The sequence below is a fragment of the Stigmatopora argus genome, chromosome 14 (genome assembly GCF_051989625.1).
Source record: "Stigmatopora argus isolate UIUO_Sarg chromosome 14, RoL_Sarg_1.0, whole genome shotgun sequence".
NCBI lineage: Eukaryota > Metazoa > Chordata > Actinopteri > Syngnathiformes > Syngnathidae > Stigmatopora > Stigmatopora argus.
Genome location: NC_135400.1, coordinates 6,718,584 through 6,845,892, shown reverse-complemented (window position 1 = coordinate 6,845,892; position 127,309 = coordinate 6,718,584). Strand labels below are relative to the sequence as shown.

The following is a 127,309-nucleotide window of genomic DNA, read 5'->3' as shown; positions in this document are numbered from 1 at the left end:
TACATACATACATACATACATACATACATACATACATACATACATACATACATACATACATACATACATACATACATACATACATACATACATACATACATACATACATACATACATACATACATACATACATACATACATACATACATACATACATACATACATACATACATACATACATACATACATACATACATACATACATACATACATACATACATACATACATACATACATACATACATACATACATACATACATACATACATACATACATACATACATACATACATACATACATACATACATACATACATACATACATACATACATACATACATACATACATACATACATACATACATACATACATACATACATACATACATACATACATACATACATACATACATACATACATACATACATACATACATACATACATACATACATACATACATACATACATACATACATACATACATACATACATACATACATACATACATACATACATACATACATACATACATACATACATACATACATACATACATACATACATACATACATACATACATACATACATACATACATACATACATACATACATACATACATACATACATACATACATACATACATACATACATACATACATACATACATACATACATACATACATACATACATACATACATACATACATACATACATACATACATACATACATACATACATACATACATACATACATACATACATACATACATACATACATACATACATACATACATACATACATACATACATACATACATACATACATACATACATACATACATACATACATACATACATACATACATACATACATACATACATACATACATACATACATACATACATACATACATACATACATACATACATACATACATACATACATACATACATACATACATACATACATACATACATACATACATACATACATACATACATACATACATACATACATACATACATACATACATACATACATACATACATACATACATACATACATACATACATACATACATACATACATACATACATACATACATACATACATACATACATACATACATACATACATACATACATACATACATACATACATACATACATACATACATACATACATACATACATACATACATACATACATACATACATACATACATACATACATACATACATACATACATACATACATACATACATACATACATACATACATACATACATACATACATACATACATACATACATACATACATACATACATACATACATACATACATACATACATACATACATACATACATACATACATACATACATACATACATACATACATACATACATACATACATACATACATACATACATACATACATACATACATACATACATACATACATACATACATACATACATACATACATACATACATACATACATACATACATACATACATACATACATACATACATACATACATACATACATACATACATACATACATACATACATACATACATACATACATACATACATACATACATACATACATACATACATACATACATACATACATACATACATACATACATACATACATACATACATACATACATACATACATACATACATACATACATACATACATACATACATACATACATACATACATACATACATACATACATACATACATACATACATACATACATACATACATACATACATACATACATACATACATACATACATACATACATACATACATACATACATACATACATACATACATACATACATACATACATACATACATACATACATACATACATACATACATACATACATACATACATACATACATACATACATACATACATACATACATACATACATACATACATACATACATACATACATACATACATACATACATACATACATACATACATACATACATACATACATACATACATACATACATACATACATACATACATACATACATACATACATACATACATACATACATACATACATACATACATACATACATACATACATACATACATACATACATACATACATACATACATACATACATACATACATACATACATACATACATACATACATACATACATACATACATACATACATACATACATACATACATACATACATACATACATACATACATACATACATACATACATACATACATACATACATACATACATACATACATACATACATACATACATACATACATACATACATACATACATACATACATACATACATACATACATACATACATACATACATACATACATACATACATACATACATACATACATACATACATACATACATACATACATACATACATACATACATACATACATACATACATACATACATACATACATACATACATACATACATACATACATACATACATACATACATACATACATACATACATACATACATACATACATACATACATACATACATACATACATACATACATACATACATACATACATACATACATACATACATACATACATACATACATACATACATACATACATACATACATACATACATACATACATACATACATACATACATACATACATACATACATACATACATACATACATACATACATACATACATACATACATACATACATACATACATACATACATACATACATACATACATACATACATACATACATACATACATACATACATACATACATACATACATACATACATACATACATACATACATACATACATACATACATACATACATACATACATACATACATACATACATACATACATACATACATACATACATACATACATACATACATACATACATACATACATACATACATACATACATACATACATACATACATACATACATACATACATACATACATACATACATACATACATACATACATACATACATACATACATACATACATACATACATACATACATACATACATACATACATACATACATACATACATACATACATACATACATACATACATACATACATACATACATACATACATACATACATACATACATACATACATACATACATACATACATACATACATACATACATACATACATACATACATACATACATACATACATACATACATACATACATACATACATACATACATACATACATACATACATACATACATACATACATACATACATACATACATACATACATACATACATACATACATACATACATACATACATACATACATACATACATACATACATACATACATACATACATACATACATACATACATACATACATACATACATACATACATACATACATACATACATACATACATACATACATACATACATACATACATACATACATACATACATACATACATACATACATACATACATACATACATACATACATACATATATATACATATATATATATATATATATATATATATATATATATATATATATATATATATACATATATATATATATATATATATATATATATATATATATATATATATATATATATATATATATATATATATATATATATATATATATATATATATATGTCAGTGGTGTGCCGTCAGGGCCTTCTAGGCCGGCCTAAGAAATATCTGGATCTGAGGCGTAGGGATACGTCATTGCCTTCTCGCAGGCGTATATATTTGTAGTCAAGACTCTCCAATAATGACAAAGTTAAGTACGTCTACTTCATGGTGTAGAGCAGGGGTGGCCAACTCCAGTCCTCGAGAGCCACAATCCAGTCTGTTTTCCATATCTCCCTCCACCAACACACCTGAATCAAATAATCAACTCATCAGCAAGCTTCTGGACAGCTTGCTGATGAGTTGATTATTTGATTCAGGTGTGTTGGTGGAGGGAGATATGGAAAACAGACTGGATTGTGGCTCTCGAGGACCGGACTTGGCCACCCCTGGTGTAGAGGTTCGCTCACCTGCCTGCCATGTGGGCAGACAGGGTTCAAATCCCAGTTGGTAATCATTTTTCCCTTAAACAAAAACAACCGTGTGTAGTCAAGACTTTCCAATAATGACAATGTAGAGTGTTGCCACTTCATGTCGTAGAGGTTTGTTCACCTGACTGCCAAGTGGGCAGCTGGGGTTTGAATCCCGGTCGGGAAACATTTTCCCTTAGTTGTTTCTATATATTTGTAGTCAAGACCTTCCAATAATGACAAAGTAAAGTGTGGCCAATTTGTGGCGTAGAGGTTCGTTCGTCTGACTGCCATGTGGGCAGCTGGGGTTCGAATCCCGGCTAGGAAACATTTTCCCTTAATTATTTCTATATATGTGTACTCAAGACTTTCCAATAATGACAAAGTAAAGTGTGGCCAATTCGTGGTGTAGTGGTTCACTCACCTGACTGCTATGTGGGCAGGTGGGGTTCGAATCCTGGTTGGAAAACATTTTCCCTTAGTTGTTTATATATATTTGTAGTCAAGACCTTCCAATAATGACAATGTAAAGTGTGGCCAATTTGTGGCGTAGAGGTTTGTTCACCTGACTGCCATGTGGGCAGCCAGGGTTCGAATCCCGCGGTCGTTTGACTGATCACTACACTATGTAGTTCAGTAAATGGATGATCCTTTTTTCGTTAAAATAAAGACTTAGTCATTTTTTTCAGCAAAACAATTTATTTCAGACAGTTGGGGGGTGGGGGTTCCTGGTGGTGTTCGCCAGTCAGCCTTCGGCTGACTGTCGACACCATACAGTTGTTGACTGGCGACACCGGGATGTGAACCCTCACCTCCCACATGGCAGGCAAGTGACTGACCCACTACACCATGAGGCGGCCCGCCTATATATGGTCATTTGGTGCTTTTATTTAAGGAAAGACTGAATGACTTAGTCTTTTTTAATGGGAAAACGGTTCATCGTCCACCGAGATTCGAACCCTGCCTTCCCACACGGCAGTCAGGTGAACAAACCTCTACACCATGAAGTGGCTACACCTTACCTTGTCGTTTTTGGAAACCCTGGATTACACACGGTCGCTTCGGTTTAAGGGAAAATGACATGAAAAGAAGGATGGATTTTGGTGAGTAAAATATGCCTATATTCCTAAATAATATTTCACTTGTATGAGGTTGGTATTGATGATTTTTTTATGTGTCGCAGCTGTAGCTGTAGTAGAGATTTTATAGCCATAAAATATTTTTTGAGGGTTGGATTGAGTCCCACAGCTGAAGGCGTTGCTAGGAAATTCACGGACCGCCTCTGAGATATATATATATATATATATATATATATATATATATATATATATATACACACATATACACACATATACACACACACATATATACACATATACACATATACACACATACACACACACACACATATACACACACACATACACACACACATACACACACATACACACACATATACACACATATACACACACATATACACACACATACACACACATATACACACATATACACACACACATATACACACACACATATACACACACACATACACACACACATATACACACACACATATATACACACACATATACACACACATATATACACACACATATACACATATATACACACATATATACACACACATATACACATACATTTATACACATACATATATACACATACATATATACACATACATATATACCAGGGGTGTCAAACTCATTTGGCATCGTGGGCCACATACGGCCTAGGGAGATGTCAAGTGGGCCGGACCATTAAAATTATACCATGCTCTGCTATAAATAACCCAAATATCATGTCTTTCCTTTGTTTTGGTGTAAAGAAGCACAAGAACATTAGGAAAAGATTGACATTTTATGAACTATCCTTTTTCAAAACATTTCATGAAACACCTCATATTTCCTTTGACAAATGTGCAATTGACTTTTATCATTCACAAATATGCATTGCAACTGATCCCACTGATTGTACAAAGGCACAAAACTTTAATTGGTACTGAAAAATATAGTCATGCACTTTAAGATTAAATGAGACTTTTAAAGAAAGGAATTTTTAAACCACTTACACATACGCATATAAAATCTAAATGTAATCCCTGCGTGCACCTTACAAACTAAGGAGAGTGATTTGAAATGTGTAATGAAGAAAGTGTTCGCCTGTCCTGTAAATCTGTAAACTTCATACATGAAACATACATACACATACAATACATACTGAAAATTTATGGAGTTGCTGCTGTTTTCAATCTGTCTCAGTGATGCGTCTTGTTTTCTACTCTGATGGAAAGAGTGCGCCCCTTAGCGGATAATCCATGAATTGCAGCGAATTAAAAATATTAATTCCATGTCTTTTATGCATTTTTTCCACTTTCAAATTATCCTGCGGGCCTGATCGAACCTCCTTGGGGGCCGGTTCCGGCCCGCGGGTCGTATGTTTGACACCCCTGCTTTAGCCAAATGAATCCCAATTGAAAAAGCATATCCAAGTATGTAACCTTAGAAGTCAAAAACAAACACTGAAGTGCATGTCACCGCAATGTTCATAATGTGCAATATTGTATCTTAAAGTATTAAAGCCCAACCAAAAAGTATTTACAGTACGTTATTATGAAAACAATGTATTTGTTTTGAAGTATTAATGCCCAACCTAAAAGTATTTGCAGCCCCAGCCCCCTGACTAATGCACTCTATGATGAAAACGATCTCTTTTTTTGTGTCTATGTGTAATAGGCGTGGCCGAGGCGTGGCTGACGTCAGAGTTCAAAAGACCCGCCGCCACGCCGCCATTTTTCAAAATGGCGGATGATCCGGAGGCTGGGCGCGTTGGACTGCTGAGCTGCTCAGAATTGACGATTTCCCGAAGAAAGACCCGACAAACTTCTTCCAGGACAATGCAACGCGTTCGGTACTTTGTCTTTTGGGGATTTCTTAGCCCCTGTTCTCATTTTAAGAGTGCTTTTTGACGGGAACGTGCTTCATTGGCGTGATGTAGCCCCGACGTGGATGCAAACACAAATGTTTGCTAGCAAGTTGGCTACATTGCGTCACCTATTGCTCTTAATGTTTAAAAAGAAACCCTTCCATTGTGTGTTTCAGTCCCTCAACGAGGGCAGACTGCTGGGAAACATCAAGAATGTGGCCATAACGGCCAAAAAGGAGCAGTTTGTCGGCAAAGTGAGTCTTTTTTTAAAAGCTTCTATTTCCTCTACCCGTGTAATTGGATTGGATAACTTTGTTGTCACAGTAATGTTTAGATATCAGCGACCAGTGTTCACGGCTTTCCTAAATTAGCTTGTTTAGCATCATGATACACTCCAATTTTGAATGAAGACACTTTAACTGGGTTGGCGTTGATTTTTTAATAGCAAGATCCTGTGTGGGTAACTCACACTCACACTAGTGCCATCAAGTGGAGGTGTAAGGAATAAACTGTACACCTCTAGAATACGTATATATACCTTTGCCCTTCCCTTTCCTAAAGGAAGACTTCAGGGCTTGGACCTTTTGATTTTTAATTGTGGTTTTGACAAAACCTAAGCGAGACATTCATTCAACCGTAGCGCAGGGGTCATTTTTGACTCGTTTAAACAACCATTTTTCCTCCGTCTAAGAGCATTGTGAGACGTATTTTATTTTTTTGATTGAATGGGAGTCATTTGTGCATCAAAATGGTTCAATAAGCAATGACATAATCATGCTGTGGTGTTTTGCAGAGGTTTAAAGCCACGAAGACGGTGGAAGCTGTCCAAATCTACAAGACCAAAGAAGTCGTGTATGACGTAGGACCTGTGTTTCAGGTTATTATTTTAAGACGATGTTTTCTAGCCAGCCAACAATTGAAATGTTTCAATATATAGTACCTTGACATAATCATGCTGTGGTGTTTTCCAGAGGGTTAAAGCCATGAAGACGGTGGAAGCTGTCCAAATCTACAAGACCAAAGAAGTCGTGTATGACGTAAGACCTGTTTTTCAGGTTATTTGATTTATTATTTTCATGTCATGTGTACTAAAAATACTCTATTTTGCTTCTCTTCAAGGTCCACCCAATCAACGCTAAAGAAAGGTGACTTTGGAACGCGGCACAGCCTTTGACACCAACATCTTGAGGGCCCCTATCCAGTATGTTTTCCATATCTCCCACCACATCTGAAGTTGGTAAAACATAACTTAGCGTTATTGTTTTTTGACCTAACTGGCCCCCCAGTCTATTTTTTTTTAATGTTGGACTTAGTCTATTGTGCTTTGACACTCTTTTTTTTCCTCCCCAGAATTCCATCAATGAAAACACCACCTCATCTTTAAATGCTGGAAGACCTATGTGAACTTCTCAATTACCCCCATTTTGTGGGAAAATAAAACCTTTGATATATACTCATGTATTGTTCTTCATACAACTAGCAAAGGAATGCAAGCAACATGACATTTTATAATTTTTATTCAAAGAAATACATTTGCACACTTAGGATCACATTGATTGGTGTTCTCCACCTGTAGATAAAAGCAACACCAAAAAAAAAAAAGACCATTGAGGGTCTTGGGTCTTTTTTCTCCAAGTGTTTTAACAAAGACAAATGACACTCAAATCTCTTTTATTGAAATTTCTGATTGAAAAAAAAAATTGAAATCCTCCTCACCTTAGGGATCGGGACATCACCTATAAAATAAGATGGGGGGGTTAGTAAATTGCAACTTTAGTCAATAAAATAATGTGAGATTGGAATGTTTTGACTTGGATACATTACAATATAACCCGGAAATAAGCTGCTTCCGGTAGCCAGCGCTATCACATTTCAATCTTAATATATATGCGTCTGACGAAATAGTGAGTGCTTTGTGTGTCTAAAATACAGAAATAGCACTCGTTACTGACACTGCGGCGTAAGAAACGATGCGCCAAAAAGGCGTGAAAATACGGTACTAACCTCAGAGCAGAGTTCAGAGACGATGCATCATCTTCAAGTGGGCAACCTGGGAAGATCACCTGGTCCTCCAGGGTCTGGACATCACCATGGACCTGGTGCGTGCAAAAACAAAGAGCAAAAGTTATCATATACAGTGGTACCTCGAGATACGAGCTTTATCCGTTCCGGAAATGAGCTCGTATGACGAGATTCTCGTAACTCGAGCGGACGTTTTCCATTGAAATGAATGGAAAACAAATTAATTTGTTCCAGCCCTCTGAAAAAACACCAAAAACAGGATATTGGATTGGAAAACATGTTTTATTTCTTCTAATTTGCCATCTATTAACAAAGTAACACATAACTAGTGGTTTAATAGTAATAAAATGTTGGCGGTTTGCCACGCATCCACCCTCACGTTCACTATCGATGGACTGTTTGCTGTTGTATTATTGCCTTCAAAATATTCCCAAAATGATGCACACAAATGTCCTCCTCACAATAGGATAACGCACGACCACTTGCCGACGAGAAATAGTCTTTAAGGAACGATGGCGGGACCTTTCCTAAGAAAGAATAACAGGAAATGACATAGCTGAGCTTCCCACGTAGTGATTGTGGGTAATGAAGTTTTATTCTGAGAAAGGTTGCCATTGCCTACGGGTGTTGTGTGCAGGAGTATACTTCATTACCCAGAAAGCCCTCTTTTTGCATGCGCGTTGTGCGTTGTACGTTTCCTGGTCCTAGGAGGAACTCGTCTAAATTATTCGTTCGGTGCTCGTAAATATTGTTATACACGAAAGATATGCAAAAAAGACCTGGCTTGGTCGCATCACGAAATTTTGACCGCATAACGGGCGAATTATTCGATCGAAATTTCCCCCATAAGACGAGCATTTTGTATGACGAGAGGTCGTATGACAAGGTCCCACTGTACAGAGACTGGAGATTCAACAGATGTGTTTAGGTGGGTTTTTTTGGTCATTAGTATTACCTTGATACCTTGGCCCAGTCTCCTCTCCCCTCAAGGGTGTGCATGGTTCTGGACACACGGGAATAGCTGCATCTTGATTGAACCAAGCTATTTGGGAAGTGCAAACAATTATTACAGGAAAGAGAAATCTTCAACTAATTTCCCCTTTCCAGACAAAGCGATTCAATATACAGACTGATGTTATAAGCTAGGAGAAAGTCGGCTTGACAATTTTTGTATAAATGATTTTTGTTTTAAAACAGAATTACAAATTGGAAAAGGGCGTTTAGCAATCGCAGTGAAAACTATCATTACATTCAACACACCTTCACCTGGCAAACTGACCGTTGATATCTCGGCTTTGTTTGATCAAATGAAGTCTTCCCCCACGACTCAATAATGGAGAGAATACGGACAAAATACTTTTGAAGTCAAATGTCGTGAGGCTAATGCTAAGCTAGCGACAGACATGCCAAGGAGCCCATACTTCAAATGTCGACGGTGTTCGACCTGGCAATAAACTAATAGATTTGTTGGCGTTTTGGCTCAATTGATTCCTAAAAAAATCTCCCGGTAGGGTGTTAAAAATGCACATAGGCCAGTAAATTGCTCTAGTCTAGGGCTTACCTCGTTTGGGTGCTAGTCGTTCGACCGACGGCATGGAAATGACTGCGCCAAAGGGCGCGATGCTGCGCAGGTGCATAATTTAAGCACCTGCGTCACCAATGGGCGTAACCACGCCCATAGGAGGTGATTTGTCCTCCCGACTCAATGACCATGTTTGGAAGATGACGTACTATAGTCGCCATTTTTGTAGTCTTGATGCTGTAAAAGAGTGTGTTCGTTTTTTTTTTTAAATATAAAAAGCCTTACTTTGCATGATCATTTAAAAAAAATAAAAAGCCTTACTATGCATGATCATTTTTTTAAAGAAAAAAGCCTTACTATACATGGTCATTTTTTACAAATTAAAAAGCCTTACTATATACTATGTCGTATTTTAAGAAAAAAAGCCTTACTATGCTATGTCGTTTTTTTTTTAAAGAAAAAAAGCCTTACTATATACACTATGTCGTTTTTTAGGAAAAAAACCTTACTATACTACGTATGTTTGACACCCCTGATATATACACATACATATATACACATACATATATATATATACACATACATATATACACACATATATATATACACATATATACACATACATATATACATATACACACATACATATATATATATATATATATATATATATATATACATACATATATATATATATATATATATATATATATATATATGGACAAACAGCGGCAAAAATGTTCATAAATTTGATCTAACTACCATATTCAGTTCATGAGAAAAACGAAACCATACAAAGCATATATACTATATGCGTTTAATTTTAACAATACGTTGTTTGTTCTATGGAAAAGGCAAAATACATCCTTCCGTTTCACACAGCTGTCTCCTGTCTCACATTCCTCCCCTGGTCTTGACTTTGGAAATAGTCTTTGGTGAGGACGACGTCCCTTTCCAAAGGCAAGAGAGGCTCCTCCGTCAGAACGCTGCCTTCCACTTGCCTGTGTCGTGCCAACTTCATGGCACGCAGAAGCGGAGGATAAATGACGTACCGAACGGGGGGCTCAGGAAGGGGCACAAAGTCTTTGAATTGTTGCTCCAAGTGTTTCGGAACAATTCGCCAGTCGTGATACATCACCTTGTCTACTTCCTTGACCTCTTCCTCCCGTTTTCCTGCCCGATACACAGTGAATTGAGATTCATCATGATCAGTTTTTTGAGTCAGAAGCTTGCAATAAATGAAATTCATTTTCTGAACCGCTTTATCCTCACTAAGGTCGCAGGGGGTTCCGGAGCCTATCCCAGCTGACTTCGGGCACGAGGCGAGGGACACCCTAAATTGGTGGCCAGCCAATCGCAGGGCACGCGGACACAAACAACCATTCACGCTCACACTCATACCTAGGGACAATTAGAGTGTCCAACCGGTTTACCGTGCATGTCTTTGGAATGTGGGAGGAAACCGGAGTACCCGGAGAAAACCCACGCAGGGCCAGGGAGAACATGTAAACTCCACACAGGTGGACACACTTGGATTTGAACCCAGGACCCCAGAACTGTGAGGCCAACGTGTTAACCACTCAGCGGCTGGGCCGCCTATTGTGCCCGACACATGACCAAACTAAAACAGTTATAAATTCATTAATTAATTTTTCTTCTAAACTGCTTATCCCTCATAAGGATCATGGGTGTGCTGGAACTTATTGCAATTAGCTACGGGCAGGAGGCGGGGCAGTTTAAATGAAATTAGACATTATATACAGTGGTATTCTCGTGATACAACATGCTCGTGGTACGACGAAAATTTCGCTCGCGATACGATTAATATTTCAAGATGCGACGAAGCCAGGTGGCCATGACATGAGAGGCTGTTTATCATTGTAGCGCACTGTCTTTTTTGCCGCATCTCTTTCGTGTATAACTACTATATCTACGAGGACTGAACAATTTATTCAGAAGAGTTTCGACCAGGAAACGCACAACGTGCATGCGCGGGCAAAAAGAGGGCTTTCTGGGTAATGAAGTATACTCGTGCACACAACACCGATAGCCAATGGCACCCATTCTCAGAATAAAACTTTATTACCCACAATCAATACGTGGGTAAGCTCAGCTATTGCATTTCATGTTATTCTTTCCTTAGCCTTAACTCCCGCGATCGCTCATTCAATACTACTTCTCGTTGGCAAGTGCTCGTGCGTTATCCTATTGTGAGGACACAATAGGATAACGCACGTTGTGTGCATCATTTTCGGAATATTTTGAAGGAAATACAACAGCAAACAGCCCATCGATAGCGAACGTGAGGGTGGAAGCGTGGCAAACCGCTAGCCCGGAAAACGAAGGTAACAAAAGATTAAGACAAAACTAGAATTCAGTTTTGTGTAAAGTTACATTAAATGTATGTTTGTGTGTGTCTGTATATATTTATCCAAGTTAATCTAAATTTGTTTGTTCATTTACGAGTGCCGTGGATAAAGTCCACCCGAACAGCCCCCACCTCCGCCTCCGTGTGTGTCGTTGTCTCTCCCCTCCGCGAAATGCGTCTAATTTTACATCTATTAAACACATTTTATTACTATTAAACCACTACTTATGTGTTACTTTGTTAATATATGGCGAATTAGAAGAAATAAAACATTTTTTCCAATCCAATATCCTGTTTTTGGTGTTTTTTCAGAGGGTTGGAACAAATTAATTTGTTTGTAGTTCATTTCAATGGGAAACGTTAGCTCGAGTTACGAAAAGCTCGACATATGATCTCAGTCTCGGAACGGATTATGATCGTCTGTCAAGGTACCACTGTACATTTATTTACATTTGTTTCAATTATGTTCCTGTGGACATATTAATTTTAATAGACAATGTTTCATATTTTAATTATTCCTTTTTTCCCAAAAAATGGTTCGAGCTAATAGAAGAAACATAAAAAATACGCGAATTTTGAAGCCCAGATGTTCTTCAGTTCTTAATGCACAGGCTGCCATTGACAGTGCTAGACGTCCAAATAGTTTTGACTAGGAGGGTGGAATAAATTTCAGTCAAAACGAATGGGACGTTTAATGCCTTCAATGAGCAATCACACTGTGTCCTTTCAGTTTAAATGACTTAGATGCTAATCTTTATCAATATTAATAAGTTAAACGATCCATAAATTTTGACTGCATCATGGCCATGAACTTACCTTTATAGGTCAGAATACCCCATGCTTGTCCATGATCCATGTTCTACAAAACAAAATGATGAATCATGCATTTGGCATTTTATTTTAATGTGACAAGACTCTCGCAAAACCGGACGAGACTGCTTTTACCTCTGCGGTGTAGTCCACCTTGACTTTGGTGATCTCCCAATAACTTGGCTCAGTGTGGTCCTCCAACCACGACTTACGGGTGAAGACGCGACCAATCCCGAACAGCCGCATACCAGCCAGCAGAGAGAAAAGGCGACTCTCGCGGCGAACGTCTTGCCACGCTAGCACGGGCAGCATCTTCCCCGTGAGAGGTCGCTTCATTGTGTCGTAGTCGAGGGCGTACTTCTGCGATTGCCGCGGTCGGCTTTTTAGCTCTCGATAGGCGCGAATCTTCCGAGCCATCTCGGCGATGAGACGAAGCGGCTTTTTCTTCACCATGGCTTTGTGAGAACCTGAAAGCAGTAGAAATTAGGGAGGTTCCTGACTTGGAAATCGGGCCCAACCACATCATTATTCAGAATTAATTTATTCGCCCCCTCCTAATAAAAAAATGCAATGGATGCTTAGCTACATGAATGGTACTTTTTAATTAGCATTCACCCAATAGTTTAAAACAATTGGTGGTTTATTATTGTCAAAAACAGGCAGTGAAATAAAAACACTCATTTGTTTACATGAATACTGCAATATTATACTAGAGGGATTTATTTAGGCAGTGGCTCCTTAGCCGGTAACCGGTCAAATTCTCCCAAGGGCTATTTAGCCGTTAACCTATTATCTAACATTGAGTGAATAGGGGATTTTCTAAACCATTCAACCAATCTTATTGAAATTTGATGTGTTATTGCCAATTGATAGATTTTAACATTAGGTGAATAGGGATTTAATGACTATTATTTAGGCAGTGGCTCCGTAGCCGTAGTTTCTTATTATTTACCCCACACAGAATTCTTACCGGCTAAATAGCCATATGGGGCCATATAGGCTATTTGACCGGTTATCGGCTAAATAGCCCCTGGGACTATTTGACCGGTTACCACAGGGATCGGGAACCTTTTTGACAGAGAGAGCCATAAACAATTAATATTTTCTAATGTTATTTCTTGAGAGCCATTCTTGGAATTGAAAAGTAAAAATGACGCTCTTGTTAGTGCGTTCAGGACTCAGCTCTCTCACCAATGATTTCCATATTTAACTCACAGGTTAGTGGAGAGCCATATGTACCCATGGAAAGAGCCACATATGGCTCCCGAGCCATAGGTTCCCTACCCCTGGGTTACCGGCTAAGGAGCCATTTATTTAAAAAGGCAGTGAAATAAAAACACTCATTTGTTTACGTGAATATGGCAATAACATGATATTTTACCATTTTTGATTGTTTTTATTAGTCACGACAGTGCAAAAATTACCCATACATATATTATTTTTGTTTCTCTAAAAAAAGTTGTAGGCTAGAATAATACATAAGATTGTTTTTATTGACCCATGTATCCGTAACTTTTGTATTATAAATTGTATCAGGAGGTAACCCCAGGTTCCCACGTCTGCGTGTTTTTATATCCTTAACAAACTGATAAGGTCCTCAAAATCAAGTGACTGGAAATCGGATGCAAAACGTGATCGAGACAACTCTAGCAGAAATATTAGTATTTATAAACGTATGCAGGTAGTGAAAGATTTTTTTAAATCTGATGCTATTCATAAGCAATGGAGCTGCGATATGGTTGTAACAAATAAAGAAACCGTTGAAGTAGTCTACCTTAATGTTGGTTAAGAATTCAACTGACCTCCACAATGCGGGTCCGACAGTAAAATTGTTCCGTGTGAATATAATCGAAAGAAAAGTTCCTACATTTCCTCTTGACTTTCCGGGCTGATTTTGGTCACGTTTGTGCGTTGCTGCCACCTGCTGGTTGAAACGGATTTGTATGTTAATGCTTTTGCGTCTTAATTTCGTGGTTACAGAAAATCCCACAAAAAATAATATTAATGCTACCACATATGCTCTGCTTCCAGAATGTCTGAATTAAATGAAGAACTCATTTTTTTCCAGAAGTTTTCGAGTTGTGATCGTTATTGTTGTTCACATAAGAAAACATGTTTGTGCACATTGAGTATTCACTTTATTCTCATCTGAAAATCATGCTGCTGAAAGGAAAATAAGCAAGTGGAAGAGGTTCAAACAATATAAACATAATAAGTGAAGTGATAAGGACTTTTATTTTCAGTTAAAAATACTATTCAATATTTGGTCTGATGAAGATTTTGAATAATTGTCGGGAGCAAATGTCTAAATCAGGGCTGTCCACTTTTTTTCTGAGAGCTGCTTTTGAAAAAAATCAAAGGATGCAATTTACCCATTTAATTGTTAAATAGACAATCATAATCAGGTAAGAAAAGACTATGCTTTTAAGTATTTACTCAATGGCTGCCATTGACCGCAACAGACGTCCAGTTCATTTTGACTGGGATCAAATTGGATTGATGTCTTTTGCCTTCAATGGCAGGTAGACATGACTCCATTTTTTAAATGTTTATAACTGTCAATGGAAGGGAACGAGTTAAGACGTACAGGCAACAAAATAATCCAAAAACATAAAGATAATCCAAAAATATATACTTATATTTACACTACTGAAAAAAAAAATACAATGCATTTATGTAAAACAACTAACATTGTACAGTTTTCTACAGTTTTTTTTCAACATATTTTGACCCATAAGGTAATCAAGTTGCTGTTAAGGTGATTAGCACCAACAAGTGTTAAAACAAAGAAGTGCAATGCAAGCTGAATTTAAGATTCTTGTGCGGGCCATATTCAATGATATTTTCATCATTTGCTCCGGGCCAATAAAAACTGGGGAGCCGCCCATAGTTTGGATAGCCCTGGTTTAATTAATTAACTTTAAATAAAATAATAGCTTAAAGATTTTTTTACATAAATGTTAAGGTGACAAAAGTTTTAAGCAAAGTAAAAAAAAACAAGTTCTCAATGCGATGAAGCGGTAAGTAATGGTAGTAGAATGAAACATCTTTGAATGGTGTAAAATTTGGAAATTTTCATGAAGTGCACTCAAAAGTACTCAATTTCTTTCCCCACAAATAATCCAACTAAATTGCTTAAGGCAAGATAGGTGATTATTTTTATCAAGTGATCACATTTTATATCATTATATACACTATTTGCATATCGGACAAGTAAGAGCAGACCTACATGGCTCATTCCGAGAGCCATTTTTTCAGTAGGAAAAAAAATCCATCAGTGTTAACAGTCTAAAATATGTACGTCCTCATTTCTGACTGGCAAGAGGCATCTAAAAATGGATGTCTTTTTGCTTCATTAGTCTTGGTTTGGAAACCGTACCCAGTGATGGGAACAAACACGTTTCCGTGACATGAGAAGATTGTTTCCTTCCGCTTACTTTCTTCCGTACTTTTGACACTCTTGGAGTAAAGTTTTGGGTTTGGAACTTTTGTAACAGTGACATCTGTCCTATTTAAGCGTAGAGTATTAAATCCAACGGCACCTCTTCCTTTGGCAGGTCTCGGGGTCAGATGTACAACCCTCTGAGTCGCTTTCAGAGGACGACGGCCCGACCAGGGAAGGCACGGCCGAGGGCGGGAAGTGATTGGGGGAGTCTGCGCTTTCCTCCACGGGGCCGCCGTGGAGATTGAGCACCCAACCCAATTTGTTGTGTAACAGGTGGCGAAGCCCTGGCGGCAGCGGAAGGACGTCAAGGTTGTCTATACAGTCTGGCAATAGTTGTCGGAGGCGAGCGCAGCACAGATACAAAAGGGAGGTGGGTGCGGAGCAGGATTTGATCACCTTCATGCTGCTTTTGGCTGCTGTGGAGCATGCCATCGGGTAAAACTTTTTATTCTGGAGATCTGTAACTGCAAAACCTAGATCGACAATGAAGACATTCATGTGTAACTTCACCTACCCAGCACCTGAATAATAATATGGAGGCCAAAACAAAAATTGCAATCTAGTACTATACAGTATTTCAAATTAGCGTATTTTCTCACCTATTTACAATTTCTCGCATATTAGCCGCCCCCTTGATTCACAATTTTCACCTCCATATTCGTGGTTTTAATATGGAGTACAAATGTGTTACGTTGAAGGGAATAACTTTTAAAAAAATCATCGCAAGTGTTATTTCTGCGATACTGTATGAATCAAAAGCAGATTATTAGGGTCAATATCATAAGAGTTAGTAATTCATCCAGTAATGGTTGTTTTCTTACTACAAAACAGAAAATAACCGACAAATAGTAAATGTTAATTTGCCGACACCTACTGTTAGCAAAAAGAGTATAGCAACGCTGTAAGACTTGTGCGCATATAAACTGCACCCCTGATTCAGTCATCATATTTTTTACCTACAAATACGGCTTATATGCGAGAAAATACGGCACTTTTGAGGAATAGACGCTAGTGAGGTGGCATATGATGCGTACAACGTTAAACTATATAAAACAGACACTTTCCACTTCTATTGTCATTATCACCGTAAGCAGTGGACACTTTGGACAGTAGAAGACGTGCAATTTGCGCTGACACGCAACATTTTGGGAATTTCATATGCATATTCTAATTAGCCTCAAGATGTCCCTATCGTCCCTCAATAGTAAGCAAATGCCCATTGCACGGGAGTAATGCATGCAAGGTAATTGAAAATAGCAACACGTATAATTAATTCAAACAAAACAAGGATGACCCAATGCATTCAAAAATCAATTCAACCATATTTTCCAGACTATAAATTGATGTTATTTTTTTTGTTTACAGGATTAATACTTAAGAACGTACCTATGGACTTGCGGTTCTTAAAGAACGTAAGCCTGCCATGCCACGTGTCTAGATGAAGTCCTATAATGGAACCCTGGCCAAACCGGGAGGAAAAAATCATCTTGTCCCCTTTATGATGCAACAAACCTGTCCAAAAAACATAACATTAGACAATGGTGCTTGTATTAACTCTTTCAATCCCATTAGGGATAAAAGATGTCCAAGCGTGTGTCTGTTTCCATCCTTCTGCTATGAATTGAAATGAGTATATCACTAGTCAATGACCGATCCATTTGAACTGGGAGGGTTGCAGCAAATGAGTTCTTTCATTCATATCCCAGATGGTTGTATACAGATGAAAGGCTCTTACCAGTATAAGAAAGACCCCAGCTGTCCACATCTTCCCCCAAAAGGCTGCAAAATGAATGCCTGTACTTGTCAAGGTTGACATCAGAGGTACCAATTCCAACCATCTGGAAAAATGACAATTAAGACAACAATTCAGTGTAAGCTGCATCACAATCTGAACGATTTCTATTATTCTGGCCAGCGCAAATACCATGTCTGTTCCATAGACGGGGGACGTCATCTTGATTTCCCAGAAATGTTGCCCTTCTGCCAGCTCCTTGGACCCACGGATTGCAGCTGTGCCGTTGCTTGACACGGAATGGAAGCTGACTTCCCGATTATCGCTGCTCAGTAATGTTGCTGTTGATCGGCTACCGGAATCCCAAACCCAGTCAAATTCTAAAAGGGTCACATCCACAAAAAAATGAAAATCAGGCCATTTTCTTCTACTGCTTCGAGGAGCCTATAACAGTAGACATCGGACAACCAGAGAAACACCTCAAACTAGTGCTGTATGATATGACGATATATATCGTCAACGTGATATAAAAATTTCTACGGACATCTTACAAGTCGGACAACATTATCGCCATGAACAGACCTATTCTTCTGTTTTTCCAATGCACATTTTGGCCAGCCGAAATTGCCCAAATAACGCTGACGTGACTGGAATACCAAATAGAGCCAACCAGAGAAGAAAGGTATCAAAATTTAAACAAAATTAGAATTAAGTTTAGTGTAAAGTTAGATTAAACTTATTTTTGAGTGTCTGCAATGTTATCCAAGTTCATTTAAATTGGTTTATATTATGTTACGAGCGCGTTGCCGTGCAAAAAGTCCCCCCCTCATCTCCCCCCTCTCTCTGTCCGTCTACCTCCCCGCGAAATCTGTATAATTTTAGTAGTATTAAACACACTTTAGTAATGTTAAACCACTAGTTATTTGTTAATAGATGCCGAATTAGAATAAATTAAAATGTTTTTTCAATCCAATATCCTGTTTTTGGTGTTTTTTCAGAGGGTTGGAACGAATTAATTTGTTTTTAGTTCATTTCTATGGGAAACGTTCGTTTGAGTTACGAGAAAATTGACATACGAGCTCAGTCCCGGAACGCATTAAGCTTGTATCTCGAGGTACCACTGTACAAGCAATCAGTCCTAAAATTTCCATCTCCAAACACGAGTAATGCATGCAATGCAATTGAAAATAGCAACACAGATATTGCACACAGAACACAAACAACATAACTCTTACCAATAAATATAGCAATTACTTTTTTTAATGATGCTGCCGCCCTGAATCTAAATGCACAAAGTATAAATAGATAATTAGATTTTTACATTTGAGCAAAATGAAGCTTGCTACTGTATTGCTTCTGTATACACTGGATAGTTTTAGATTGCTGCACTAAATGACACACTTGACATTTGGGCAGATCAGTTATCAGTTTACTAGTGTCATGTCAAAAAGGTCTCATAGTAGTAGTATAATTTTTCACAAAATATCAACCCTTTTTGTGGCATAAAAATATTGTGATATAAAATTACCGACATCCTGATACGATTTTATTTCATATTTCAACCTCAGATTAGTTGCTCATCAATAACCATGATCGATGTAAAATGATGACGAATGACACATTTTTAAAAAAGGCAATGTTGGCATTTTGTAGCTGAAACAATTCCGATTTTAGAATGAAAGCCTTCTTTTATAAAATGGCATATCTAAAAGATGGAAAATATTAAATGAAATATGCAACTGTTTCCCTAATTTGATTTTGAAGGTCTAAAATCCATGTAGTGGCTGAATCTAAACGCAAACATACCTTTCATTTCCTTTTTACCTTTATCATTCTCCCCACAGTGACAGTCTTTGACTTGGTAAAAATCTCTCCGATGGTGGATCGTCTCAGCTTGGGAGTCGCAGGCGCAGTAAGACTCTCCGGTAACCGGCACGGCGCTGGGCCCCGGAGGGACCATCACTGCCGAATAGTCAGCCTCCGAATCAGAATCGCTGTACTAGAGAGCAGATTGGAATTTCATGAATGACACTGATTTTTTTTCCCGGTTTTCAAATCCACATGCAAAATACACCAATTAACGGCTAACCTCCAGGCGTTCGTAGCCCCATCTGTCACTTTCGGAGGCCAAGACGAGCGCTCTTGCATCCGCATCCCGCCGTATTTCCCCCCAAACATATCGCCATGTGGGGCTGTTCCTGCCTCTCCTGGACATGTCAGCAATGTGGATTTTCACTCTCACTTGTCAGTGACGTTTAAAGGAGATCCCAAGCTCCTAAGCAGCATCTGTCCAGCTGCAGTAAGACCACAAACGCTACTGAATGATGAACCCAGTGACTGTCAATTAGGGGTGGAACCCTATGAGTACCTTCCGGAAAAAAAATTGCGATATTACAAAAGCGACCAATACATGGATACGGAAATCAAGCTACGATACAACTATTAAAGAAAAAAAACGATCTATTTCTTAAATGACAAAGTAACGTTTTCGTCTTTGCACTGTTACAGACATTCTTTTGCCTTCCTCACAGACTATGATATTTCAGTTCAACCTTCCTGTACATAAAGCAACAATATTACAACATTAGAAACAAATGAGTATCTGAACTAATTGCATGCCAGTGACAATGATAAGACGTCTAGTTTTATTTAAGCTGAGAGGACTGGCTTTGAATAGTTATATTTGGGTGTCATTGACGATGCTAAACGTCCAATTCATTTTGACTGGGGGGGTTGGGGACAGTCAAAATGAATTGGAAGTGAAGCGCAGTCAATGGTAGCAAATAATTTAACTTGATTAACCAGTTAAAAGATAATTATTTAAATCTTTCTAAAACCATATGACAATTTGTTGACGGCAGTATATCGAGAAACTCACTATCTCACGTTCATCTTGACCTATTAGGGTACAAAGTAGCGCATTATTTTCCTATACGTATTGATATATTGTCACACCCCTCCTGTCTATCAGAATTCAGTGTTAAAATCAAATTGAGTTTTAGAGTAATCAGTGTTAAACTATGAGATTTAGAAGAAAGTTTATCTCACACTCAAAGCTTTGTTGGGGTCATGTTCTTTATGATTGCAACATTGTGACTTGACATGCGATGCTTAAAAAACACCAAACCGAATGACCAACTATCACTTGCTAGCAAATTCATCATTTAAACATTCTTCAAGGTTAAATTAACACCATTCTGCAACAGTTTCTTCAGCTGCACATGTTTAACGTAGACCTACGTAGTGATCAAGGATTGTTAATTTCCCTAAAACGGCAAAATGAATTACAAATTGTGTTCTAATAGAGAACTAGCATTAGCTAGTTAGCTTTCCGAGGCTTCTGCATTGTAGCATCAACGTTACTTGCCTCTCTGGATGGGAACGGAGAATCGTTCATCAAAAGTACGTATCCGGAAACAAAGATTGAAAGTGCGTAGATAATTTGTATTAGTGTGTGACCAATTTCTGTATAGAATGGTCGTAAACAATAACATGCGGGCTGATGTGAAGCTCAGTCAACACTGAGCGTGTTTCCTTTCCGGAAGTTTTCAATTGACCACTTGCACATATCCCATAATGCCCCGCGCCTAGGGGGGCACCAGGAGGAATATAACTTCGACATTGTTATTGTTGTTGTTAGAAAACGGGCAATTGGGAAAAGTAATTTTAAAGTTAAGTTAAAAGAAGCTATTTTTTACAGTTTGTGCCTATTTGGTCAATTTCCAAACCCCCATTTTTAAGTAAAAAAGAAAATAAAGAATTATTTGACTTATTGGATAAAGCATTTTATTTTTCAAGTTTCACCAGAACCGAGCTTATATTACACCACGTTGTCCAAGGAAATAATATTACTCTTAAAGCTAGACCAAATTGGCGAAGGTAATGCCAAATTTACCAATATTTATACACTATACTTTGCTATTTTTCGTAATTCAAGTTGCTTTTGTTTGTTGGGAAAACAGGTGTTAAATTACCAAGTGTTCAATAATATATCTTTAGCAAATTGCTCAATTGTTGTCCTCAACTACATTGCCTATTAGGTTCTCCAACAAGACTAACTTAAATATTTTTACCCAAAATGCAAAAAAAAAAATCTATAAAGGATTCAATATCCTTCCTAAAAATCCCTTTAAATCTAGCCCGTTTTGATTTTCGATAACATATAAAGAAAGAGCTTGGCCATAATGTTCTGGAGGTGGATGAGTTTTATTTGGAAATTTGACTATCACAGATGAACAATGAGCTTAAAACAAAAAAAATCAAGACAGCATTACTACAGGTTAACAATATGAGTGTTTGAGGATACCATAGTAAACATAAATTCACCCACACACAATTCACTCATATCACACACCCATTCAATTTCATACCAACATGTGGACATCCTCCATTGATAAATCACACTACATCCAGAGGAATTTCAAGCACTTAGAACAATTACCAACGGCGCAATTACTCTAACTATACACATAATTTATATATTTTAATGTATAATAGGTATTCAATAAACAGTACTCCAGTTAGACAGTTTCATTACGTCTTCATAGCGTTCCATAAATAGCAAACCAAAAAAAAGTTGACAGCTCTTCACTGCTGTGATTCAAAACTGGTCCCCAAAAATAATATTAAAACAAAAACAAATACTGATGTGCACAATTCCGCTGTAGTGTCGGATAAGAGTGACAAAAGCAGAAATTGAAGTAGGGCAAGGAGGTGAACGTTGATACTCAGCACAGCACAGACTGATTACTACATTTACTAGGGGGTGACCACTGTACAGGATAAGATCAGACAACACATCAGGCAGACTGTCCACACATCATCCAACAACAACCAAATACATCTTCATGCCTGCTCTGTACACTGCGCCTGACACAACCGGATGGCTTGGGGAAAACACAATTTGGACAGATGGTAATTAGCGATGACAAAACTGCCAGGTCCAACGGCACCACGCCTCAGCTTGCCATCCCATCCTGTCAGGCCTTCTTGGTGTCAATGGAAGTTGGTGAAAATCTTTTTGTTCTCGCTGCTTGGATGTGGAATGGATGAAATGGGAGCTGATGACGACGCTTATTTTGTAGACAGGATGAGAGCCACGATGAGGCCGTAAAGCCCCAGCACCTCGGCGAAGATCAGGATCAAGATCATGCCCACGAAGAGGCGGGGCTGCTGGGCCGTGCCTCTCACGCCGGCGTCCCCTACGATGCCGATGGCGAAGCCGGCCGCCAGACCGCTCAGGCCCACGCTCAGACCGGCGCCTAGATGAAGGAAGCTCCTGTCGAAGTAAAGGGAAATCTCAAGTCAGGGTCGGCGCTCCACAACACAAACGGCATCCTTTGCTGTCAGGGTGCCCGCCTACAGCACACCAGGCAAAACGGTTGAATACGATCTGATTGTCTCGCAGCGTTAAGCGACTAGCATATTTTCTACGCCGTATTCGTCGCTAAAAAATGACTGAATCAAAGGTACGACTTATATGTATGTGCACAAGTTAGACTTGACATGCACAAAACGCCATAACGCAAGACAATGTGGCCGATACGGTCATTTATTTCAGAATACAGAAAAGATAAACAGATAAAACACTAAACAAAATTTATTTTGACGTCTATAAATGAAATTAAAGAAAGAAAAAAACGTATTTTGCATAAAAACGTGAAAAAACTCACTTGTGCCTGCCATTGCTCACTCAGGGCGCCACCATCTTATCTAGGCATGACAAACTAGACCGCTACGGACACACTTCCTGGTTGTACTGCTCACATGACTTCCTTTTTGAATTTGTCTACGTGCAGGCAACACCTTTTTGAATATGCAATCCAACAGACGATCCCTTCGATTCATACAGAATCTCAAAAATAACATGCAATGATTTTTCTGTGTTACTTTCACAGTAACATTTGTAATCCCCATTAAAACCAGAGGTGAAAATTGTGAATCTTATACGAGGGAAATTGTAAAATTAAACTATTTAAAGGCAATTTTAAAATAGGGTTATAGATAAAGTGAACATTTGGAACAGCAGACTATCAGCAATGCAGGAGAGAAAAGGCTGTGTTGAGTGGAACAAGCTAGCAAGCCAAGTGTACCGCCACGCCATTAGGTGCGTCTGGAAAATTGGATGAAATCCAAAACAATAGCTGCCAGATTTCAGCCAATATTTAAAAACTAATCCAGATAAAAAGAAGAAAGAAAAGCAAGAGATCCTCTGTGACTATCTCTTCAGCTTTTCTGGCGTAAATTAGCGAATGTATCCTCATGATATTAGCAGCAAAGACTCCGAACTGCATTAAGCCATTGCAGTTGGGGGGCCAAGTATTTAAAAGACTCACCATGTCACAGAAAGACATTTTTCCCTCCCTATCTTTCTCAATTGTCACTATCAGATAAACACAGACAAACCCAAAAGATATTAAATTCATTCATGAGTTTTTTTTTTACATTTTAGGTTTCAAGATTATTTTGGGCACTTGTCTTATAATTTGTTCAACTTAAGTGCACAGGTAGAAATATGCCCCCCCCCGCCATGTAAAAATATGAGTTTATGACGAATCTTACTTGTAGAGCGTGACCCTTTCATTGATGTTGTTTGCTATCAGCACTGCCACCACCAGCCCGTAGATGGCGATGATACCCGCCATGACCACTGGAATGATGGACTTCATGATGAGCTCTGGCCTCATCACGGACATTGCAGCAATGCCCGTCCCGCTCTTTGCTGTCCCATACGCTGCGCCTAGAGCTTAAGAACAAACATTTTGGTACATGTTAATACAGTCTTCTTTGTAATTTCATGGTTAAAGCATTTTTAACATGGAGGCCCAATTCCAAAGGCACTATATCGGGGGTCGGCAACTACAGTAATCCCTCCAATATCGCGGTTAATGTAGACCAGATATGGTCGCGATAAATGAAAAAAAAAACCAAAGTAGGACCCCTATTATAATTACCGTATTTATTCTAGCTAAATTTTGAATGAAAAAAACTGAAGCAAAGTTCGGGTGCGCGTTATACACGGTCTTCGCCTCTATGACCAAATCCCGGTGAAAAACTGCTCTTCGCAACTGTTATAATGGGGGCAGTAAAACCTGTTTTTGTCCACCAGATGGGGCACGAGAGCCCATTCTTCCAGGACCCCTTGACAGATGGAGAAGGGGCATGTTATGCACATTCCATTTTGTTGTTTTGTCGAATCCTCAAAATAAAAATGACGTCAAATTGGATTTTTTTGTTTCATTTCTTTAAGTTCATCAATAAATGAAAGATAATTAATGAATATTGTAATGAAGTTAAACTTGAGGCAGCATCGTACAACAGAGCAGTCAGTGCATTGTTCTCTACAAAATGCACTGCAGAGAAAATAAACATTTAATCATGATTGCTCATGTTGTATTTGTAGCCAATTTTGATAGTAGGCCAATATATACAGCATGTGTTGCCTTCATTATAAGGATTTTGTTTTAAATGTATATTTATTTTAAAATTCAACTCCAGACATTTTGGGTTGCCGACTCCTGCACTTGATAAACACAAAAGAATATCATGCAATCATTTTCACAATGCAACACATTATAATACCATTCTCTGGTTTAACTGTGAAATGTGCAGTCATTATCAAGTGCATAAAAACCAACATCTCACTTGCTTTTAATATGCACGATGTCGCCTCATTTTTAACACTGTATAGGTGTTGTGTTTTTCAGTTGGGGAGGGCGGGAAAAATGTAATGATGCTTTTTCTTAGGATTGTAGACTGGTAACTTGACTGTAAAATCTAATGTTTTTGGGCAGGCTGGGATGGAGGAGGACATAAACGTTATGCTGAAGTGGCACTCAGACGATCATTTAATGCATAACATTTTTTTCCTGAATTAAAGTGTTCAGAATTTGGTGTACATCTATCAACCTTGAAGTCACACATTTTTTAGTGATCAAACAATAATCGGCCAGGCCTATGATCGGGGCCGACATTTGACGTATACCGGTATCTGCCTTTTCCCCCCCTTATCAAAATGGCCAATATGAAGAAATCAATTTAAAACTTAAACATTTGAGAGGTTTTTGGCAAGAACAATTAATTACTTAAGCAATATTTACTGTTAGCACACGTGATAAGACATCAACTCAATTTGAACTGGGATCGTGGCATCGAGTATCCATGATCATAATCCAACGATTGCTGCGAGCCCTCCTAGTCCGAATGGATTGGATCGATCAATACATAAAGCGACAATAATGGAGTAAATAATTTTGCTGGATTTATTTCATCTCGTTAACCAGACCTGTGATAGGAAAGAAGACATGATGGTGCGTGCATCAAGGTGGAATCATGGATGGTTTCAGTCATGACATCCATCGGAGTTAAACCATACCTGCAACGCGGCCCGTGACAAATACTGACTTTTACAGTCCAAATGTAATGTCCTGCTCCTTTTCCGTCAGTTTGATCTATGTATTAGGCGCACTTGACGTCCCTCGCCCAATGCGTGTCAGGAAAGATAGGCCCTTGCGAATGAATGAGTGGATAAACGCTTTTCTCCTTCACTGTCATGCACCGATACCAGGCCTCAAAATGTGTCAACCCAAAAGGTGCAATTTCCTTCATAACTGCCAGCATCAATTCAAACTTTCCTTTAAATAAAATGCCACATTTTCCAAAACTATATGTTCAATATTAGAGATTGATTCCGCATCAGTTTGTGCGCGCTGGCTTAATCGACGAAGGCCGGCTGGTAGCAATCCGTCCCCGCCTAATGACACGCATGCCCGACTAGTGTAGAAACCGTGACTGGTTTTGACTGTTTTTTTGGCACTGTCGAATTTTTGTTGCGATTCGTGCTGCTTAAATGGCACACACGAAGTGCGAACATCAAATGTCAAATGAAGAAGAAGCAGCTGTAGTTACCGCTGAAGACCATGGCCGCGGAGGCTCCCATCACAGCGAAGAACGACGAGTACTCGGGGCTCTCTTCGGATGACATTTTCCTCGTATTCACTGGCCCAAAAAGCGACGGGAGAAGGTTATCGTATAGTTTACCTCGACGCCACCGTCAGCCTGGGACAGGTTTGATAACGGAGTGTTGCTACAGGCTACCGCGGGCTAGAGGACCGGTGTAGAAGGGGAAAATGGCGAAGTGGAAAATGTCACGTGACTGAGTGACTCGGAAGAAACCATTGCAATAGAGTCAAGGGGGTGCTCAACGGCGCGATAATACATATAATAATGAAAAGTAAGTGTTTTAATGGAAAATTTTGAGGAACTGTATTTAGTTGTAGATGATAATTTGATTTTGAGGTAATTTGATTTAAAAACGTTGAAAACAACGGTTTTATAAAGGGTATTAAATGTTGTGAGTACATTGTATCGTTTTCACATAGTGGTATATTCTGCTGCAAGTGCATTACCTGCAGTCCTGACACCAGTGTATACTTTGAATTGGAATAACCTACTACTTTTTAGCAAAAAAGATTTGCCGAACCTTCATATTTTAGAAATGTGTATTTAAATATTTTTTTTCTAATATCCTTCACGTGGGCACACTATATGAGATCAGAAATGCAGTACTGAGAATTTCCTGTATTCAAATATACTCATATTTCATAATGCTTAAAAGCAAAGAAAAGCTGCAACACACATTACAGAAGCACTGTATTTTAATGAAAGATCAGAATAAAATAAAACTTTAATGAACAGAAGCAAACAATAAAAAAAATGAAATCACCATAAATATGCTACATGATTCCAATCGGACATTGTTCAAACTTGATTGGGTAAATTGAGCTATTAAAAAAAATGGGCCTCTCATCATTGTTACACTACACAAACATATATAGAGCTCTTTAATGGAAAGTAATGGATGTCCTAATTATGCAGGTAAAACTCCAGGCATACCCTGCAATCACAAACTGGAAATTTAGTTCCTTGGAGGACAGCTTTACTTTTAAAATCTAACAATCGAATTCTGACAACTACCAGAGAGCCAGTTCTATTATTGTCTCGCCCAAACTTAACTAAATGAGCTCTTTGGCCTCCCAGGTTCCCCACGGAGAAGTACACACGCAATCTTCACCCACCCTCACATACTTCCAAGCAGTAGTTCAGCTTTAAAATCACCTGCAGGAAATGTACGGGCATGATTATCCTTACTAATTCCCCAACCCTTCTACATATCAGGCTAAGAAGTTACTAAACTTTCTATAAAAACATAAAATTTAAAAATTTTAAAAAAAATCTCCACTGATATTTCAGTTCACTTGCACAATCTGCATCTTAGCCAGATATATTTAAATTGTCACTGTAAACTTTTTTGTGTGAATACACTGGGAGGATGGCAACATTCGCAGTGCAAGGTCAATATTGTGTGACTTACACTGATCTTGCCCCGACCTACCCAGTCTTACTCATTGATCACTGATAATAGGTTTATCACACCAACATGTCTAAAAATCCCATCTCCACATACGTGCCTATGAGTTATTTCACACACGCATACACACCCTACAGGCATTCATACCTGGCCCGAGCACAGCTAGCATTTGGGATTGCATTATCGGAAAGCTTGCTGTGACTGCTGGAAAACAGGAAGGAGGAAGATAAGGCATCACATGCTATTCATGGCAAAGCCGTAGAGTGAAAGTGTGGCACAGCGATGGCTTAAACGCGGGATGAGGGAGCTACACTGGAACCCCGCTAAGACGAGGGGATGCAACTTGGAAAAAGTCATGGAGCGCAATGAAGATTTCCCGTTCAGTCCCAGCCGTTGTCTTTGATCATGTGGGACAGCTCAATGATGAACTTCCCTTCCTTGTACTTTTGACTCAGTTCAAAGGCTTGTTCCTGTAAAAACATAATCATTGATGTCAAGAGCAAAACAATTCCAATTCATCTAGCTACCTCCACATTTTTTATTTTATCTTTACCATTAATAAAAATCATGAACATTTGGAAATAAAGGCCAAACTGTTTAAAAAGAATGTATGTCTTTAGAAAGTAAAACTATATAAATTCGCTCCCCCCAGTCAAAATGAATTGCCATCAGTGGCACTATTGGAAAATGTTTGTTGCTTTGTTAACTTTAAAGTTGAGTCTGGTATTTGTTTTATTCTTTTTGTTTTACATCTAAATACCACATAAACTGTTTAACATGCTCTTGCTTGGTATGTTTTTTTCTAGCACAACCTCTCCTATATGAATATGTAGTTTGACCATAATAAGTCCAAAAATAGACAAGAATAAGCAAATTTGAATTGAAAAAAGCATTACAATTAAAACCATAAACATGCTCAACAACAGTGTGTCCAAATGTGAAATTAGATAATAATATATCCAAACATTTACAATTTTTTTAAAAATTATAATTTTAGAATTTTAAAAACTTCCATAGCAACTTATTAAAAAAAAAAGAAAATTGTTGCTTTGCATTCTCAGATAGAGCAAATGCAACATTAAATGTTAAATGTAAAATAACTACACAACTTTACAAAAATATTTCAAACTGTGTACAATGGGCCATAGTTTTTCTTTTCTGGGCTGATTCTCGTGCATATGGTTGTGTTCATACAAAATGGCTTTATAATATTGAGACAAAAATAACAAAACAAGAACTGTAATTATTCATATGTGTTTTGATTTACTTCTCATCTATGACATCTTCAACGGGCTAAAATAATGGCTGTTTTTTTATTTTATTTTATTTTTTTATATTATAGTTTGCGTTTCAAAGACGCCGGTGTGTCCATCAGCCTTTAAGGGTTAAATGGTAACATCTTTTCAAAACGAAAAATCGATTCTTGGCATGAGTATATCTATAACTTATTGTCATAAGTATTGTGAAATAACCCCATTTTAATATATACACTAGGCTCCTGCACCCCGCAATGTTAAGTGTTGTGGAAAGGACTGATATATTATCAGACACATAATGGAAACTCACATATTTCCAGCCCAGAGTGGTGTGACAGTTTTCACAATAGATGTCAGCCACCGCATGAAGTCCTGTGAGCAGCAGCCTTTCCTCTGCAGGACCACAGCCAATGTTTACCCTGAAAGTCATCAAGTAGTAGATGTCCACATTTGCTGAATAAAATGTAATTCCTGTAAGACTTGTAAATTTAAAGCTATCACATGATTCAGGGTTAAATATATTAAGACTCTTATTTTATTTCCAGCCATTACATCTCATCATCAGGTTAGAGCCAATGTATCACTGACCTACTAACCCAATGGCAGATTAGCTAACACCCAACTTCAAAGTCCACTCGCGAATAAATCAAATTATCTATGCACTATTAGGTTTCTGTCAACATGTCTAAAAATAGGAAACTATCTAAACTATAAGTGGACTCATTAAAAAATAATTGGATCATAATGATACAATAATAAAATAATAATAATAATTTTAAATTTAAATAATTTAAAATAATAATAATTTTAAATTTAAATTAAATTTAAATAATTTAAAATAATAATAATAAAGTAAAATAAAATACAAATAATTGAAATAATTTAACATTTAAATAAAATTAAAAAAAAATTAAAATAATAATAATAAAATTTAAAAAATGATAAAATAACTGAATTTCTATTTGTATCAGTGATCAATTTAAGTAAGTTTAACAATGTCATTACTAAGTGAAATTGTAATCAAAATACTCACACAGAGTTGAAAAGGTAAGCTCTGCCTTGACTACCTTGGAAAGACTAGGAAACAAAAACAAAAAAATGTGTTCATTGCTGCACAGTAAGAGTCAACTGTTTATTTTTACATGATCTTGTTAATGTGGCAGTGTTCCACATTGTTTCTCAATTTAATCCACTGCTTATAGATCAACCTAGTTTTCCCACATGTTGTTTACATACACGGGTTTTAGTGGAAATTTTTCAAATGATAGGGCGACACTTGCGCGTGAGAACACATCAGCCACGTGAAGTGATAAATACAACAAAAGGGTGGCATCTGACCTTGGAGATTAGATCATCATGGTTGGCCAGATGGGCGCGGCAGTGCACACAGCTGTAACGGCGGTGGCAGGAGTCCAGGTAAGCCTGGAATGTCTTGGCTTTTGTCAGCTTCACCATGTCTAAAAAAGGAAAAGAGTTGCTGTATTCCCGTTCACAGGAAAATATCTTATCGTCTTAACCAGTGATTTTGAGCCCCCGGGGTTTGGCACACTTTTGCTTTGAGTCATCAAGTAACCTTTGGAAATGGTTTGTTAATTACAAATACATTATTTTTCATCTATCGTGACAGAGCGAAGAGTTGAATTTCTGTAAGTAAATTAAGGCATGTTACCATTATTTAAGTATTCAATACTTTTTGTTATGTTACTGTATGGTGCTTTGATTTTTTTTTTAATTCACATTGGTGACATGGCCTAGTTGGCTCAAAAAAGGTCAGGAAACACAGCATTAGTGTTCATGTGTTGTGGAAAATGACCCAAATTTAACTTCAATGCCCTGAAAATTGACTGGAAATAATGTTTTTGCCTGAAAGCCTAACTGACTAAATCATTTTTAACTTGCTGTCAAACTATCAAAGACCAAATGCCAACTTTTTTAATAACAATCATGACTCTTTTGTTCATTCTGATTCAGGCCATGGCCTCGCATGTGTTGCATTTTCCAAATACCTTGAAAATGTAAGCAATGATAATTTGTGCACCAATAATGCGAGTGTCATACAGTGAAATGCATAATAAATGCCTTAAAAGTTTGTTTAATGATGTGCAATCAGATTTTTCTAAATAAAATTGTGTATTGCTGCAATTTACATTGAGAAACACTAATATGAATCCCAGTTACAAACTTTTTGTTGTTGTAGAAGTGCAGTACTAGTAAACACAATTCTAGCTTAACTCTGCAAGATTGTGAGGTTATCCTTTGCAAAGCATAAATCAAAGATTACGATCTACTGCAAACGGATGGTATTACGTACAGACAATTATCGTGATTGAATAAAAAATAAGACTGCTTTTGTCACATTGTCTAGTTCATCCCGAACACGCTTGAAGTCACTCAAGGAAGAATTATGTCCGGACATGTCATGACATCTTTCTTCAAAAGAGAACAAAGCTTGCAAAACATATCACCGACTTTTCAATTTAATATTAAACTAAAAAACACATATAGAATGTTAGGCGCAACCCTGGCTCTGAGATACAAACACGGATTAGATAGATCAACAAAACCATCTCGGACCTAGCCTGGTGGGCTAGCATGCTGGCTAGCTACGCACCGTCACAACATTGCAGCAATCAAATACGCACTGCAGATTCTTCCCGCCTTTAGACACTTACCTCCTGGTGTCAGGACTATTTTCAACCTCCACAATGTGATTTAATGCGACTGACAGCTGAAAAAAAGGGAGAAACTAAAACGACCAGAAGCGCCGAGGCTCACAGTATTCAGCAGTCGATCACGCGTTGACGTATTTGACCAAAAATACAATAAAAACAGCTTCTGCTATTGACACGCGTGGTCCCGTTTCTTTCGAAGATATTTCCCCCAAATATTTTCCGTCGAAAAGGGAGCGAAATTGAACAAAGCTGGCAGTTTGTCAGGTTCGTGACTAATTGCTGCGCGGACGGATGAAATATGTGGTTTGTTTATGAAAACACACTTAGGCGGGGAAGTCTGAAGCACATGGGAGGGCAAAACAAAAGGTATGGACCAATAGGAGCTTTGGAATCCGTTTTAGAATGTGGGTCAACCAATCAGATTTGACTTCACGTGAGCCCGTTCGTACTGTTCCCAAGCAATGGTTTATCATTTCCTGCTTCTGGATGGGAATTCAGGTCTCAGAACAATACTTTACTGTATTATTTTTCCAAAAGAAAACACTCCCCTCATGATCCACACATTAACGGAATGGCTATTTTAGTCTTCCATCTGTTTTTTTTAAAGGACTTCTGTTCATTGGAGATGTTAATCTTTGACTGCCACTGACGGCAAATGACGTCGATGATAGCAAAAGTATAAATAGCCATTGAAGTATTGATTGATATTTTACGTTCAACTTAACACATTTTGAATAATACACATGCGAAATATTAAAATTTAACTTTAAGACCGGAGAGAAAATCATATAGTAATAATAACCGATTAAATTTTTTAAAAATAACTAATGTTACAGTCATACCATTTTTTTGGCTACCAATACCGATTCCAACAAATAGCTGTGTGGTATCAGCTGATGCCGAAAGTATCCCTTTACCCCTTAAAAAAATCTGGCTGACCACCGATTCAGAACCGCTTATCCTCACAAGGCCCGCGGGGGGTGCTGGAGCCCATCCCAGATGACTATGGGCAGCAGGCGGGGGTACACCGTGAATCGGTGGACATGGAGACGGACAACCACGTATGCTCATACTCATTGCTAGGGGCAATTTAGGGCCAATGCATGTTTTGGTGATTTGGGGATTTGGGGAGTACCTGGAGAAAACCCATGCAAGCCTGGGGAGGAAATGCAAGGTTCACCAATCAAACCCTTGACCCCAGAACTGTGAGGCCGACACGTTAACCACTCATCAGCGGGTCGCCCTTGTTGATCGTTTATTTCTTATTACTCATTAATATGTACCAGAACATCTGAAAAAGGTTATTTTTCAAGAATACATTAGTTTTGAACACTGCTTATATTTGTCGGGGTCACAGTCTGAACTGACACCCCAAACCGGTCACCAGTCACTCATAGAAAAAGACAAACATTTACACTCTTAATCACACCGCCACCTGAGTGGAAATCAATCCCACCCTTCCTGCAACAAAGTCAGGGGAAAAAACCAATGAACAATCGGGTGGCCTTTCTAAGAATTTTGAAGCCATATTGTCCGCCAATTTGCTCAAACAATTGAGGAAAATAAGCGCTCAAATTTGTTCCTCAATGTAATTTGGGAAGCGTCAAGTTTTGCCCACATGCTAGCACAATTTCCACGTTTCCCTTCTAAATGCCGCTCCGCAATTATCCATTCATATTCCATTAACCCACTTCTCCCATTGTAAGGCAGAGCTAATAGGGTTAGAAAAAAAATGCAGCCTTTGTTTTCTCTCGAGGGACTGTTTGCTTAGTACCATTCCAATGTAATCAGACTTTGACCATGACCTGGGTAAAAAAAAAGAGTACACATTGTTTTATTTTCCTTTCTATATTTGCTTTTATTGCTAAATCATTGGCTGCCATTGACAGCGATTGACATCCAATCCATTTAAACTTGGCGGGGCTGCCAATCAAATCTGATTGGACATCTATCGTTGTCGATGGCAGCAAAACATTATAACTAAAGGCTAGCCATCTCTGTTGAAATGATGTTTACCACTGTCAATGGCTTTGAATGAGTTAACCTTAAATGATGTTATCACATTCACACATAAAATGAATTATCATGTGTTGTGTCCAGAAGACAGCTCATTTAAATGATGAACTAGCCATCACAGTCACCTAATTAGGAATGATCAGTTAGGTAATCTAAGATTACACAGTGGAGATAATTCAGTCATGCTATAAATGAGTAATATAACTGATAGCTTGCCACTTTCAGTCAGTTCCAATCTTCGAGCACAAGAAAGGTGCCATTTACGAGTTATTGCATTTGGACGTGGAGAGGTCACAACTAAGTGTTTCTTAGGAGATAGCTTGATAGAAGCGAGGGATAGTCGGTCATGATCCCCGTGGCCCCCATTTGGAAAGCCGCTCGTATATCCTCATCTGTGTTGCATACAAACAAATGGACCTGCAAAGTTACAAAGTTAAGCGTCACGTGCTCGCAAGTTGTGAAATAGTTTCTCCTAATGATAGATGGATGTTCTCTTGTTAGCTTTCCTGAAGCAAGCTCATTCCTATGTGCAGTTGTAATAAAATGATGGCATTCAGTCTTCAATTGTTTTCACACAAGGCCATTAGGGGCCCACTAATGGCCCAACTACGTGGTGAGCTCATGCTTTCACAAATGACATAGGGGCAAAGCGAAAACACCTACTGAGCTCGCGAGTGATTTATAAAGCGCTGAATGAACTGATTTATTAATGGTTTTTCAGTTGGGGACTTAGAAACCGGAGCACCAGATTTAGGTAGTATTTGAAAAGAACATGGATTAGACCTTAAAATACAGCAGACAAAAAAGCATCATACCTGAATTCCACGGGCTGCAAGATGTTTGAAGAGACTCTTCCTCATTGTTACTCTACAATGATGAAATTAAGACCATGCTAATCATTTTGGCAGATTGTGATAATACAATCACTAGGTAATATATTCAGAAAAAAACGCTAATACGAGAGGAGTATATACTACATCTCGTTGGAAGGTGGTTGTGCGTTACCCTATTGTGAGGACATTTGTGTGCATCATTTTGGGAATATTTTGAAGGGAAGACAAAAGCAAACAACCCTCGATAGGTTGCATCTGAAAGTCAGGGTAATTTTCGTACTATTAAACACATTCTAGTACTATTAAATCACTAGTTATTTGTTACTTTGTTAATAGATGGCGAATTAGAACAAATAAAAATGTTTTTCCAATCCAATATCCCTTTTTAGTGTTTTTTTCAGATGGTTGGAACAAATTAATTTGTTTTTAGTTCATTCCTATGGGAAACGTTCATTTGAGTTACGAGTAAATCGACATACGAGCTCAGTCCCGGAATGAATTAAGCTTGTATCTCGAGGTACCACTGTACAGATTGAAACCTTAATCTGATTCAAAATTGACATTGTTTCAAATACAAAACTATTTTAGTCCTAAACCACTTAATATCTTCAATAAGCATGCATACATATTTATGACAGGTGTCAAGTTATGTTGATGACAACATTCAAGTAAAGTGTTATTTTAATTATGAGTATTTTTCAAAAATTATGAAGTATTTTACTCTGTCCTGTGCAGAGGTGCATTGAAATATGAGCTATAAGACTTATGTTTCTTTTTAGAATATGACCAGCTTTGTTTTTGCTTTATCTTGGCAAGTGAAAATATGAAGTATGAGCTTGTTGTTTTTAGAGAATGGCAGACATGGATTATGTCATTTACATTTATTTTAACTTATTTACTGCATTTGACAGTGAATGACTTCAAAACTATTTCAACTGGGGTGGCTGGCATTGAGTGATCATGTTTCATTGCCATAGACAGCGATATACGTTTATTGTTTATTTGCCCCTCCAAGTCAAAATGGATTGGGCGTCTGTCGCTGTCAATGGCAGCCAATGAGTCAATGGAAAAAGATGTTTTCAGCACGACTCCAGAAAGAAAATTTGTATCTCATGTCACCAATGTATATAATTATGAACTCTTTTCACCAATTGAATAAGATTAATTCTCACAAAGGTCTGTTTGTATTTCCAAAAAAATGAAAAATGGTAAAGAAAGTCAGTGTCTTACTTGTCTATCAGAGTAACAATCACTCTGTTCCTCAAAAGATTATTCTCAGGAATAAATGTTCTGCACACAAAGAGAGACAATTAGCACCATTATTTTCCCCACCTAAAAATCATTGAAATTATACATTATGAAATATCTACAATAAGAGCTATAAGGCAATACCTGTTGAATATGCGTGGCAGGTAAAACTGTAGTAAACTCTCCCCAAGTGGCACAAAGGGCAGCAAACCACTGTAGTAGAGGAGAAGAAGAAGCACACCTCGATACATGGAAAAACTGTACGGCATGTCTCCATTCTAAATGGATGAAAAAATGAATATTTCAGTTATGTACTATAGCAAAAATTTAAAAGTAAAAAACTGAGTGTAAGGTACGGTCATTTACTCACCATTTTATGGCACTTGCTCATGATATTTGAATTCAGAGATGCCCAGACAGTGATCTTCTCCCTTTGGTAGAATTTGACCAACTCAGACACCTACACAGACAGAATTATATTTCAACAGAAGCTACAGCGTTTAATTTTATTAAGCAAACTTTACCGCTTTAATCAAAGACAGCGGGACATCTTCCTCATAAAAAGTACAAATATTCAACTTTAAGAATACAAACATAGCAATAGCTGTTCACCCATGCAATCAGCAATGCAGTTACTGATACATTTTGACCCTTTTGTTTGTATTACAACCTGAACACACAACTCCCTGCATTTAAAATCCCTTAAAAATATTTTGTTTTTAAAATAATACAGTTAAAATATCAATTTCTGCTTACAAATGGTTCCCTTTTTCAGCTAGCTCAGCAAAGTATTTAATCAATACCGACTTAAATCTTTGGCAGTACAATATTTTAGTGCTTACAGTAATCCCTCGATTATCGCGGTTAATGTAGACCAAACATGGCCGCGATAAACGAAAAACCACGGAGTAGGGTCCCCCTATTTAAAAATAAATATATTTAAAATATATATATATATATATATATAACTTCAGTGCTGAGTTCTATTAGCAAGTGGAGGATAGGGGAGTGGCTTCCGCTTGCGAATTTCAACATGGATTTTCACATTTATATGAACTTAAAAAAATATTTTTATTTTATTTTTTACTTCAGTGCTAAGTCCTAGTAGCAAGCGGAGAACAGGGGAGTGGCTTCCACTTGCAACTTTCAGTGTGGATTTTCATTTTTAAGAACTTCCCCCCCAAAAATGTAATTAAAAAAAATATATCCCCCAGAAAATTAAATTACTTATGTTTTTATTGAAACACACACTTTGTGGAAGAGCACCACTAATTTCGTTATACGCAGCTGTTGTATAATGACAATAAAGGTTTTTGATTTGATTTGTGAAAAAAATCTGCTATGTAGTGAAGCCGCGAAAGTTGAACCCGCAATATTCGAGGGATTACTGTATAATTTGTTGTTTGTATTACAATACACTTCAAATACCCATTTCAATATTTTAGTGCTATGACATCTTAAGGTTATTGTTGTGGCAGGCATGCCGTGTGTGTGTGTGTGTGTGTGTGTGTGTGTGTGTGTGTATTGCCTTTTCTATCAACTGGTTGTTGTTTTCTTTAATCTCAATGCTGATTGGGACCTTTGGGAACTTTCGGAACACATCCTCCAGTAAAGCAAACTTCCTGTCGGAACCTCTACTATAGTGACCTGCAGGACAGAAGGCATGAAAAAGATGAAAAACACGTGCTTTTCTGTTAACTGTTTTGTTTGGATGATTTTGTAACCCTTTGTGAATGATCTACTCTGTGGGAGTGACTCACCTGGATGAAAAGTCACTTCAAGCCTTTGTTTGTACAAAGGTAAATCCTGAAAAAGTCCCACGAAGAATATTCAATGTGATTGAAAACACTCGCAGAGATATTAATCTTCAAATGTGATTGTAAGAGATATTACTATTTTCATTGGATTAGTTCACTCAATATTCAGCATATATGATGACTCCAAGCAGGTTTATTGTATATTCAGTCAATATTGGCTGCTGGATATAGAATACTGTGCTATTAAAAAGTATCTTAACTTTCATTTTTTGTCATTCATCATTTTCCAAACCACTTGTCATCACAAGGGTCGCGGGTGGTGCTGGAGCCTATCCTAGCACCCTGAATTTGTGCCCAATCACAGGGCTGCAGGATAAAGGGTCTCAGTGGGTTAACATAGATACTGTGCAGGTACGTGTAGTATACATATGGAGTAAGATAACAAATTGTCAGTGACAGTCCATTCCTTTTTCCCACCTGCAGGCGGAGTGAAGAGATGCTGATATCATGGCCTGTCTGCCTTAATAAATTTTCATCATGTGACACCACCACATAACCATCAAATGTCAAGTGACAGTCCAGTTCAAACATCTGTGTTCCCAGCTCCACTGCGCTGTAATAGCAGTCGCATACACACATTGTTAGACAGTAAAGTTCAAAAGCACTTTGTTGCTTTTGTCTCCAGACACCACTGATATGGATACAGGTAAGTTTAAAAAGATTGCATTTTATGGTATGATAACAAAAATAATGTACCGTATTTACTGGCATATACGCCACCCCCGCGTATAGGCCGCACCCTTAAAATTGTTGAATTTTACAATCTCTCGCGTATAAGATGTCCCCTAATTCACAATTTTCACCTCCATATTATACTTTGAAGGGAAAATCTTAAGAAAAATCATCACATGGTATTTCTGAGATACTGTGTGAATCAAAAGCACATTTTTAGGGTCAATATCATTTATCCAGTAATGGTTGTTTTCTTACTGCAAAACAGAAAATAACCAACAAATTGTAAATGTTACTTTGCCTACATCTACTGGTGAAAAAGAGTATAGTAATTCTTGTGCACATAAGCCATACCCTTGTTTCAGTCATATTTTTTTTGTGTTACAAATACGGCTTATATGCGAGAAAATATAGTACATTGTACTCACTGACTAAATGCATCCATGGTGCTTTCTATCCGCTCTCCACATCCTGGTAAGACAGTAAAACAGTTATCAGAAATAGTGTTTTTTAACTATAAACCCTAAATTGGTGACCAGCGAATCACAGAGCACAAGGTGACAGACAACTATTTACACTCACACTCATACCTAAGGGCAATTTAGTGTGTTCAACCAGCCTACCAAGCATGTTTTTAGAATGTGCGAGGAACCTGAAGTACCCGGAGAAAACCCACGCAAGCACAGGAAGAAAGGGCAAACTCTACACATGTCCAAACCTAGGATTGAACCCTCAATCTCAGAACTGTGAGGCCAACGTCCTTGCACCTTATGTGTGAAAATAACATCACTCATTTATGGTGTGCCTTATAATCCAGTGTCTTATACTCCATATAATACATTACCTATTGAATATTATTGTTTTACATCAACTTTATACCTTCCAAAGATTGATTATTGATCTTAGAAACTATTTTTGATGATTCAAAGGTCTACTCCCTCCCCCCAGAAATCTTTGACTCTCTTACCTCCTCTGTGGGAAATGTGCACACAATAGAATCCCATGCATTTCCTCTTATGGAGAATGTGGGGGTTCTTGAGCAGGTATAACGAGGCAAGCATGTACCCTCCCAACGCTGGGAGCATGACGCACCAAAAAGCGCACATCTCTTTTGGGGGGGAAAAACTGCAAGAACTCTCCTCAGGGTTTTTTTTGGCTGAAAAATTAAGGGTTTTAATGAATGTCAGCTGAAACAAAAATCTCAGTACAAACTACTTGCTGCTCTTGCTCTTAATCTACCTGTGAAAATCTGGGCGAACAGGTATTGCTGTCGAAGGTCCCGAGGAAGTCAGCACACAATCTTTCTCCCTTTTTTTCACGTCTCCGCTTGGCTTCTTGCAAAGGCACTCAGAAGAGCTGGCACTGTAAAAATGAGTTAATGAAGCACCTGCTCTGACCCAAAGCTCACCTTTACCTACCTAGCCTCTCCTTATCATGTGTCAACATTTTTTCTCCTTTATAAGACAACTTGAAGTTCGTCACTCTGAAAAAAACAGGATGTAAAACAGGATACTTAATCAGGCACCACCAAATGTTGATTTAAATTTTTCAATCGACTGCATGCATAATTTAAGATCATTATTAAAGTAGCAGGTTAAACAATGAGTGAATTATTTTCTGTTTGATAGAGTATGACATGCATCATTCTTCATATATAATGGAAAACTGGAATGTTACCAACCGTAGTGCGAAAGGTGGAACTCATTAGGCCAAAAAAGGTTGTTTTCCCCCTAAAATAAGGTCTGTAAAATCTGCTTGTGTCAAGAATTTTGGCTCCAACTTTTCTTAAGACAGCAATGGACTATGTATTGACATGATTGTGTGAACATACATTTCTTCCTAAGTCATAATCAGCTAAAATTCTGGATAAATTCTGTATTTCCCTACTAGGTGATGAATTTCTTAGAAGGGCGTGTTGCAGAGGAGGGAATGAAAGCTGTGCAACTTGAAAAGCAAGTTGGAACTAGAAGATGCATTCTCATTTGACATCTAGCACTGTCATTGGCACTGAACATTTATTCCCACTTCTCCAAGTTTAAATGAATTGGAGGACTATTGTTGTAAATCAGAGCCAGTGAACTAATTTTGTGTCACTTCCTTGCTAATTTTTGGGTACTTTCTAAGAATTTTGGGTCATTTGCTGCAACATTTTTATTACATTCTGTACATTTTAGATTATTCTTGTGGTTTTAAGGCTTAATATAGATTTTAACAAGTTACTTTCTTTTGGAAATAATGTTTTTGTGACATTTTGGAAAGATTTTCTGCAACAACTACATACAATATTGCACACCTTGATTTAAATGATGTAAAATGAATTAATTATATATATATATATATATATATATATATATATATATATATATATATATATATATATATATATATATATATATATATATATATATATATATATATATATATATTATATATATATATATATATATATATATACACATACACACACATTTTGATATTTGAGAATTTCAATGTTTTTGCCAGTGGAAATGAACAGGGTGTTTTTTATGAAAATATCCACGTTTTGCTCCTCCTATTCCAAATCGAAGTCCACCACTGCCAATGGCAGTCAATGAAATAAACAGAAAAATACCCACTTTTTTTCCAACCCTATTCATTGATCAACACATAAAATCATGAAAGGATCTCATGTCCAAATGACAAGAGTAGAATAAAAAATAAACAGAAATAAAGAACACAATAACTGCAACAGTATGAGGAAATTTTTATTCAATTATATGTAATATAACTTTGTTGCTTTGTTAATCATTTAATTAATATCCATACAATATACAGACTACAACCCTTAACTCATATCTCTTTGACGATCGACAAATAACGCTTTTGAAAATAATTCCGTATAAAGAACTTGGAGGGAAAATCCAAGAAAAAAAAACTGTGAAAGACTGAAGACTGTCAATAATCACGCCCAGAAGAGAAATTAGAAAGAAAGAAAAAACACAAATAAAATATTTTAATCATTAAAAAAAAGTGATACAACTTTGACTCCCTTTTAAGTAAAATAAAAAAAAATACAACTCACTTGTATAACAACAACAGTAATAAGAACAACCATTTAAAAACAACGATATCTGGAACCAGGCCGCATGACAGATGGGCCACTTAAATCATCAATACTGTGTGAATGTGTATGGCATGTTCAAGCGCAACATTTCACAGACGCACAAATACACTCGATCAAAGTGTACGTGTGCATGTGTGTGCTATTGCCACAACAGTCCTCTTAGTCGGTAACCATGGCATCCTAGTATGACGTCACCTCAGAGGAAAAAAAAAGCAAGCGGGCTTGGTGGACTGATGATGAATATTCAAAATAATAAGAAAAAGACCCGCTTTGCACTGGATGGGTGGAGCTAAAGCGCAAAAGTTGTGAAAGCAAAAATCCAGAAGGTAACCGACGATACAGTTGACAGAAATCAGACACACACACACAGTGTGACGTTTAAAGCTGAGCTAGCAGGATCGGACAAACGATGGGAAAGACTCATCCTGGCAAATAAGCCTGACTTTGGCCATTTACGAGATACAAGTCTGAGTATTTTGAGCTTTAAATTGCGTCAAATATCGACCGACAAATCAATGCACACAACGTCGGACTTTGGGATGGATCATAAAGGTGGCGAGGGCAAATCAAAGGGCAAAAAAAAAAGACAGATTTTGCATGCCCGAGTCCGTAAATCTTTCGAATGGACATTTATAGTTTGTTCAATTTTCCAAATCAAGTACAGTGCTGTGGTTTCCCACAAAAGTGGCAGTTATCATGACGACATGCCGTGATTGTTTGAGAACTACAAATTGACTGCAATCATAAGTGAGTCGCTTTCCGTTTATGTCACATCTGTGATTGGTTGTTACGAATTCAGTCTGTCCTTGATAGGCCAACTCACTTCTAACATTGATTTTGAAATCGAGGCCAAACCACAGAATACCCAAATGTCTTGCTATGCACTTTATCTTGTACAGGTGTTACACCGATAATACTTTTTGCATTGTTTTTTGGGGAAAAGAAAATATAGATATTTGTCTCTTATTCCTAAAATTCTGCAGTTGAGGGTCTACTACTTATAAATGCATTTAATATTCACCGCAAGAGTGATTCAATTCCACAGGATTGGACGCCTATCATCCTCTTAGAAAGGACAATGAGCGGTCATATTTTTGGGCGGCATGCATTGATGGCGGCCATCTTAAGTAGGGCAACCACCGGCGAGAAATTAGATCTCATAGTGTACATATTGTGACGCATTGACATGTTATTTTAGTATTCCTCGATACCAATGACATAGTTTTTGTGCCATACTTTTGCAATACTATTACTTTTGTAAACGGCATAAGTCAGGCTGGCTTGCCAAGCTGAAAAAGACAAAAAGTGACAACGTGCTGTACAGGACATGCGAAAAGGTGATGAAAATGTCTAATAGGTAAACCTGACACGAAAATGTCTAATAGGTAAACCTGACACGATTGGTCGAAAAAGTGGCAGCGAGTGGAAAAAATGAAAAGAATTGCAGCACACAAGGAGGGAGGGACGAGGCAGCCCTTTGAGTAAAGCGTGGCAAGTGTCGGGAAGGCGTATAAAGCGACGGATATCATGACGTGAGCGCGAAAAAAAAACCTCACGCTCATTGTGGGGACAGTCGTAGTAGTGCGGCTATGGCTTTGAGAGAACAGCGATGCTTTGGATGAATATTTTTACGACGGGATGTGGAAATCAGCAGGACCTGGCGATGGGTCGGACCAATTTCTTTACATTAATGCCAGTCCAGTTGCTGCATTGGACCCAAAGGTGGCGCTTCATTAAGTTGCAGTTAGGTAGTGACAGACCACAAAAGAGTACGCACAAAAATGACACACGGTCACCATCCACAGGAACAATGCTTGTGGTTACTATGGCAACGGATTAAACACAAACATTAACGCATTGGCTGTCCTTGACGGCGATAGACGTCCAAACTTGTGGCTCTTTCCTTCTTTTTACTGTGAATTTAGTTGTTTGATCTATTTGAACTTGCAGTTTGGCAGTGAAAGAATGTTCATTGGCTGCCAACCTTTCCACTTGAAATGAACTGGACGTCTATCGCCGTCGATGGCAGTCATTGAGTAAAAAAGTTTGGTTAGGTAATTTGGAAATGGGAGGTGAAAGTCACATGCAGTGTCCTCAGTAGACACAAGGGGGAGCTGCTCTTTGGAAGAGCATCTCAACTACAGCTACTTTACACACACACACATTCACACACATTTACTGAGGCAAAAAGATTTCGAACCTGAAAATTCCTCCTGACTTCTACTCAATCCTAAGAGCCCATTAGTAGATATTGTTTCTATTTGGCCCTCTCAGAATGTTCAGTGTAAACGTCAAAACAGCGCAGTAGGAAGGGAGTATCCCACCATGCTCCGGAATTGATGTACTACTACTCACAAAAAGTTAGGGATACACAGGCTTTGCATTTTGAGAAACTTTCAGAATGACCTTGAGAAGCACCATGACCTTTATAGGTAAATAAATGTCTTAAATTGAATTTTCCAAGGGTGTCAACTTTTCCTTTCTGAAGCTCTTCCGATCACTAGCAACATTTTGACATCACCCTTGTCTCATAATGTCAAAATGTTAACGAGGAATATTTTAAGATAAGAAAATCTAATTGATGCCAAAATCGTAATATAGTGTTAAATTTGCAAATAAACATTTGGGTAATTTAGCATTCAACTTTTCAATGCTAAAAACACAGAAACATGAAATAGCCGGACATGTGCATTCAAGCCTTGATAAGGCAAATAAGAGCTACCTGTAAAGGTTATAATGCATAGTCATCTCAGGTGAAAGTTTGACCCAAAAACTTGATATTCCTAACTTTTAGTGGCGCATGCTCCCTTAAAATGCAGGTGAGAAATGATAAAGACAAGCAAGCCAAGTGATATAACGGGATGCCAAAGTGGCTCCCGATGCTTGTATTGAGAAGATGAAGGAAACGAGCGCTTAGGAAAAGCAGTGTGTGCATCTTTCCGGTGTCTCACGTCTGTGAATTTGTGCTTTTTCTGGTCATAATCAAATCGAATGCAGAATATGAACCAGGTAGCGAGCGGCACATTATCCGCAGAATGCGTCCAAAGGTATTTTGGAGCTTTCTGTGACTTGGCAATATGACTGACTCCAATTACCACACAATCGCGTGATTAATCTAATGGAAAAAGAGGGAAAGTTCAATCCGTCTGACCTTTGTCCGAGTGGTAGCTCAAGAAATATTTAAATGGTTCAAAAAAACACAACACATGGTTGTTTCCCACTCCACATAGTTCCTTGCATCTCATCCACTTTGGTTATTTTTTAGGAATGCATGCATTCATATGAACATCATTTGGAACTGAAAAAAACTGTAAACCTGCAAACATGCCAATAAAAACATTTGCCTGAAAGTCAAAAAGACTCACGCAGATAAATCACATAACATAAATACAACTAAGCTGATTTAAAGCAATGAATGAAAGCTGTGATGACTCCACTTTAAAAGAAAAAAAAAAGTTTGTTGTATATATATTTTGTATTAATGTACATTAACCTACACAATAAGCACCCCCATTCTTTTAGCCCTCAATTGCAAGTTCTAATGCACATATATGTATGTATGTATGCATGTATGTATGTAGCAAGACCGCGTAACCGTGCTTGTTGGTTAATAAGGAGTAGTAGTTTATATGAGAAGACAGGCAAGAAAGCTGAAAAAAACAAAGATTGATTGGTGATCATGATAGAGGAAAGCTGGACGAGCCAGGACACTGAACAAAAAAAAATGGAAGAATGTTTTTAAAGGAGTGGGGGGGAGACAACAGCCCCACTTAAACAACAAACAAACACTTAGCTTTCTTGCAGTGAGAATGTAAAGAAAAGCAGCCGATGTTCATAGTTTTTATCTCTTCCTTGGATTCTTGAGGATGCATTTTCTTGTGATTAAGCATGTCATCTTGGGGTCTTCAAGGCGGCGTTTGAGCTCGTAGACTAAAAGGAAAGAAATTCAAGCAATTTAAGAACACTGCAGTCAGGCAATCTCAACTGCCCCCTAAATTATGTTAGCTTGATGGTGGTGGACATTTGCCGTATATAATCACAGTGTCCGCCATCTCACAGGTACATGATTCAGTAGTGAAGTAATATTTGAAATGTATATATACAGCATTTCAAAATGTTCTATGTTACGCTGGGCTAAATTCAACTTCATAAATAATAATATGAAAAGACTATCAAATATTAGTGTTAATGTTTATTCTGCAATTTTCCAACGCTTGAACCTCCATTGAAGAAATATATATATATTTTTTTTAAAGCTAATCATAAAGGACCATTACCTGATGAAGACAGAATGGACAGTCGTCTAGAGAACATGAAAAATGTTCCAAATGATTATGAAAATAGAATACACACAATGTAAATGACATGTATAAATAAGTAAACCACTAATATAATATACAGCGTCCCGGCGGCTTAGTGGTTAGTGCCTCGGCCTCACAGTTCTGGGTTCGATGCCAGATCGGTCCTGCTATGTGGAGTTTCCATGTTCTCCCCGGGCTTACGTGGGTTTTCTCTGGGTAATCCGGTTTACTCCCACATCCCAAAAAACATGCTTGGTAGGCTGGTTGAACACTCTAAATTGCCCCTAGGTAGGAGTGTGACCGTGAGCGTGAATTTATCTGTCTCCTTGTGCCCTGCGATTGCTTGGCCACCAATTCAGGGTGTGCCCCGCCTCAAGTCAGCTGGGATAGCCTTTCGCAACCCAAACCACCGTTGAGAGGGTTTCAGAAAACGAATAAATGAATATTATAATATATACTTATACTTCACTAATTTATAGTCCACTAATTACACACACAACTCTAGTTGGCATTGCTGTGTGCAATATGCCAAAATGGAAGATGGTATGTATGAAAATGAAGGTAGTTTTTAAAGGGATGCCCCCACAATTTGTGCAAAACTTTGGTCACGTCCAAAAAGACAGTAATGACTGATTCTGTAGAAATACTCAAAGGGATTATTACATGTATTTATTAATTAACTTATTTATTACCTATCTATTTATGTCTAAAATGTATTTTCCTGTATCTGCATTCTCACCCTCTTGCTACTGTGACAATGAAATTTCCCGATTACGGGATGAATAAAGTTATCCAATTCAATCAAGTAATGAGCATACATTTAACACAATGTCTTACAGTCACTCAACTACAGCACATTTATTAGTAACACGTGTCGCTAAAATATTCCCATTCTGAATGTGCTGCTGCGCAAGTATGCAGGAGACTGATTTTTTTTAAACTCACCCGTGTAACTCAAGAGCCTTGGTAGGTCTCCTGGAAGCGAGCCGTCTCTTCAAATATGAGTTCCTTCAGCTTCTCCTTGGGAAGGTCATCCAACTCCATGGTAAAAGTGAAGGGCTCTTCTGCCACTGGCTATAAACATAAACACACACTCACTTAAACGTGGATCCCATCAAAGAAAAGACTCAAAAAGTGCTAATATAAGAAGTTTGTTCGGGTTTTCTAAGGTTTGCCTGAAAGCACAGTATGACAATGAGGTCTTTCATTTTTGATAGGCTTACAATTTGTAAGTGGTGTGGTGGAGTACGGACATTAATATTGTTTTATGTAACCGACTGAGAGGTGATTAGTGATACTTTAATCGCACTTAGATTACTGTGGAGCAAAACCTCATGCCAAGTGCAAAACCAACCAAAAACTTGGGGATACAAAGTACCTCAGCAAAACAGTCGAGAGGAGGACTGTAAAAACTCTGCATGAACACCCACCTTTACCCGTTGGCTGCCAATCAGAGGAATGGACATCCAATCAATTTGAAGTGGGAGGACTAGCAGCGAATGAACGAATATTCATTTGTTGCAACACACTCATATTTTCTCAATAGTAGCAAAGGAGACCAAATTTCTTGCCATTGAATTTTGCTAATATTTTATTTGCAGCTACATTTAATTGGGCTGGATTTCGAAGGTAAAAAAAATGCTGAAAAAAGTAAAAATTAAGTTTTAGAAATTCAAATTCCGGTGCCATAGATGTACTTCCATAGAAGAATTGTTAATTTATCGCATACTGAAGTGGCCGAGTCCAGTAGAGGGAACTATCGTTTCGACTAGTTTGACTGAATTGGGTTTTCAATAAATAAATAAATAAAATAAAAACATGACAGCTGGAGGAGCATGTACAGCCATGCATTACACTGGAATCTCTAATATTTGACTCTTGTAAGACATTATGATAAATTAGCACAGTCCTTAGAATGGGTACATAAACGCAGTTACAAACTATACAATGCATATTGCTAAATGAATACATTTCTGCAAATTAATACTGAGTACAGTATGATTGTTAAAGCTCTTGCATTGCAATTATACATTTCCTTGTGCGAATGTGGCTACAGATTAGAAGCTAGCCTAAAGATTCAGCAACACTGGACCTTGTTTAATTCACAGCAAAATGTAGTAATTTGGAATGCAGTCATCATTGGAAGACGAAAGAATGTGAGCATACCTCATCTGTGGGGTCGTAGTACTGCTCTAGATAAGGATGAGCCAACGCCTCCTCAACACTGATACGCTTGTTGGGGTTAAAGGTCAACATGCGGCCAAGCAGGTCCAGAGCTGTGGTATATACAGTAGTTAAATTCTTGCATCAGTAATAACATGCAATTAAAAAACAGGACATTCTTTGAGACAGAATGGCCTGAGGATAAAGTTTGAAGTGGAGAGTTATTTAAGGATTGTGTTTCCATTTTTAAATGTATTAATCCAGTCCTGCATGATTTTGTTGGCCAAGTTGTACTCATTTTATTCTACCTTTAGAGTCGCCTCTGCAGAAGAGCTTCTCCCAGGGAATCCTGGGCTTCTCCGGCAGAGATTGCAGGTAATTTCGGGCTTTCATGTTGATGATACAGTTCAGATCTTCTTGGGATGGAGAACCGAGGACACCTGCATAACGGATTACCGAGAACAAAATTGTAAAATTGTTATTTTTTTGGTGTTGGTGTCCACACATATACTACTTGATGACCACTCACCCAAAATATGGTTGAGCTGATCCAGATAATGTTTCCCAGGAAAGATGGGCTTGTTTGATAACATCTCGGCCAAGATACAGCCCACTGACCAGATGTCAATGGACTTAGAGTAGCCCTGAGGCACAAAACATCCGCAAGTTGACAATCGACTCAGTCAGAGACAGACACAAGCGTAAACATGAGCTGACCTTTGAGTTGAGCATGATTTCTGGAGCCCTGTACCAACGGGTGGCCACGTACTCGGTCAGGAATCCTGTGTGGTCGTGCTCGGGGTCAGCAATCCGTGCCAGGCCAAAGTCACAAATCTTCGGACAAAATGAGTTATTATCAATTTACTGATCGAAACAATATCGTAGTTTTCTGCTCAAACAACCTGCAAAAGCACGGCGGCAGAATACCCAACCAGAAGCCTACCATGTTTTTGGATGTAATAAAATTAAAATGTTAAGTTGACAGTCATTTTAAAATGATGACTATTATGTGACATTATCTCACCTCCTTTTCTGAACCGCTTTATCCTCATTAGGGTCGCGGGGGTGCTGGAGCCTATCCCAGCTGTCTCCGGGCTAGAGGCGGGGGACTCCCTGAATTGGTGGCCAGCCAACCGCAGGGCACAAGGAGAGAAACAACCATTCACGCTCACACTCATACCTAGGGGCAATTTAGAGTGTCCAATTAGCCTACCATGCATGTCTTTGGAATGTGGGAGGAAACCGGAGTATCCGGAGAAAACCCACGCAGGCCCAGGGAGAACATGCAAATTCCACATAGGTGGACCGACCTGGATTTGAACCCAGGTCCCCCACTGTGAGGCCGACACGCTAAAGACTCATCGACCTGGCCGTCCTATGTGACATTCTATGTCATTTAATTACAATACTTAAACATTGTCTTACAAAAATGGCAGAAACCAGAATATATGTCTATCAGCATTTTTTTCTCCAACCCAGAAATGTTAAAATGACTGAACTAACAAAATGAAGCTTGGTTCAGCAACATGTTACTATGGTAATATCAAGCAAAAATACCATAATTAGTTGATTTTTTAAAATGACAACTATTTACTCTTACTGCACTGCAAGATTTACTGATAATTATTTCTAGAACAGAAAGAAATTTGCAGCAGAAGGATAAAAGAAGCCACATCGCCAAAGGCAGTGAGAGTTCAATCCTTCACGGAAATTCAAATAATGCACGTGAAATTATTGAATAAGATTAGTGCATCTGAAAAGAACTGCAACAGGTGCTGCTTTTGTTCTCCCATTCTCACATGATCGGCTAATCCGAGGCTTCGGGTTTGCCTAATGAGTCCTCTCAAGTTTGCAGAGAAGCAGTGCAAAAGACTGAGGGGAACCCAGCAATATTACAAAGAGCTAGCAAGTACTTACGGTACATACATTTGAATATTTAACGTAATTGTGCATTATGCAGAACAAGTAGTGCTGTGTGAGATGGAAAAAAATAATCACGACATGGCCTATTCTTCATCATCATATCCATACCCCACGATAAAACACATTTTCAATTATTTGGTGAAAAATTAAACAATTCATAATCAGTTAAAATAATATTTGAACAGCGTTTTAATGTAAATTATATCTGCAATCTAATTGTAAGTTTTCACTAATTCAATAGCATTAACCACATTACTTCTTTAATAATGTACTCAGGCCAACTTTTATAAAGCATGGAAAGACGGAAAAAAACTGCACTTAGTGAATAGAATGTAACAATCACAAAAAACATTTTTAACGACATGTTGTAGCCTGCATTGTGCTATATAATGACGACAAACAGTGCCATTGTTTTCATTCTAGGTTTCAACAACCAACAACTGCTTCAATTGGTTGACATGTAGAAATAAACTCTGTATGCCATTTACAAAAAAAAACCTCCCATACCTCTTTCCACATTCTATATTACTTAATTAAAAAAAAAAAACCTGTATTTTCCGGATTATAAATTGCATTTTTTCATAGTTTGGCTGGGCCTGCGACAAATACTCAAGTGCGACTTAGGTATGCTTTTTATCTCTCTCTGACCACGATGGCCGGTTATGTTGTTTATTTTCAAGTGTTATCTGAAAAACTGTTAACTTAGCATATGCCTATTTAGCCTGCTGTTCTCCATTTTAGTGTTGTTACTTTACTGTAAGTTTGTTCTTGGTTTCTGATAAAATAAAAAAAAATCCTCAAAAAAGTGCCTCTTTTATCCCCTTTCATTGTGCTTTATTTGGGTGGTGCGACTTATAGTCCAAAAAATATGTTAGATACATGATGTGGGTGCGTATTAGGCAGGGTTAACAAAGGCTAACCTTGAGGTCACAAGTGGTGTTGATGAGCAGGTTGGAGGGCTTGAGGTCACGGTGCAACACGTTGGCAGAGTGAATGTACTTGAGTCCTCGCAGGATCTGGTAGAGGAAATAGCAAACATGGTCGTTGCTGAGCTTCTGGCTCTTGAGTAGCTTGTACAGGTCTGTCTCCATCAGCGTTTGCACGATGTAACTGGAGGTAGACCCAAGTCAAGGAGGATAGCGGTAGCGCTAAATATTAGTCTATGCTGTGTGCAATTTAACAAAACAAACGAAATAAGTCAACAACAACATTTCTGAAACAGAGTGAAGTGCAAGGAGAACCATAAAAACGAATGTTTTCTCTAAAAGTATGAACGAATGTTTAGATATATTCTTTTCGCTGTGTTAATAATTGTTCTAATCACTTTGAGAAATTCATAAAACACTTAACTTTCACTTTGAGGGCTGTAAATGTGCTAAATAGTGTATATTCAAATGAATTAGGAGCAAATTAAGTTTACTCGTGATATGGCTTTTCTCTTTTGCGAGATATCTGGGATCACGTGAGCAGGATTCTGCCTCACAAATGAGCTATTTGGTCAGTTATCTCTAATTGCATTAAAACCACAAGAGCTGGTTGAGCTGATTTGGGAAATTGTTTAAAAACAGTTTTGGGAAATAATTTCAAGACGTGTGCGAGACTATAAAAAAAACTGACTAAAAGTGCATAAACAGGAAGCACAAGATAAGTTGAAAGCAAAGGATACACATCTCTCATATTGTCAATGTGGCGAGCCCTTAGAATGTCGTTGATGCCGATGATATTCTCATGGTTAAAACGCAGCAGGATCTTAATCTCCCTCAGCGTACGTTGGCAATACGTCTGATGCTCAAAGGGGCTGATTTTCTTGATGGCTACGCGCTCGTTAGTCACGTGGTCCAGGGCAGAGCTGGATGTGGAGAAGAGAGACACAAATCAGGGCTCATGTTACACACTGCGGGATTCATACACGATATTAGGAGAGTGCCGAACTTAAGGGCGTCAGCGAAGTCCTATCTACAGAAATGAGCATGTGACACATCACTTTGCTGTGAACAACTGGGGGTGTACGCTACACCCACACCATTAAAGTAGGTGGACAAGTGAAGACGTGATCTGGTGGTGCTCATAATAGAGCTGGATTGAGCATTTGAGGGACACCTGAAATCACTTTTGTTCAGGAGGTATATTTGACTATTTTCACTTTTTGCAAATACCACCTTAAATCTGGCCTGAGGAAGAATTTTTCTCTAGGCAGCTGATATTGAAAAATTCTTGGCATTTTTTCCATTGCGCACTGACATACAAATGCAAGATGTCCGCAACAGACTTGGGTGCCAGTATGTACATGAGAATTCTGAGAAAACGGAGTGCAAATTCTCACACGTCCTCTTGACTCGGGTTATGCCTCAGACGAAGACATGAATGGAGCAGAAGATGATTATTTGCTCTGGAAAAATACCACTTGACCTAATGGTGCATCGCTATTAGTGCATGACAAATACAGTAATCCCTCAAATATCACGGTTAATGTAGACCTGACATGACCGCGATCATCAAAAATTGCTAAGTAGGCTCACCCCTATTATAATTGTTTTCTTCAGTGCTGAGTCCTAGTAGCAAAAGTGGCTTCCGCTTAGGAGTTTGTGTGGATTTTCACATTTGTATGAACTTTAAAAAAAAATAATAGCGTGAAAAAAAATCCTGAAGTTGTGAATTTGCGATAAGTGAAGACGCAATAATCGAGGGATTACTGTACTAAGCGTTATGTGTTCATAAGAGCCATCCATTTTCTATGCTATGTTTCCTCATTTAAGAAACAGGGCTAGCCTACCCTATCTTACTTAGCGAGAGGTGGAGTACTGAACTGATGACCAATGTATCGTATGCTCTTCTTGGCCCAACCGACACATAGGGGAATGTTCAGGTAGTACTTGTAAAAAAAAATATTTAATTTTTTTTTTTTTTTTAATGCAACAAGTATATTGTACTCCCTTTAGCACTTTCACTAGCAGTAGTTTACTTAAGTAAAATTTGAGTACAGCGAGTTGAACAACAGTCAAATATACTTATATTCACATAATCAAACATGACGGTGATTTAAAATGCTTTAAACAGCCAATTTGTAATTTAATAATAAGCAGTAGTGAAAAGTTAGGTAATAATACGCAAGTAAATTCGCCAGGCATCAATTTTTTCCCCTACAAACCTTACACATGCTACATTTGAAAAAAAAAATCCTTTACATCTCCTTACTTTCCTAAAACTGGATGGACAGCGTGATAAAAGAAAAATTGACTACAGGAAGTTAAGTCAACAAGAGTTGAGATTTTGACAAAGATCTCAAGACACAAAACAGCGAGAGCAGCAAAATGTTAGAGCATCAACATTAATGACAACACAAACACAAACTCCAAGTCTCTTCATATTGTTGCACAGGACTCTTCATGGCCAAACCCCAAATTAAAGACGTTTTATAAACATTATTAGTGCTACTGATGATGATGGACATCCATTTTATGTGGATCTTAAAAAAAATAAAATAAAACCCCTTAAATATGTCCTTAGTAGACCTCCAATCCATTTAAACTGGGATGGTGGCAGCTAAAGAACAATCACTGCCACAAGTCCTCCCATTTTAAAAGGATTGGGCGTGTAGCACAATGACAGTTAACGACTTGACAATGCAACCGCCATCACTACATATATGCAAAATTAAATTTACTCCATTACAACTCATTTTTGATTACCTGTTTTTGTGCTAAAAGAATAACTCACTATCGATATTTTTCAGATCAAATATTTTATCCTGATTCATGTCAGTATCATTACTCACAACTCTAAGACACAAATATAATCAAACGCACTAAAGATTGGTAGTAATCTGGTCATACAAAATGTCCAATTAGATTTGAACTCAAATCTACACAATGTCATGCAAGCAGTCGTGTAGCTGTTTAACTAAAACTCTGAAGGATCTGATCACCCTACCACACCAAATGGATTGGACTTTTATCGACGTTATTGAATTGCATTGAATGCTTTTATTGTCATTATACAAGTATAATGACATCCAATTAGTTAAAAGGGAAAATTGCTAAAATATGACTATCAAGAGTAGTGCAAACATCACATTTAAATCTCTGGTGATCGTGCAAAATCAAATAAATGAGGATGGATATTTTACGGGCGGCTGAGTGTTTAGCACATCGCCCTCACAATGTGGGATATGGGTTCAAATCCAAGTCGGTTTGCATGTTGTGCCTGCGTGGGTTTTCTCCAGGTACTCCGGTTTCCTCCCACATTCCAAAGACATTGATTGGATACTCTAAATTGCCCTGAGGTACGAGTGTGAGCGTGAATGGTTGTTTGTCTCCTTGTGCCCTGCGATTGGCTGGCCACCAATTCAGAGTGTCCCCCACCTCTGGCCTGAAGTCAGTTGGGATGGGCTCCAGCACCCCCCACAACCCTAGTGAGGATAAAGCGGTTCAGAAAACGATATGAGATGGGGATACTTTTGCAATCATGGATCATATTTCAGTACCGATACTTCTGACAAGCCCAACAGAGTGAATACTTTTGCCATCCAATTGTTGAGGGCTTCCAGTTTGCCTAACATATCCCAAAACAGCAGATTTGAGGGGCACAGAAACATCTCTTAATGTCGTTGTCGTCACAGACCAGCTCGGAGATGATTGTTACCTGGCGTGGAACCAAATGCCCCCCACGTATCGTGTGGCTATGTTCGCAGTACAGCAATGACTTACTGCTGCTATCACAGCAACAGTGATTTGGCAGTGATACCATTTTGTGCGCAACAGGTTTGCTCAACGTGCCCACACAAGGCTGTAGATGAACAAAAACGATAACAGTACAGAGGAGGCCTCGGGTGAGAGACAAAAATCAACATCAACACCTCAACATATCCGATTAATCGCAGTTATCGTTCTTCGTGCTGTGGCCAAATGTATTGCGGTTGCATAATTCGGCCAGCAATTGACTAACTGATTTCGATTGGAGAATTTTTTTTAAAAAAAACTATGCTCGTACTGAGGACTGCTTCCTGCAGCAAGCTTCTCTAAAGCGTTTCCTGTAAATCTCTTAGCCACGCCTGTAGCTAGTTTTGCTAACCTGCTAACCACAAAAAGGGCTGATTTCTATCAAACGTGCGAAGGGTGCGCGATTAAACGACTGTAGTTCGATGAGCTGAAACATGGCAACAATGAAAAGTCCTTTTCTGGGGGAAAAAACAACTGACAGTTATTAAAAATAAAAACGCTAGTAAAGTACTGTACTCACCACACCATTCCATAAGCCCCCTCCCCGATGTAAGACAGGTTAGTGTAGCGGGGCCCCACGTCAAATATTTGGCCCTTGACAGACTCGGACGCGGGTTTTTGCCCCGCAGCCTGCGGCGAGACATCATGCGCAACAGTGCCCGCCGCCCCGGCTGCAGTTGCGCTGTTGGAGGCTGACGCTGCGGCCCCGACCGCTGCGGTGCTGCCCGAATCCGCCATTCTTCCTCTCCAAAAGCCGCGCCTGCCTGTGCGTGCTCTATCAGGGAGTCTTCACCGAGGGACAAGTGTCGCTCTCGACAAGCTTTGAGGTCTTAAGTTGAGGCTTTGACCGACTACGACGTCCGATATTCGGAGTGAGACAAGCGGGCCTTCTCTCGACACTACGCGGGGTGTAAACGGATTGCGTGCCGGAGCTCGGATTTGGTCCGAGCGAGGAGCGTAAATGCGCCTGCTGAGCTATGTGTTAGATTTCACAACCAGGTCTTCGTAGCCGAGCGGAGCCAAGTCCAAATGTGCTGTTCTTTAATAGGGCACCGCCCGGCCAGCTTTTCGTAGTTCATAAAGTGAGGTGCAAAAAACAGCGTATAATAGCGCAACATTAGGTGGGCGTGACGAGTTTTTGTTTGCGTGTTGTTGCACGGAAATAGATGTATTGTGTCAAAATTGACAGATTAGTTCGGATTTATTGGTTTTACCAACTATTTTAAGTCATCACACGTGCCTATGGACAGTCTCAATATTCTTTTTTAAGTCTCCATGTGTCTGTTTGTTGAGAAATGTAGTAAAAAAAATAAAAATAAAACAATAATAGTAATTGTGGAGGTTGCTTTGCAAAAAATATTGGTATTTTTATCCTCCCATTTCGGCTCTAATTCACGTTGTTTCCAAAAACATGTATTTTAATGGAAAAATAAGAAACATTCGTTTCCATTAGCAAAAAGATCAAACATTTGAAAATGTATCACATCCTATTGTTTTTATCCAATTACCCTAATTCATACAAACGATTCAGGAACTCAACGCGCACTAAATTTGCATACAGTTTTTGCCCTACCCCAAAAAAACCGTTCTATTCCATCAAAGTTTGACAAAAGACATTCTACATAATTCATTTCCAATGACTGAACATCAACCAAAAGTGACCTTAAAAGACAAACAAACAAAAAAACATCCAATATCTACAAAAGGTGATACAGAAATCCCTTAAAACTAACAGAAAACCACCCAACATGTTCAAAAGTGAGGTCATGCACCACAAGCCTGAAGGTTTGGTCTTTACACTGACTTGTGTGATTATGTAAACTGTTTATAATATAATTCCCTCCCCCTGACCAAGGCCAAAGTCCCATCTGAAGAAAAACTATGCTTAATCAAGATTGTGCTGTGGGATGTGACTTATTTATTTGTCTGTTTGTTTGATGTTGTCTTTGTGTACTTTGTGGTGAAGCTTTAAATCTAATTATACTTGTATATAATGACAATAAAAAGCATTCATTTTCATTCAATTCAATTCAATTCAACAAGCACGTCCGAAAAAGCACACCAGAACAGTGGGACTTTGTTTAATATTAATCAGTGTCATATTTAATGATATTTATTTTGTGCTGGAGAAGTGAACTCAACACTTACTGATTTCATCACTTACATGCCCAATTATGGGTGTGTGAAATCATCCAGAAAAGTTTATGTGCAATACTTTAACTAATTCCTTGCCAGCCATGCCCACAAAGTGTTCTAGTATTTAATAAAAAGAGGAAATCGACATCGAAAACACGTATTGATGGTAATTGAGTTCCCATTCATTTTAACTATTGAAATGGATTGGACGTCTACTGTCGTCAATGGCAGCCAACGTTAATCATGGCATCATTTCATAACGCTTTATCAACCAAATTGAACAACATGATATAATACGTAATTTCAATTACAAATCCACCGCTCGTAACTAAAAAAAAAAGGAAAAGGGGAGAACAAGAAGAAACGCTTGCAACTGTGACTCCACCTTCTAATTACGTCACCGCACAAAGTGTACTATTTACTTCCTGGTTATGTCGTCCTTGTGACATGTCTCTGGAATAATAATCTAGTATTTATCTATAATTGGCTCTAGGAATGATCATTTTTGCATTGCGACAAAAAATCGTCCAGATTTCTTTAGCGATCAATCTGTTTGGCTTTCAGCATAAAGTCTACACTTACAGACCCAGGTATGTATTCTCGTTATTTACTAAAAACCTCTATTCGTGCAATCAAGTGGCTTTTAATAGCAAAATTTTCCATTAGCATTGGTCAATTTATGCTTTGTTTTTGAAGGATTTCTATTTTACTGAGTATGACTTTTTTTGTTGCATCAAACCTGTCATCGCTTCAATTGACCATCATTTCAGAGTCACTCAAGACATTGCTTCCATCAGTACACGTTACATCAGTTCAAGTCTTTCTTACGGCTTTAAACGTATCTTCACAATGAGATCTGGAGCACAAATAAAGTGCAGGTGCCCCGAGTACCCATCTTCCAAAATCAAGCGCTTCCCAGTAAGTGATTCCCAGTTGGACTGGAGTCAGAGCTTCCAAGGATACGATCCGATCAACTACACTCATCCTTCAGTGGCAAAAAAGCCAATATGGGCAGATCCTGAAATTGGGTAAGAAACATATGCATGATTTATCCACCTCAATATCACAACTATCACTCTATTGCAGAGCTACAAGTGCCATAAAAATACAATATAAGAGCACGTAACCTTTCCAACTCAGCTGGAACAATATGTATTTTTAATAATAGTACCTTCATTATGCATTCATTCATTTTCTACACAGCTTATCCTCACAAGGATCGCAGGGGGTGCTGGAGCCTATCCCAGCTGACTGTGGGCACAAGGCAGGTGACCTGAATTGGTAGCCAGCCGATCGCAGGACCCCACAACTGTGAGGCCGATGCACTAACCACTTAGCCATTGGGCCGCCTTACGTGGCTCTTTTAATTCTGCTGTGAATTTAAAGTTGTTCATAACCAGTAGACATTTAATCCATTTGAAGTTGGAGGATGGGAGCGTACAACCATTTTAGATGACCTATGTAGCGAAATCAAGGGCAAAAGTATTCAATGTGACAATGTTTTTTTATTTATTTTTTTAAACATAAAAACATCATCTGCACACAAAATCATGTTCAGATCTTATACTTTCAGTTACAAAATGCTCTTTTACATATTCAATTTTTTTCTGCTTTCAAACCTTTTGGTCCCAGGGTGTTGACCTTTATCTAAAGGAAGAATGTGTCCGAAAACTGTTCAACAACGTGAACGCAATGCAGTTTTGGGTATTTGAATCCTCACAAAGACCTCCTCATCTTATGAGCAACCTTACCTTTGCAGGCAAACATCTAAGAAATGCTCTCTGATGAGGATGAGGACAAAGATTTCAAACAGTCAAAACTGCAATTTGGCAGATTTTCCTATTATTATTCATCCAAACTGAATAAAAAATGTTTAAAGTGACTTACAAAAGTGGTAGTAGTAAATAAAGTGGAGACACTGGAGTCGCAATCATTTAAAGCATCCACATTTGCTTATATTCCAGAACATTCACTCCACAGTTCAATACTTTGGATGGTGATGTGGACAGAAGAAGCTTTGAGGGCTGCTACAAAGTGGAAGATGGAAAACCACTGTAAGTTAAAAAAGTAACAAGAGACCTATACACAAATATACTGGGAATCCTGAACGTTAGAACATATGGGACACTGTGAAACATTCTGATCTAGATCAAGTAGAAGCGTGAGCCCTGAATGACAGACTCATCAAATTAGTACAAGTCTTTAGCAAGATACATCAAGTCGTCTAGAACCATGAACAGCTCGTGGTGATTCATAACTGTTAATGTCCTGAAACAATGGAACTTGAATACTTGTGAATTTGGCAAAGGGGGGGGGCACCTTCTACCAGACATTGACCAGATTCTGGCACAAGTCTACTGCAAATTTTCTGGGGGTAGACCATAAGTTCAGATTTCCGATACCGGGAGTTGAAACCGGGCCACCTGGGTGAAAACCAGGAATCCTGACCGCTAGACCACATGGGACACTTACTAACCCACTGATCCAGATCAAGTAGAAGCGTGAGACCTGCATGACAGACTCATCAAATTAGTGCAAGTCTTTAGCAAGATACATCAAATCAACTAGAACCATGAACAGCTCGTGGTGAATCATAGCACAAGTCTACTGCAAACTTTCTGGGAGTGGACTATAATTCCAGGTTTCCCATACCGGGAGTTGAACCCGGGCCACCTGGGTGAGAACCAGGAATCCTGACCGCTAGACCATATGGGACACTTGCTAAAACTATTGATCCAGATCAAGTGGAAGCGTGAGACCTGCATGACAGACTCATCAAATTAGTACAAATCTTCAGCAAAATACATCGAATCGATTAGAACCATGAACAGCTCGTGGTGAATCATTACTGTTAATGTCCTGAAACAATGGAACTTGAATACTTGTGAATTTGGCAAAGGGGGGGCACCTTCTACCAGACATTGACCAGATTCTGGGGATAGACCATAAGTTCAGGTTTCCCATACCAGGAGTTGAACCCGGGCAACCTGGGTGAAAACCAGGAATCCTGACCGCTAGACCATATGGGACACTTACCAACCCAGTGATCCAGATCAAGTAGAAGCGTGAGACCGGCATGACAGACTCATCAAATTAGTACAAGTCTTTAGCAAGATACATCAAATCAACTAGAACCATGAACAGCTCGTGGTGAATCATAGCACAAGTCTACTGCAAACTTTCTGGGAGTGGACTATAATTCCAGGTTTCCCATACCGGGAGTTGAACCCGGGCCACCTGGGTGAGAACCAGGAATCCTGACCGCTAGACCATATGGGACACTTGCTAAAACTATTGATCCAGATCAAGTGGAAGCGTGAGACCTGCATGACAGACTCATCAAATTAGTACAAATCTTCAGCAAAATACATCGAATCGATTAGAAACATGAACAGCTCGTGGTGAATCATAACTGTTAATGTCCTGAAACAATGGAACTTGAATACTTGTGAATTTGGCAAAGGGGGGCCACCTTCTATAAGACATTGACCAGAGTCTGGCTCAAGTCTACTGCAAATTTTCTGGGGGTAGACCATAAGTTCAGATTTCCCATACCGGGAGTTGAACCCGGGCCACTGGGTGAAAACCAGGAATCCTGACCGCTAGACCATATGGGAAACTTACTAACCCACCGATCCAGATCAAGTAGAAGTGTGAGACCTCCATGACAGACTCATCAAATTAGTACAAATCTTCAGCAAAATACATCGAATCGATTAGAACCATGAACAGCTCGTGGTGAATCATAACTGTTAATGTCCTGAAACAATGTAACTTGAATACTTGTGAATTTGGCAAAGGGGGGGAACCTTCTACCAGACATTGACCAGATTCTGGGGATAGACCATAAGTTCAGGTTTCCCATACCGGGGGGTTGAACCCGGGCCACCTGGGTGAAAACCAGGAATCCTGACCGCTAGACCATATGGGACACTTACCAACCCAGTGATCCAGATCAAGTAGAAGCGTGAGACCTGCATGACAGACTCATCAAATTAGTACAAGTCTTTAGCAAGATACATCAAATCAACTAGAACCATGAACAGCTCGTGGTGAATCATAGCACAAGTCTACTGCAAACTTTCTGGGAGTGGACTATAATTCCAGGTTTCCCATACCAGGAGTTGAACCCGGGCCACCTGGGTGAGAACCCCGAATCCTGACCGCCAGACCATATGGGACACTTGCTAAAACTATTGATCCAGATCAAGTGGAAGCGTGAGACCTGCATGACAGACTCATCAAATTAGTACAAATCTTCAGCAAAATACATCGAATCGATTAGAACCATGAACAGCTCGTGGTGAATCATAACTGTTAATGTCCTGAAACAATGGAACTTGAATACTTGTGAATTTGGCAAAGGGGGGGCACCTTCTACCAGACATTGACCAGATTCTGGGGATAGACCATAAGTTCAGATTTCCCATACCGGGAGTTGAACCCAGGCCACCTGGGTGAACACCAGGAATCCTGACCGCTAGACCATATGGGACACTTACTAACCCACCGATCCAGATCAAGTAGAAGTGTGAGACCTCCATGATATATTCATCAAATTAGCAAAAGTCTATAGCAAGATACATAAAATCGACTAGAACCATGAACAGCTCGAGGTGAATCATAGCACAAGTCTACTGCAAACTTTCTGGGAGTGGACTATAATTCCAGGTTTCCCATACCGGGAGTTGAACCCGGGCCACCTGGGTGAGAACCAGGAATCCTGACCGCTAGACCATATGGGACACTTGCTAAAACTATTGATCCAGATCAAGTGGAAGCGTGAGACCTGCATGACAGACTCATCAAATTAGTACAAATCTTCAGCAAAATACATCGAATCGATTAGAACCATGAACAGCTCGTGGTGAATCATAACTGTTAATGTCCTGAAACAATGGAACTTGAATACTTGTGAATTTGGCAAAGGGGGGCCACCTTCTATAAGACATTGACCAGAGTCTGGCTCAAGTCTACTGCAAATTTTCTGGGGGTAGACCATAAGTTCAGATTTCCCATACCGGGAGTTGAACCCGGGCCACCTGGGTGAAAACCAGGAATCCTGACCGCTAGACCATATGGGACACTTACTAACCCACTGATCCAGATCAAGTAGAAGTGTGAGACCTGCATGACAGACTCATCAAATTAGCAAAAGTCTTTAGCAAGATACATCAAATCGACTAGAACCATGAACAACTCGAGGTGAATAATAGCACAAGTCTACTGCAAACTTTCTGGGAGTGGACTATAATTCCAGGTTTCCCATACCGGGAGTTGAACCCGGGCCACCTGGGTGAGAACCAGGAATCCTGACCGCTAGACCATATGGGACACTTGCTAAAAGTATTGATCCAGATGAAATGGAAGCGTGAGACCTGCATGACAGACTCATCAAATTAGTACAAATCTTCAGCAAAATACATCGAATCGATTAGAACCATGAACAGCTCGTGATGAATCATAACTGTTAATGTCCTGAAACAATGGAACTTGAATACTTGTGAATTTGGCAAAGGGGGGCCACCTTCTATAAGACATTGACCAGAGTCTGGCTCAAGTCTACTGCAAATTTTCTGGGGGTAGACCATAAGTTCAGATTTCCCATACCGGGAGTTGAACCCGGGCCACCTGGGTGAAAACCAGGAATCCTGACCGCTAGACCATATGGGACACTTACTGACCCTCCGATCCAGATCAAGTAGAAGTGTGAGACCTCCATGATATACTCATCAAATTAGCAAAAGTCTTTAGCAAGATACATCAAATCGACTAGAACCATGAACAGCTCGAGGTGAATCATAGCACAAGTCTACTGCAAACTTTCTGGGAGTGGACTATAATTCCAGGTTTCCCATACCGGGAGTTGAACCCGGGCCACCTGAGTGAGAACCAGGAATCCGGACCGCTAGACCATATGGGACACTTGCTAAAACTATTGATCCAGATCAAATGGAAGCGTGAGACCTGCATGACAGACTCATCAAATTAGTACAAATCTTCAGCTAAATTCATCGAATCGATTAGAACCATGAACAGCTCGTGGTGAATCATAACTGTTAATGTCCTGAAACAATGGAACTTGAATACTTGTGAATTTGGCAAAGGGGGGGAACCTTCTACCAGACATTGACCAGATTCTGGGGATAGACCATAAGTTCAGGTTTCCCATACCGGGAGTTGAACCCGGGCCACCTGGGTGAAAACCAGGAATCCTGACCGCTAGACCATATGGGACACTTACTAACCCACCGATCCAGATCAAGTAGAAGCGTGAGACCTGCATGACAGACTCATCAAATTAGTGCAAGTCTTTAGCAAGATACATCAAATCAACTAGAACCATGAACAGCTTGTGGTGAATCATAGCACAAGTCTACTGCAAACTTTCTGGGAGTGGACTATAATTCCAGGTTTCCCATACCGGGAGTTGAACCCGGGCCACCTGGGTGAGAACCAGGAATCCTGACCGCTAGACCATATGGGACACTTGCTAAAACTATTGATCCAGATCAAGTGGAAGCGTGAGACCTGCATGACAGACTCATCAAATTAGTACAAATCTTCAGCAAAATACATCGAATCGATTAGAACCATGAACAGCTCGTGATGAATCATAACTGTTAATGTCCTGAAACAATGGAACTTGAATACTTGTGAATTTGGCAAAGGGGGGCCACCTTCTATAAGACATTGACCAGAGTCTGGCTCAAGTCTACTGCAAATTTTCTGGGGGTAGACCATAAGTTCAGATTTCCCATACCGGGAGTTGAACCCGGGCCACCTGGGTGAAAACCCAGGAATCCTGACCGCTAGACCATATGGGACACTTACTAACCCACCGATCCAGATCAAGTAGAAGTGTGAGACCTCCATGACCCACTCATCAAATTAGCAAAAGTCTTTAGCAAGATACATCAAATCGACTAGAACCATGAACAGCTCGAGGTGAATCATAGCACAAGTCTACTGCAAACTTTCTGGGAGTGGACTATAATTCCAAGTTTCCCATACCGGGAGTTGAACCCGGGCCACCTGGGTGAGAACCAGGAATCCTGACCGCTAGACCATATGGGACACTCGCTTAAACTATTGATCCAGATCAAGTGGAAGTGTGAGACCTGCATGACAGACTCATCAAATTAGTACAAATCTTCAGCAAAATACATCAAATCGATTAGAACCATGAACAGCTCGTGGTGAATCATAACTGTTAATGTCCTGAAACAATGGAACTTGAATACTTGTGAATTTGGCAAAGGGGGGCCACCTTCTATAAGACATTGACCAGAGTCTGGCTCAAGTCTACTGCAAATTTTCTGGGGGTAGACCATAAGTTCAGATTTCCCATACCGGGGAGTTGAACCCGGGCCACCTGGGTGAAAACCAGGAATCCTGACCGCTAGACCATATGGGACACTTACTAACCCACTGATCCAGATCAAGTAGAAGTGTGAGACCTGCATGACAGACTCATCAAATTAGCAAAAGTCTTTAGCAAGATACATCAAATCGACTAGAACCATGAACAGCTCGAGGTGAATCATAGCACAAGTCTACTGCAAACTTTCTGGGAGTGGACTATAATTCCAGGTTTCCCATAACGGGAGTTGAACCCGGGCCACCTGGGTGAGAACCAGGAATCCTGACCGCTAGACCATATGGGAAACTTGCTAAAACTATTGATCCAGATCAAGTGGAAGCGTGAGACCTGCATGACAGACTCATCAAATTAGTACAAATCTTCAGCAAAATACATCGAATCGATTAGAACCATGAACAGCTCGTGATGAATCATAACTGTTAATGTCCTGAAACAATGGAACTTGAATACTTGTGAATTTGGCAAAGGGGGGCCACCTTCTACCAGACATTGACCAGATTCTGGGGATAGACCATAAGTTCAGGCTTCCCATACCGGGAGTTGAACCCGGGCCACCTGGGTGAAAACCAGGAATCCTGACCGCTAGACCATATGGGACACTTACCAACCCAGTGATCCAGATCAAGTGGAAGCGTGAGACCGGCATGACAGACTCATCAAATTAGTACAAATCTTCAGCAAAATACATCGAATCGATTAGAACCATGAACAGCTCGTGATGAATCATAACTGTTAATGTCCTGAAACAATGGAACTTGAATACTTGTGAATTTGGCAAAGGGGGGCCACCTTCTATAAGACATTGACCAGAGTCTGGCTCAAGTCTACTGCAAATTTTCTGGGGGTAGACCATAAGTTCAGATTTCCCATACCGGGAGTTGAACCCGGGCCACCTGGGTGAAAACCAGGAATCCTGACCGCTAGACCATATGGGACACTTACTAACCCACTGATCCAGATCAAGTAGAAGTGTGAGACCTCCATGACCCACTCATCAAATTAGCAAAAGTCTTTAGCAAGATACATCAAATCGACTAGAACCATGAACAGCTCGAGGTGAATAATAGCACAAGTCTACTGCAAACTTTCTGGGAGTGGACTATAATTCCAGGTTTCCCATAACGGGAGTTGAACCCGGGCCACCTGGGTGAGAACCAGGAATCCTGACCGCTGGACCATAGGGGACACTTGCTAAAACTATTGATCCAGATCAAGTGGAAGCGTGAGACCTGCATGACAGACTCATCAAATTAGTACAAATCTTCAGCAAAATACATCGAATCGATTAGAACCATGAACAGCTCGTGATGAATCATAACTGTTAATGTCCTGAAACAATGGAACTTGAATACTTGTGAATTTGGCAAAGGGGGGCCACCTTCTATAAGACATTGACCAGAGTCTGGCTCAAGTCTACTGCAAATTTTCTGGGGGTAGACCATAAGTTCAGATTTCCCATACCGGGAGTTGAACCCGGGCCACCTGGGTGAAAACCAGGAATCCTGACCGCTAGACCATATGGGACACATACTAACCCACCGATCCAGATCAAGTAGAAGTGTGAGACCTCCATGACCCACTCATCAAATTAGCAAAAGTCTTTAGCAAGATACATCAAATCGACTAGAACCATGAACAGCTCGAGGTGAATCATAGCACAAGTCTACTGCAAACTTTCTGGGAGTGGACTATAATTCCAAGTTTCCCATACCGGGAGTTGAACCCGGGCAACCTGGGTGAGAACCAGGAATCCTGACCGCTAGACCATATGGGACACTCGCTTAAACTATTGATCCAGATCAAGTGGAAGCGTGAGACCTGCATGACAGACTCATCAAATTAGTACAAATCTTCAGCAAAATACATCAAATCGATTAGAACCATGAACAGCTCGTGGTGAATCATAACTGTTAATGTCCTGAAACAATGGAACTTGAATACTTGTGAATTTGGCAAAGGGGGGCACCTTATACCAGACATTGACCAGATTCTGGGGATAGACCATAAGTTCAGGTTTCCCATACCGGGAGTTGAACCCGGGCCACCTGGGTGAAAACCAGGAATCCTGACCGCTAGACCATATGGGACACTTACCAACCCAGTGATCCAGATCAAGTAGAAGCGTGAGACCTGCATGACAGACTCATCAAATTAGTACAAATCTTCAGCAAAATACATCGAATCGATTAGAACCATGAACAGCTCGTGGTGAATCATAACTGTTAATGTCCTGAAACAATGGAACTTGAATACTTGTGAATTTGGCAAAGGGGGGCCACCTTCTATAAGACATTGACCAGAGTCTGGCTCAAGTCTACTGCAAATTTTCTGGGGGTAGACCATAAGTTCAGACTTCCCATACCGGGAGTTGAACCCGGGCCACCTGGGTGAAAACCAGGAATCCTGACCGCTAGACCATATGGGACACTTACCAACCCAGTGATCCAGATCAAGTAGAAGCGTGAGACCTGCATGACAGACTCATCAAATTAGTACAAATCTTCAGCAAAATACATCGAATCGATAAGAACCATGAACAGCTCGTGGTGAATCATAACTGTTAATGTCCTGAAACAATGGAACTTGAATACTTGTGAATTTGGCAAAGGGGGGGCACCTTCTACCAGACATTGACCAGATTCTGGGGATAGACCATAAGTTCAGGTTTCCCATACCGGGAGTTGAACCCGGGCCACCTGGGTGAAAACCAGGAATCCTGACCGCTAGACCATATGGGACACATACTAACCCACCGATCCAGATCAAGTAGAAGTGTGAGACCTCCATGACCCACTCATCAAATTAGCAAAAGTCTTTAGCAAGATACATCAAATCGACTAGAACCATGAACAGCTCGAGGTGAATCATAGCACAAGTCTACTGCAAACTTTCTGGGAGTGGACTATAATTCCAAGTTTCCCATACCGGGAGTTGAACCCGGGCCACCTGGGTGAGAACCAGGAATCCTGACCGCTAGACCATATGGGACACTCGCTTAAACTATTGATCCAGATCAAGTGGAAGCGTGAGACCTGCATGACAGACTCATCAAATTAGTACAAATCTTCAGCAAAATACATCGAATCGATTAGAACCATGAACAGCTCGTGGTGAATCATAACTGTTAATGTCCTGAAACAATGGAACTTGAATACTTGTGAATTTGGCAAAGGGGGGGAACCTTCTACCAGACATTGACCAGATTCTGGGGATAGACCATAAGTTCAGGTTTCCCATACCGGGAGTTGAACCCGGGCCACCTGGGTGAAAACCAGGAATCCTGACCGCTAGACCATATGGGACACTTACTAACCCACCGATCCAGATCAAGTAGAAGCGTGAGACCTGCATGACAGACTCATCAAATTAGTGCAAGTCTTTAGCAAGATACATCAAATCAACTAGAACCATGAACAGCTTGTGGTGAATCATAGCACAAGTCTACTGCAAACTTTCTGGGAGTGGACTATAATTCCAGGTTTCCCATACCGGGAGTTGAACCCGGGCCACCTGGGTGAGAACCAGGAATCCTGACCGCTAGACCATATGGGACACTTGCTAAAACTATTGATCCAGATCAAGTGGAAGCGTGAGACCTGCATGACAGACTCATCAAATTAGTACAAATCTTCAGCAAAATACATCGAATCGATTAGAACCATGAACAGCTCGTGATGAATCATAACTGTTAATGTCCTGAAACAATGGAACTTGAATACTTGTGAATTTGGCAAAGGGGGGCCACCTTCTATAAGACATTGACCAGAGTCTGGCTCAAGTCTACTGCAAATTTTCTGGGGGTAGACCATAAGTTCAGATTTCCCATACCGGGAGTTGAACCCGGGCCACCTGGGTGAAAACCAGGAATCCTGACCGCTAGACCATATGGGACACTTACTAACCCACCGATCCAGATCAAGTAGAAGTGTGAGACCTCCATGACCCACTCATCAAATTAGCAAAAGTCTTTAGCAAGATACATCAAATCGACTAGAACCATGAACAGCTCGAGGTGAATCATAGCACAAGTCTACTGCAAACTTTCTGGGAGTGGACTATAATTCCAAGTTTCCCATACCGGGAGTTGAACCCGGGCCACCTGGGTGAGAACCAGGAATCCTGACCGCTAGACCATATGGGACACTCGCTTAAACTATTGATCCAGATCAAGTGGAAGCGTGAGACCTGCATGACAGACTCATCAAATTAGTACAAATCTTCAGCAAAATACATCAAATCGATTAGAACCATGAACAGCTCGTGGTGAATCATAACTGTTAATGTCCTGAAACAATGGAACTTGAATACTTGTGAATTTGGCAAAGGGGGGCCACCTTCTATAAGACATTGACCAGAGTCTGGCTCAAGTCTACTGCAAATTTTCTGGGGGTAGACCATAAGTTCAGATTTCCCATACCGGGGAGTTGAACCCGGGCCACCTGGGTGAAAACCAGGAATCCTGACCGCTAGACCATATGGGACACTTACTAACCCACTGATCCAGATCAAGTAGAAGTGTGAGACCTGCATGACAGACTCATCAAATTAGCAAAAGTCTTTAGCAAGATACATCAAATCGACTAGAACCATGAACAGCTCGAGGTGAATCATAGCACAAGTCTACTGCAAACTTTCTGGGAGTGGACTATAATTCCAGGTTTCCCATAACGGGAGTTGAACCCGGGCCACCTGGGTGAGAACCAGGAATCCTGACCGCTAGACCATATGGGAAACTTGCTAAAACTATTGATCCAGATCAAGTGGAAGCGTGAGACCTGCATGACAGACTCATCAAATTAGTACAAATCTTCAGCAAAATACATCGAATCGATTAGAACCATGAACAGCTCGTGATGAATCATAACTGTTAATGTCCTGAAACAATGGAACTTGAATACTTGTGAATTTGGCAAAGGGGGGCCACCTTCTACCAGACATTGACCAGATTCTGGGGATAGACCATAAGTTCAGGCTTCCCATACCGGGAGTTGAACCCGGGCCACCTGGGTGAAAACCAGGAATCCTGACCGCTAGACCATATGGGACACTTACCAACCCAGTGATCCAGATCAAGTGGAAGCGTGAGACCGGCATGACAGACTCATCAAATTAGTACAAATCTTCAGCAAAATACATCGAATCGATTAGAACCATGAACAGCTCGTGATGAATCATAACTGTTAATGTCCTGAAACAATGGAACTTGAATACTTGTGAATTTGGCAAAGGGGGGCCACCTTCTATAAGACATTGACCAGAGTCTGGCTCAAGTCTACTGCAAATTTTCTGGGGGTAGACCATAAGTTCAGATTTCCCATACCGGGAGTTGAACCCGGGCCACCTGGGTGAAAACCAGGAATCCTGACCGCTAGACCATATGGGACACTTACTAACCCACCGATCCAGATCAAGTAGAAGTGTGAGACCTCCATGACCCACTCATCAAATTAGCAAAAGTCTTTAGCAAGATACATCAAATCGACTAGAACCATGAACAGCTCGAGGTGAATAATAGCACAAGTCTACTGCAAACTTTCTGGGAGTGGACTATAATTCCAGGTTTCCCATAACGGGAGTTGAACCCGGGCCACCTGGGTGAGAACCAGGAATCCTGACCGCTGGACCATAGGGGACACTTGCTAAAACTATTGATCCAGATCAAGTGGAAGCGTGAGACCTGCATGACAGACTCATCAAATTAGTACAAATCTTCAGCAAAATACATCGAATCGATTAGAACCATGAACAGCTCGTGATGAATCATAACTGTTAATGTCCTGAAACAATGGAACTTGAATACTTGTGAATTTGGCAAAGGGGGGCCACCTTCTATAAGACATTGACCAGAGTCTGGCTCAAGTCTACTGCAAATTTTCTGGGGGTAGACCATAAGTTCAGATTTCCCATACCGGGAGTTGAACCCGGGCCACCTGGGTGAAAACCAGGAATCCTGACCGCTAGACCATATGGGACACATACTAACCCACCGATCCAGATCAAGTAGAAGTGTGAGACCTCCATGACCCACTCATCAAATTAGCAAAAGTCTTTAGCAAGATACATCAAATCGACTAGAACCATGAACAGCTCGAGGTGAATCATAGCACAAGTCTACTGCAAACTTTCTGGGAGTGGACTATAATTCCAAGTTTCCCATACCGGGAGTTGAACCCGGGCCACCTGGGTGAGAACCAGGAATCCTGACCGCTAGACCATATGGGACACTCGCTTAAACTATTGATCCAGATCAAGTGGAAGCGTGAGACCTGCATGACAGACTCATCAAATTAGTACAAATCTTCAGCAAAATACATCAAATCGATTAGAACCATGAACAGCTCGTGGTGAATCATAACTGTTAATGTCCTGAAACAATGGAACTTGAATACTTGTGAATTTGGCAAAGGGGGGCACCTTATACCAGACATTGACCAGATTCTGGGGATAGACCATAAGTTCAGGTTTCCCATACCGGGAGTTGAACCCGGGCCACCTGGGTGAAAACCAGGAATCCTGACCGCTAGACCATATGGGACACTTACCAACCCAGTGATCCAGATCAAGTAGAAGCGTGAGACCTGCATGACAGACTCATCAAATTAGTACAAATCTTCAGCAAAATACATCGAATCGATTAGAACCATGAACAGCTCGTGGTGAATCATAACTGTTAATGTCCTGAAACAATGGAACTTGAATACTTGTGAATTTGGCAAAGGGGGGCCACCTTCTATAAGACATTGACCAGAGTCTGGCTCAAGTCTACTGCAAATTTTCTGGGGGTAGACCATAAGTTCAGATTTCCCATACCGGGAGTTGAACCCGGGCCACCTGGGTGAAAACCAGGAATCCTGACCGCTAGACCATATGGGACACTTACCAACCCAGTGATCCAGATCAAGTAGAAGCGTGAGACCTGCATGACAGACTCATCAAATTAGTACAAATCTTCAGCAAAATACATCGAATCGATTAGAACCATGAACAGCTCGTGGTGAATCATAACTGTTAATGTCCTGAAACAATGGAACTTGAATACTTGTGAATTTGGCAAAGGGGGGGCACCTTCTACCAGACATTGACCAGATTCTGGGGATAGACCATAAGTTCAGGTTTCCCATACCGGGAGTTGAACCCGGGCCACCTGGGTGAAAACCAGGAATCCTGACCGCTAGACCATATGGGACACATACTAACCCACCGATCCAGATCAAGTAGAAGTGTGAGACCTCCATGACCCACTCATCAAATTAGCAAAAGTCTTTAGCAAGATACATCAAATCGACTAGAACCATGAACAGCTCGAGGTGAATCATAGCACAAGTCTACTGCAAACTTTCTGGGAGTGGACTATAATTCCAAGTTTCCCATACCGGGAGTTGAACCCGGGCCACCTGGGTGAGAACCAGGAATCCTGACCGCTAGACCATATGGGACACTCGCTTAAACTATTGATCCAGATCAAGTGGAAGCGTGAGACCTGCATGACAGACTCATCAAATTAGTACAAATCTTCAGCAAAATACATTGAATCGATTAGAACCATGAACAGCTCGTGGTGAATCATAACTGTTAATGTCCTGAAACAATGGAACTTGAATACTTGTGAATTTGGCAAAGGGGGGCCACCTTCTATAAGACATTGACCAGAGTCTGGCTCAAGTCTACTGCAAATTTTCTGGGGGTAGACCATAAGTTCAGATTTCCCATACCGGGGAGTTGAACCCGGGCCACCTGGGTGAAAACCAGGAATCCTGACCGCTAGACCATATGGGACACTTACTAACCCACTGATCCAGATCAAGTAGAAGTGTGAGACCTGCATGACAGACTCATCAAATTAGCAAAAGTCTTTAGCAAGATACATCAAATCGACTAGAACCATGAACAGCTCGAGGTGAATCATAGCACAAGTCTACTGCAAACTTTCTGGGAGTGGACTATAATTCCAGGTTTCCCATAACGGGAGTTGAACCCGGGCCACCTGGGTGAGAACCAGGAATCCTGACCGCTAGACCATATGGGACACTTACCAACCCAGTGATCCAGATCAAGTAGAAGTGTGAGACCTCCATGACATACCCATCAAATTAGCAAAAGTCTTTAGCAAGATACATCAAATCGACTAGAACCATGAACAGCTCGAGGTGAATCATAGCACAAGTCTACTGCAAACTTTCTGGGAGTGGACTATAATTCCAGGTTTCCCATAACGGGAGTTGAACCCGGGCCACCTGGGTGAAAACCAGGAATCCTGACTGCTGGACCATATGGGACACTTACCAACCCAGTGATCCAGATCAAGTAGAAGTGTGAGACCTGCATGACAGACTCATCAAATTAGTACAAGTCTTTAGCAAGATACATCAAATCAACTAGAACCATGAACAGCTTGTGGTGAATCATAGCACAAGTCTACTGCAAACTTTCTGGGAGTGGACTATAATTCCAGGTTTCCCATACCGGGAGTTGAACCCGGGCCACCTGGGTGAGAACCAGGAATCCTGACCGCTAGACCATATGGGACACTTGCTAAAACTATTGATCCAGATCAAATGGAAGCGTGAGACCTGCATGACAGACTCATCAAATTAGTACAAATCTTCAGCAAAATACATCGAATCGATTAGAACCATGAACAGCTCGTGGTGAATCATAACTGTTAATGTCCTGAAACAATGGAACTTGAATACTTGTGAATTTGGCAAAGGGGGGCACCTTATACCAGACATTGACCAGATTCTGGGGATAGACCATAAGTTCAGGTTTCCCATACCGGGAGTTGAACCCGGGCCACCTGGGTGAAAACCAGGAATCCTGACCGCTAGACCATATGGGACACTTACTAACCCACTGATCCAGATCAAGTAGAAGTGTGAGACCTGCATGACAGACTCATCAAATTAGCAAAAGTCTTTAGCAAGATACATCAAATCGACTAGAACCATGAACAGCTCGAGGTGAATCATAGCACAAGTCTACTGCAAACTTTCTGGGAGTGGACTATAATTCCAGGTTTCCCATAACGGGAGTTGAACCCGGGCCACCTGGGTGAGAACCAGGAATCCTGACCGCTAGACCATATGGGACACTTACCAACCCAGTGATCCAGATCAAGTAGAAGTGTGAGACCTCCATGACATACCCATCAAATTAGCAAAAGTCTTTAGCAAGATACATCAAATCGACTAGAACCATGAACAGCTCGAGGTGAATCATAGCACAAGTCTACTGCAAACTTTCTGGGAGTGGACTATAATTCCAGGTTTCCCATAACGGGAGTTGAACCCGGGCCACCTGGGTGAAAACCAGGAATCCTGACTGCTGGACCATATGGGACACTTACCAACCCAGTGATCCAGATCAAGTAGAAGTGTGAGACCTGCATGACAGACTCATCAAATTAGTACAAGTCTTTAGCAAGATACATCAAATCAACTAGAACCATGAACAGCTTGTGGTGAATCATAGCACAAGTCTACTGCAAACTTTCTGGGAGTGGACTATAATTCCAGGTTTCCCATACCGGGAGTTGAACCCGGGCCACCTGGGTGAGAACCAGGAATCCTGACCGCTAGACCATATGGGACACTTGCTAAAACTATTGATCCAGATCAAATGGAAGCGTGAGACCTGCATGACAGACTCATCAAATTAGTACAAATCTTCAGCAAAATACATCGAATCGATTAGAACCATGAACAGCTCGTGGTGAATCATAACTGTTAATGTCCTGAAACAATGGAACTTGAATACTTGTGAATTTGGCAAAGGGGGGCACCTTATACCAGACATTGACCAGATTCTGGGGATAGACCATAAGTTCAGGTTTCCCATACCGGGAGTTGAACCCGGGCCACCTGGGTGAAAACCAGGAATCCTGACCGCTAGACCATATGGGACACTTACCAACCCAGTGATCCAGATCAAGTAGAAGCGTGAGACCTGCATGACAGACTCATCAAATTAGTACAAATCTTCAGCAAAATACATCGAATCGATTAGAACCATGAACAGCTCGTGGTGAATCATAACTGTTAATGTCCTGAAACAATGGAACTTGAATACTTGTGAATTTGGCAAAGGGGGGCCACCTTCTATAAGACATTGACCAGAGTCTGGCTCAAGTCTACTGCAAATTTTCTGGGGGTAGACCATAAGTTCAGATTTCCCATACCGGGAGTTGAACCCGGGCCACCTGGGTGAAAACCAGGAATCCTGACCGCTAGACCATATGGGACACTTACCAACCCAGTGATCCAGATCAAGTAGAAGCGTGAGACCTGCATGACAGACTCATCAAATTAGTACAAATCTTCAGCAAAATACATCGAATCGATTAGAACCATGAACAGCTCGTGGTGAATCATAACTGTTAATGTCCTGAAACAATGGAACTTGAATACTTGTGAATTTGGCAAAGGGGGGGCACCTTCTACCAGACATTGACCAGATTCTGGGGATAGACCATAAGTTCAGGTTTCCCATACCGGGAGTTGAACCCGGGCCACCTGGGTGAAAACCAGGAATCCTGACCGCTAGACCATATGGGACACATACTAACCCACCGATCCAGATCAAGTAGAAGTGTGAGACCTCCATGACCCACTCATCAAATTAGCAAAAGTCTTTAGCAAGATACATCAAATCGACTAGAACCATGAACAGCTCGAGGTGAATCATAGCACAAGTCTACTGCAAACTTTCTGGGAGTGGACTATAATTCCAAGTTTCCCATACCGGGAGTTGAACCCGGGCCACCTGGGTGAGAACCAGGAATCCTGACCGCTAGACCATATGGGACACTCGCTTAAACTATTGATCCAGATCAAGTGGAAGCGTGAGACCTGCATGACAGACTCATCAAATTAGTACAAATCTTCAGCAAAATACATCGAATCGATTAGAACCATGAACAGCTCGTGGTGAATCATAACTGTTAATGTCCTGAAACAATGGAACTTGAATACTTGTGAATTTGGCAAAGGGGGGCCACCTTCTATAAGACATTGACCAGAGTCTGGCTCAAGTCTACTGCAAATTTTCTGGGGGTAGACCATAAGTTCAGATTTCCCATACCGGGGAGTTGAACCCGGGCCACCTGGGTGAAAACCAGGAATCCTGACCGCTAGACCATATGGGACACTTACTAACCCACTGATCCAGATCAAGTAGAAGTGTGAGACCTGCATGACAGACTCATCAAATTAGCAAAAGTCTTTAGCAAGATACATCAAATCGACTAGAACCATGAACAGCTCGAGGTGAATCATAGCACAAGTCTACTGCAAACTTTCTGGGAGTGGACTATAATTCCAGGTTTCCCATAACGGGAGTTGAACCCGGGCCACCTGGGTGAGAACCAGGAATCCTGACCGCTAGACCATATGGGACACTTACCAACCCAGTGATCCAGATCAAGTAGAAGTGTGAGACCTCCATGACATACCCATCAAATTAGCAAAAGTCTTTAGCAAGATACATCAAATCGACTAGAACCATGAACAGCTCGAGGTGAATCATAGCACAAGTCTACTGCAAACTTTCTGGGAGTGGACTATAATTCCAGGTTTCCCATAACGGGAGTTGAACCCGGGCCACCTGGGTGAAAACCAGGAATCCTGACTGCTGGACCATATGGGACACTTACCAACCCAGTGATCCAGATCAAGTAGAAGTGTGAGACCTGCATGACAGACTCATCAAATTAGTACAAGTCTTTAGCAAGATACATCAAATCAACTAGAACCATGAACAGCTTGTGGTGAATCATAGCACAAGTCTACTGCAAACTTTCTGGGAGTGGACTATAATTCCAGGTTTCCCATACCGGGAGTTGAACCCGGGCCACCTGGGTGAGAACCAGGAATCCTGACCGCTAGACCATATGGGACACTTGCTAAAACTATTGATCCAGATCAAATGGAAGCGTGAGACCTGCATGACAGACTCATCAAATTAGTACAAATCTTCAGCAAAATACATCGAATCGATTAGAACCATGAACAGCTCGTGGTGAATCATAACTGTTAATGTCCTGAAACAATGGAACTTGAATACTTGTGAATTTGGCAAAGGGGGGCACCTTATACCAGACATTGACCAGATTCTGGGGATAGACCATAAGTTCAGGTTTCCCATACCGGGAGTTGAACCCGGGCCACCTGGGTGAAAACCAGGAATCCTGACCGCTAGACCATATGGGACACTTACCAACCCAGTGATCCAGATCAAGTAGAAGCGTGAGACCTGCATGACAGACTCATCAAATTAGTACAAGTCTTTAGCAAGATACATCAAATCAACTAGAACCATGAACAGCTCGTGGTGAATCATAGCACAAGTCTACTGCAAACTTTCTGGGAGTGGACTATAATTCCAGGTTTCCCATACCGGGAGTTGAACCCGGGCCACCTGGGTGAGAACCAGGAATCCTGACCGCTAGACCATATGGGACACTTGCTAAAACTATTGATCCAGATCAAATGGAAGCGTGAGACCTGCATGACAGACTCATCAAATTAGTACAAATCTTCAGCAATATACATCGAATCGATTAGAACCATGAACAGCTCGTGGTGAATCATAACTGTTAATGTCCTGAAACAATGGAACTTGAATACTTGTGAATTTGGCAAAGGGGGGGCACCTTCTACCAGACATTGACCAGATTCTGGGGATAGACCATAAGTTCAGGTTTCCCATACCGGGAGTTGAACCCGGACCACCTGGGTGAAAACCAGGAATCCTGACCGCTAGACCATATGGGACACTCACCAACCCAGTGATCCCGATCAAGTAGAAGCGTGAGACCTGCATGACAGACTCATCAAATTAGTACAAGTCTTTAGCAAGATACATCAAATCAACTAGAACCATGAACAGCTCGTGGTGAATCATAGCACAAGTCTACTGCAAACTTTCTGGGAGTGGACTACAATTCCAGGTTTCCCATACCGGGAGTTGAACCCGGGCCACCTGGGTGAGAACCAGGAATCCTGACCGCTAGACCATATGGGACACTTGCTAAAACTATTGATCCAGATCAAGTGGAAGCGTGAGACCTGCATGACAGACTCATCAAATTAGTACAAATCTTCAGCAAAATACATCGAATCGATTAGAACCATGAACAGCTCGTGGTGAATCATAACTGTTAATGTCCTGAAACAATGGAACTTGAATACTTGTGAATTTGGCAAAGGGGGGCCACCTTCTATAAGACATTGACCAGAGTCTGGCTCAAGTCTACTGCAAATTTTCTGGGGGTAGACCATAAGTTCAGATTTCCCATACCGGGAGTTGAACCCGGGCCACCTGGGTGAAAACCAGGAATCCTGACCGCTAGACCATATGGGACACTTACTAACCCACTGATCCAGATCAAGTAGAAGTGTGAGACCTGCATGACAGACTCATCAAATTAGCAAAAGTCTTTAGCATGATACATCAAATCGACTAGAACCATGAACAGCTCGAGGTGAATCATAGCACAAGTCTACTGCAAACTTTCTGGGAGTGGACTATAATTCCAGGTTTCCCATAACGGGAGTTGAACCCGGGCCACCTGGGTGAGAACCAGGAATCCTGACCGCTGGACCATATGGGACACTTGCTAAAACTATTGATCCAGATCAAGTGGAAGCGTGAGACCTGCATGACAGACTCATCAAATTAGTACAAATCTTCAGCAAAATACATCAAATCGATTAGAACCATGAACAGCTCGTGGTGAATCATAACTGTTAATGTCCTGAAACAATGGAACTTGAATACTTGTGAATTTGGCAAAGGGGGGCACCTTATACCAGACATTGACCAGATTCTGGGGATAGACCATAAGTTCAGGTTTCCCATACCGGGAGTTGAACCCGGGCCACCTGGGTGAAAACCAGGAATCCTGACCGCTAGACCATATGGGACACTTACCAACCCAGTGATCCAGATCAAGTAGAAGCGTGAGACCTGCATGACAGACTCATCAAATTAGTACAAATCTTCAGCAAAATACATCGAATCGATTAGAACCATGAACAGCTCGTGGTGAATCATAACTGTTAATGTCCTGAAACAATGGAACTTGAATACTTGTGAATTTGGCAAAGGGGGGCCACCTTCTATAAGACATTGACCAGAGTCTGGCTCAAGTCTACTGCAAATTTTCTGGGGGTAGACCATAAGTTCAGATTTCCCATACCGGGAGTTGAACCCGGGCCACCTGGGTGAAAACCAGGAATCCTGACCGCTAGACCATATGGGACACTTACCAACCCAGTGATCCAGATCAAGTAGAAGCGTGAGACCTGCATGACAGACTCATCAAATTAGTACAAATCTTCAGCAAAATACATCGAATCGATTAGAACCATGAACAGCTCGTGGTGAATCATAACTGTTAATGTCCTGAAACAATGGAACTTGAATACTTGTGAATTTGGCAAAGGGGGGGCACCTTCTACCAGACATTGACCAGATTCTGGGGATAGACCATAAGTTCAGGTTTCCCATACCGGGAGTTGAACCCGGGCCACCTGGGTGAAAACCAGGAATCCTGACCGCTAGACCATATGGGACACATACTAACCCACCGATCCAGATCAAGTAGAAGTGTGAGACCTCCATGACCCACTCATCAAATTAGCAAAAGTCTTTAGCAAGATACATCAAATCGACTAGAACCATGAACAGCTCGAGGTGAATCATAGCACAAGTCTACTGCAAACTTTCTGGGAGTGGACTATAATTCCAAGTTTCCCATACCGGGAGTTGAACCCGGGCCACCTGGGTGAGAACCAGGAATCCTGACCGCTAGACCATATGGGACACTCGCTTAAACTATTGATCCAGATCAAGTGGAAGCGTGAGACCTGCATGACAGACTCATCAAATTAGTACAAATCTTCAGCAAAATACATCGAATCGATTAGAACCATGAACAGCTCGTGGTGAATCATAACTGTTAATGTCCTGAAACAATGGAACTTGAATACTTGTGAATTTGGCAAAGGGGGGCCACCTTCTATAAGACATTGACCAGAGTCTGGCTCAAGTCTACTGCAAATTTTCTGGGGGTAGACCATAAGTTCAGATTTCCCATACCGGGGAGTTGAACCCGGGCCACCTGGGTGAAAACCAGGAATCCTGACCGCTAGACCATATGGGACACTTACTAACCCACTGATCCAGATCAAGTAGAAGTGTGAGACCTGCATGACAGACTCATCAAATTAGCAAAAGTCTTTAGCAAGATACATCAAATCGACTAGAACCATGAACAGCTCGAGGTGAATCATAGCACAAGTCTACTGCAAACTTTCTGGGAGTGGACTATAATTCCAGGTTTCCCATAACGGGAGTTGAACCCGGGCCACCTGGGTGAGAACCAGGAATCCTGACCGCTAGACCATATGGGACACTTACCAACCCAGTGATCCAGATCAAGTAGAAGTGTGAGACCTCCATGACATACCCATCAAATTAGCAAAAGTCTTTAGCAAGATACATCAAATCGACTAGAACCATGAACAGCTCGAGGTGAATCATAGCACAAGTCTACTGCAAACTTTCTGGGAGTGGACTATAATTCCAGGTTTCCCATAACGGGAGTTGAACCCGGGCCACCTGGGTGAAAACCAGGAATCCTGACTGCTGGACCATATGGGACACTTACCAACCCAGTGATCCAGATCAAGTAGAAGTGTGAGACCTGCATGACAGACTCATCAAATTAGTACAAGTCTTTAGCAAGATACATCAAATCAACTAGAACCATGAACAGCTTGTGGTGAATCATAGCACAAGTCTACTGCAAACTTTCTGGGAGTGGACTATAATTCCAGGTTTCCCATACCGGGAGTTGAACCCGGGCCACCTGGGTGAGAACCAGGAATCCTGACCGCTAGACCATATGGGACACTTGCTAAAACTATTGATCCAGATCAAATGGAAGCGTGAGACCTGCATGACAGACTCATCAAATTAGTACAAATCTTCAGCAAAATACATCGAATCGATTAGAACCATGAACAGCTCGTGGTGAATCATAACTGTTAATGTCCTGAAACAATGGAACTTGAATACTTGTGAATTTGGCAAAGGGGGGCACCTTATACCAGACATTGACCAGATTCTGGGGATAGACCATAAGTTCAGGTTTCCCATACCGGGAGTTGAACCCGGGCCACCTGGGTGAAAACCAGGAATCCTGACCGCTAGACCATATGGGACACTTACCAACCCAGTGATCCAGATCAAGTAGAAGCGTGAGACCTGCATGACAGACTCATCAAATTAGTACAAGTCTTTAGCAAGATACATCAAATCAACTAGAACCATGAACAGCTCGTGGTGAATCATAGCACAAGTCTACTGCAAACTTTCTGGGAGTGGACTATAATTCCAGGTTTCCCATACCGGGAGTTGAACCCGGGACACCTGGGTGAGAACCAGGAATCCTGACCGCTAGACCATATGGGACACTTGCTAAAACTATTGATCCAGATCAAATGGAAGCGTGAGACCTGCATGACAGACTCATCAAATTAGTACAAATCTTCAGCAATATACATCGAATCGATTAGAACCATGAACAGCTCGTGGTGAATCATAACTGTTAATGTCCTGAAACAATGGAACTTGAATACTTGTGAATTTGGCAAAGGGGGGGCACCTTCTACCAGACATTGACCAGATTCTGGGGATAGACCATAAGTTCAGGTTTCCCATACCGGGAGTTGAACCCGGACCACCTGGGTGAAAACCAGGAATCCTGACCGCTAGACCATATGGGACACTCACCAACCCAGTGATCCCGATCAAGTAGAAGCGTGAGACCTGCATGACAGACTCATCAAATTAGTACAAGTCTTTAGCAAGATACATCAAATCAACTAGAACCATGAACAGCTCGTGGTGAATCATAGCACAAGTCTACTGCAAACTTTCTGGGAGTGGACTACAATTCCAGGTTTCCCATACCGGGAGTTGAACCCGGGCCACCTGGGTGAGAACCAGGAATCCTGACCGCTAGACCATATGGGACACTTGCTAAAACTATTGATCCAGATCAAGTGGAAGCGTGAGACCTGCATGACAGACTCATCAAATTAGTACAAATCTTCAGCAAAATACATCGAATCGATTAGAACCATGAACAGCTCGTGGTGAATCATAACTGTTAATGTCCTGAAACAATGGAACTTGAATACTTGTGAATTTGGCAAAGGGGGGCCACCTTCTATAAGACATTGACCAGAGTCTGGCTCAAGTCTACTGCAAATTTTCTGGGGGTAGACCATAAGTTCAGATTTCCCATACCGGGAGTTGAACCCGGGCCACCTGGGTGAAAACCAGGAATCCTGACCGCTAGACCATATGGGACACTTACTAACCCACTGATCCAGATCAAGTAGAAGTGTGAGACCTGCATGACAGACTCATCAAATTAGCAAAAGTCTTTAGCATGATACATCAAATCGACTAGAACCATGAACAGCTCGAGGTGAATCATAGCACAAGTCTACTGCAAACTTTCTGGGAGTGGACTATAATTCCAGGTTTCCCATAACGGGAGTTGAACCCGGGCCACCTGGGTGAGAATCAGGAATCCTGACCGCTGGACCATATGGGACACTTGCTAAAACTATTGATCCAGATCAAGTGGAAGCGTGAGACCTGCATGACAGACTCATCAAATTAGTACAAATCTTCAGCAAAATACATCGAATCGATTAGAACCATGAAGAGCTCGTGATGAATCATAACTGTTAATGTCCTGAAACAATGGAACTTGAATACTTGTGAATTTGGCAAAGGGGGGCCACCTTCTATAAGACATTGACCAGAGTCTGGCTCAAGTCTACTGCAAATTTTCTGGGGGTAGACCATAAGTTCAGATTTCCCATACCGGGAGTTGAACCCGGGCCACCTGGGTGAAAACCAGGAATCCTGACCGCTAGACCATATGGGACACATACTAACCCACCGATCCAGATCAAGTAGAAGTGTGAGACCTCCATGACCCACTCATCAAATTAGCAAAAGTCTTTAGCAAGATACATCAAATCGACTAGAACCATGAACAGCTCGAGGTGAATCATAGCACAAGTCTACTGCAAACTTTCTGGGAGTGGACTATAATTCCAAGTTTCCCATAACGGGAGTTGAACCCGGGCCACCTGGGTGAGAACCAGGAATCCTGACCGCTAGACCATATGGGACACTCGCTTAAACTATTGATCCAGATCAAGTGGAAGCGTGAGACCTGCATGACAGACTCATCAAATTAGTACAAATCTTCAGCAAAATACATCGAATCGATTAGAACCATGAACAGCTCGTGGTGAATCATAACTGTTAATGTCCTGAAACAATGGAACTTGAATACTTGTGAATTTGGCAAAGGGGGGCCACCTTCTATAAGACATTGACCAGAGTCTGGCTCAAGTCTACTGCAAATTTTCTGGGGGTAGACCATAAGTTCAGATTTCCCATACCGGGGAGTTGAACCCGGGCCACCTGGGTGAAAACCAGGAATCCTGACCGCTAGACCATATGGGACACTTACTAACCCACTGATCCAGATCAAGTAGAAGTGTGAGACCTGCATGACAGACTCATCAAATTAGCAAAAGTCTTTAGCAAGATACATCAAATCGACTAGAACCATGAACAGCTCGAGGTGAATCATAGCACAAGTCTCCTGCAAACTTTCTGGGAGTGGACTATAATTCCAGGTTTCCCATAACGGGAGTTGAACCCGGGCCACCTGGGTGAGAACCAGGAATCCTGACCGCTAGACCATATGGGACACTTACCAACCCAGTGATCCAGATCAAGTAGAAGTGTGAGACCTCCATGACATACCCATCAAATTAGCAAAAGTCTTTAGCAAGATACATCAAATCGACTAGAACCATGAACAGCTCGAGGTGAATCATAGCACAAGTCTACTGCAAACTTTCTGGGAGTGGACTATAATTCCAGGTTTCCCATAACGGGAGTTGAACCCGGGCCACCTGGGTGAAAACCAGGAATCCTGACTGCTGGACCATATGGGACACTTACTAACCCATTGATCCAGATCAAGTAGAAGTGTGAGACCTGCATGACAGACTCATCAAATTAGCAAAAGTCTTTAGCAAGATACATCAAATCAACTAGAAGCATGAACAGCTCATGGTGAATCATAGCACAAATCTACTGCAAGCTTTCTGGTAGTGGACTATTATTCCAGGTTTCCCATACCGGGAGTTGAACCCGGGCCACCTGGGTGAGAACAAGGAATCCTGACCGCTAGACCATATGGGACACTTGCTAAAACTATTGATCCAGATCAAGTGGAAGCGTGAGACCTGCATGACAGACTCATCAAATTAGTACAAATCTTCAGCAAAATACCTCGAATCGATTAGAACCATGAACAGCTCGTGGTGAATCATAACTGTTAATGTCCTGAAACAATGGAACTTGAATACTTGTGAATTTGGCAAAGGGGGGCACCTTCTACCAGACATTGACCAGATTCTGGGGATAGACCATAAGTTCAGGTTTCCCATACCGGGAGTTGAACCCGGGGCCACCTGGGTGAAAACCAGGAATCCTGACCGCTAGACCATATGGGACACTTACCAACCCAGTGATCCAGATCAAGTAGAAGTGTGAGACCTGCATGACAGACTCATCAAATTAGTACAAGTCTTTAGCAAGATACATCAAATCAACTAGAACCATGAACAGCTCGTGGTGAATCATAGCACAAGTCTACTGCAAACTTTCTGGGAGTGGACTATAATTCCAGGTTTCCCATAACGGGAGTTGAACCCGGGCCACCTGGGTGAGAACCAGGAATCCTGACCGCTAGACCATATGGGACACTTGCTAAAACTATTGATCCAGATCAAATGGAAGCGTGAGACCTGCATGACAGACTCATCAAATTAGTACAAATCTTCAGCAAAATACATCGAATCGATTAGAACCATGAACAGCTCGTGGTGAATCATAACTGTTAATGTCCTGAAACAATGGAACTTGAATACTTGTGAATTTGGCAAAGGGGGGTACCTTATACCAGACATTGACCAGATTCTGGGGATAGACCATAAGTTCAGGTTTCCCATACCGGGAGTTGAACCCGGGCCACCTGGGTGAGAACCAGGAATCCTGACCACTAGACCATATGGGACACTTGCTAAAACTAATGATCCAGATCAAGTGGAAGCGTGAGACCTGCATGACAGACTCATCAAATTAGCACAAGTCTTTAGCAAGATACATCAAATCGATTAGAACCATGAACAGCTCGTGGTGAATCATAACTGTTAATGTCCTGAAACAATGGAACTTGAATACTTGTGAATTTGGCAAAGGGGGGCACTTTATACCAGACATTGACCAGATTCTGGGGATAGACCATAAGTTCAGGTTTCCCATACCGGGAGTTGAACCCGGGCCACCTGGGTGAAAACCAGGAATCCTGACCGCTAGACCATATGGGACACTTACCAACCCAGTGATCCAGATCAAGTAGAAGTGTGAGACCTGCATGACAGACTCATCAAATTAGTACAAGTCTTTAGCAAGATACATCAAATCAACTAGAACCATGAACAGCTCGTGGTGAATCATAGCACAAGTCTACTGCAAACTTTCTGGGAGTGGACTATAATTCCAGGTTTCCCATACCGGGAGTTGAACCCGGGCCACCTGGGTGAGAACCAGGAATCCTGACCGCTAGACCATATGGGACACTTGCTAAAACTATTGATCCAGATCAAATGGAAGCGTGAGACCTGCATGACAGACTCATCAAATTAGTACAAATCTTCAGCAAAATACATCGAATCGATTAGAACCATGAACAGCTCGTGGTGAATCATAACTGTTAATGTCCTGAAACAATGGAACTTGAATACTTGTGAATTTGGCAAAGGGGGGCACCTTATCCCAGACATTGACCAGATTCTGGGGATAGACCATAAGTTCAGGTTTCCCATACCGGGAGTTGAACCCGGGCCACCTGGGTGAAAACCAGGAATCCTGACCGCTAGACCATATGGGACACTTACCAACCCAGTGATCCATATCAAGTAGAAGCGTGAGACCTGCATGACAGACTCATCAAATTAGTACAAGTCTTTAGCAAGATACATCAAATCAACTAGAACCATGAACAGCTCGTGGTGAATCATAGCACAAGTCTACTGCAAACTTTCTGGGAGTGGACTATAATTCCAGGTTTCCCATACCGGGAGTTGAACCCGGGCCACCTGGGTGAGAACCAGGAATCCTGACCGCTAGACCATATGGGACACTTGCTAAAACTATTGATCCACATCAAATGGAAGCGTGAGACCTGCATGACAGACTCATCAAATTAGTACAAATCTTCAGCAAAATACATCGAATCGATTAGAACCATGAACAGCTCGTGGTGAATCATAACTGTTAATGTCCTGAAACAATGGAACTTGAATACTTGTGAATTTGGCAAAGGGGGGGCACCTTCTACCAGACATTGACCAGATTCTGGGGATAGACCATAAGTTCAGGTTTCCCATACCGGGAGTTGAACCTGGGCCACCTGGGTGAAAACCAGGAATCCTGACCGCTAGACCATATGGGACACTCACCAACCCAGTGATCCCGATCAAGTAGAAGCGTGAGACCTGCATGACAGACTCATCAAATTAGTACAAGTCTTTAGCAAGATACATCAAATCAACTAGAACCATGAACAGCTCGTGGTGAATCATAGCACAAGTCTACTGCAAACTTTCTGGGAGTGGACTATAATCCCAGGTTTCCCATACCGGGAGTTGAACCCGGGCCATCTGGGTGAGAACCAGGAATCCTGACCACTAGACCATATGGGACACTTGCTAAAACTATTGATCCAGATCAAGTGGAAGCGTGAGACCTGCATGACAGACTCATCAAATTAGCACAAGTCTTTAGCAAGATACATCAAATTGATAGAACCATGAACAGCTCGTGGTGAATCATAACTGTTAATGTCCTGAAATAATGGAACTTTAATACTTGTGAATTTGGCAAAGGGGGTGCCACCTTCTACAAGACATTGACCAGAGTCTGGCATAAGTCTGCTGCAAATTTTCTGTGGGTAGACCATAAGTTTAGGTTTCCCACACTGGGAGCTGAACCCCAACCTGGGTGAGAACCAGGAATACTGACCGCTAGACCATATGGGACGTTGAAGCCAGTGAGCTCACCACTTAAGTTACCGGGCTGCTGCGCACACATACATTTATTCATTTTCTGAACCGCTCTTCCTCACAAAGATCATGAGGGGTGCTGGATTCTATCCCAGCTAATTTCGGAGACCAGCCGGTCACACCCTGAATTGGTGGCCATCCAATAGCAGGGCACCAGTATATCAATTCTACAAGTTGCAATTTATAAACATGAAACTTTTCTTTAGAAATCCTCATGGACGTACAGGGATTGTGGGTAGAGGTTTGCTGGGGCGATGGGGACCCAATCACGCCGCGGATCCTATTGTCACAAGGTAATATATTTTTTTGCTTATTGTTTTGATACTGATTGTCTGATACATGGCAGGTTAGTGCATATCAAATTGGCAGATTGCTCGGCTTCCAAATTTAAAGGTAGTAGTTTTCATTTTATTGTAGCCTGGTTATTTTGCATGATATATAATTATCTTGCAGATGGAAAGTAGATGCTCAAAGTGAAAAGATTCTTCACCATGTTACCAAAAAGCCAGTGCTGCAATTTGTATCCATCAAGAGAAAAGATTGCGGAGAGTGGGCCATTCCAGGCGTGGGTGGTTTTTCTCACATTTGTCAATATCTGCTGTTCACGTTCTTTTGCCACATTGCTTCTCATTGATGTACAGGGTTGAAATGAACATTCTTGTTTTTCTTTTGTAGGGGATGGTAGATCCAGGGGAGCAGGTTTCTCTCACACTACAGCGGGAATTTTCAGAAGAGGCATTAAATTCGCTGGGAGTACCACAATTAGAAAAATCTAAAATTCATGAGCGAATAACCCAGCTCTTCAAATATGCTGGTTTTGAGGTCAGTAGCTGACAATGACTGAAAAAAACATCTTTAACAACATGTTTTTCAAAAGAATATTGTAGATATGGGTTAAAAATTTAACAAATGAATTTAAATGTGATGACCTGCCTTAAGTTTCTCAATGCATTAAGCTTGAGTGTGATCAGTCTTCAAAAATGGCTGTATTTTCTTCTGCAGGTTTTTAAAGGCTATGTAGATGATCCTAGAAACACTGATAATGCTTGGATGGAAACAGTTGCAATCAACTTTCATGATGAAAATGGTATGAATTGTTTGAAATAAAATGTGAGTTATTAAAAACACTAATACATTATTCCCCCTTTGTTTGTACGCAGGCAACAGTGTGAGCGAGCTACCATTGCAAGCCGGCGATGATGCTGCCCAAGTACAGTGGGTTGACATGGACTCCTCCTTCCCACTCTATGCTAGCCATTCCCATTTACTGGAGCTGGTTGCAAAAGAGAGGAAATCCCATTGGTAGACACTGACAAAACGCTGTGTTATGTTGGAAACAATTGTTTAGTTATATTATAGTGTACATTTACAATAAAAGACACTTAAGAATTGCTTTCTTTATTCATAACAAGCAACATCACAGTTGTCTGGCTTTCTCCCGCATGTCTATCACACACATTGCATCGACATCATGACAACATCTGATCCGGGGGAAGCTTAACCTGCAACAAAGACAAGATGAACATTATTCCTGATGAATATGCTAATATATTCATTGTGTACAAGGATCCTACTAGCCCAATGTCGTCATCTGAGACTCAATGCAAGTCTGGTAGCTTAGAGAATCATGCGGATGGTATTTACGTCCTGCCTTGACTACTTGTCAGCTCCTTGTGTATATATATATATATATATATATATATATATATATATATATATATATATATATATATATATATATATATATATATATATATATATATATATATATATATATATATATATACGTATATATACACACATATATATATATATATATATACAATGTATGTATATATTATATACATACATTATACATATATTGTATGTATATATATATATGATCTATAATACACAAAAGAATAGCTTACTACTTCATATTTCAACAATTATGTTATGTTTCTTTAATACAGTACACTCACGCATGCAAAAACAACACATGTACATCCTCGACTATTAAAATAAGAAATACTACATAACCCACAAGCCATTGCAAGTAAATCTGCTTTTTTCTTTAAAAAAAAACCATTGGCTACGTGGCCTCAAGATTACGTCACTTTTGTGCGCCTCAGCATACCGGGGTGATTCAAACGAACTCCGCTGAATGAACGGTTAGAAGCATCGGCTTCACACGTTTTGTTAAAACGCTCCTTAAACGTTTCTATTTGTAATCAGCGATGTCTGGAAAAAGCAAAAATAGAAGCGCAGCAAATATAGCTGGTGATGTATCCTGTGATGAGCGTATTTTGCGGGAATGTCATCAACTGTACACTGAACCAGACAGTGGTGAGTTGGCTCACTAGTATCGCGCTTTTAGTGAAAAGTTAGCCATTTTTCGCAATATCAAACAGATCAAGTGTCTCCGAATACTGGGGATTACTATTAACTAGCTAATTAAGCCGCCCTTTGTGGATCGTTGCCTTAATTTCTCCAATGAGGGTCAAAACTAATATTTGCCTATTTGAAACTTAATTTTAACTTCATCTTCTGGGCGGGTTGCTTTGTCTTTAAACTCTAGAAAAATGTTTGCCAGAAAATAGTAACGATTACTTTGTTAATACAGCCTGCTTATTTATATATTGTCCATGTTTTTCTTTTAAAATACTAAATTAACGTAAAGAGTCTCTTTCATGTTCAGACAGACACTGCTTAACTCATTGTCTCCCTTTTATCAGAGTCCAATCTCCTTGAAGTGGGAGGCCAGGCATTGAATGCACAAATGCTTATTCGCTGAAATCCTTTTCCTTCAACTTGATTGGACGTTTACTTGTGATAAAACCGTTAGCGAAAGAGCAGATCTTGACCAGAAGAAGAAGAAATGCTATTTTGTACCTCTTTGGCTGTTAATAATAGTGCTAGACATCCAAAGAAGAGCTTCCTCCCTCTCACATAAAATGGATTGGACTTCTTTTAGTCTCATCTCATTTTCTGAACCGCTATATCCTCACTAGGGTCGCGGTGGGTGCTGGCGCCTATCCCCCTTTTTTAGCACTCTTTGAGCAAAACTATTACATACACTTCATTATAAATGGACTTGGAGAATTTTAATGACGCGAATCCCTTTTCCCTACCTCCACCGCCCATATAAGAATATATTATAATATATTATTATATAATAGTGGTTAATGCGTGAGGCCGACATGCTCGCCACTATATTACATTATATATTTCAATAACGCATGCAAAGTTGCACTTTGCACAAACAGTATTCGTGAACTTACATTTACACCCAATTTGTAACAAAGTAAATCACAACACATACTTTTGACTGTCAATGAGAGTCATATGAAAAGATGGTTAGCACAAAACATCTGAAGTTGGCCTGCATGAGTACAAAACTGTAACTAGAAGAGAATTTTAGAAAAAAATGCGCAAAATAGAGAATAATTCTATAGTATAATATAGAAATGAAATCTAAAAATACAATAATTACATCATCCTAAATTAACCTAAACAAATTCACAAAATTTAATGCATTAATAAATACCTCCCTTTATATTTGAGAAAATTATTTTATTTAATTTTCTGTACCGCTTATTCTCATATGGGTCACATGGTTGCCGGAGTCTAAACCAGCCAACAGTGGGCAGTACACTGGGAACACCCTGAATCTGTTTATTTAGAACATTTCCCCCAAAAAGTCTTAACATTTTGGGAAGGGGCGAATGAACATTGCACTGAAACAGTTAGTCCTCCCAATTCTTAATGAATATGTTCCTCTGTATCTTCAGGTTTGATTGCTGTGGCTGAATCTGTGGGTGTGAAGTTGTTGGCACCCCGGAAGAAGATCAATGTGATGCTGATGGGCAACCACTCTGCTGGGAAAAGCTCCTTCATCAACTGGTAAATCTGTGTTGATAAAACCATTGCATTAATGTCCTTGTCCTAAAAACAGTCATTTATGTCTTTCAATCTAAATTCACGAGTGCTGATTTAGTTTCTTTGGCTTTCAGGTATGTTGAAGAGCACATCCAGCGGACTGGTGTGGCTATCGAAACACAGGGATTCAGTTTTGTAACAAGCGGACGGAAGAGAGAATCCCTCACCGTAAGACTATAGTTTTGCATTTTATTCGCGGCCGAAAGATAATTATTTGCATAATGCTTCATTTATGAACAAAAAGACCACTTCCCCTATTCTTTCAGGGAAATGCCACCCTTCATCTATACCCCCACTTCAAGCCTCTGCAAGAATTCAAAGGTGAGCTTCCCATGCCACGCAAGGATGACCTTACACTACACGAAAATGGGGCTATTACATAATCCTCACGAGAATGCGATTGACTCGAGAATCAGGTGCTTGGTCCATCTCCATGGCGATTGTTGGGCACGTTTTCCATATCTCATATAAGCTTTCATCTAGCAGCTCGGGAGCCTTTTGACTTCCTCGTCTAGAAATGGGGTTTGTGTGCCTTTAATTGCATTCAGCAATATTGGATTTTTTTTCTTGATTGGCATAACGGAGCTGTTTGTATTTGTGTCAGCTATTCCAAGACGTGGGGGGGAACTGCACAATTTACCCTTTGTTGATAATGACGTTTAAGAGTCATTTGTTGGCATGTTTGATCATTTTAGAGGCTGCATCATACACTGATTGGATTGGATAACTTTAATCATGCCGTATTTGGGAAATTTCATTGTCACAGTAGCAAGAGGGTGAGAATGCAGATACAGTAAAAGGCATTTTAGACATAAATAGATAGGTAAAAATGAAGTTAATAAATAAATAAATGAATAAATACACACAAAAATACACAAATAAGTACACAAATAAGTACACAAATAAGTACACAAATAAGTACACAAATAAGTACACAAATAAGTACACAAATAAGTACACAAATAAGTACACAAATAAGTACACAAATAAGTACACAAATAAGTACACAAATAAGTACACAAATAAGTACACAAATAAGTACACAAATAAGTACACAAATAAGTACACAAATAAGTACACAAATAAATGCACAAATAAATGCACACATACATGCACAAATACATGCACAAATAAATACATAAATAAATAAATACATAAATAAATAGATACATAAATAAATAAGCGTGTTGCTGAGTAAAAATGAATGAAGCTCCATGTGGTAAGACGGCAATTGCAGTGACAGCGCATTTTACAGGCACAGGTATATTTATTATAGCCTTTAACATACCATAATGACTCAGGTTGAGTGTGTACTGTGGGCTACAGGGCTTGATGTATTTTGTAAACACTGTATTTTCTTTGTTTTTCCTAAAGGTATTACTCCGTGCAGTGCTGGGAATAGAGATGCGTGGTAGCTAGTTTGGTTGTTTGGAATTGTTCTTTGTTTCTAACAAAACAGGAGAAAATCACAACAGATATTTGGTGTTGTTCTTTCAGAAGCTACAGTACTAAGCATATGACATTCTGCTTTTATTTTGTTGTTATTATCATATCATCTAGATTGAAACATTTTAATAACTTATGTATTTTCAAAATAAGATCCTTGTATAGGAATCTTTAAAAAAAATACCCCCCTCTTTTTCTCAGGTGTTTCGGAATATTTGAGTACAGAGATCTGCACGTCACGGCAGAAACGTTTCAGCCTCTTGACTTTTGTGGATTCACCTGGGTTGGTGGATGGTGATATGAAGTATCCCTTTGATGTGGATGAAGTGGTCCTGTGGTTAGGTGGGTGACGATATCCTTTTTACTAATATCATACTGACAATGTAGGATGGCAACACTTGAAATACCCTGTTTTATTTGCCGTGTAGTTTTGTACTGTAATAGTCTTGCCCATGTTGCACTCAGGTGATCTCTGTGACCTGATTCTGGTCTTCTTTGACCCAATGGGTCAGGCTCTGTGTAAGCGTACCCTCAATATTGTGGAGGCCCTGAATGACAAACATGGGGATCGGCTTCATTTCTACCTCAGCAAGGCTGATGAGGCTGGGGGAGAGTCTGATAGACAAGTAGGTACAGAGTGTACAAGTACAACAAGAAATACTTTGCATAAAACTTAATTGGCTGAGGTACTTGTATGTTACATTCCTACTGTATTTTGGAGATTTTATCTTCCGTTTTTTCGGCGCTCAATTTCTTAAAATATTTCTTTTTAATAAGTTCTCTAGATTATAAAAAAATAAAGACGATTGTGCTTACTTTAACCTGTATATTTACTCTTACAGAGAGTAATGATGCAGATTGTCCAAGAGCTCTGCAAACGACCAGGACTCAACAAATGTGGTTTTGACATGCCCACTATCTACATTCCAAATCCAAATAAGGTAAAATGAGAGGTCTCTCCACCTTTTCTAAAAGATTTGAAGTGCACCCAACAAATCCATGCTGTAATTTGACGTGCCTGATGAATTTCTTCTTTGTCTGTAGCCAAGCCGCTGTGTCAACCAGATTGAGGAAGTGTGTCGCACCATTGAAAAGACCATCAATCAGACCGTCCAAAATACACTCAATGCTCTCGAGAAAGACTGTGACACTGTCACCGAGGCTATCGCCGATAAAATGGACACTGACAGGTACACAGAAAAAAAGAAAATACAACCAACAGTTTTTAAATAGGTCATTATTCCCATTTCACCAAATAACCCATATTCACCATTTGTGTTGTATTAGCTGTTAATAATGTTGTAGTAAATGTACTACTTTGGTCAACGAAAATGACCGATTCCATCTTACAGGGAGGTCAGTATGGAGAACCGACGGGCACGATGCAAGAGCTGCTTTCTGACACTATTGGGTTTCACTATCCCCATGACCCTTTTGGCAATTCTTCTGATTGGGACTCTCTCCAAGGAGGTTCTGGAGATTGCTTTGGGGCGTCAAGGCATTGAAGCCCTCTCTCTTTATTTGGTCAGTGTGCTTAATATATTCACCCATATTAAAAATCAACCCTTCATTGTCGCCGATATTTAGAAATTTGACGTATATTCGTATTCATTTTTCAAATCCGTTCGGCCGATATGAAGAAATAATTTAAAACTGTTCTTTTTTGGCTCATTTTTTCATGCCTCTTTTCACGCCATCCTCTGATTGGTTAAGGGGCAGCGCCGCCAAAGAAGGAGCTGTTCGCACACACACACACACACACACTGGAGACTGAGACGAAGAGTTTCTTGTGCCCACCGCAATACTTGCACCTTTTTTTTTGACCATGCATATATTACTCTTTTAATAATCATTGGGATCTCATCAGAATCTTAAGTGTGGTGGCGACAGCCTCGTCTTACATAAACAACCTGTCGCTGCTGCTCGTTAATTCAAGGATTTCATTGGCACAGACGCTTGCCGCTTCTATGATTCAATTCGGTGCTCTTAGTTGAGAATGAGACACCTCTCTGCTGCCCTTTCTCCATAATCAAGCATGGTTGAACCCAAGACCCCAGAGCTGTGAGGCCCGAAGCACTAACTACTCACTCCACCAGGCCGCCACACAGTCACCAATGCAAATTAGAGATTTTTTTCAATGCTATACAATTTCAAGTTGAATTGTACATTGGTGGTTATGCAACATACATCAACATTAGTTGGAAGAATCCTCAATATATTTCTTAATAATTTTATGAGTAGAATACATTATTTTGACTTGGTCATTTCTTTAGTTTATCATCACATATTTTTGTCAAATCAATCAAAAGCCTCTATTGTCATCATACACAGCTGCATATAACGAAATTGGTGATTTAATGAAGTTCAGTGCTTGCCTTATTCAATTTCTTTTTTTAGACAAATTTTTACACTTTTGCTGCAAATGAATATTTTCTCTCAGTATCAGTTATCGGCCTCCTAACTACTGATAACAATCGGTATTGATTCTAAAAAAAAAAAAAACCTCATCGGTCGATCTCATTCATGTATCTTTTATTCTTTGTGATCTTTTATTTACTAAGCTGTCCAATTGATCTCTTTCTAACCCACAGATTCCTGTAGTACGGATATTTGAATCGATGTCTGGAGATCAACAGCTTTACAGCTGTGGTGGAATGGTCCTTGCCTCATTTCTGCTGCTCATCATTGCACGCTTCTCCTTTAGGTACCAAAACTACATCTTGGTTTACAGCCATAAGTAAACATTAAGGATCAGTCATTGCCATTATCCACAATGTTGCATTTTCAGTCATCGATTTATTAATGCATCAATTTATGGTGGTTGTTGTTTAACTGCGCTATAGCCAACTGAGAATAGATATCAAGAAAGTAATTTTGTTGTAGTAAATCAGTCATTTTGGGACCTTTTAAGTAAGGGTTGGTTGGTTGAGTACCAGTGGTAAAAAGTGTTTCAAGTTTTGGGGACAGACCATAGGTGAATTTTAAATGAAATGTAAATATGGTAATAAATCAGAGATCAAATCTGGATTTGCCGTATGTTTACTCTTCGTAGAACTCGACCAACTCTGTCAGGCAAGCAGAAAAGACAGCTGCAGGAGAAATTGGACTTTGTTCAGGAGGTGGCAAAGACCAAAAAGGTACAGCATGTCACAATGTTACTCTTAAACAGTAAACAAAATTGTTTAACCTTTTGTATTTTTACCCTGCAGAAAAAGCTGTATGAAGACTATCTGCGACAGAGTGTCAGCGATCATGACATGAACTAAAGACTGAAATTGACTCAAAGTGGACCAAATAAAGACCAATAGAAAAAGCACTGCCAGTATGATACAATAATACTTTTTGAGGATAATTTCATACAAAGTACAGCCACTGAGCTCTGAATTGTAAAATCTTTTCAGACAATGTTTTGTGAAATATTTCCTGAGAGGATTCAGGCCAAATAGCAAGTAGGCCTAATCGCTTTTTAATCATTTTCTTTGAATCTTTAGTATGCATTTCTTTTTTTCTGCTTGACTAAATCATGATTTCAGAATGATAAATATAAATACTTTTGCTAAATATTTATAGTATTTTGTTACCTAATATACTGAGCTCTAGGTTATGGTTAAATATAGAATACGGTGGATTTTTAACAAATACCAGCATATTTTACCCTGTTTTGTCTGTTTCAATTTCACAAATTGACAGTAGTAGGGGAAATAATTCATATAATTCAAATACAGAATGCCCCTCCTCAGCCCATAAAGAAGTTATAGACTTAATGAAAATAACCGTTTTATAGAGGAATTGCTCACTTTTCATGTTTCTCTTGCTTTATTTTCCTTAACTAAAAGAAATAAAACCTTCAATTTACAAAGCATGTTGGCTATATGTATTATACATGTGAAATATTGTTTACACAAAAGTCCCAAATATTTCAAATATAGATATCAATTCTTGATTTATTTATTTTTGGGGGATATACGGAGCTGTCATAGGGTGGCCCGGTGATGAGTGGTTAGCGCGTTGGCCTCACAGCTCTGGGGTACTGGGTTCAAATCTAGTTCGGTCCATCTGTGTAGAATTTGCATGTTCTCCCTGGGCCTGCGTGGGTTTTCTCTGGGTTCTCCGGTTTCCTCCCACATTCCAAAAACATGCGTGGGAGGCTGATTGGACATTCTAAATTTCCCCTACTTATGAGTGTGAGTGTGAATGGTTGGTTCTCGCCACCGATTCAGGGTGCCCCCCGCCTCTGGCCAGAAGTCAGCTGGGATAGGCTCCAGCACCCCCCGCGACCCTAGTGAGGATAAAGCAGTTCAGAAAATGAATGAATCAATCTCTCATCATTTTTATTCCCAATTAGAAAGTTTCATATGCAATTGAAAGGTGGGACAGAACTTTCATCCGACTTTTAATTATTTCTGTGCCATTGATGATAATAGTCAACAATCTTAAAAACTCATTGAAAACCTTTAATTGAGTTTATCGGTGGTAGACGTCTACTCCATTTGAACTGGGAAGATAAACATTGGCTCGTTTGCTGTCACCCCTCCCACTTCAAATGGATTCAACGTCTAAACCTGTCAATAGCAGAGGTGTTCATATACTTTTGAAAAATTGATGTATATAAACCATTTTGATTATTAGATCGGGGCTCTGATCTCGAGAAAATATATTTTCAAATATGTTTTTATTCCTAATTATACACAGTTCTGAGATCGAGGGTTCAATCCAAAGTTCGGACCTTCCTGTGTGGAGTTTGCACGTTCTCTCCGGGCTTGCGTGGGTTTTCTCCCGGTACTCTAGTTTTGTCCCACATCTCAAAAAACATGCATGGAAGCTGATTGGACACTCTAAATTGCCCATAGGGATGAGTGTCAGCGTAAATGGTTGTCTGTCCCCTTGTGCCCTGCGATTGGCTGGCTGGTCATCACTTAAGGGTGCCTCACCTGGTGCCCACAGATGGCTGGGATCGGCTCCAGCACTCCCGCGACCCTTGTGAGGATAAGCAATTCAGTAAAGAACCAATGTGTAAAATTAAATGCCATGACTAGACGATGTTTATTAAAAAACATTACAGTAAATTGTTAAGCAGCTTCTGTAGTTTTGTTTTGACCCAAGGAAAGCAAATGGGCGAGTTAGGTGGACACAGGAAGGAGGTTGACGCGATTTCCGCAGGCTGAGACCGGGGAAAGTTGTTTCCTGAAGTTGGCGCTGGTGTAGTGCTCATTTCTATACCAAAACTAAAACCTAACCCTGGCGCATATTTAAAAAATGCCGTGCGCAAGGTTTTCTTCCGTCTGGTTTTGGTCGTGACAGACTTTAGTTTCTTCTGATGGACTTGCCTGACGAAAGAAGGATGAGCTCAAAGACAGAAGATAAAGGTACAAACCAAAAACTGCATGAAATTCCAAATACGTCTCGCTTGTAGATGGGTTGGATCTGAATCTATAGGTTCAAGAGTAAACGAAATCGTCAGTCTTGATTCAATGAAACCTTTTTAAGCAGCAACTAACCTGACAGTGTTAGCATTTAGCATCGAGAGTTCGCCTGTTGCACTCACTTTTATCTCAGTCGTATATAAGCATAGCCCCTTATTATTATTAATTTTAAATGCATTAACAAGGAAATTCATCCTAAAATAATAGTTATCGTGACGTCATACACCCGCACTGGAGTCGCTGTAACAAGAGCGCTGTTTGTATGACGTCATAGTTGGTGGAGCAATTCTACTAATTTTCTGTCCTTTCAAGCATGTCTTCATTATAAAAGTATGTGCAATAAAGTCACCTAGTGTAGGTGACTTTATTGCACTAGGTACTATTAAAATTATACTGAAGTACTATATCAACATGATACTGTTACCTTTAGTAGTACAGTACTTCTTAAGATACTTTTATAATCTACGCAATTACATTTCATTGAATTGAATGCTTTTATTGTCATTATATAAGTATAATCACATTTAAAGCTTCACCTCGACGTGCACAAATAACAACAAACAAACATCAAATAAATAATCAATAAATAATCATCAATAATCATTAAATAGGGCAGCCCGGTGGGGGAGTGGTTAGCACATCGCCCTCACTGTTGGGGATCTGGGTTCAAATCCAAGTCGGTCCACCTGTGTGGAGTTTGCATGTCCTGCGTGGGTTTTCTCCAGGTACTCTGGGTTCCTTCCACTTTCTGGAGACATGCATGGTAGGCTGATTGGACATTCTAAATTGCCCCTAGGTATGAGTATGAGCATGAATGGTTATTTGTCTCCTTGTTCCCTGCGATTGGCTGGCCACCAATTCAGGGTGTCCCCCGCCTCTGGCCCAAAGTCAGCTGGGCTAGGCTCCAGCATCCCCCGTGACCCGAATGAGGTCAGAAAATGAGATGAGATAATCAATAAATAAGTAACAAATAAATAAGTAGTCAACAACATATATATGTAGGGAAGTGCACAAATAACAACAAGAAACAAATGCATACATAAGTAATAATAACAAATAATCAACCAGAAATTTATTGTCATGGAGTAAATTTTATTTTCCATGACTTCTTATACTGATGGACTATATAATTGCAATTTTCTTGTTAACTAATTGGCTTCCATTGACGGAAAAATGTGTCCAATCCATTTGAAGTGGAAGGGCTGACCACGCTTGTTCAAATGGATTGGACGTCTACTACCTTGCTTTACTTTTTCAACAGCAGACCACTTAATCACACAAGTTGTCAAATTGTCACATTGATAGATGAGTGGGGAATCAAAACTTTGTCCATTGTGTTCTCAGGTGTTTCCTCTAGTCTAGCCCAGAAGAGACCAAAATCATCAACTGCAGCTGAACAGCTCTCAGATTTTAGCATACCGGATGGGGTTTTTTATGCAAAAGCAATTTTCACTAACTTTTTTTATCGTGTCTTCTCTTGCAGAGACTCACACACTATTAAATTTGTTGCGGCTTATATCCGGGAGGTCATATATTCATTGACCCAGTCCTGATTGACGTGAACATTTACCAAACTTAAACTTGTTTATCATGTTACAGAAGCCATCTTTCAGGCCCAACTAGCCGAGTGTCAAGCAAAGGTTGAACACTGGCAGGGTGTGGCGACCATCTGTGAACTGAGCAAACAGGAGGAACTGGCAGAGCTGCAAAAACAATGTGATCAAGAGATCCAGTCCCTTCAAGAGGCTCTCAGGGGTCAGTACATGTTTACTTGTGCGAAGCAGTGCATACACACTCCAATTATTTAACAGAAAAACAACTGTGGGTCTGCAACGTCCATAAAAAAGTATCAGTCACTCTTTGGTAAAGACAAGCAATATAAGATGATGATAATAATAATGAACAGATGGTTGATCACCCTGCGTTACTAATCAATTGAAGAGTGCTTTTTATTGGAGGGGAACAATCAATTAGAAAAAGTTCATCAAGTTTTAAAAGTATCTGGATATGATATCAGATCGATACTCAGTTATTTGTTTTTACACAACCACAGATCACCAGAAAGTTGTTGTCATGGCTGTTGATGATTAGGCGATAAGACATTTTAGGGGGATCTAGGCAAGGAGGATGATCTTTAAAACCTCCAGACTACTGAGGCACTGTGCGGTAACATCAGTCTCAGTCTGCAGAAGGTCCCAACCTTGTGGATTTCCTGTTTGTGGCTCCAGTTTTTTTACCTAGGTCTACAATGCCTTGTGTGTCTTGTGTCTCTTGCTACTGCAACCAAAGAAATTTCTCAAATACGGGATTAAATAAAATTCTAATCTAATTTAATCTAAATGGGATTTTTCATTAAACTGAAAGATAAGCATTCACAATAAGGCTTTCCTGTTTAAATGAATTGGGTGTCTGTTGTTGGCAATTGGACCCAATGAGTTAATTTTATACTTATGGGTCACTTCTGGTACATTTTGGGGCTTTCTGTGGTCACTTCTGTTAAATTTTGTCCCATTTTCCATTTTGAGGAAGGTTTTTTTTGTCAAAAATGGTTGGGTTCAAATGCCTAGATTTTAGTTTTTTTTAATTTATGGATTATTGAAAATGGTATATATTTTCTTGCAGTATCTATCAACTTGAAAAATTTGGTATTCTGACAACAATAGTAAATTAATTTTATCATTATTTCAGAGACGGCAGCACAGTACGAGGCCCGGATAGCTGTGCTACTCGAGGGAAGAAGAACTAGTGACCAGAACCAGGTCAGATCTCACAATCTATTTACTACACGCAGTACAAGTATATAAGACTCAAGGCTATCTTCATCGATAGGGGAGAGGAAAGAAGGATAAAGGGGATGCAGAGGTCACCACTAATAACTCCCGGACATCACCAGACAGTTTAGACTGCCAACAAACAGAGCCTGAACTTGCACCAGAAGGAGAATCTCCTCCTTCTAATACCGAAGGATATTTTTCACTACGGACCTGCGACTCGGCTTCGTTGTCTTCGTTCTCCATAGACACACCCTCCCTACCTAGAAAGGTCAACGCTCAGGAAGACACAGACTCTCTGGTTTCAACAGGAACTCTGGTGCCAGAAGCCATCTACCTGCCACCAGCCGGCCACAGGCTGGTCACCCACAGTGACTGGGATGCACTCAATGGACGAGTGGGTTTCAACTGATTTTTATCAAATTTAAAAAAGTGTTAAGGTGACAATTTTTTCAACTTGAAGTTTACAATTGGCTGTTGTGTGTTGGACAGGTATCTGAGTTGAGAGGAGAGGTGAGTCAACTCATGGAAGCGAAGGAGGAATTGGAGAAAGAACTGGACACGCAGACCAACCACACACACAAACAAGTACGACATGAACAGAGCGACATGGTCGTGGTCTGCGGTGCTTTGGAGGTTTCTCATTTGTGTGTGTTTTTGTGTGTTCAGGTATCAGTGCTCCAGTCCCAGGTGCAATCATCTGAGGCCCTCCTTCAGGAATTACAAAAATCCCTCAGCCAGTCACAGACTTCTGTTCAAAGTCGACTGGTGAGCGATTATTCGCCGACTTTTCAGTGAGCCAATCTCCCGCGATTTACTTTGTTGTTAGGGTTAGAATTCAGGGGTGGGTAAAGCGGTCCTGGAGGGCCGCTGCGGATGCAGCTTTTTGTTCCACAGACACTTTAACCAACGGGGGTTGTGCGGGAACCAGAAGCTTCTGACTGCAATCCATTGATTGCACTTCTAACATACCACGTTTGTGGAAAAGTATCACACATGACTTACTCTAGGGGTTTTCAAAGTTTTTTGTTCAAATGTCTACTTTTCAAAGAGTTAAACTTTTTTACAGGCCACTGACAAAGCTCAGGAATTATGTAATCATATACCTGGCATTAGACCCTATCAACATGTATGGGAGCGGCAGGGAACAGGGTTGAAAAATCCACTCTCGATTCTCGCTAAAGCTTACTGCGGACATGCTAAATTCATAAGAGCCTAGCTAAGGAAATCGACTGAGGGTAGGGATCAAAATGTTATTGTCGTGATATCTACCAATACAGTAATCCCTCGATTATCGCGGTTAATGTAGACCAGACATGGTCGCGATAAACGAAGAACCGCAAAGCAGGGCACCCCAATTTAAATAAATATATATATATATATATATATATATATATATATATATATATATATATATATATATATATATATATATATATATATATATATATATATATATATATATTTTTTTTTTTTACTTCAGTGCTGAGTTCTAGTAGCAAGTTTCAATGCGAATTTCGGCGGGGATCTTCACATTTTTATAAACTTAGAAAAAATATATATATTTATTATTATTTTCTTACTTCAGTGCTGAGTTTTAGTAGCAAGTGGAGGACAGGGAAGTGGCTTCCGCTTGTGAATTTCAGCGTGGATTTTCACATTTTTATGAAATTACAAAAAAACCCAAATTTAATTAACCAAAAAATTTCCCCAAGAAAAAATACCGCGATGTAGTGAAGCCACGATATTCGAGGGATTACTGTAGTACCTTGGCAATCTAACAATACTAGTTCCTTGGCAATCTACCGGTAGATCGCAATCTACGTAATAGTCACCCCTGATTTTGAGTGTTTGACCAACCTACCTATTTTGGGGATGTGCGAGAATTTGGGTTACCCGGAGAAAAACCCACGCCACGCTGGCATCCCTTTTTCTGTTGTGTTTGCTTGTTGTTTATGTTATTAAGTCCACGTGTTTGGTATTTCTGTTTGAATGCAGTCTGAGCTGTCCCTGTCCCAGAGAAAAGTGTGCAGTGAATTGTCCAGGCTGAAAGGAGACACAGTTGAGGATGAGGTAATGGGCTCCACTTCTTCGCGCTCACCATTACTGCAAGTGTAGTATTGCTCTTCAAAATGGTGCTGCAGATAGTATTTCAGAAAATGTTGCCAATTTGTCAAGTCAATTTTAATGCATGCAGGTTGATAACAAATTAAGTGTGCAACATTAAGCATAGTATATAAAGCCTAATAATGAGAACTCCTCTAGGTGACAGTATTGCCCTGCAAACTACAACATTTAAAAATGTTAATTGTTGCAGCATCTTCATTAGATGAGTAGTTTACTACCAGTATTGTTTTTTATTTTATTTTGGTTATGTCATATGTCCATTAGTTTTATTAGTGACTTAATATTTTTTTTACTGGTCTCAGACAATTTCCTTTTCTGCAAGTCAACATTTTTGTGAAGGTGATATTTTCATAATACCTAACTGATGGAAAAAAGATGATAAAATGTCATCTAAAACAGATTGAATTCATGTTGATTTTGAAAATGCATTTTTTGCATTATTGCATGTTGTTCATACATTTTTTACGTTCAAAAATTCAGTGATATCATACGTGACTTGACACCACCAATGTGCTGCTAATGTGCAAGTTTAGCATTACTCTCTTTCTAATTAGCAGGGAGCGCATTGTGAGGAACGCCTACGTATTGAGATTGTCAACCTGAGGGAGCAGCTTGAGATCCGGACAGAGGAAAATGGTCTGTAATGTGATTGTTGCTCTTTATATAGTAGTTTGTATTCAAAAGGTCATTTACCAATTGACTGACACATTATAAATTCTTTATCTTTATTGACCTGCTCCCAAATGGAACCTCTTCAGAAGTTCTCGAAGGTGAGTTTAATTTATATTACCTTCCTCTTCAACTTGTGCTCGTGCTGTGCATTTACCCAAATATTGAAAATCTATGATGCAGAAATGCCTGTCTACTTTTTTCCCTCCAGATTTTGTTGACTGTGATATATCTTAACTTACTTACATAATGGGTATTTGTCTTTGCGTTTACGCAGTGCAGTTTTCCAGCTTGAAAACAGAGACAGATAGGATCCAGGCCCAGAAGGACCAGTTTCAGGCCGACCTCCTGGCCTGTCGCACTGAACTCGAAGCCCTGCGAGTGGCGCTCTCGCATGTGCAGGGAAGCAACAAAGTGCTCAATAGTGATAATGTAAGTGCATTGTGCCTTAATATCATTTTTTTATATGATTTTCTGTCGTAGCAACAGAACTACTTCAACAGGAGATTGTGGAGGTCAGAATGTAAGCCTGATGGAAATTCCTCAATAATAATTAAACAAAATTTAAACAAATAAATAAATAAAAAAGGTTTCAGGGACATGATTTAGTTTTCCACTTTTATTCATGCACCCAAATTATTTTCTTTGAAAAAAAATTCAATATATTTAATATTATGTTTAATAATTGGGCTTGTATTCTGCACTCAGTAGATGTATTCTTAATCTTTTGCATTTTGGTTTATCTAAATACAGAAATTACAAGTGAAATATTTGGTGGAGTACCGTATTTTTCGGACTAAATTGTACCTATCAGTATAAGTCGCACCAGCCAAAGAACACACAATGAAGAGGAAAAAATATATATAAGTCACAGTGGAGTATAAATCACATTTTATTTTATTTTATCAGAAACCAAGAGTAAACATATGTTAAAGTAACAATAGAAAAAAAACTTTTAACGTAATCGTTTTTCAGATACATATAGTCTGACAAAAACAACATAAACAGACTGTCGGTGGTCATAGAGGGAAAAAAAACAAGTCAAACATATTTGTCATGGGCCAAAATTATGAAATTAAAAAAAAAACGTGACTAATAGTCTGGAAAATATGGTACATTTCTTAAAGTCTGCGTACTAAATCCTCAATGAATATACAGTTTTGTCTACTGAATGAAGATTATGCATAAATGTCACATATTTTTGCCTTCCTCTCTCTTATTGTATTTATTGGTTTCATATCCTAATGACCTTTGAGAGATTTAACATGACTTTGGTCTGGCTGGCAGGGGGCCTTGCATCAGCAGTGTCTGGAGCTACGCAGCCAAGTGATTAGCCTGCGCTCTCAGGTCGACACCAGCCAGACCGTCCAGAGAGACTTTGTTCAGCTATCTCAGTCACTACAGGTAACAAATAGAGGTCGACCACTATAGCATACTTCTTTCCTAGCCTTTATCAAGCCATGTCAAGTAAGTGACAATGATACCACACTAGGCAAAATTGTCATTGAGTATATATTTACGGTGGTACTTTAATAAATGTCATTAATTGAGTGAAAGAGCTCATGCCTCGTACAGCCCCCCCAAACACCACATTTCGATATGTATAAAAAATGTAAAGAAAGACCGCTTGGCGGGTAAGTGGTTAGTGCCTCGGCCTCACAGTTCTCAGATCGAGTGTTCAATCCCAGTGTGGAGTTTGCATGTTCTCCCCGGGCTTGCATGGGTTTTCTCCGGGTACTCTGGTTTCTTCCCACATGCCAAAAACATGCATGGAAGGCTGATTGGACACTCTAAATTGCCCCTATGTACAAGTGTGAGCATGAATTGTTGTCTGTCCCCTGGCCACTGATCCCCATAGTTGGCGGATAAGCTCCAGCACCCTCTGCGACCCTGGTGAGGATAAGTGGTACGGAAAATTAATGAATGAAAATGTACAGAAATGAAACGCCTCTTATACTCATTGTAAAATCTGGTCCTGTATTATGAAATATTCATTCATTTTCTCAACCGCTTTATTCTCATTAGGGTCGCAGGGGGTGCTGGAGCCTATCCCAGCTGACTGCGGGCCAGAGGTGGGGAACACCCTGAATCGGTGGCCAGTAGAAGAGTTTACTGAGATTTGTTCTCCTGTCACCATCCTTGGCTGACAAAAATGAATAAAGATATAATATAATGTAACAAATGATATTTTTCAGCCTAATCAAGTAAAATTGGATAATTTTCCTCATTGCACCTGATGATTCATGGCAATGGTTGGGAATCAACAATGCGCTTAAAATAAAATATGTTTGGGGTTGGTTTTTGTCTTCTTAGGTGAGGCTGGAATTAATTCGCCAGGCGGAATCTTTTGAACAAGTCAGGGAGATCTTGGACGAGGGAATCAGAGAAGCCGATTCCTCGCCTGCAGACTCTTTCTGAGTCTGCTAAAGTACCAACCGGACCAAAACATGGACCAAAGAAGCTCACGTAAAAACAACGATGTGAAACAAAAACTGGAGAATGACACACGTAATATAACTGACCAAAGTCAAACTGTCAGCACTAAACCAAGTTCTCTCAAGAGGGGGATAACTTCAGGCACTATATTTCCACTTTTAAATTGTGTATGATGAATGTTAACCCAAATAATGATTCATTCTGAAGTAAGGCATCAAATCAAAATTGAAAACCGAGGCTTTTAGGCACATCAGACGTCAAAATAAGAAGGAACCCCGTTAATGGTGCATTGCCATTAAACATTATTAACTCAATTGTTTAAGGAAGCAAAGTCTATTTTATGACTTGTTTATCTTTAATACCTCTATCGAGATATGATGAAGCCATTCCATTCATCCGTGACGTTGCTTAAGTGTTTTTATGAAATGGCATATTACTCAAAAAGAGTTTGGAATTTCAAAATATCACCTTTTCGTGCTTAAACATTTTGCAACAATCAGTGTGCCTTCTTTGGAAACAGGAAACAATAATGCAATAACGGTTCAGGATGTGAGGCAAGACTTTTTCAAGTGTAAGCCATGTGCTTTTCCAAAATAAGCTCATTTTTGTATCATAGTTTATCACTGTTAATTTCACTCCTTCCAACCAAAATGTGTTTATTTCCACTAATTGTTTGTCATAGCTCATGCTTGCCTCATTTGTGTGGAAAACATGACCTCAAATCCCATAACACCTCATATTCAGTAAGAATCTTGAATACTACATATCATTTTTTGTTTTTTCAAAAACACTATTTGAAGAAATATCTTCAATATGGCAGTTTCAAACACATTATGGCCGAATTTTGTCCATAACCAGCAATAAACCTTCCTCATGAATTTGTGCACTGTTTTTTTCTACTAGTTTTCTTTGCCTGATCAGTAGGAAACAAAACAAAAATCCATTCCTTTTTAAATATCTTTATTCTTTAAGAATAGAACACTGTATAATTATAATAATTAACTCCGACCTATATATTACTGTCAATACATACACAGAAAAAAAATATTTTGCAGTTTAGTGTATTTTCAGATGGCTTTTACATGTTCTGGTCTATCAGATCATGTCAAGTGACTGCTGGCATGTGCTCTCTCGCTCTCTTTCGGTGGGAGTGCTCAGCCTCTTTTGTCCACACCTCTCTTTTAATCAGCTCAACCTTGTTGCACTTTGTCTTTAGACGCTCCCTGTATCGGCAGACAAAGATATTTGTCATTGAAAATAATACAAAACAGCACCGTTCAATGCAATAAAACTTTATTGGGCACAATCCGAGGTTGTTATTGTCATGCAAGAACATTTGCCTTAGTCACGTTATGTGTGCAATAAAAACAATTAGAAAGGAGCATTTAGTAAAACCTCTTAACCAAGAAGATGCCTGTGTATAAATACCAGAAAATAAATCAGAAATAATTCTCAAACACCCCTAAAAAAAATTCAAATCGTACCTTTTATTTAGAAAATGTAACCTTTAAATAAAATCAACTATGCAATATCAAGCTCTCAATGACACTAAATGCAACGTTATAGTCACACCACAGTCCTCATTAATTCCTTTTGATGACAGATATGCCAGACTGTTAATGAGAACGTCAATTCATCAAAATCAAAATGACAAGCATTTGTTAACAGAGTGCCATTAATATGTATTTTAATAACACAGTTGCTGTGCCGCTGTGCTATTTATTCCACTAGCGAATCAGAGGGTCATAACCATTATACAAAATATTTTTTTCTAAATGGCAATATAAATTTGTATTGTTAAGTACGGAATACCTTAACATTTTGTTATTATGCTGTAAGTGACAACCTCACAATGCTGGCCGTTGAATATTGCAAAAACAAGGACTATAACGCTAATCATTCTTTGTAGACATGCAGAATGGTAAAAATGCTACAACCATGGGTCAAAGTGTGATACCTTGTGTTGTTACAGGGGTATGGAGGAAGGGGGCATGTTTAGACTGAATTGTAAGAAGGGAACAGTTCAAAAGAGAGGACATCCAAAGAGGAGAAAATTAGATACATGTATTATCATAGGAATGAATAATTCATTTTAGTTCATTATTGGGTGGTAGCATCATTTGATACTTTCTATTCAATTTATGAAAAAGCAAAATAACTGTTAAAACGCACAAATCAATCACTCTTTACATTCAGCAAACATTGCCTTTCAAAATGATTTCTTACAATTTTTTAAAATGTAAAATATGAATTCATGGGCAACCATTGACAATGCTAGGCATTTAATTAATTCATTTTGACAGAGAGTCCATTTGGATTGGACATTTAGCTGTCAATGGCAATAAAAGATGATCAAATGAAATGGCTGTATTTCACTGTCGATGCCATAATGCTGTAATTGAAGAGAATAATATTTTTTTTTTTAAAGAAATAAATAAAATGGACCTACCTTCCAGATATGTACGAGCCACAAACTTGAGGACCTCATCTATTAGAATGACTGGGAAGGAAAGCTTCAATACCACAAACCACTGGTCCACACTCAAGTGCGTAAGCTTGAAGATCATCTACAGTAGACATAACAGTATGTTTACTCATCTAAACCATAAAGAGTGCACATACTAATTATTCAAAGCAATATATCCACTGGTCATGAAACTCAGAGTTTTGTGCCAAGTACGATTATGATCTCAATATATGAGACCTCGAAGACCCGAGTTAAGCTAAATGGCAGCTCACATAATACTTATATATATTCATTCACTCTATGAATAAATAAACAAGGTCAAAAAAAGTGAGAAGGCCACTGGAGCAGGAGGTCTGACTCACGGGCAGAGGGTCCACATAGATGATCATAAAGTGAAGAGACATGGATAGGGTCATGGCAGCCACCAGCCAGATGTTGCTCCAAGGGGGCATGCGCACCAGGGACTGGTTCTCAGACAAACTGTGGATAGAAAGTGAAAATAAGCCAAGGGTTCTGCAGAAAATACAGAGTTATTTCATGTAACTATTCTTGTGCCACTAGGTTGGCAAATCTCAAATACTGTGTGGGAAGACTTTGCAATATGCCAATTGTTCTACTGTAGTCAGAGTTTCAAATATTGCACCTGTTTAGAGCATTGCACATTTCAATTGTGACCAGCACAGACAGAGCCATGGTCATTGGAGGAGAAGCCTCAAACACATGACAGTGGATCCCTTCAAAGTCCTCATTGTCGTCACTGCATTGCATGAAGTGTGACTAAAGAAAAAGGAGACAAAAATTAATCACCAAAATGCTGTTTAGTAGACAATTCACTATTATCTACGAGTAATTAAATACTAACCAACTGATGGAAAGACACCAACGGGCCGTCCTCACAATACAAGAACCACCAGGCAGCTGCGGCAACGGTTGCAGCGCCAACATAGCCTGCAAAACATTAGACGTGTTAAATATACACACACGTTTGTGATGAAAGCTTGAAACGCAATCATGCAAAGGAATGGAGAGGAACTATTTCATACCGCCGATGGCCATATATCTGAAGAAGAGCCAACCAGAGATCAGGGGCTCTTTAGGGGATCGAGGGGCTTTTCCCATGATGTCCAGGTCTGGAGGGTTGAAGCCCAAAGCTGTGGCAGGAAGCCCATCTGTCACAAGGTTGACCCACAGTAGTTGGACTGGGATCAGAGCCTCTGGCAGGCCCAATGCTGCAGTCAGAAAGATACTGAAAAAATATGGGAAATCATTAGTTTCAGTTTTTTCTATTATGTCTAGGTGCTATGAAATAGTAACCATGTGAAAAAAGAAAATGAATCCATTAGGAATATATATCTATATAAGCTTTTTTTACAACTCAAAATAACCAATTAGCGAATGCTAACAAACAGCTCATTCTGGTTGTGACATCATCTACCGATAGATTTTTTTCGTGAGTCAGCTGAGGAAGGAACACTAATTGGGATGTAATTTCATTATTAAATATTTAATCACACTTTTTTGGATGGATTTGTGTCCAGAATGTTGTATGCTATATTTTTGCTATAAGGAATTGTGCTTAAGGACTTCTTTCTTAAGGTCCTTGAATCAGGTTACTGCTTTGCTTCAACTTAAATTAACCTGCTGTTTCTTTGGTTACTTTTAACATGAATATTTGGGGTTCATTTGTCAGACCGTCAATTACTTACCAGACAACCTCCCCCACGTTGGAAGAGATAAGGTAGCGGATGAATTGTTTCATGTTGTTGTAAATAGCTCTACCCTCCTCGACAGCAGATACAATGGAAGAAAAGTTGTCATCAGCCAGGACCATCTCAGAGGCTGACTTGGCAACTGCAGTGCCAGAGCCCATGGCGATGCCAATCTCTGCCTTCTTCAAGGCAGGGGCATCATTCACTCCATCGCCAGTCTGTGTTGAAGATGGAGAAAGTTGAGGTAAAAGGGAGGACGTTCTCTTACTCATTTAGAAGGACGTTTTTAGTTGAACATAAGTTTGACTCACCATGGCGGTGATTTCGTCAAAGCCTTGGAGGAACTCAACAATTTTCGATTTGTGAGACGGTTCCACCCTGGCAAAGCAACAAGCCTTACGGACTGCGTTCTTCTGGTCATAAGAAGACAGGTCATCAAACTCACGACCGGTGTAGGCCTTGCCGGTGACGTCCTCATCCTCCGAGAAGATGCCGATACGGCGACAGATTGCCACTGCTGTGCCCTTGTTGTCACCTGGGGAGATGAAAGCAGAACAATTGGCAATTTTTCCCTCAAGTTAAGAGAGAGCCTGATGACAACTGACCAGTGATCATAATGACACGAATGCCAGCAGCTCTGCACAGCTCTATGGAGCTCATGACTTCCTTACGGGGAGGGTCAAGCATACCAACACAGCCTACAAAGGTCAAGTCGGTCTGGTGACAAAAAGACAAAGTTTAAGTGCTATATTGAAGTGCTCTGTTGGTGTAACTGTAATAATGAATCAATTCCAATGGACTGTCATTGGGACGTGTTTTTCTCAGAGTAGCTTAATGCTGAAAATGTGTATTGTACACCTTAAAGTCCCACTGTCACCATTTTTTATAGACATAAATTCATTCACTGCTGTCAAAGAATATTCAAAAATCAATTGTAAAACATTTTTTCATTCATTCATTTTCGGAACCGCTTTATCCTCACTAGGGTCGCGGAGGTGCTGTAGCCTATCCAAATGACTTCAGGCCCCGTGACCCTACTGTATACTATATTTTTATCATTTTTAAAGTGTTTATAGTAGTGACTAATGTTATAGATTGTGGAACGAATTGCGCTAGCTCATGTAAAATGCTGCTCTATTTACGAAAAATCCAAGTTACGAAACAAGTTGTGGAACCAATTAATTTCGTAAGTAGAGGTACCACTGCATACAGGTGCAATACCCCTTAAATGAACACTGACCTCATAGTCTGCAAACCTAGTGGCGTCTTCCAGGTTCATCTCTTCCTTCCTTAGAGGAGAGTCACAGGTGGCCAGAGCCAAACAGCGGAGGGTGTCGCGCCCTGTTCCCCACTCCTTGATCACTGACATAATGTGTTCTTTGACCGGCCCGGTCAAGGGCAGTCGAGTGGTACCCACACGGACGTATGAACACCGCTCAATCACACCCTCTGGGGCACCCTGGTAAGATATTTAACATATACCTTCATTTTTGTTTTTATCTCTGAGATATGTATACAGTACTCTGACTCAATCAACTTTCAGGATGCAAGATGTATCGTTTTGATGTCGCTTACTTTGACAAACATCTTGTTTCCTACTGGGCCTCTTCCAGACTTTGCTGGAGAACAGTAGACTGACATGGACTTCCTGTCTCTGGAGAACTCCAGTGTGAACTCCTTCTTCATCAGCTGCTTAATGACCTGTCGCAGAAAAAGGCAAAGTAGAAGTTCAATCAAAATCCCTTCTGATTTAAATGATTTAGAGATTTTTTTGTGGACTTACGCTGCAGCAAGCATTGGCTCGTTCCACCTTGGACAAGCCACGCACTTCAGTGTTGAACACGTTCATCTTCTCCACCAAGCATGACAAAGCTGTTTCTGTGGCTTCACCTACTTTCTCATAAATCCCTTTTGACTGCAAAGAAGAAATATTATTTTTGATTTGATTTTTTCGGGTTGTAAAATTGTGGTCCGCCTTCTATTTGGCCCTCTCCTAACCTCGTTGTAGTCGAGCGAGGAGTCATTACAAAGAGCGCAGATGGTGGCCACCTCAACCAGTCCATCATACTGGCCGCATTTTACACTCATGCCCCTTCTTGTACTGAAGGGATTAAACAAATTTCGTTTCATTCTAGTATTCATTAAATTCACATTTTTGCCTGTGGGAATTAGTTTATATACTTACACTTCTCCCTCAGGGGTGTACTTTGAGCCAGAGATGTCAAATTGACCAAGACTGACATTGTCGTCATCCACTTTATCAACGATGAACATCTGTGAGGAAAGAGTTTTTACATGAACTCTTCAGAAGTGAATATTTCTCTATGAGACGTTTTAAGCTTGTGTTTTCACGTACCTTGGTCACACACATCTGATTGGTGGTGAGGGTACCAGTTTTGTCCGAGCAAATGACTGAGGTGCATCCCAGCGTCTCCACAGAGGGCAGGCTTCTGACAATGGCATTCTTCTTGGCCATGCGGCGCGTTCCCAGAGCCAGGCATGTGGTAATGACGGCTGGCAAACCTGGCACAGTCGGGGCGGGAAGCGCACATTGGTCATAGTTGCATTGTATTGTATTACATCTGTCACATCACATTTTAGTATTTAATAGGTCACCAGTTTAGATATCCTATGCACAAGCTGCTCAGGTTGAATTTTAGAAATGATAATCTTCGCGGGCAAGCCAATTAAATTCCCGGGGTTTACCTTCTGGGATGGCAGCCACAGCCAAAGCCACAGCAATCTTGAAATAGTAGATCGCTCCACGGAACCAGGACCCACCATGGACTGGGTCATTAAAATGCCCAATGTTGATGATCCACACAGCTACACAGATGAGGGAGATAACCTGAAGAAGGCAGAGGAAACGGGTCGGACGTGGCAATGTTTATCGATTGTTTTATAGTCGTGTTTGGGACTCATACCTTGGAGAGCTGCTCCCCAAACTCATCCAGTTTTTGCTGCAGGGGAGTCTTCTCCTGTTCAGTGGCGGCCATTTGGTCGCGGATCTTCCCAATTTCAGTGGAAACACCAGTTGCCACAGCGACGCCAGTGGCTTTTCCAGCGGCGATGTTGGTGCCCTGGGTAAAAGTTTAATCACCAATTAAATTAGCTCTCTAACAGTGGGCTTTGCCGAACAGTAAATAGGACACTAGAAAGCAAAAACAAAACTGATTCCCACCAAACTGTAAGGGTTGGAAATGCGCTAATTTTTGCCAATGCAAAATGTGTCCTGTCTTTCTTCCGGTGTCACCCGTGACAGGCTCCCACTCACCTGTGACTATGATAAGGCTAGACCAGGGGTCCGCAATCCAAAATGTTGAAATTTCCCTTTTGGACAAAAAACCCCCAAATATGCCTTTTTCTCTTTTTCCCTTTGAGATCCATGACCCATCACACAGGCATTTGTTTACAACAGCCACCCAGCTGATAGAAACATGTGGGATGCTATGACGCAAATCTTTGTTGATAGAAATGTTGAGATTTAATATTTATTCTAAACATTTCTACAGCATTGGAAAACGTTATGTGCTTTCGTGGTCAAGTGGTTAGTTCATTGGCCTCACAGCTCGTGGGTTCGATCCCAGATCGGTTCCCACTGTATGGAGTTTGCATGTTCTCTCTGGGCTTGGGTGGGTTTTCTCCAGGTACTCCGGTTTCCTCCCACATCCCAAAAACACACATAGTAGGCTGGTTGAACACTCTAAATTGCCCCTAGCTATAAGTGTGAGCGTTAATGGTTGTCCCCGTCTCCTTGTGGCTTGCGATTGGCTGGCCATCAATTCAGTGTACCCCTTCCTCGTCGTTTGCTGGGATAGGCTCCAGTACCCCCGCCACCCTTGTGATGATAGGTGGTTCAGAAAATGAATGAATGAATTGAAAATGTTGAGAATGTTTGTGTGGCATTTGTCCTCCTAGGATCTCCTCCATGTTAACACAAAATCTATTTTTCCTCTCTCCAACCTTGCTCCATTTTCAAAAACAAACAAAAAAAAGATGCAGGGAGCCACTAGGGTAATTCTAGGCTCTAAAGACGTGGGTTGCTAATGCCCGGGCTAAGCGGAAGAAGACCCTTACAGAAAACAACATGTTCTTCTTATCCTGGTTAACGGCTCGGGGGTCCGGCACAGCATCGGTGTGCTTGATCACACTGACAGATTCACCTGAGAGATAACAGAATCAGTAAGTTACAGTTCTATTATAATGATTTCCTATATGTAACACAACTCATCACCTACCAGTTAGAATGGACTGGTCCACACGAAGAGTAGTAGATTTAATGGAGATGATCCTGATATCTGCCGGTACTTTATCACCAACTACAACACACAGACATGATTGTGTTTGTCTGATGACACATTAGGTTGCCAGTTTCATCCAGGAAAAAAAACATTTTGTTGAATATCAGACACCTATAATATTATTTCAAGCATATAATAAACTATTTCCATGCAATATGCAAAATACACAAGTGTAAGCATGATCTGTGAGGGTGTGGAAAATTTCTATCACCCAGATTTCAAACAACTCACAAACTGTTCTGTATGTGGAGTGAAAATTTGGAATAATTTGCATATTTATTGCAAGCACTCTAAAAACATCCACAAATTGAAATCTTTGTACAAAAATATGGACTGGTCACAGTAAAATGATAAATTACCCAATGATAATATGTGTTGTTATTGGTATACAATGGTTATAAAAAATGGCTATGATGAGCCAGCTATAAATTGATTAGGTTTATTTTATTTCGTCTGCTTGCTTTTTTGTCTTTGTTTCTTCTTTTATGTGTGCTTAAAGGGGTAATAATAATAATTCTTAACAATGAGATTCCCACTCCCACTGCCTTTCGAGTATAAATAAGAAAATTGAAAAATACTAATGTATACTTGAGTGCTTGAAATAAACGTCACTATCATTTATGATCAATATGGAATAATACAAAACTCTTTGGTATAGGGAACATACCAGAGACCTCCACCACATCACCAGGAACAATCTCCCTGGCCTTGATCCTCTGCACACTCTTCCTATCTGCCCGGTAAACCTTACCCATCTCCGGCTCATATTCCTTCAGAGCCTCAATGGCACTTTCTGCATTTCGCTCCTATGAAAACACAAAACTTTGTCATTGTCATAATGATAAACTGTATCCAAATGTTTGTGTAGAATTTCAGGATGAATCTAAAAATGCAGCATAACCTTTCCAGATGAAATTCTTTTTCACAGCGCCGTTACATTAACATGAGCCCTACTGCCCCCCCCGAAGCCTCAAAGTGTAAAGCCCTCTCCCGCTCCATTCTCAAACCCCCCCCATGTGTGAATCCTTGTGCATAGTTTCCAAATGACTGCCACGGTATCAATGCCCTCCATTCCTCCGTCAAACACTGCATTCAAACATGGACGGTAATGTGATCATGCTAGATTTTTACGCACGTACTATGGTCTTCAAGACAAGTCGGCTTGTCACCCCTCTGTACCTTCACTAGCTTGGCTTAACCTTTCACCCCTTTACAGCTTTGCTGATGTCACGCCCCTCATTCTGGCGGAACATAAACTTCAACCCTTTCAGGGACAGTTGTTTAGTCCTTTGTGGGGCAATTTACAATTTTCCATCATTAAAAAAAATTGCAATTACCGAATTTTCACGACTATAAGGCGCACTTAAAAGTCAGTGATAGTGCAAAAACAAATCAATAACTGAGTGTGTTGGTTTAGTATATTGGTTTATTTAGCAACTATGTTGAAACAAAAGGTATTGTTATCATTTTAAAATCAACATTTTTCATAAATTCAATTTTGAATTTAATGTACGTAGAATAACTGAATTTTCTACTTTTCTCAAAACTATGTACCGTATTTTCACGACTATAAGGCACACTTAAAAGTCTTAAATTTTCTCCAAAATAGACAGGGCGCCTTATAATCCAGTGTGCTTTATATATGGAAATGTTTTTTTAAATATGTTATTCATTGAGGGTGCACCTTATAATGCGCCTTATAGTCGTGAAAATACGGTAATATTATATACAGTATGTTCCTTCATCTTCTATATTGCTTATACTCACAAGGGTCGTGGGGGGTGCTGGAGCCTATACCAGCAAACCATGGGGAAAAGGCGGGGAGACCCCGAATTGGTTGCCGGGCCAATCACGGGACACAAACGTGTGTGGAGTTTGCATGTTCTCTCCCGGCCTGCGTGGGTTTTCTCCGGGTACTCCGGTTTCCTCCCACATTTCAAAAACATGCATGGTAGGGTGGTTGGACACTCTAAATTGCCCCTAGGTATGAGTGTGTATGGCTGTTTGTCTCTATGTGACCTGCGATTGGCTGGCCACTAATTCAGGGTGTACCCTGCCTGCTGCCCAAAGTTGACTGGGATAGGCTCCAGCACCCCTTGTGAGGATAAGCAGTTCAGAAAATGAATGAACGGAAAATCTATAAAAACATAAATACACTCAGATTACGGCCCTATTGAACACCCTAATGGATTTATCGTCCATTCATAACCCATTTCATGCTAATGACACTCATAGACGTTTAATTCGTTTAAACCTGGATGGCTAGCGGTGTAAGATCATCTTTCAGTGCCATTGACGGTGCAGGACGTCCAAACCATTTTGACAAGGTGGGGCCAATGAACAAGCATCCATTTTCCCCTTCTAGTTAAAATGGATTGGACGTCTAGCAGCACCAATGGCAGCCAAAAATGAAAGTGCCCTTTGAAAAAGTCATATTTTGTGCATGAAATTGGTAAATTCCATACGAAATACAATTATAAAACAAACATTTCAGCCCATCTAACTGGCAGAAACAGGTTCAATCGCCCCTCCCCATGAAATGGATTGGATGTCTAGCAGCATCAATGGCATTCAATGACTTAAATGTTTGTCCTGTAAGGGTAAAAAAAACCCTCATAATTCGTGCTTGAGCACGCCGTAAAGGACAAAAGGACTCCGACCTGAGCACACTGCTCTTATAATTTATTACGTGTGAGTGTTTCTAAGAATACGAGTCTATTTAGGTGGGTGTAAAAGACAGCCTTCGGGGGGGCAGGTATGTGTCCTTGAGACTACGACTGTTCCTCTGCGTGTTTGTGTGGGTCACTGACCTGCCACACGCCAACAATGGCATTGGCGATGAGGATGAGGAGGATGACGAAAGGCTCGACGAAAGCCGTGACTGTTTCTTCACCTTCCTCGAACCAAGCCAGTACCTGACACAGAGCAAGAGAGAGATTATTTTCCATGCACATCTACTTTTTTGACGTTATGCCCCTTTACGTGGAACCTCCTCATTCCACGTGTTGGTCCTCACCAATGACGGTTCAACACGTGTGAGCTTCTGCGCGTGACAGCTCCGTGTTACTACACAAGATTGTGTTTTGGGATACTGTCATGTTGACATTGACACAGATTAGTTGCAAGCCAGTGGAGCAAAGGTGTAGCCAAAAAGAGTCATTTTGATAGAAACCAACTTGCCATTTTATAATCGTCGACAACCCCGTTTTTATTAGGTCACCTTTAGCGTATTGTGGAGGCTCACATTTTATTTTCTCGCCGCCTACCATTAAAGACAATAAATCTTCCGAAAATTTCAAGCCTGTCAGCACATTGTGGAGGCAAGGGGGGGTCGTGTATTCCCAGTATTTACTGTTCTCTCTTTTGGAAACCTTACACGACTCTGAATCTATTTCTCCCGCTTGCCATCGTAACAAACAATGGTGTTGTGCAACCCAATCCCTAGCTCGCTCCCGGGTCTCAAGCCGTCCCTCGTTCCTTCTATCCCCGACCTTTGGCTAAAAGATACAGTTTCTCTTCCTGGCTGGAGAATTTCTTAAAATAAAGCTCCGGCCACGTGCGGGTGTGCTCTTTTTCTACCCGCCTTTCTCTTTCTCACACGCATGCATACACATACGTGCTATCAGGCCTTCTAAGGCCATTGTGACAGCTGTGTAAGCCAGCTAGAGGTGATGGGAGATTAAGACAATATGTGCAGCTTCCCCCTGTTGAACTGTTTAGGAGAGAATAACATCGGTGAAAGGAGGATTTATAACATTATAACCGAGGGGCTATGAAATGTATGGCAATTGAATACTACGTTCAAGGGATAAGCTGTTTTCCAAGCTCGGAAATGTCAAATTCAGATGATAAAATTGGAATATTTTGGCAATTACCTACTTATCTGCATACTTCCAACACTTAATGTGTTCATGCTAAAATTTAATCTCATTTTCTGAACCGCTTTATCCTCATTAGGGTCGTGGAGGGTGCTGGAGCCTATCCTAGCTGCCTGAATTGGTGGCCAGCCAATCGCAAGGCACAAGGAGACAAAGGGCAACCATGCACACTCACACCCATACTCAGAGGCAATTTAGAGTGTCCAATCAGCCTACCATGCATGTTTTTAGAATGCGGGAGGAAAGCGGAGTACCCGGAGGAAACCCAGGTAGGCCTGGGGAGAACATGCAAACTCCACACAGATGACCTGGATTTGAACCCAGGACCCCAGAGCTGTGAGGCCGACACGCTAACTACTAGGCCGCCTCATGCTAAAAAGACTTGTGAATTTTAGTTTAAGTTTTCTAATGGTATGATCAAAACAATTTTGTTTGGGACATTCTTTTTTCACCGATAGTGCATTTCAAGGAAGAAAAGAAAGTGTGTTTTAACGACAAAGGGCATTTGTAGAAGAATTTCAAACTAATTCTAAACATTTGAAAATGTCCAATGACACTAACATTTTCCATTCTTTGTTTACAGCATTAATATCCTAATCCAGGGGTTGCCAAGTCCGGTCCTCGAGAGCCCCTATCCAGTCTGTTTTCCATGCCTCCCTCCATCAACACACCTGAATCAAATAATCGGGATTGGTAGGAAGCTTCTGGACAGCTTGCTGATTAGTTGATCATTTGATTCAGGTGTGCTAGAGGAGGGAGATATGGAAAACAGACTGGACGGGACTTCCAAGGACCGGACTTGGCCGCCCTTGTCTAATCTAACTGATTTCTTTTGACACTTAGGACCTTTAACCCTTAAAAGTGCAAGCGAATATTTTTTGTCATTAAAAATACACGCACACAAATATTAGCAGTTATATTTTATAATTACAATTACACATTGATATAATGTTAAAAAATCTACATGAAAGAAATTACAATAAATAAAAACATGAATAAACACTGATTATGATCTAAGGTTGATTTGTTTTTTTTTGTTTTTACATCCATTTAACTTTTAACCATTAATGGCATGTCAATTCATTTAAAGCGGCAAGACTGGCTGTGAATGCTCACATGTTTCAGTGCCCCCATACCCATCAAAATCAATTGGAAATCAGTGGCAGCCAATGAATGCAATGACTGCTCTGTAAGAGTTAAAATACATAAATCATAATTTGAGGTTTATACAAAGTGCACTACAATAAAGTTGGATAAAATACAATAATAATACAAACAGTTCAACCCATTCAACTGGTTGAAAAGCATAATATTCATTATCATGGAGTGAAAATGAAGGTACTCACAAAGGAGATGCAGGCGGCCAGCAGTAAAATTCTGACCAAGAGGTCCTCAAACTGTTCTACTACCAAATCCCAGATACTCTTACCTACAAGAAATGCACACAGTTATCTATTATTTTGCCTCGCACCTGTCTAATTCAAAAAATGACATCGCATGCATACTTAAGGTTTAATATACTGCAAAATGTTACATCCACTAATGCAAAAACCGCAAATGTTTGTATAATACGACATGCACTAACATCATGAGACGTATTTAAGCAGGCTATGGAATATGCAATTTAAATGCTACCAGCATTTGGAAGTATTTAGCAAAAATTAAACCAGTCAGGCGGAAAATATGATTTAAAAAAAATCAACAAAAGTTTGGTATTTTAAAGAGAAACATTTAACAAAAAAACAACACCACTTTAACAAAAGAAATGGCTGAATGTTAAGACCAACCATATGTACACATGTGCATCTATGTGTATGTATGTATATATATATATGTATATTTATATATATGTATGTATATGTGTATATATATATATATATATATATATATATATATCAGCAACACGCTTATTTATTTATTTATTAACTTATTTATTACCTATTTATTTATGTCTAAAATGTATTTTCCTGTGTCTGTATTCTCACCTTCTTGCTACTGTGACTTTCCCAAATACGGGATGAATAAAATTATTTAATCTAATCTAATTTTACTATTCATATTCCGCTGAATACCATAATACATTTATATTTGTTATATAGAATGTCTTTCAATGAAACCAACCACAATTGACTGTCACAGTGTTCTCCAAAAACATTGGAATTCTGTATTCTCCTTGTCTCAACATTCATTGGTTGTCATTCAATCCCCGTGTATATTAGTACTTCTTCAACAATGTACTAGTTAACTCATCTGTTAGCAAAGGTTTATAAAAACATCCCAACAATGAACCTTCCAAGCAGCAGCGCAGATCAAAAAGCCAAATAGCAGGTGTGAAATAAATGGCTAGCTTGCAAGCGTGGGTAGAGTGCGAATAAGAATATCGCGTGGTTAAAGCTGGTTAACAGAACCCAGACTCACCCTCCTCTGCTGGAAGCTCTGTGGGTGAGAAATGAGAGATTAGAACAAATTTTAGCCTTGATTTACTACCTGACACATTGAATGCACTATTCCCGATTCATAATCAGTTTTCAAGTAATAGGCAACGTGAAGATGCTCTCACTTGTAATAACAACAGTTATAATGTGGGAACCTGGTCATGATGGAGATACGAGCTTAATTCATTTCATGGCCTCATACCACTCATAAGTCAAATGACATTAAAATAATGTTTATTGTATTGTAATTTTTAAATGCACAGCGTTATTACATAAATACGTAGTTAGAATTAAAAGTATAATTCACCTCTGTCATCCATTGAATGGAAATATTGGGGCAACCTTGGCCATATTTTGGACAGTAAAATACAGTTAGTACATGGTCATCTCTACAGTAACCATGTCAGCTCCTTGCAGAGGATAAAGAATATATGACTGAGTATTTGTTTTGATTGTCTAAATGTGTATCTTGCCCACACTGTGCAATGTGACTCTTGAAAAGATGGGTCACTACTTGCCAAAGTGGTCCTTATTGCGAAATGAGTGGTCGTTCATTGCCAAAACAAAACAATCGCAACTTAAGTTCGAGCTCACAAGGCAATGCAAATCAGCTGGACGATGTATCGTAACTCAAGACACTGTAAAGTGACTTCAATAACTTCAATAACACCTAACCTTCCTTAACTTATAGTCTGCCACTGACAATGCTAGTTGTCCCATTCATTTAATATAGTTCATTGGCTTTAAATGTTCATATTTCCCCATAAAGGTAAGCAAATGACTGATAACAGTTGTAATTCATAGCCATTGATTCATTTTCTGAACCTTTCATCCTCACAGTTTACGGCAGTGGTGTCAAACATATAGCCCGCTAGGGGGTCCGATCCGACCAATGGGGGTGTTCTCCCTGACTTTGTAGCCTATTCCTACTGGACATAAAGAATTAAAAGCTTTAAAACTATTTCTTGGTGAATTCTGTGAGTGCGTGCAGTATTGCATTTTCCTCAATTTCTTATCCGCAGTTATATTTATTCTTTCGCTCCCTGGAGTCAAAACGACACCCTCAATGGCAGCCAATGAGTTAACAAGGAACCTTCAAATGCTCCAAAACCAACAGGAAATGGCCAAATATCACCAGAAAGCGACCAACACACAGGAAACAGCCCAGAAACCCTGAACAATCAATTGAAAATTAGTATCCAAAATGTATATATGCGAAATTAACTTCCAATTCACTTAAATTGGCTTTGTATACTCATCTTTCAGCTCCATTGATGGCGCTAGACGTCCTATCCAGCAGCAGCGTCTAGCGGCCAGTAAGTTAACTTCTTTTTAGTTAACTATCTTACCTAGGTCTACAATGTCTTGTGTGTCTTATGTCTGTCTTGCTACTGCAACCAAGAAATTTCCCGTATACGGGATGAAATAAAGTTATAATCTAATTTTTTGGGCCAAAAATAAACTTCTCCGGCCTACATGAGATCTAGGTGCCATGAATGTGGCCTGCAAACCAAACTGAGTTTGACACCCCTGATCTAATGCATGTAATCCATCCATAATCACCCCACGCTCTCACCGTTATAGCCATACTTGTCCAGATTCTTCTTGAACTGCTCAGGAGACAGGCCCTTGTCCTCACTGACACCAAAATTGGCCAGAACCTCATCAGACTCTTTGCTGTGTGCGTTCTCCATCCCTGCTGAAGTGGAGAGGCTGCGGTACACAAGGACACATTAATGATACTCAAATCATCTTATCATAAAACAAGTGCAAACAATCAGAGTTTGGGGGGGAAAAAGCACCCACCACTTTCTTCAAGTGTGATGTTTGGGAGCAGAAAAGTAGCAACCACCCCCCTTGCGATCACACTGACTCTACCCCCTGACTCTCTCACGCTCTCTATGGGATGCTGCTCTCCTCCGGGAGCTCGAACTGACAGAAAGTGCAACTTGGCAAACTGCTCTCAAAAGTTTTATACGGCTGAAAAAGTTCCCCGATTGGTGCCTTGATAGCCGTGCGCTTGCCACTCATTGGCTGAGAATGTGGCAGAGCGGAGGGGGCAGAGGCTAACAACTGCAAAGGGGTCCGCCGGGGCCAGCATGCTGGAAATAAGATGTGTAAAAGAGAGACTAGAAGGGGTGACACTTTCTGAATGAGAGCTAGGGGACACTGATGGACACGTGGAATGACTTTGTGTATGCGTGTGCATTTGTTCACATGCATTCACTCACCTGGGGATTAAAGGAAATGCTGTTCTTAAAATGATCGTCATATTTAATTAAACTGGCAATGCTCATCTTGTGGTCAAAATGGATTCAATGTCTAGCGCTGCCAATGATTTAATTGTAACCTTAACTTGCTTCTTTTTCTCACAGTTCTAAGATAGGTACATTTTCACATGATTTTGCATACCAATTAAATGATGAAATCCGGTCAGCGTATTAAAAAATAAATGATCAAGACTCACACATATCCATAACTATTGTAATTGTAAAAAAATAACATCATTTATGAAATGTTGCCATCAGCTTTCTTTAAAAACTAATGACGCCATAAGAATACAGAGTAAGTAGATGAGTTCTTATTGTGTTTTATCATGGAATACATCATGGAAAATTGGTCATAAATTCAAAAAATAAGAGATTGCACTGTACAAATTCAAACCGGAGGCCAATTTAAGTTAAATTTAGATAGTTATTTGTTACTCTGTTAGTAGATGGTGAATTAGAACCAACAAAAAATATGTTTTTCCATTGTAATATCCTGTTTTTTGGTGTTTTTTTTCAGAGGGTGGGAATGAATTATTTTGTATTTAGTTCATTTCTATGGGAAAGGTTGATTTGAGATACAAGTAAATCGACATACCAGCTCGGTCCTGGCACCAAATTTGACCCTCGTTAGATTTTCAAGATCTCTATCTTGATGTAATGGAATATTACAGACAATACAGCAACATTTTCGTTTTTGTCCACTATTCTTGTTCACTAATTTACCAGACAATCACCTTCTCTTAACGTAATTTGTTGTTTGTGTTTCATGTTTTCACCTCCTTAGTGTGAACCGGAATGGCGGCTTGGGCCACAGGTGGAGGAGCACAAAACTCAAGGTGGTGGATTGACATGAGATCGCCGTCCCTCTGAGATCAGGTTACCACGGCTCTTTCTAAACACTTTTATGTCCATAGAAGACAGTGGTGATAATGCTGCATGAACATGTGTACCTATTCACTCACACTCATGTAAATGTTTCCATTTAAAAGAGACTTTCTTCCCAAGATTTTCATCACTGGCCGACTCTGAAGACTGGAATGTAGTATGCAAATACTAAACTACAATATATTTTTACACTAATTGTAAATAAACTTTTAAGAGTATTTAAATAATATGCCTATTTGTTTCCTAAAAACTTCAACATTTAAGCAAACATCTTTTTTGGGGGGGGTCTATTTCTATTTAATCAGTGGCGGTCCATGCATTTTCTCGTAGCGCCTTCAACGGGTAAAATCCATGTGGGCTGAGTGGTTAGCACATTAGTCTCACAGTTCTGGGGTAGAGGGTTCAATCCCAGGTAGGTCCTTACTGCGTGGAGTCCCCGGGCTTGCGTGGTTTTTCTCCGGGTACTTCGGTCCCCCCCCCCCCATGGCAACAACATGATTGTTAGGTTGGTTGAATACTCTAAATTGCCCCTAGGTGAGCGTGAATGTTTGTCCGTCTCCTTGTGCTCTATGATTGGCTGGCCACAAATTATACATCATCCATTGAGTTATCATTTAAGGAGGAGGCAGGTGGATCCTATTTTTGCTGCTCCCTGAATTGGTTGCCAGTCAGCCACCTCTTCATATATCTGGGAAGGTTATTTGCATTTCCCTACGTTCCCGTTGTCATGCGAATGCAACACTGTATTTTCATATGGAATATTTATATTCTTAGGATTTATTTTGTATTTATCATCTGAAATCAAAACCTAAATGGATCAAACTTCACTTGTTATCAACCTAAAGTAAACTAACCAGCAATCCAAACTTATATATTCACTGCACCAAATGTTTGGGTTCCCAAAAATGCCCACACAAGTCAGAAAGTTTGATGGTTGAGTCATTCTTTTGCATGCAGAAACTCAGTTTTCGTCCATTGAATGTTTACGCGCATGATAACCAGAGCTGGAATTAGATGTGATGTAACCTGTGTGTGTGTGAGAACTTGCTGGCAGGCATTGTGGGAGCCACACGTGTACGTTGTGCCTACGAATCACTGTGATGGATCCGGGAAGCCCTTTGCAGCAGAATAGCAGAGGCGGAAAGTAGTAGCTGGGAAAGCAATAATGTGTGTGTTTTCGGAAGAGTGTACTTCGTGTATGTCTTTGCGGGGTATGATTAACAGAGACTTGGGCAGCTGGGGTTTGAAGTGCTCCACTGTAACTGAACCGAGAGCAGCAGTTGTGTTCCTCCGGTATAAATAGTGGCACGGGCATGTGGGCAGGCTGCTGTACACAATGGCAGAATTTCACTGTTCTATCAGGGAGGCTCAAGAATGTGACACCCCTCCGATTAGGACCCCTCCCGCTCCATCAGTCCAGCCGAGATGCTTTACTGAGCCTTGAAGGTTGCATCAAGGTGGCTGTTTGTGGAGAGATGTCATGATATTTGAGAATTGGGTTTGTTTGGTCTGGAGTAGGTACAAAATGAGAGGGGTGGAAGTTTATGGCAATTATGTAACTTATTGGGAAACAAACTCTTCGGCTGCTATTGACGGTCAGTTGAACATTCAATCGCTGCCATCCCTCCCAATCAAAATGGATTGGGCGTCTATTGCTGTTAATGGCAATAAAACATGATCACTCTGAACTAGCTTCCCCAATTCAAATTGAATTTAAGTCTATCACTGTATATATATATATATATATATATATATATATATATATATATATATATATATATATAATCAGATTATATAAATATATAAACATACAGTAACTACAGTATTTAATCGCCATTGACAGTGATAGACTTCAATTCAATTTGAACTGGAGAAGCTAGTTCAGAGTACAGTGGTACCTCGTCATACAACCGTTCGTCATACGGAATGCTCGTCTTACGGGGGAAATTTCGATCGAATAATTCGCCCGTGATGCGGTCAAAGTTTCGTCATGCGACCAAGCCAGGTTGCCATGGCATTTTTTTTGGCATATCTTTCGTGTATAACAATATTTACGAGCACCGGATGAGCTATTCAGACCAGGAAACGCACAACGCGCATGCGCGGTGAAAAGAGGGCTTTCTGGGTAATGAAGTATACTCGTGCTCGCAAAAGTATCCCCGGCAGCAACTCTATCATAGGCGCCGTTCGATGGGACGCGAACACAGATGCTACAAGCTAAAAGGAGCCGCTAGCCAGCGCCCCTGTAGCTCCCATGAGAAATCCGACTCGGATCGCTGCCGCCTGTGCGACGAGGAAACAGAGTCGTCTGAACACTTATGGCTCCGCTGTCCGGCCTTAATGACCGAACGCTACCATCGCGGCTTGGGCAACTCCCTGGATGAACTTATCCGTGTTCCAGTGGCAGCCCTAGCGCTGCTGAGGGTAATCCTCAGGCGCCTGAGGTGAAAAAGAAGAAGAAGAAGAAGAAGAAGATGAGCAGCGGGGCGATCGCTGATAAGACTGCTTGCTGCTCGTTGGCAAGTGGTCGTGCGTTCTCCGATTGTGAGGACATTTGTGTGCATCATTTTCGGAATATTTTGAAGGGAATAGTACGACAGCAAACAGCCCATCGATAGCGAACGTGAGGGTGGAGTGTTTGTTCTGTTTACGAGTGCGTTGTGTGGCGGGAAAAAAAAAACGAAGCCCCTCTCCCCTCGGCGAAATCCGGCCAATTTTAGTTAGATTAAACACTTTATTTCTATTAAACCACTCGTTATTT

General features: G+C 39.9%; 10 protein-coding genes, 2 long non-coding RNA genes and 92 other non-coding genes across 115 annotated transcripts; 4 read left to right on the top strand and 100 right to left on the bottom strand.

Moving 5' to 3' along the window:
* Positions 1-5,735: 5,735 nt before the first annotated feature.
* LOC144089105 (uncharacterized) lies at positions 5,736-8,521 on the top strand. 2 transcript variants are annotated; one of them, XR_013305015.1, is made up of 6 exons: positions 5,736-7,053; positions 7,245-7,322; positions 7,862-7,945; positions 8,040-8,105; positions 8,188-8,305; positions 8,419-8,521. It is a non-coding gene; the product is annotated as an uncharacterized LOC144089105 (long non-coding RNA). The 2 variants fall into 2 exon arrangements; XR_013305014.1 differs by having other exon boundaries at positions 5,738-7,053; positions 8,188-8,269.
* On the bottom strand, positions 8,282-10,934 carry LOC144089103 (uncharacterized). Of its 5 annotated transcripts, XR_013305012.1 has the most exons (6): positions 10,652-10,934; positions 10,046-10,132; positions 9,073-9,164; positions 8,893-8,989; positions 8,785-8,804; positions 8,568-8,638 (listed from the first exon to the last, which is right to left on the bottom strand). It is a non-coding gene; the product is annotated as an uncharacterized LOC144089103 (long non-coding RNA). The 5 variants fall into 5 exon arrangements; XR_013305013.1 differs by lacking the exons at positions 8,568-8,638; positions 8,893-8,989 and adding an exon at positions 8,282-8,296 and having other exon boundaries at positions 10,652-10,928; XR_013305011.1 differs by having other exon boundaries at positions 8,568-8,804; positions 10,652-10,933.
* A 481-nt stretch (positions 10,935-11,415) lies between these two features.
* Positions 11,416-15,713, bottom strand: mrps34 (mitochondrial ribosomal protein S34). 2 transcript variants are annotated; one of them, XM_077619118.1, is made up of 4 exons: positions 15,593-15,713; positions 13,926-14,257; positions 13,797-13,839; positions 11,416-11,785 (listed from the first exon to the last, which is right to left on the bottom strand). In XM_077619118.1, exons 2-4 carry the CDS (start codon positions 14,241-14,243, stop codon positions 11,487-11,489), a joined length of 660 nt encoding a protein of 219 aa, XP_077475244.1. In that variant the 5' UTR covers positions 14,244-14,257; positions 15,593-15,713; the 3' UTR covers positions 11,416-11,486. The 2 variants fall into 2 exon arrangements, with proteins under 2 accessions (XP_077475244.1, XP_077475243.1); XM_077619117.1 differs by having other exon boundaries at positions 15,565-15,682.
* Positions 15,714-16,543: 830 nt separating this feature from the next.
* spsb3a (splA/ryanodine receptor domain and SOCS box containing 3a) lies at positions 16,544-22,508 on the bottom strand. 3 transcript variants are annotated; one of them, XM_077619733.1, is made up of 7 exons: positions 22,335-22,508; positions 21,057-21,335; positions 20,792-20,966; positions 19,160-19,347; positions 18,971-19,073; positions 18,622-18,747; positions 16,544-17,708 (listed from the first exon to the last, which is right to left on the bottom strand). In XM_077619733.1, the coding sequence occupies exons 2-7, from the start codon at positions 21,180-21,182 to the stop codon at positions 17,317-17,319; spliced, it is 1,110 nt and encodes a 369-aa protein (XP_077475859.1). In that variant the 5' UTR covers positions 21,183-21,335; positions 22,335-22,508; the 3' UTR covers positions 16,544-17,316. The 3 variants fall into 3 exon arrangements, with proteins under 3 accessions (XP_077475859.1, XP_077475860.1, XP_077475861.1); XM_077619734.1 differs by having other exon boundaries at positions 21,057-21,261; XM_077619735.1 differs by having other exon boundaries at positions 21,057-21,174.
* Positions 22,509-23,154: 646 nt separating this feature from the next.
* atp6v0ca (ATPase H+ transporting V0 subunit ca) lies at positions 23,155-28,117 on the bottom strand. Its single transcript, XM_077618873.1, has 3 exons — positions 27,875-28,117; positions 25,529-25,712; positions 23,155-24,245 (listed from the first exon to the last, which is right to left on the bottom strand). The coding sequence occupies exons 1-3, from the start codon at positions 27,948-27,950 to the stop codon at positions 24,041-24,043; spliced, it is 465 nt and encodes a 154-aa protein (XP_077474999.1). The 5' UTR covers positions 27,951-28,117; the 3' UTR covers positions 23,155-24,040.
* A 488-nt stretch (positions 28,118-28,605) lies between these two features.
* On the bottom strand, positions 28,606-33,589 carry ypel3 (yippee-like 3). The gene is made up of 5 exons (XM_077618874.1): positions 33,265-33,589; positions 31,931-32,049; positions 31,626-31,669; positions 30,903-31,011; positions 28,606-29,806 (listed from the first exon to the last, which is right to left on the bottom strand). Exons 2-5 carry the CDS (start codon positions 32,045-32,047, stop codon positions 29,717-29,719), a joined length of 360 nt encoding a protein of 119 aa, XP_077475000.1. The 5' UTR covers positions 32,048-32,049; positions 33,265-33,589; the 3' UTR covers positions 28,606-29,716.
* Positions 33,590-34,502: 913 nt separating this feature from the next.
* gdpd3a (glycerophosphodiester phosphodiesterase domain containing 3a) lies at positions 34,503-42,056 on the bottom strand. Its single transcript, XM_077619958.1, has 12 exons — positions 41,269-42,056; positions 41,090-41,212; positions 40,818-41,006; positions 40,279-40,321; positions 39,596-39,731; positions 39,122-39,167; positions 38,890-39,008; positions 37,732-37,821; positions 37,506-37,639; positions 37,344-37,403; positions 36,096-36,147; positions 34,503-35,697 (listed from the first exon to the last, which is right to left on the bottom strand). Exons 3-12 carry the CDS (start codon positions 40,954-40,956, stop codon positions 35,578-35,580), a joined length of 939 nt encoding a protein of 312 aa, XP_077476084.1. The 5' UTR covers positions 40,957-41,006; positions 41,090-41,212; positions 41,269-42,056; the 3' UTR covers positions 34,503-35,577.
* Positions 42,057-42,573: 517 nt separating this feature from the next.
* mapk3 (mitogen-activated protein kinase 3) lies at positions 42,574-57,066 on the bottom strand. Its single transcript, XM_077618383.1, has 9 exons — positions 56,579-57,066; positions 53,007-53,189; positions 52,261-52,450; positions 50,135-50,251; positions 49,947-50,061; positions 49,726-49,857; positions 49,421-49,530; positions 48,200-48,328; positions 42,574-46,883 (listed from the first exon to the last, which is right to left on the bottom strand). Exons 1-8 carry the CDS (start codon positions 56,794-56,796, stop codon positions 48,209-48,211), a joined length of 1,185 nt encoding a protein of 394 aa, XP_077474509.1. The 5' UTR covers positions 56,797-57,066; the 3' UTR covers positions 42,574-46,883; positions 48,200-48,208.
* Positions 57,067-58,616: 1,550 nt separating this feature from the next.
* Positions 58,617-89,202, top strand: nudt9 (nudix (nucleoside diphosphate linked moiety X)-type motif 9). The gene is made up of 8 exons (XM_077619816.1): positions 58,617-58,784; positions 58,965-59,222; positions 60,159-60,248; positions 88,020-88,106; positions 88,267-88,378; positions 88,489-88,635; positions 88,816-88,900; positions 88,974-89,202. Exons 1-8 carry the CDS (start codon positions 58,690-58,692, stop codon positions 89,117-89,119), a joined length of 1,020 nt encoding a protein of 339 aa, XP_077475942.1. The 5' UTR covers positions 58,617-58,689; the 3' UTR covers positions 89,120-89,202.
* Positions 60,838-60,909, bottom strand: trnae-cuc (transfer RNA glutamic acid (anticodon CUC)). Its single transcript has one exon. It is a non-coding gene; the product is annotated as a tRNA-Glu (tRNA).
* On the bottom strand, positions 61,152-61,223 carry trnae-uuc (transfer RNA glutamic acid (anticodon UUC)). Its single transcript has one exon. It is a non-coding gene; the product is annotated as a tRNA-Glu (tRNA).
* On the bottom strand, positions 61,402-61,473 carry trnae-cuc (transfer RNA glutamic acid (anticodon CUC)). The gene has a single exon. It is a non-coding gene; the product is annotated as a tRNA-Glu (tRNA).
* Positions 61,741-61,811, bottom strand: trnae-uuc (transfer RNA glutamic acid (anticodon UUC)). Its single transcript has one exon. It is a non-coding gene; the product is annotated as a tRNA-Glu (tRNA).
* Positions 62,053-62,125, bottom strand: trnae-uuc (transfer RNA glutamic acid (anticodon UUC)). Its single transcript has one exon. It is a non-coding gene; the product is annotated as a tRNA-Glu (tRNA).
* Positions 62,618-62,689, bottom strand: trnae-uuc (transfer RNA glutamic acid (anticodon UUC)). Its single transcript has one exon. It is a non-coding gene; the product is annotated as a tRNA-Glu (tRNA).
* On the bottom strand, positions 62,868-62,939 carry trnae-cuc (transfer RNA glutamic acid (anticodon CUC)). Its single transcript has one exon. It is a non-coding gene; the product is annotated as a tRNA-Glu (tRNA).
* Positions 63,207-63,278, bottom strand: trnae-uuc (transfer RNA glutamic acid (anticodon UUC)). The gene has a single exon. It is a non-coding gene; the product is annotated as a tRNA-Glu (tRNA).
* On the bottom strand, positions 63,457-63,528 carry trnae-cuc (transfer RNA glutamic acid (anticodon CUC)). Its single transcript has one exon. It is a non-coding gene; the product is annotated as a tRNA-Glu (tRNA).
* Positions 63,796-63,867, bottom strand: trnae-uuc (transfer RNA glutamic acid (anticodon UUC)). Its single transcript has one exon. It is a non-coding gene; the product is annotated as a tRNA-Glu (tRNA).
* trnae-cuc (transfer RNA glutamic acid (anticodon CUC)) lies at positions 64,046-64,117 on the bottom strand. The gene has a single exon. It is a non-coding gene; the product is annotated as a tRNA-Glu (tRNA).
* On the bottom strand, positions 64,360-64,431 carry trnae-uuc (transfer RNA glutamic acid (anticodon UUC)). The gene has a single exon. It is a non-coding gene; the product is annotated as a tRNA-Glu (tRNA).
* Positions 64,610-64,681, bottom strand: trnae-cuc (transfer RNA glutamic acid (anticodon CUC)). Its single transcript has one exon. It is a non-coding gene; the product is annotated as a tRNA-Glu (tRNA).
* trnae-uuc (transfer RNA glutamic acid (anticodon UUC)) lies at positions 64,949-65,021 on the bottom strand. Its single transcript has one exon. It is a non-coding gene; the product is annotated as a tRNA-Glu (tRNA).
* Positions 65,200-65,271, bottom strand: trnae-cuc (transfer RNA glutamic acid (anticodon CUC)). Its single transcript has one exon. It is a non-coding gene; the product is annotated as a tRNA-Glu (tRNA).
* trnae-uuc (transfer RNA glutamic acid (anticodon UUC)) lies at positions 65,539-65,611 on the bottom strand. The gene has a single exon. It is a non-coding gene; the product is annotated as a tRNA-Glu (tRNA).
* trnae-cuc (transfer RNA glutamic acid (anticodon CUC)) lies at positions 65,790-65,861 on the bottom strand. Its single transcript has one exon. It is a non-coding gene; the product is annotated as a tRNA-Glu (tRNA).
* Positions 66,104-66,175, bottom strand: trnae-uuc (transfer RNA glutamic acid (anticodon UUC)). Its single transcript has one exon. It is a non-coding gene; the product is annotated as a tRNA-Glu (tRNA).
* Positions 66,442-66,513, bottom strand: trnae-uuc (transfer RNA glutamic acid (anticodon UUC)). The gene has a single exon. It is a non-coding gene; the product is annotated as a tRNA-Glu (tRNA).
* On the bottom strand, positions 66,692-66,763 carry trnae-cuc (transfer RNA glutamic acid (anticodon CUC)). Its single transcript has one exon. It is a non-coding gene; the product is annotated as a tRNA-Glu (tRNA).
* Positions 67,031-67,102, bottom strand: trnae-uuc (transfer RNA glutamic acid (anticodon UUC)). The gene has a single exon. It is a non-coding gene; the product is annotated as a tRNA-Glu (tRNA).
* Positions 67,281-67,352, bottom strand: trnae-cuc (transfer RNA glutamic acid (anticodon CUC)). Its single transcript has one exon. It is a non-coding gene; the product is annotated as a tRNA-Glu (tRNA).
* On the bottom strand, positions 67,594-67,665 carry trnae-uuc (transfer RNA glutamic acid (anticodon UUC)). Its single transcript has one exon. It is a non-coding gene; the product is annotated as a tRNA-Glu (tRNA).
* Positions 67,932-68,003, bottom strand: trnae-uuc (transfer RNA glutamic acid (anticodon UUC)). Its single transcript has one exon. It is a non-coding gene; the product is annotated as a tRNA-Glu (tRNA).
* Positions 68,245-68,316, bottom strand: trnae-uuc (transfer RNA glutamic acid (anticodon UUC)). The gene has a single exon. It is a non-coding gene; the product is annotated as a tRNA-Glu (tRNA).
* Positions 68,495-68,566, bottom strand: trnae-cuc (transfer RNA glutamic acid (anticodon CUC)). Its single transcript has one exon. It is a non-coding gene; the product is annotated as a tRNA-Glu (tRNA).
* trnae-uuc (transfer RNA glutamic acid (anticodon UUC)) lies at positions 68,809-68,880 on the bottom strand. The gene has a single exon. It is a non-coding gene; the product is annotated as a tRNA-Glu (tRNA).
* On the bottom strand, positions 69,059-69,130 carry trnae-cuc (transfer RNA glutamic acid (anticodon CUC)). Its single transcript has one exon. It is a non-coding gene; the product is annotated as a tRNA-Glu (tRNA).
* trnae-uuc (transfer RNA glutamic acid (anticodon UUC)) lies at positions 69,398-69,469 on the bottom strand. Its single transcript has one exon. It is a non-coding gene; the product is annotated as a tRNA-Glu (tRNA).
* On the bottom strand, positions 69,648-69,719 carry trnae-cuc (transfer RNA glutamic acid (anticodon CUC)). The gene has a single exon. It is a non-coding gene; the product is annotated as a tRNA-Glu (tRNA).
* On the bottom strand, positions 69,987-70,059 carry trnae-uuc (transfer RNA glutamic acid (anticodon UUC)). Its single transcript has one exon. It is a non-coding gene; the product is annotated as a tRNA-Glu (tRNA).
* trnae-cuc (transfer RNA glutamic acid (anticodon CUC)) lies at positions 70,238-70,309 on the bottom strand. Its single transcript has one exon. It is a non-coding gene; the product is annotated as a tRNA-Glu (tRNA).
* Positions 70,552-70,623, bottom strand: trnae-uuc (transfer RNA glutamic acid (anticodon UUC)). Its single transcript has one exon. It is a non-coding gene; the product is annotated as a tRNA-Glu (tRNA).
* Positions 70,890-70,961, bottom strand: trnae-uuc (transfer RNA glutamic acid (anticodon UUC)). Its single transcript has one exon. It is a non-coding gene; the product is annotated as a tRNA-Glu (tRNA).
* On the bottom strand, positions 71,140-71,211 carry trnae-cuc (transfer RNA glutamic acid (anticodon CUC)). Its single transcript has one exon. It is a non-coding gene; the product is annotated as a tRNA-Glu (tRNA).
* Positions 71,479-71,550, bottom strand: trnae-uuc (transfer RNA glutamic acid (anticodon UUC)). Its single transcript has one exon. It is a non-coding gene; the product is annotated as a tRNA-Glu (tRNA).
* On the bottom strand, positions 71,729-71,800 carry trnae-cuc (transfer RNA glutamic acid (anticodon CUC)). Its single transcript has one exon. It is a non-coding gene; the product is annotated as a tRNA-Glu (tRNA).
* trnae-uuc (transfer RNA glutamic acid (anticodon UUC)) lies at positions 72,042-72,113 on the bottom strand. Its single transcript has one exon. It is a non-coding gene; the product is annotated as a tRNA-Glu (tRNA).
* trnae-uuc (transfer RNA glutamic acid (anticodon UUC)) lies at positions 72,380-72,451 on the bottom strand. The gene has a single exon. It is a non-coding gene; the product is annotated as a tRNA-Glu (tRNA).
* On the bottom strand, positions 72,693-72,764 carry trnae-uuc (transfer RNA glutamic acid (anticodon UUC)). Its single transcript has one exon. It is a non-coding gene; the product is annotated as a tRNA-Glu (tRNA).
* trnae-cuc (transfer RNA glutamic acid (anticodon CUC)) lies at positions 72,943-73,014 on the bottom strand. The gene has a single exon. It is a non-coding gene; the product is annotated as a tRNA-Glu (tRNA).
* Positions 73,282-73,354, bottom strand: trnae-uuc (transfer RNA glutamic acid (anticodon UUC)). The gene has a single exon. It is a non-coding gene; the product is annotated as a tRNA-Glu (tRNA).
* On the bottom strand, positions 73,533-73,604 carry trnae-cuc (transfer RNA glutamic acid (anticodon CUC)). The gene has a single exon. It is a non-coding gene; the product is annotated as a tRNA-Glu (tRNA).
* trnae-uuc (transfer RNA glutamic acid (anticodon UUC)) lies at positions 73,783-73,854 on the bottom strand. Its single transcript has one exon. It is a non-coding gene; the product is annotated as a tRNA-Glu (tRNA).
* On the bottom strand, positions 74,033-74,104 carry trnae-cuc (transfer RNA glutamic acid (anticodon CUC)). Its single transcript has one exon. It is a non-coding gene; the product is annotated as a tRNA-Glu (tRNA).
* Positions 74,346-74,417, bottom strand: trnae-uuc (transfer RNA glutamic acid (anticodon UUC)). Its single transcript has one exon. It is a non-coding gene; the product is annotated as a tRNA-Glu (tRNA).
* Positions 74,596-74,667, bottom strand: trnae-cuc (transfer RNA glutamic acid (anticodon CUC)). The gene has a single exon. It is a non-coding gene; the product is annotated as a tRNA-Glu (tRNA).
* On the bottom strand, positions 74,846-74,917 carry trnae-uuc (transfer RNA glutamic acid (anticodon UUC)). Its single transcript has one exon. It is a non-coding gene; the product is annotated as a tRNA-Glu (tRNA).
* Positions 75,096-75,167, bottom strand: trnae-cuc (transfer RNA glutamic acid (anticodon CUC)). The gene has a single exon. It is a non-coding gene; the product is annotated as a tRNA-Glu (tRNA).
* trnae-uuc (transfer RNA glutamic acid (anticodon UUC)) lies at positions 75,409-75,480 on the bottom strand. The gene has a single exon. It is a non-coding gene; the product is annotated as a tRNA-Glu (tRNA).
* trnae-uuc (transfer RNA glutamic acid (anticodon UUC)) lies at positions 75,747-75,818 on the bottom strand. Its single transcript has one exon. It is a non-coding gene; the product is annotated as a tRNA-Glu (tRNA).
* Positions 76,060-76,131, bottom strand: trnae-uuc (transfer RNA glutamic acid (anticodon UUC)). The gene has a single exon. It is a non-coding gene; the product is annotated as a tRNA-Glu (tRNA).
* trnae-cuc (transfer RNA glutamic acid (anticodon CUC)) lies at positions 76,310-76,381 on the bottom strand. Its single transcript has one exon. It is a non-coding gene; the product is annotated as a tRNA-Glu (tRNA).
* Positions 76,649-76,721, bottom strand: trnae-uuc (transfer RNA glutamic acid (anticodon UUC)). Its single transcript has one exon. It is a non-coding gene; the product is annotated as a tRNA-Glu (tRNA).
* trnae-cuc (transfer RNA glutamic acid (anticodon CUC)) lies at positions 76,900-76,971 on the bottom strand. Its single transcript has one exon. It is a non-coding gene; the product is annotated as a tRNA-Glu (tRNA).
* trnae-uuc (transfer RNA glutamic acid (anticodon UUC)) lies at positions 77,150-77,221 on the bottom strand. The gene has a single exon. It is a non-coding gene; the product is annotated as a tRNA-Glu (tRNA).
* Positions 77,400-77,471, bottom strand: trnae-cuc (transfer RNA glutamic acid (anticodon CUC)). Its single transcript has one exon. It is a non-coding gene; the product is annotated as a tRNA-Glu (tRNA).
* Positions 77,713-77,784, bottom strand: trnae-uuc (transfer RNA glutamic acid (anticodon UUC)). Its single transcript has one exon. It is a non-coding gene; the product is annotated as a tRNA-Glu (tRNA).
* Positions 77,963-78,034, bottom strand: trnae-cuc (transfer RNA glutamic acid (anticodon CUC)). The gene has a single exon. It is a non-coding gene; the product is annotated as a tRNA-Glu (tRNA).
* Positions 78,277-78,348, bottom strand: trnae-uuc (transfer RNA glutamic acid (anticodon UUC)). The gene has a single exon. It is a non-coding gene; the product is annotated as a tRNA-Glu (tRNA).
* On the bottom strand, positions 78,527-78,598 carry trnae-cuc (transfer RNA glutamic acid (anticodon CUC)). The gene has a single exon. It is a non-coding gene; the product is annotated as a tRNA-Glu (tRNA).
* trnae-uuc (transfer RNA glutamic acid (anticodon UUC)) lies at positions 78,866-78,937 on the bottom strand. Its single transcript has one exon. It is a non-coding gene; the product is annotated as a tRNA-Glu (tRNA).
* trnae-cuc (transfer RNA glutamic acid (anticodon CUC)) lies at positions 79,116-79,187 on the bottom strand. The gene has a single exon. It is a non-coding gene; the product is annotated as a tRNA-Glu (tRNA).
* On the bottom strand, positions 79,429-79,500 carry trnae-uuc (transfer RNA glutamic acid (anticodon UUC)). The gene has a single exon. It is a non-coding gene; the product is annotated as a tRNA-Glu (tRNA).
* trnae-uuc (transfer RNA glutamic acid (anticodon UUC)) lies at positions 79,767-79,838 on the bottom strand. The gene has a single exon. It is a non-coding gene; the product is annotated as a tRNA-Glu (tRNA).
* Positions 80,080-80,151, bottom strand: trnae-uuc (transfer RNA glutamic acid (anticodon UUC)). The gene has a single exon. It is a non-coding gene; the product is annotated as a tRNA-Glu (tRNA).
* trnae-cuc (transfer RNA glutamic acid (anticodon CUC)) lies at positions 80,330-80,401 on the bottom strand. The gene has a single exon. It is a non-coding gene; the product is annotated as a tRNA-Glu (tRNA).
* On the bottom strand, positions 80,669-80,741 carry trnae-uuc (transfer RNA glutamic acid (anticodon UUC)). Its single transcript has one exon. It is a non-coding gene; the product is annotated as a tRNA-Glu (tRNA).
* trnae-cuc (transfer RNA glutamic acid (anticodon CUC)) lies at positions 80,920-80,991 on the bottom strand. The gene has a single exon. It is a non-coding gene; the product is annotated as a tRNA-Glu (tRNA).
* Positions 81,170-81,241, bottom strand: trnae-uuc (transfer RNA glutamic acid (anticodon UUC)). The gene has a single exon. It is a non-coding gene; the product is annotated as a tRNA-Glu (tRNA).
* On the bottom strand, positions 81,420-81,491 carry trnae-cuc (transfer RNA glutamic acid (anticodon CUC)). The gene has a single exon. It is a non-coding gene; the product is annotated as a tRNA-Glu (tRNA).
* trnae-uuc (transfer RNA glutamic acid (anticodon UUC)) lies at positions 81,733-81,804 on the bottom strand. The gene has a single exon. It is a non-coding gene; the product is annotated as a tRNA-Glu (tRNA).
* Positions 81,983-82,054, bottom strand: trnae-cuc (transfer RNA glutamic acid (anticodon CUC)). The gene has a single exon. It is a non-coding gene; the product is annotated as a tRNA-Glu (tRNA).
* Positions 82,297-82,368, bottom strand: trnae-uuc (transfer RNA glutamic acid (anticodon UUC)). Its single transcript has one exon. It is a non-coding gene; the product is annotated as a tRNA-Glu (tRNA).
* On the bottom strand, positions 82,547-82,618 carry trnae-cuc (transfer RNA glutamic acid (anticodon CUC)). The gene has a single exon. It is a non-coding gene; the product is annotated as a tRNA-Glu (tRNA).
* trnae-uuc (transfer RNA glutamic acid (anticodon UUC)) lies at positions 82,886-82,957 on the bottom strand. Its single transcript has one exon. It is a non-coding gene; the product is annotated as a tRNA-Glu (tRNA).
* Positions 83,136-83,207, bottom strand: trnae-cuc (transfer RNA glutamic acid (anticodon CUC)). The gene has a single exon. It is a non-coding gene; the product is annotated as a tRNA-Glu (tRNA).
* trnae-uuc (transfer RNA glutamic acid (anticodon UUC)) lies at positions 83,475-83,546 on the bottom strand. The gene has a single exon. It is a non-coding gene; the product is annotated as a tRNA-Glu (tRNA).
* On the bottom strand, positions 83,725-83,796 carry trnae-cuc (transfer RNA glutamic acid (anticodon CUC)). Its single transcript has one exon. It is a non-coding gene; the product is annotated as a tRNA-Glu (tRNA).
* On the bottom strand, positions 84,064-84,136 carry trnae-uuc (transfer RNA glutamic acid (anticodon UUC)). Its single transcript has one exon. It is a non-coding gene; the product is annotated as a tRNA-Glu (tRNA).
* trnae-cuc (transfer RNA glutamic acid (anticodon CUC)) lies at positions 84,315-84,386 on the bottom strand. Its single transcript has one exon. It is a non-coding gene; the product is annotated as a tRNA-Glu (tRNA).
* trnae-uuc (transfer RNA glutamic acid (anticodon UUC)) lies at positions 84,565-84,636 on the bottom strand. The gene has a single exon. It is a non-coding gene; the product is annotated as a tRNA-Glu (tRNA).
* trnae-cuc (transfer RNA glutamic acid (anticodon CUC)) lies at positions 84,815-84,886 on the bottom strand. The gene has a single exon. It is a non-coding gene; the product is annotated as a tRNA-Glu (tRNA).
* Positions 85,128-85,200, bottom strand: trnae-uuc (transfer RNA glutamic acid (anticodon UUC)). Its single transcript has one exon. It is a non-coding gene; the product is annotated as a tRNA-Glu (tRNA).
* On the bottom strand, positions 85,379-85,450 carry trnae-cuc (transfer RNA glutamic acid (anticodon CUC)). The gene has a single exon. It is a non-coding gene; the product is annotated as a tRNA-Glu (tRNA).
* trnae-cuc (transfer RNA glutamic acid (anticodon CUC)) lies at positions 85,692-85,763 on the bottom strand. The gene has a single exon. It is a non-coding gene; the product is annotated as a tRNA-Glu (tRNA).
* trnae-uuc (transfer RNA glutamic acid (anticodon UUC)) lies at positions 86,005-86,076 on the bottom strand. The gene has a single exon. It is a non-coding gene; the product is annotated as a tRNA-Glu (tRNA).
* trnae-cuc (transfer RNA glutamic acid (anticodon CUC)) lies at positions 86,255-86,326 on the bottom strand. The gene has a single exon. It is a non-coding gene; the product is annotated as a tRNA-Glu (tRNA).
* trnae-uuc (transfer RNA glutamic acid (anticodon UUC)) lies at positions 86,568-86,639 on the bottom strand. Its single transcript has one exon. It is a non-coding gene; the product is annotated as a tRNA-Glu (tRNA).
* On the bottom strand, positions 86,818-86,889 carry trnae-cuc (transfer RNA glutamic acid (anticodon CUC)). Its single transcript has one exon. It is a non-coding gene; the product is annotated as a tRNA-Glu (tRNA).
* Positions 87,132-87,203, bottom strand: trnae-uuc (transfer RNA glutamic acid (anticodon UUC)). The gene has a single exon. It is a non-coding gene; the product is annotated as a tRNA-Glu (tRNA).
* trnae-cuc (transfer RNA glutamic acid (anticodon CUC)) lies at positions 87,382-87,453 on the bottom strand. Its single transcript has one exon. It is a non-coding gene; the product is annotated as a tRNA-Glu (tRNA).
* A 712-nt stretch (positions 89,203-89,914) lies between the features above and the next one.
* LOC144089013 (uncharacterized) lies at positions 89,915-97,039 on the top strand. The gene is made up of 12 exons (XM_077619815.1): positions 89,915-90,138; positions 91,584-91,695; positions 91,806-91,899; positions 91,998-92,052; positions 93,379-93,519; positions 93,643-93,803; positions 94,020-94,118; positions 94,222-94,367; positions 94,530-94,701; positions 95,769-95,881; positions 96,230-96,314; positions 96,387-97,039. Exons 1-12 carry the CDS (start codon positions 90,030-90,032, stop codon positions 96,441-96,443), a joined length of 1,344 nt encoding a protein of 447 aa, XP_077475941.1. The 5' UTR covers positions 89,915-90,029; the 3' UTR covers positions 96,444-97,039.
* Positions 97,040-98,316: 1,277 nt separating this feature from the next.
* On the top strand, positions 98,317-107,481 carry rabep2 (rabaptin, RAB GTPase binding effector protein 2). Of its 2 annotated transcripts, none has more exons than XM_077618959.1 (12): positions 98,317-98,543; positions 100,200-100,355; positions 101,289-101,359; positions 101,430-101,768; positions 101,864-101,959; positions 102,041-102,139; positions 103,370-103,444; positions 104,056-104,134; positions 104,257-104,268; positions 104,445-104,599; positions 105,455-105,571; positions 106,481-107,481. In XM_077618959.1, the coding sequence occupies exons 1-12, from the start codon at positions 98,495-98,497 to the stop codon at positions 106,583-106,585; spliced, it is 1,353 nt and encodes a 450-aa protein (XP_077475085.1). In that variant the 5' UTR covers positions 98,317-98,494; the 3' UTR covers positions 106,586-107,481. The 2 variants fall into 2 exon arrangements, with proteins under 2 accessions (XP_077475085.1, XP_077475084.1); XM_077618958.1 differs by having other exon boundaries at positions 104,053-104,134.
* A 65-nt stretch (positions 107,482-107,546) lies between these two features.
* Positions 107,547-123,327, bottom strand: atp2a1 (ATPase sarcoplasmic/endoplasmic reticulum Ca2+ transporting 1). Of its 3 annotated transcripts, XM_077618957.1 has the most exons (26): positions 123,200-123,327; positions 122,970-123,106; positions 121,377-121,394; positions 120,305-120,387; positions 117,891-117,995; positions 115,748-115,886; positions 115,018-115,098; positions 114,857-114,942; positions 113,704-113,859; positions 113,486-113,627; positions 113,136-113,302; positions 112,965-113,053; positions 112,778-112,880; positions 112,563-112,694; positions 112,355-112,480; positions 112,020-112,238; positions 111,385-111,496; positions 111,091-111,314; positions 110,777-110,997; positions 110,114-110,316; positions 109,933-110,018; positions 109,714-109,847; positions 109,433-109,550; positions 109,053-109,170; positions 108,561-108,603; positions 107,547-107,826 (listed from the first exon to the last, which is right to left on the bottom strand). In XM_077618957.1, exons 2-25 carry the CDS (start codon positions 123,085-123,087, stop codon positions 108,599-108,601), a joined length of 2,985 nt encoding a protein of 994 aa, XP_077475083.1. In that variant the 5' UTR covers positions 123,088-123,106; positions 123,200-123,327; the 3' UTR covers positions 107,547-107,826; positions 108,561-108,598. The 3 variants fall into 3 exon arrangements, with proteins under 3 accessions (XP_077475083.1, XP_077475081.1, XP_077475082.1); XM_077618955.1 differs by lacking the exon at positions 108,561-108,603; XM_077618956.1 differs by lacking the exon at positions 108,561-108,603 and having other exon boundaries at positions 122,970-123,092; positions 123,200-123,219.
* Between the last annotated feature and the right edge of the window lie 3,982 nt (positions 123,328-127,309).

Bases quoted from the DNA above. Each gene is read 5' to 3' on its own strand.
- LOC144089013 (XM_077619815.1), top strand. From the start codon at position 90,030: ATGTCTGGAAAAAGCAAAAATAGAAGCGCAGCAAATATAGCTGGTGAT. The intron at 93,804-94,019 runs GTAGGTACAGAG...TTACTCTTACAG, and splicing joins GGGGAGAGTCTGATAGACAA to AGAGTAATGATGCAGATTGT. The intron at 94,119-94,221 runs GTAAAATGAGAG...CTTTGTCTGTAG, and splicing joins ACATTCCAAATCCAAATAAG to CCAAGCCGCTGTGTCAACCA.
- rabep2 (XM_077618958.1), top strand. From the start codon at position 98,495: ATGGACTTGCCTGACGAAAGAAGGATGAGCTCAAAGACAGAAGATAAA. The intron at 101,769-101,863 runs GTGGGTTTCAAC...TGTGTTGGACAG, and splicing joins GGGATGCACTCAATGGACGA to GTATCTGAGTTGAGAGGAGA. The intron at 103,445-104,052 runs GTAATGGGCTCC...CTTTCTAATTAG, and splicing joins GAGACACAGTTGAGGATGAG to CAGGGAGCGCATTGTGAGGA.
- atp2a1 (XM_077618955.1), bottom strand. From the start codon at position 123,087: ATGGAGAACGCACACAGCAAAGAGTCTGATGAGGTTCTGGCCAATTTT. The intron at 112,881-112,964 runs GTAAGTATATAA...TAATCCCTTCAG, and splicing joins TACACCCCTGAGGGAGAAGT to TACAAGAAGGGGCATGAGTG. The intron at 110,019-110,113 runs GTATGAAATAGT...AATGTTTTGCAG, and splicing joins CAGATATATGGCCATCGGCG to GCTATGTTGGCGCTGCAACC.
- atp6v0ca (XM_077618873.1), bottom strand. From the start codon at position 27,950: ATGTCATCCGAAGAGAGCCCCGAGTACTCGTCGTTCTTCGCTGTGATG. The intron at 25,713-27,874 runs GTAACTACAGCT...TTTGTTCTTAAG, and splicing joins CGCGGCCATGGTCTTCAGCG to CTCTAGGCGCAGCGTATGGG. The intron at 24,246-25,528 runs GTAAGATTCGTC...TTACTTCGACAG, and splicing joins GAAAGGGTCACGCTCTACAA to GAGCTTCCTTCATCTAGGCG.
- spsb3a (XM_077619733.1), bottom strand. From the start codon at position 21,182: ATGTCCAGGAGAGGCAGGAACAGCCCCACATGGCGATATGTTTGGGGG. The intron at 19,348-20,791 runs GTAAAAAGGAAA...TGACCCTTTTAG, and splicing joins CTGTGGGGAGAATGATAAAG to AATTTGACTGGGTTTGGGAT. The intron at 17,709-18,621 runs GTACGTTCTTAA...TTGTCGATCTAG, and splicing joins TAAGAACCGCAAGTCCATAG to GTTTTGCAGTTACAGATCTC.
- gdpd3a (XM_077619958.1), bottom strand. From the start codon at position 40,956: ATGTGCGCTTTTTGGTGCGTCATGCTCCCAGCGTTGGGAGGGTACATG. The intron at 39,732-40,278 runs GTGAGTACAATG...CTGCTATTACAG, and splicing joins ACCATGGATGCATTTAGTCA to CGCAGTGGAGCTGGGAACAC. The intron at 37,404-37,505 runs GTATTGCCTTAT...CTTTGTGTGCAG, and splicing joins CTGCCACGCATATTCAACAG to AACATTTATTCCTGAGAATA.
- mapk3 (XM_077618383.1), bottom strand. From the start codon at position 56,796: ATGGCGGATTCGGGCAGCACCGCAGCGGTCGGGGCCGCAGCGTCAGCC. The intron at 49,531-49,725 runs GTAGAATAAAAT...TATATACCACAG, and splicing joins CTGCAGAGGCGACTCTAAAG to CTCTGGACCTGCTTGGCCGC. The intron at 48,329-49,420 runs GTATGCTCACAT...TTATGTTTATAG, and splicing joins ACTACGACCCCACAGATGAG to CCAGTGGCAGAAGAGCCCTT.
- ypel3 (XM_077618874.1), bottom strand. From the start codon at position 32,047: ATGGTGAAGCTGACAAAAGCCAAGACATTCCAGGCTTACCTGGACTCC. The intron at 31,670-31,930 runs GTCAGATGCCAC...TTTGTTTCCTAG, and splicing joins ATGATGATCTAATCTCCAAG to TCTTTCCAAGGTAGTCAAGG. The intron at 31,012-31,625 runs GTGAGTATTTTG...GATGACTTTCAG, and splicing joins GCTTACCTTTTCAACTCTGT to GGTAAACATTGGCTGTGGTC.
- nudt9 (XM_077619816.1), top strand. From the start codon at position 58,690: ATGATCATTTTTGCATTGCGACAAAAAATCGTCCAGATTTCTTTAGCG. The intron at 60,249-88,019 runs GTAAGTTAAAAA...ACTTTTCTTTAG, and splicing joins GTGGAAGATGGAAAACCACT to AAATCCTCATGGACGTACAG. The intron at 88,636-88,815 runs GTCAGTAGCTGA...TTTCTTCTGCAG, and splicing joins TCAAATATGCTGGTTTTGAG to GTTTTTAAAGGCTATGTAGA.
- mrps34 (XM_077619118.1), bottom strand. From the start codon at position 14,243: ATGGTGAAGAAAAAGCCGCTTCGTCTCATCGCCGAGATGGCTCGGAAG. The intron at 13,840-13,925 runs GTAAAAGCAGTC...TTTGTTTTGTAG, and splicing joins AGGTGGACTACACCGCAGAG to AACATGGATCATGGACAAGC. The intron at 11,786-13,796 runs GTAAGTTCATGG...TGTATCGGGCAG, and splicing joins GGGTATTCTGACCTATAAAG to GAAAACGGGAGGAAGAGGTC.